Source organism: Harpia harpyja, chromosome 8 (assembly GCF_026419915.1).
Source record: "Harpia harpyja isolate bHarHar1 chromosome 8, bHarHar1 primary haplotype, whole genome shotgun sequence".
Taxonomy (NCBI): Eukaryota; Metazoa; Chordata; class Aves; order Accipitriformes; family Accipitridae; genus Harpia; species Harpia harpyja.
Genome location: NC_068947.1, coordinates 43675848 through 43820026, shown reverse-complemented (window position 1 = coordinate 43820026; position 144179 = coordinate 43675848). Strand labels below are relative to the sequence as shown.

Genomic DNA, 144179 nt, shown 5'->3' with positions numbered 1-144179 from the left:
TCATTTCAGGGTGTTCAGGTCACTGAAGGCACTTCTGTTCCCCCAGCTCCAGCTGGCTTCTCCAGCTTCAGTACCCACTGGAAGCTGCTTTGGTTTCAAGAAAGGGAAAGAAAAACACAGATCTGTGTGGTTTTTACCTTTTAGAATGGGCATTATGCTACGCTTTTAAAATGAATAAATGCTACCAGAAGAGGAAGTGACAAAAGCGAAGGGGAAACCAGTGACTACCAAGGTGCTTGGCCCAATTGAATCACCCAACCTGCCTTTCTGAAGTTAGCTTCCTACACTGCTGAAAACACTTAAAATAAATCTATCTTAGAAAAATGAGAGCGATCTTCTCAGTTTCTCTCTTTCTTTAAAAACAGAAAGTGGTGTTTGACAAAGGGGATCACCGCATGCTATTACATCATGTGGGAGGCCCTGTTGAGCCATCTTGCTGCAAACTAATTTGAGGAAGAATTACTCAGCAAAAGCTCCCTTGAAATAGATTGACACATATGCACATTTCGGCTGCTTCCTAAAAGCAAAATGAGTCTGCACCATGATTTAAAAAGAACTGGTATATTAATGAGGGTTTCCCTAGACATGAGTTACTCTGGTTCTCGGGGCTGCTGCTGGAAGGCTGCTTGCTTTGCTCAGACCTTGCGCCGGCTGAGCCAGGTTGAACTGCCATGGCTGTAATCTTGCACAGAGGTTGTGCTCACTGTTTTAGAGGTAGTAATACCTCTGCCATCTGATGGAGGCAAAGAAGCCAATAGTGCTTCAGCGCTGGCTAGGGAGCAAATGTGGCAAAGAGGGATCCTTTGATAGAAAAATCCTGCGGCGTGCAGTCAGGCTGCAGTCAGTACAGACGCAACCCCAGCCTGGCAGGGAGAAGGACTCTCCAGGAACAAGCCTGTGGGACTGCGGGCCACGGGCCCTGACCCATCCCCTCTTCTGCTCTTCAAACAGTGAATCTGGGCAGAGCTTGGTTTTAGTTTTCAGGAGAGAGGTTACTTTGGGTACAAGTCCTTTAAAGCTATTTTTCAGATTTGTCCCTAACCTGGTGCACTGCGGAGAAAATCATATAGGGAGCAACATGCTGCTGGATATTTACTTCAAGATGCTGCTGCCTCCTGTGCAGTGCCAGATCTCTACACACAAGACCTAACTTGCGGGACTTTATCAACAGCGCTACTGTTTTTGTACCTATTCTTTCCGCCGGTTGTCAGTGTGAGCACTTGGTGCATGCTGGCTATCGGACTGAGGTTGAGCAGAGTGGAGGAATTCAGATTATCTCTGGTTTCTGGTAGCAAGTATCACAACCTTAGCTATCCACAAGGCGTTTGTATCATGCCTCTTGGTGCCAAAAAGGGGTTTCTCGGTATTAGCCCTAAGACCCGGTGGGACTGGAACATCCCTGAGAAGCAAGTCTGTGAAACTGAAACTTCCCAGCAGCTGCTGCTTGGTGTGAAATGCTGGAAATGAGTCCACCTCTGATTCACTGCCTGCCATCCCCAAGGCTGGATCCTTCCCAGCCAGAGGGCTCTGCTCCTTCCCTCAGCCCACCAGTGGAGTAGAGAGGGGTCGCCAGGTCCGTACAAACTGTCTTTAAGGGAACAGAGTCGAAACGATACTCATGAATACATTAAATTGGAGTGAAAAGGAATGTAAGCCAGGCAAGGCTGAATCGGAAGCTGAAGAGAAAGAAAGGAGTGATGTAGAAACAAATAACCTTGCCTTTGCTTGCACCATGCCTGTTAAATTCGGTAGGAACACTTTAAAGCAGTGAAGCACCTTTTGAAAGGTGCTACCGGGTCAAGTAGTGTAGAAAGTGATCTACATGCAGGAAGACAGGGGATGGATCATGTAAGGAAAAACAACTTTAAAAAAAATTTTTTTTATGCTCTTAATGGAGAAAGTAATTCCTATACACTGGGTCCTGTCACTTTTTTCCTCTTGGTGAAGTCTTTCTAAGGAGATAACAGACTTCAATTTGAAGAAACCTGTGGTTTTAACCCATGCAAATATTTTCCTGCCCAGTTGCTGAATAGTCTGTAGTGACGTACTCTGAATTTCAGGTACCACTGAAATGATTTCAGCGAAACTGCGAATGTAGAAGTAAGGCAAAACTTTGCCTTTATGCAAAGGAAAGCAAAGGAAAAACTAAAAAAAAAAAAAAAAAAAAAAGATTTTCCCAGGCTTTTTCCATCTCTTCTTTGATGTTATTTTGCCTGACGCTTATTTGAAAAGCTAAACATGAGAGCATGTGTACTTCCTGTGCCTGACACTGTTGCTATTCCTGAAGGAAAGGAAATTATTATTTTCCTATTAATTTACTACTTTTTTACTGATTCAGCCACAAATGTTAGCGGACTCAACTGGATACAGATGTGTCCAGGCATTTCTCTTTTGCTCCTTGTGAAATCTTGTATCTATGCTTGCATGGATCCTCTCCTACCTTTTTGGTTTCCCAACCCGTATTTTGGATCACAGTCTGTAGCAGGCAGACTACTGCTGTGTGCCCAGAAACCACAGGGAGAGTGAGTGTGGGGGAGCAACAGATCACACACCACACACACGTGCTGATATTTTTATGAAGTCATGTTGGTCATTTTCAATCCCCCTTGCCGGCCCAGGAAGATGATGTCTTGTGTTGTGATAATACCAAAAATCCCCTGTCGCTTTTAGTGTGAATCATCTCAGAGCTGTTCCTGTTTGTGATGCAAAAGCAGAATCCAAACATCCATGTGCTGCAGCGAGATGAAGTTGGGTGGGCAACCCCGCTGCCCACGAACATACAAGCCAGAAATCTCCATCTGATGCTTAAGGCTTATTCTAGGCTCCTGCTCATATGAGATCGGGAAGTGTGCCAGGCAAACATGAACGGGCTCACGGTGGCATGCAATGTACAGCTAATACCGAGTCAGTATTTCTACCCACATGCTGTAGCCCTCAGAGATGCGTCTGTTCTCAACTGTGTATTCTGAAACTTGAGTATTTATGTAACAAATAATTCTTCAAATTACTTTCCTGATTCTATTGTTTAGCTGGAGCTAATAATTTCACATTTGGTAATAAATCTCCAAGGCCTGTCTTAGAGGTGTAGGTTTGAAACAAGGACCTATCCTATTGCTCATTCTCTGCCAAAATTTAAATTGCAGGCCTGTTTCTTCAGACATCTTGTTGAAGCACATGTTTCTGGCTAACAGGTTACTATGGGGGCGCCTACCAAAAGTGTACCGGTACATCTTATCGTGTATCTGCAGGAACCGTTCCTCCTTTCCATGGAAATCCATGTGTTCCTGCTGACTCACATAGGGTAAGGAGATGTCCCGTAATTTTGGCAGAAGGGCTGCAAGACCGGATCCGAATCAGAGGGAGTATGCTATGCTATTTCTTATAGTTCAGCGAGGGCTTTTCCTCTTCTGATCTACTTTGCTGTGGGCCAGATGGGTTGGGAAGACTTATAACATCTTGTAGCAGTGGTACCAGTCTCTTCTCTCATCTGTTACTTTAGGACTGGGAGGATGGCGAAGAACAGTTTGATTTCTGGAAGAAGGCTCCTAGGTCTTTTCTGAGCTGACTACAGTCCTCTTGACAGCAACATGTTCTGGGAGGCTGGGATGTTTCTTGCTTTGTAAAGCATTGCAAACAAAAGGTGTTTCTGCCTGTGGCTCTGCTCCAGCCAGGGCTCCTCTCCATGTCCCTCCCCGTGGCACCATGCTGACCCTAGCATGGCCGATGGGGACCAGGTGGGCATGCAGCCAGGGTGCTGAGCACTGGCCCTTCTAGCGTGTGCGGAAAACACTCAAAACTTCTGCAAAGAAGATTATGGTAGGTTGCCTAAGGTCACAGGAAGGTTGGGCAAAAAAAGGAAAAGTCAATCTAGATCTCGATGTGCTACACTGGTTCCCCATCTGCCAGATCCGTCTGCCTCCTCTCTCTCCTCCACTCGAGGAAGCCCTCTTCCTCCTTTGCATTTCAAAATGTCCTCCCTTGCAGCTGGTAGAGAGCGTTTCCTTCTGCACGGGGCTTCTGAAACTGTGGGATCACTGATGCAGGTCACTAAGCAATGTCTGGCCCCTGCAGGGTGAGGCTGCCCATCACCTCCCTCTTCTCTCCTTGCGCTGGCCGGAAGGTTGAGCAGCCTCCCAGTCTTGTTCCATGTCCCTTTTATGGTGAAACTGGTGCCAGCTGAATTCTGACTGTTTCCCCATCAGCATGAGCTTTGTTTTACTCAATTCCCTGAATATGCGCATGGGAGAAGTCACAGCTGGACCTTTTCAAGAGGTCTTGGAGAGCAAGAGGGATGAAACCCCACGCTGCCTCCCCACAGTGCATGTCAGGAAAAACTCCCGATGGGCTGAAGCAAAACATGAGCTCAGGGATGGAGTGGCAGCTTCTTCCCTGAAGACTGATGGAGGATTAGGAGCACACACATGACCCACAGAAAAAGATGCTGGTTGTCCGTGTCTGTCTCGCCTGTGATGCAAATCCAGTGGGGCTAAGTCTGAACGGGGTGAAATTAAATCCGAGTCATATGTGCTTGGGATGCCTTCGCAACAGCAACAGAGCTGCTGGAGGCTGGTGCTGTGGTTTCAAATCTAAATATTCTCTGCAGTGATGTGGGTGATCAGAAAAGAGAAATGGGATGGCTTGTGGCTGTCGGGAAGCCATGTCTGCTCAAGAGCATCCCAAGAAGCTGGCAGTAGTTGCCAATGCCAGGTCAGCTCTCCTGGAGCTACTGCTCGCAGCCAGCGGGATTGCGCAGCGCCCGGTCGGAGCAATGCTACGCCACGCCTGGGGCCTCTAGACATTGTCCTACAGATGAATAACAGGGTTTGAGCTGCTGACGTTGCTTGTAATGTTGTGAGTCAGGTTTTCCAAAAAGCACGGTGCCTGATGTGCTGAGCAGTGGGAAAAACCGGCCCTGTGTTTAGGTGTCTGCTGGAGCGCTGAGTTCCCAAGAAATTTTGGTACCCTGCCGCAGGAGCTGCATTTCCTTGGCTACCATGGCTCACGTCTTCTGCCCAGGCTTGAGCGTAGCCTCCCTGGCCCTGTGCTGTATCCCTTGGTATGATGCCCCAGCTCTGGGAGGGATCACGCGCTCCCAGCATGTCATCTTTGATGTCCTCCAGCCAGCCTTGTTCCTGGAGAGGCAAAGTGCTGGCTGTGGAGCAAAAAAAATCCAGTGGCGGTTTTAAATGCACAGAAATTACTTTGGGCTCAGGAAGTCCCTGAGCCGTAAATTGCTGGAGGTTGGGAATGGATTCAGGGGAGACATTGCCGTATGTTTGCGTTGTTCTTGCGCTCTTCCCAAACTGGTGCTGGGCCGGTTTCAGAGAGTGGAGATGAAGTTGGATGGATTTCGGTGCCCCCATGCATCTGCTCCAGGGCTGTGCAATGATGTGTGGCTCTCCTGGGGACCAGTGCCATGCCTCTGGGAAGTTCCTGCCTGTGCAACAAGGTGACATCAGGCAGAATCGGCTCCCTCACATTCCGAGTGATTTCTGCTTAGGACTCGTATGTTTATTTTTAAAAAAGGGAAATACAGCTGTACGCTTTCCTCATTGCATCAATACCAAGAAAAACCAGAGAGATGAAGCTGTCACAGGACAAGCACTGAATCTTCTAAAAATGATTCTAGCTGTGCTTCTCTTTTTGCGTAACACTGAGGCGTAACATTTTCACTGCTTTTCTGCTTTGCTTTTTGTTTGGTTGGTTTTTTTGTTTTTCCCTTAGGCCACGGACAAGGCGTGGTGGCAGAGGCAAATTTCGGAGCAAGTACTGTAAATCCAGTGGGCTGCCTGCAGTGCTCCCCATGCCTACAACCAACAAGCAAGCGAGCCAGACTGCTCCATGCATGCGGCCACACCGTAGGGATCAGCTACCCTTCGGGCCACACCTTTGGTCTACTGTGTCTTCCCTTTCCCTGTATCATTTTTTATTTCCCATTTTCCCGTCTTTTTGCTGTGACTTTTAGATATTGTTGGTGGATAATGCAAGGATTCAAGGATTCCTTCTCTGCTTTTTCCTCTACTTTTTTTTTTTTTTTTTTTAAAATATGGTTTAAAGATTTTTCTCCCCCTTCTACCTCTTCTTTCATTTAACACTGCTAAGATGATCTACAGTGAAGCTGAGATCTGGATGGTAGCTTTTATGGTGATGGCTCCTAGAAACCCTGTGAAACCAGCAAAGACGTTGCCAGAACCAGCCGCTCACTACCCTGTGGTAACAGGTTTAATGGTCATCCAGTGTCTGAAGCTGTAATTCAGCTACGATTGCAGCCACAAGACCCTCCTCCCGGTCCCCCCTTCACCCCCTGATGCAGCAGCAACCCTAACATAGACCATACACGTCCGCAGGGAGAGAAGTGCCTGCAGCGGTGCCTGTGCCACCTTGCAAGCTGCCCGTGGACCCAGGGAGAGGTGCTTGGCTTTTTGGGCAGCTTGTTATTTTCTATTCTCTAAGGAGAAGGCTGAAGTTCATGTGGAAGCTATTTAAATGAAATTCCTGTTTGTCTGGCTGCCACAGCAGCTGGTCCTTTGAAGTTAACGCTTCTTTTGGGGGGTGGGGAAAAAAAAAAGGTGACCATAAAAGGGTCAGTAACCCTACAAGGCACTGAGCTGTTTGGGATGCCAGCAGCGAGGGATGGAGAGCTGCCTGCGCCTGCCTCCTGCACGCTCTGCAGACCCTGCCCCGGGCCAGGCTGGACACTCAAATCCTGCTTACGGAAGGTGTGAGAATTTTGATTGTTTGGGGTTTCTTTCTGAAACTGCTCCCCAAAGGTCCAAGCTGTCTGAAAAATAGTACTTCAGACTGCCCCCCTGCAACCTTTCCTGCCAAGAGAGAAAATTAAACTCTTTAGTTTTGTTTAGATGGAGTAAATTATTGTGGTTTGGGTTTTGGTTTGCCTCTTAAGATTGTATATTTTACTAAAGCCTATTTCTACAAATTAAATGAAAACATATTGAAACATCATCATTTGGAAAGAAGAAGGTCCCTCAGCAGTTTGGCTGGCTTCCACTGGCGTATGGGAACTTTTGCTCCTCGGCCATTTTTACCGCCACCCAGGGTATTGGCAAAATTGAGGCGGAGCTGTCAGATGGCAAAGCAGCCCCACTACAATTTTTGAAACAAACGTAGTAGTTATGTTTGCAATGCAGGTGTGTGGGACAGAGTATTTGTCTTCATATCTAATAGATAGGCACAGAGACTGTTTGGCCCAGCCTGTAAGCCTGCTTAAACACTTAAGCCCCACTGATTTCAGTGGAAATGCTGTGACTAAGTGTCCTTTGAATGTGATAGCACTTGTGATGGACTCTCAAACAGAAGACGTGGTTAGGGTGTGTCTGTGCTATGAGGACAGGCCAAACCAATGGGAAGTCATTTAAATAGCAAAAGATGCTGCTGAAAGGGTGAGGAGAGTAAATGGCTTAATAGGTGAAATGAGCTTAACATACTGCACGAGAAGAAACTGCACTGTGAGAGTGTGAAATGCTGGTGCAAGATGAAATTTGGATGCTAAAATACTGATGTATCCTATTCTGCAAACCATGGATATAAAATGTGCGGATGCTGGAAATGCTGCTGGCTGATCTGCAGCGATGCTGCATGAGAATGTCAGTGGGGAGCATTACAGCTCCCTAGTATATACTCCTGGGAGGCCAAGTAGCATTCAAGTAGCACTCCAAGTTCATGTGAATTCAAGTGAATGCTGAAGCTATGGGAAACCATTTGATTTTCTTTGGCAGGACGAATGGTTGAGCAGATGTGAAACTAAATATCCTGTTGATGGGGGAAAAAACCTCAGTGTTTCAAGCAAATTTATATTTTCCTCTGTTATTCTTTTTTTCAGAAAAGGCATAAAGAAGGGACTGAAAATTTAAATTGCAGATTAGAAGTTCAATTTTTGCATGGTTAGGAGGCAAAGTGCTCTCAAAGCAAGATACTTGCGAGTTTCACAGTTTTTGCTTACGTTGTTCGTAACATTTTGTACCCACATTATATTAGTCATGACGTGATATTATTGTTTGAAAACACTCAGTTGCTCAGCCAGGAGGCTAAATCTCAAGTAATCAATGAGTGCCTACTCAGGAAGTCGCCTCCTCTGCATCCTGTCAATGTAAATGATGTTAACGTAAAGAGTGTAATCGAATGAGATGTGTAGACTGTTAATGGAAAGAAAACTATTATTAAATTAAATTTATTCTAGTGTTTGCATCTTTTCAGGTGAGCTACTAAACCGACTTGTCACTCTGAAGTATTTATTTTTATGTCATGAAAAAAATACAATAAAAATAAATATAGAGCATATGAAATGAAAAGAACTCTTTTAAAAAATAGATCAAAGCCAAAATTTAAAATATTTGATGTTGGGACAGGTTTATAGATGTTAACCAGAGAGCATGAAACCGGTAGATTATTCTTTTCTTTTGTTTTCCTACCTCATGTGTGGCTGGAGTACTGTGGGAAGGGGATTACTTGTAAGGTGACAAGACCCCCATGAAAAATGAGAGTTTTGGAGGATTTATGCTTCTCAGGGTATGCATTATGCGATGCAGTGGTAAGGAAGTTCAACGTATGGGCAGAAGGGTATATGGCGCTGTTATGGCTGGACTTTCCTCCAGATGGCCGTATCCCCATTCAGGGCCTGATCCTCAGAAAGAGCTGCTATCTTGTAGCGCCTAAACGTGACCCGTGTCATCTTAGTTACTAATATGTGGTGTTCAGCACTTGAAAATCTGGTTTTGGAGATTTTTTTTTTTTAAATTCCCCCCGTGGTTCTTGTTCTCATAGCTTCTTAATCATTCTCCTCTGCCTTGGCTTCCTGAAAGGAGCCCATCTGCTCTCTCGCGCTGGTTTCAGTCTGCACTGAAACCGCAAAACTCAGATTAGGCTCTTCAAAAGCTTTACCAGGCTTCAGGAACTCCTGAAGCAAATCTGGGCCCGTTTTCATGCAAATCCAAATACCTTTTATGGTTTCGTTTCAACTTGACATTTTGATTTTGAGATTTTTGAGTCGCTCAGACCCTACGGCTTTATGTGAAACCCAAAGGGCGTGAACTTACATGAACTGAGATGGAAAAATATTCAGATGAACCCACTGAAGACTGAAACTACGTTCCCACAACTGTGCTTAATAAACCGCTCTGTTTTTCTCTTAATTGGAGAAGTGGCAGCTACTGTTCCACAGCTAGGAGCTGCAGCAAGGCAGAGTTTCCAGTTTATGTACACTGAGTATATTAAATAGGGATCCCGGTAAATCACGGATGGTTTACACTCTTCCAACTGGGAAGTCAGTAAATACGGCACCTTCTCAATCTCAGCATGACCTAAGCAGTGAGGAAATCAATGTTTTCCCCTCCCAGGGTGTGCTGGCGCAGGGGTGATGCAGGGGTTCTCGACACAGAGGGTCACTCGCTCTGTCACTTCCAGGAAAACCGTGGTGTGTCCTCCACCTCGGCACGGCTGAGAACAGCACTGGGTCAGCCCAGCCCTGGTCGCGCCGGGGAAGTCCTGGCACTGTTCTGGCTGAATGCCTCCGGCGTCACTTCTGGTTTTTTCCAGCACATGGCGGCTGTGGCGACCGGCCGTAGGTGGCCTGGCAGAGCCCACCGACCCTCTGCCGAATCCCCCGCGCGGCCAGGTCACCACCTCCAACCCCGACAGCCTGGGGCCATGTGTTGCTGATGGCAAGTGGATGTACCAAGGCACTTGTGGGACAGTGTCACCCCTCTCCTCCGCCCTCGCTGCCCGCCTTGCCGGGGGCCAGGAGCCCGTGGGGATTGCCTGATGGGGATGGGGACAGGAGAAGAGAGGAGGAGGAGGTACTGCATGACTCAGGTACAGGCAGGGCAGCTGATGGGAGAGGGAGCAGCACATGCTCCAGGCAAGCTTTAGCAAATAATGGGGGACCTGGCTCTCATGGTAGTAGCCAGTTTGACCCAAATAGACCCAAACTCGGCTACTCTATGCAAAGAGCAGGACCCCCAGCAAAGCCTCCTTCCCAACTGTGATAACAGGCTGCACACTGTTTCCAAATCTGTTCGGGTCTTTCCAAGAGGACAAGCTCATGTTGCTTTCCAGCCCAAGCTGCCAAGCACGGTACTGGGGATCCGCGCAAGATGCAGGTTGTGGAGAGAGATGCAGCTTGCAGAGCTTTGGTGCCCTGTGCTGTCACGGTGCCTCCTTGGACATCAGAAACTGTCCGGATCTGTGATGCAAATTGCACACCCCATGTTACCAGTCCCACTACTCAAAAATTGCAAAGCTCTAGTACCACAAAAGATTTTAGTAATTACAAATGCTGTTATGGAGTTCTTGTTCCTGAGTTTTTCTCTGCAACTCTGAATGATAGCAACTTTTTTCCACTCCATTTTAATTCAGCTTGTCGGCCTGGCACATCCATCGAGGTCTGGGGACTGGCTCTCCAAGGAAGCCCCCATAGATGAGGGGAGCTGGCAGCTCTTGGCACCCCAAACCTGCTCTGTCCTTTCACCTATGGGACAGGAAAGTCCACCCTGGGTGCTGCAGTGCACATCGCTCCTTCCCCACCCACGTCGAAAGCCAGTCGGCTTTCAAAAGGTTTCTTAACGCTTGAAATGAAGTTGTGATGTTGTGATGAACCTCTTTTTCTCATGGCCTCCGTGGTCCAGATTGCTTTCCCTGCCAGATGGGACAAAGCCAGGAGAAGGAAGGAGCCGAGGCAGAGTTGTGGGGAGTGCAAGCCGAGTCTGGGTGGCTGTCCTCACTTCTGGGCTTCGTCCTGCCCAGGGACTCTGCTCTGCTGCTGTCCCTCAGGTTCAAGCGCAAGAGGACACGGTAGGCCCCATTAAATGAAACAACTGATAGTGGTGGGCTCTTACTTCTTTTTTTATAAAAAAAACCCAAACCTTCTTGGCACAGCTGCTCTCAAGCCCCGACAGGGAAACCCCATAGTCTCTGACACTTCCATGTACAGGCAGACGGTGGTATATGACCTTTTGGCACCATGTTCCCCTTGAGAAGTTACTGACTAAAGAGCGTGGAAAAACCGCTGTGGAGCCACGGCTGTGAGTAACTGTGCTCAGCCCCTGGTTTTCGCTTTTTTAAGAAAGCTTGTGTGTGGAAGTGTAGGTCTGCCATTTCGAAGGCTGGCTCTGAATGGGAGAAGCAAGCCACTCCACACCTAGCAAAATGAAGCCTTTTGAAATGAAGCTTTCAAAACCATCAGTTAAGACTTTTAATGTTAATTAAAAGATTAATATAATTGATTTAAAGAGCATGTACATCGCAGCAGACTATTAGGGATGTGCTATCTGCAGTTTACTTATGGTTTACTCACTGCAAATACTGTATGTGCAGTGAAGCGAAGAAGGTGGTGAGGTTAGTCATGGGTGGAGTGGCGCAAGTTGTCCTCATTAGTTATCTTGTGGTAAAAAACACAGCCCACTTATCTTCTCTAAGATTTTACTATGGGCTTGCTAACGCTAGGTGACTAGCTTGTTTTTGTGTTCTCTTTCAATCCTCCCCCGCCAACTTCTCCTGCACTAGAGGCTTTGTTTCTGAGAGTTACCTGACTTCCACAACCATAATTTCTCCACACTAGGTTATTGCTGAGTCTTGCTGCTTCAGAGCTCCTACAGCTGGTAATGAACACAAGGACTAAGTGACTTTCCCAGGGTGACAGGGGAAACCAAGCTGGAAATTGAAGCCAGGCATTCCCAGTTAAGTTTCTTTCTTTGAAGATTTTTTATTTGTTTTTAGTCTCTCCACATCCCTCTCTGAGGCTCTTTCCTTGGGCCAAGCAGTTAGTTAATCCACCAGCCCTTTCTTTGGGCTGTCATCACTCTAACACCAAAGTTTACATAGTTGCCTAGCAAACCACCACATTTTTTTTTAATAGACAGGGGTTAAAAAAACAAAACCAGTCTTCCATGGTGTGTGGACAAAACAACTGACTAGTGTCTCTCCAGCAATTTCTTAGCTTTACTTTGAACAGACCTGAGCAATGATCGTGGCCTGCCTTTCTTTCTACAGACTCCTCATGGATGGAGAGGACAGGGAAGGCTGTGCTTGTTTTACTTTCTGGCAGACATATGAGAAAGAGTGAGCTTCCTTAAGAATATTTATTTGCCAGTCTTTCACTCCTGTTTCTATGTTCAACTCCTATGCTGAAAATGTTTTGCCCCAAGAATTACGTGTCTGTGAGAAAGCATACAGAGAATTTATTGGATGATCATGGTTTTTTTATTGTTCAAAGCTTCCTCTGGAGAAGAGGGCCATTAACCTTGACTGCTCCCCCTTTTGTAAATATCAGCCTGTTCATCAAAGTTGTGGTGCCTCCTGGAAGCTTGGTGAAGCATCAAAGCCCCTCTGCACAGTTATGACCAAAACATGGCAAGTAGCAGGAACTAGGAGGATTTTAGATGTGCCTAATGATCATTAGTAATGCCACAGCCATTGCCTTTTGCCCTGGCCAGGCTGGCAACAACTTGGAAGTCACCGAGGTGGTTTCTGGCAGAGGAGTGTCTTTGAGGATCAGCCCATCTGTCGGGTTCAGTTTAAATAGGTCAGCAGAACAGATAATTTGATTTTTCTTTTGCTTTAACCAGAACTTACTGAGTTTCCTACAGGTTCCTCAGCTTGAATGTGCTAAGGTTTTGCTAGTGGAAAACGTGGTGCTTGGCAGTTTTGGGTGAGTGCCACACTATCTTTTGGGTGGCTGAGCCTTATCGGGTTAAAACTTCTTAAATCACAGCCACTAGTAATGTGTCCCGACTTCCCGACCATCCAAATTGCAGGGGTGCTTTTCTGTGTAGTTGTTTAAAAAAAAACTAAAAAAGTTGTTTTAAAGTTCTGTGCATGCAAAACACCATCCGATTATTTTGCATTGGTATGAATGGTTGCAAAAAGGAGGAAAACAATGCAACATTGGTCCGTTCGGAGTGTTTTGCTTTTTTATGAAGCCTGTTATTAACATTTGGCTGGAGCTTTGTATCTGCTTGGTAATGACAGATAGTTTGTATAATGAGAAGTCTTGTGGGCATCAGAGTGACAAGTCAGGATAGGTTCTGCTGCCAAATGAAGTGGGTGACTCCCAGGAGAGTGGCCAGAGGGGACGGCTGCCTAGGGCTGTTGCAGGAGGACATGTAATGAGCTGATGAATATGGCTCCAGTGTTTCTTTCTGGGAATTCAGAAATAATGATGAGTAAGTGTGGAAAAACAAAGCCCATGCACCCTTCTTAAAATAGAATACACAACTTATACTCTTGGTTCATCGTAACTTTGTTTTGAGAGGCAAGACCTCATCCTTTGAAGGCTTCAGTCACCTCAAAACAATGCTATACCTCTGAGTGATATTTTATCCCTAGAAGAGGCCAACTGGTATAGTTCTCTACAGTGCCCAGAAAGCTTAAGGGATGTTTAGATTTGAAATCGGCTCTTGCCTGCACACAGCAGACTGGTTTCTGCTTAATGTCTCATTGTGATTTTGTTGTTTGTGGGTGCAACAAGAGGCTGGAGATGTTTATTTCTTGTGAAGATTTTGCACATCCTGCGACAGTTTATTATAGCTGGCCTATCTGTATTTTCTGAGCAAATCAGAAGGGGCTGGAAAAATAATAAACCACTGAAACAGTTGCTAGGGTAAGAGATGGAAATCTATAGCCTTCAAAAATGGAAAATGAAAACTTTCAGACAGCAGTGGAAAGCATGCATCAGCTGAAACAGAGAAGAACATTTGGCTTCACATGGGGTTGACAAAAACTGCTTACTCGAGACACCTACTGAGTCTCGTTTCTCCCCACCCCCCCGAGTACTTCAGTTTTCACTAACTGGCTGGTTGCAAAGGAAGGGAGCTCCCTTAGCTTTACATGGTAGATACCCAGGCATCTTTATCTGCCAAGGGCTGTCCTGTGTTACCAGGGAACCCAGTCTTTTATTGCAATGCAAACGTTAACACAGGTTTGAAAAACCATATGGATGGTGTGGACTTACCATAGACATTAATTTTTCAGGAAAGTTTGTTTTTTGTTTGGTTTGGTTTTTTGGTCGTCTTTTAAGGTTTGACACTGGATACAATTGACTTATATAAGTACCCCTGGCTCAAGTTTCCAGGCATTATTTTTCTAGGGGATGGATGTGGAGGAGAGGAGAGAAGAGAAATCATATGGTTCTTGTATTAAGACTGATTGTTGCGCTGCAGCTGCCAGGCATGACGTGTGATAGCATTAGTCTGAGATAGGCTCTGACACTCAGCTGTATCCCGTCTGTGATCTACGGCACCTACGCACCCCTCGGCATCCTGGTGGCAGCAATGGCCTGTTCAGAATTAATGTTCTTCAGAGAAAACTGATCTGAAAGCAGATCGGTACCCTGCAAGATAGAAGGACCGCCCATGGTTTCAGACCCTGCCCATGGATTCAATGTGCTCAGGAGCACGTTCAGGTCCTTCCACTGTCTTGGTTATACCTTTGGCCCTCCCTGTTAGATACCTCTGCTCCCAGGTGCGGAGGCAGAAGCTCAGCCATCGCCATGCTGTAGCCCTCAAACCCCTAGTAACAAAAAAGCTCCTGCAGAACAAATCTTTTCCTGCTTTTCTTTATAACCCAATGCAACTCCATAATAAATGTTTCCCACTACCAAAGTCACTCAGATCCATGAAAATTACTGGGAAATGGCTCCATCTGCTACTCTAGGCACCTCCTAGGAGGTCTTAAGCAGTAATTAGGAATTTTTTGCAGACAGCTTGATGCAGTGTTGTACTGTGTACGGCAGTCACTGAGCCTCCCCCAAAACCTTTTCCAAAGCAATTTTCCTCTGTGCAGGACTGTGTTCGCAGGAGCGCTTACCCTAGCCTACCATTCCCTGGGCTGACCCTTTATGTCTGATGGGCCTGAAGAGCAGCAGACTCAAAGTGGCTGTTTAATAAGTGCTGGGCACTCGCCAGCTTTTGCTATGCTTCTTCTCGGTGAGTACTTCTTCTCCTTCCCCCTGTTCCTGTGCCTTTTCTTCTCGCTAAAATGACCGGGTACCACACGACGTAGATGCAGCTGGGGAACGTCGTTCTTCAAAGCACCCTGGCATCCCTCTCACCCGAGCATTTGGTCAGCTGGGGTAGGAAACCGACCCCCCTGCCCGTGAAGCAGACCCAGCCTCTGTTGCAGTGGAAACCCAGGCAGTGCGTGCTCTCAGCAGTTCTTGCCACCGACCCACTCTGCCGTACAGGCACGCACCTACCGAGCACTTGCAACCCAGTCATGACGTGCTTCTCCGTAACCCACTTCCAGAGCGGGTGAAACCTGGTTTCCTACAACTCTGTGTCTTGTGGTTTGCTGTTGCTGGGGCCCAAGACGGAGCTTGCGCTGGCTGATGTGGCTCCTGCGCTGGAAAGAAGCATCCTGGAGATTTGCTGCCTGGCCAGGGATGGCTCCGTGCTGCTTCCCTTGGTCGGGGGCACCTGGGGGACACCGCTCTCCCTCCTGTCACCGGTTGCCTCCTTGAGAAAATTCTAGGAAATTGCTGTCTTTGGAAGCTCAGTGTTGGTGAAAATTGGCTGTGTTTGATGATGGGGCAGTAGGAGGATGGATGGCAACAGATGTGTGAAGAGGCCCAGAGACAGCTCATGGTTGCATAAACCTCAGTTCCTTAGAAAACTAAATGAAAAATGGGCTAAATGCAAGAGGAATGTTTTCCGGTTCCCCCCATCCCCGTGTAGGCCATCTCCATTTATAAGAGCACCCCATTCTGTCCCTACCAGCACAATCTGAATTTGTAAGCTGCTAACCAGGAATTTCTCAGCAATGAGTCTGTCCAGGGGGCCATCTTCAGCAAGCAGGTGGCCACCACCTGGGTTTCAGAGAGGGGACATGTGGCAGGCAGGGCTGGTTCCTCTCTGTGCTGCAGAAAGTCCTTGTGCCAGCATCCTACAGCACAGCCACTCGCATGCCGGGCAGATGGAGAGGGATGGAGCCTCCAGTGACCAACTGGGTACAGATCCTGGGCTCAGGCAAAGCCAAACTTTGCTCCACCGCTCCACAAAGCAGAAGCTGTTAGGTAGGCAAGCCTTTAAAGCTTCCTTGCTGCCCAGCCCTCAGCATGCTTGTTTGACCACGTCACTTCGCATAAATAAGAGGTGGCGATCTTTAGCGCTGGAAGTATTTCAATAGCAAAGCACCTGCCATTGAAGTGATGGCAAAACGGTGCTGAAAAGTCAGCGGGGAGTCAGCCACAGTGTCCCCATGCACTGCTGTGACGCTGGTGCTGCCGCTGGGAAGGGGTGCAGAAGAGGCCAGGCTTACAGGGAGAGGTAATTGCTCCAGGTAGGTCAGGTTTTGCTTGCCTGTGTGTTCAGCAAGCTGTCTTTCATTCAGACGAATGCCTGGATCTGTGCGTGGCTGTAAGCATTTATTTCCATAGTCAGTGTGCTATTATTTATTGATCATTATTCGTATTTTTCCTTTCAGAACGCCTCAGTAGGAGATTACAAAAGCAGAAATAATGCTGGCATGACAAAACAATTTTAATGAATTATAAACAGTTGGACAAAACTGTTTGCTAACAACTGTAGGGCTAAAAGTTGTTTTGGGAGCCCTGTGGTGGAAGAAACTGAATAACACATTCTTGGGAAGCAGGACTGTCCCACAAATGAACTACAGACAGCAAAATATTTGCAAAATATTTCCTTTCATTCTTTTCAATAATTCATTTCAAAAGTCTCTAGTGCCCTGCTTTATACAACAGATGTGAGACGAACTCCATTAGCACTTTTAAAGGTTTTTTTTTAAGGACGCAAGTGGCTTGCAAGCCTATGATGTTAATTTAGAACCAAAAGGTGTATTTCATGTAGCTTGGTCACTTCGTGGGTGCCTAGGGCTCGTGTAATGGTGCCTTCACCACCACAACAGCTCTTAAACCAGCTGTAGTTTAGCTGTATTAGTAAAGCTACAGTCCTCAGCCAGTGGTTACCTATGCCATAGACTCTGCAGCACCATGTGAAGTTTGCCGCTGGAGGCAGGGAAATAGTTCAGCACAATGATTTCAGTGAGGAAATAGATCTTTGCATCTTCATTTCCTTGTTTCCAGAAAAATATCCAAAGGGCTATTCTCATTTCTCTGTTTTAGGAGACAGAATGTTCAAGTAGAATAAAATAATACTTTCTGATAGAAAAAATACCTTCTTCTGTGGCCCAGGTTCACTCATCCTCTTGAGCAGGTTGTTGAGGTGGACAAGTTACATGCTTTAATTCAAAGCTCTTGCTGAAAGCCCTTGCTGAGTGACCGAGGCTGCACACAACCAGATGTTAACAAGCTTTTCTCTGCTGTGGATGCCACTGGAAGACCTGCCCACCACCAAAACAGCTACCAAAACACCAGCTACCAAAACACCATCAGCACACAGCGCTGTCACCAGCTGTGCCTCACCAGTGGTGGGTATGAAATGTGTAAATTTTATGTATCGAGAGTTGTAAGTTATTTCACAAGGCCTCATCTGATTGCAAATCTTCCTTGCTCCTTTTCCCTCTGGAAGGCGGTTGTCCAGGCTGTTGGGCTGTATAACAAAGGCCACCTTGTCCAGCTCTCCCTGCCTTAATTAATGGAATTAGAACTGGCATGGGGTGGAACCAGAGTAGGCTGGCACAAGGTTAGTAGCTTGCTCTAAATGCATTTGTTTTTCTTGTAAACTAGAGAAAGTTTGGGGGAGCTGGGATCGCTAGCACTGCCTTTCGGATACGATTCCTTTGATGTATACAGAGCAGCGCTAATCTAGTCAAGGATCAGACACAAGGGTCTTTCTTCAGTGGAAATATAATCCTGTTAATTCACACTGCTGATGCCTATGTTGTGGGCTAACCTAACCTCCTGTGAGATACCCAGTTCTATGAATAATCTCATTGTGGCTCTTTTCCCCCACCTCATTACCTTTTAACAGGGGATAATGGCATAGGTTAGATACTTTTGTATGAGATTACAAGCTTAATGGTGCATACAGGCATAGTGGTTGATTTGGGTTTTTTAGCTTTGCATAATTCACATCTATTTTATTTTCCTCATATGAAAGCTCAAGTAGATACTGGCTGGAGCACAGCAAGAAAAAATATTTGGATATTACTTAGGAAAATGAATGACATTGCAAAACTCCTGCATTTATAACTGGAATGAAATATTTTTGTTTTTCACACTTCTGTTCCCCTTTAGAAAAAACCCAGCAACTTCCATTCACGTTGCTGTGAGTTGTATTGAGAACTGGTGAATGTTCTCCTCGGCATAAAACCCGCAAATGCTTTCCATGGAGAGGAATAAAACCAGATGGTTTTGGGGAAAGCAGTTGGATAATCCTCTCAGATCCTCTTTTTCCTTTCTTCTGACGAGAATCTAGGCCATAAACCAAAAGTACGCTTTGTTCTCAGGCTAACTAAAAGTCCCAAGCGGGCAACTGGTTTTGGACCTTGTAACAGTACACTCATTTTGGGTACCCCCGCAGCATTTCTGCGTGGGGCTGAGGGCAGGAGGTGCGCTGCTCCGGCGGTGGATGTTGCAACCCCTCCAGCATCGCAGGGAGGAGCAGACACGCTGGAAAGGCTGAGCCATGCCCTGTGCTTTCCTTGTTCATTGCAGAGGAGAGAAAGGCCTCTCGATGTGAAAAATAAACAGGGCGCCGTGGGCTGAATCACACTGGCTTGGGAGGAAACAAGGGGGAGCGAGACTCTATTTTAAACGTGTGTTTATTTAATTTATCCCAACACATGCTAACTTCATCCTTTTTCCTGGGGAAACGCATGGGAAGGTGTGAGAGGAGATGGCGTGAGGTCATGTCTCCTCCAGGCACGGTGCCTGTCTGCCTGGCAGGGATGCATGGCATGGCCGGAGGGCTTGCTGCCGGCTCCCCCGCCTCCGTGGAGTCCCCTGGGGAGCAGAGGATCGATTCAGCTGTGGCCATGTCTGGTTTTGGGAGGGAAAACAGAGCTGGGAAGTGGGGAGTGAAAGGAGCGTGGGGCTGGCGGAGGGAGGTGTGCTTCTGGAGCCCAGGATCTCGCAGCACTGCTCCCACCAGCTAACACGGGCATCATCTCCAGTGTCCAACGTTTCGGGCATTTAAGTCTCTTTTTGTCCCTGCTTTGCAATTAGTGCTCAGCAGTGATGCTGCTCTAGGTCTGGCTTTCCTTTCACAGCAGCTGCTATTGTGAAGGGATGAGCTGAAGGAAGAAAGAGGCTTAAGTTTATTGATCAGTGAGAGGATGCCATAACCACCACTACGGCACTGAGCTGGAAAAAAACACAATAAACTTGATTACCAGGTGAGGGTTTTTTCTGAATAGACATAGAGAAGTATTGGTACAGTCCTACAGGCATTCTTCAATGAAACATTTTATATAGCTTTGGTTACCCATGCTTCAGAGGGATTAATTAATTAAATGGGAACAGGTGCTACTTGTGTGAGAAGAATGGTATGTCTTCCTTTGGAAGAACCATGAAAAGAAGCTGACTTCTAGAACTGGAGACATTAATGATGGCTTTTTATAAATATATTTTTGGGAACAGGGAGAGGGCAAAATTCGTAGAGGGAGAAGAAGTATTTAAGTTAAATGACACTACTGGCACAAACCCAATTGGCTAGAAATCAGTCACAGGGGAGTTTAGGCTTGAAATTAGTAAAGCCATTCAAAGACTGAAGTTCTGGAACAGTCTTTCAAGCACTGTAATGAGGGCAAGGACCTAAATGCTTTTTAAAATGGAATGTACTAAGTTATTAGAAGTGATTGTGCAGCAGAGGAAGAAAATTCTTAGTAAGAAACAAGATGTGTCCTCAGATAACCATGAACTAGCATGTCCAAAGGGATTGGAAAGGAGACTAGATCACTGTTCACATTGCCCTGTATTAAACCTGTGCTCGCGTGCCTCTGCAGCAGAAATGTAGGATCCACGGAGGAAACTCTTTCCTCTCCCCACGACAGTACCCTGGAGGTTGGCTATGATAGATAGTGGCAGGATATACAGTGAAATGAAAGAACTGGTCCTGCTGAGCGCTCTGGTGAAGGGATGGTGCACCCTGCTTGCGTCCTTGGGTTTAGTCTCTGGATTTAGAGCTGAACAGGAAATTTCCTACAAGCCAAGTGAGCAGTGCTTCCTTCCTGCCCTCAGCCCACGGGGATAGGGCATGGTCCACTTCCAAGGTCTCCTGGTAGCCTCCTTCTACCATCAGTAGAGAGAAAGATGCATTTTTGGGGAGTGACTCATCTGACCTATTTTACACATTTACTTTGGGATGAGACAAAGAGTGCCCCAAAACTACATATCCCTTTTTGTTGCCCATACTGGGAGTCGAGATGGGTAGTTACATGCCAGAAGAATGCTTTTGTCCTGAGGACAGGGTATGGCAAGGAGAAGAAAGGAGGTTTTTTTCTCAGAGTAGCTGCTCTGATGAGTTCCCAGGGAAACAAGCATTTGTTTAAGATGGGAGGAATTAAGTTCTTCGAATCATCGGTTTCCTCGGCTATTCAAAACTTTCATCAGCTCTCACCTCATCAGTCCCTGACTTTGATGGACGTCAGGGAGGGCTTTACCACCAACTTTTGTGGAAGGAGAACTGAGCTAACATGAAAGTATTTTGCTGTGTGTGTGTGTCTGCATGTGGTTAGCATTGCAAAACAAGACAACAAGGCTTGCAGCTTTCCTGAGATATACTCATTTACATCATGATGTGCTGCCCAATTACTACAGGGTCCTTTTACAGCACTTTCCTTTTTAGATTGTGGTGGATCTTACACATGTGAATGTTTATTTGTGAGTACGTGACATGCATGTGTAAGCCTTTGCTGTGGTATGGGAAGAGGAAATGTATTTTGTTTACCCATTTAAAGAGGAGAGGGTTGTTTTGTTTTTTTCTCATAGGAATTAATCTTGCTTTGCAAGCATATTTCTTGTAAGTATGTATGCTGGAAATGTTTATACTATGCTTCCAAAAAGTAAGCTACTAAGAATATAATATCAGTTATACAAAACCCACATATGAGTGCCTTATCACTTGAACTGATGTGGAAATTATTTTTAAAAACATCTTTGTCTTCTGGTGCAATAACTTTCTTTCTGAGGTACCTGAGAGATGCAAGACCGTGTTCTGGCATCAGTGAGGTTGAAAGTAACTGGAGCAGAAACAAGGAGATTATTTATATCTCAATTACAGCACTGAGATAGAATTATGAATTAAGGAGACCTGGAAGTCTCCTGAGGTTCTATCATTGCCTCTTTGTGTTAGTCTCCTATCTCTTCTGGAATAAAGGTAAGCTGTATTATTAGGAAGCTGGCATGAAGTGGCCCCAGTCAACCATTAGGTTAGATGTGAACTCGTGAATCAGAGGCGCAGACCGGCACATCACTCACTTCTGTTTGGAGGCAAGGCAGCGAATGTGGAATCATCTCCTGAGTGACACTGTGTATGGGCTCGTATGGGCAAGTGTGGGGGATCGTGCTTCTGCCCAGTTCTAAAGGTGTTCCCTTCTACCAGAAAACGTTTCCTTATTTTAGTACACTTGTTTTGTGTAATACAGCCTGCCAAGGTAGGAAGGAGTAACCTGCCTTTATAAACAATCTGCATCTGTGAATGAACTCCATCCTTAAGCTGTTGAGGTGCCAGTCATTTCCCCAGAGTATTACTTTCTTGGCTTTGCTGACTGACAGCTCCATCCACAGTGTCTGAATGTGTTTGAACTGGGTCATGGGGGGCTCAGCCCAGGGAAGGGTGGGTGGAGGGGGAGAAAAGCAAAGTTTCCGCCCCAGCTCAACTCATATGTTAAAACAAAAACTGGGCCTGGATTTTTAGCCGCAGCCAACACTGGTTACAGCTGTTGCTAGCAGAACTACACTTAGCCCTTACAATTTGAAGTTAGGATCAAATCCCTTCCTTCAGCTTTTTGTGTGGAGTCCTTCAGATTTTTGTGTGGAAATAAGATGGAAAACCATGCATGACTCCAAGAAGCAGCTGTTGCATGCTCTTTGGGACAGCACGGCTGAGCCGTCCCACGTGGAGCACACATCAGCAGTTCTCAAACTGTGTGGCCTTTCACCTGTCAGGGAGATGTGGTCCCCTGCCCCAGTTTTGCCTTCAGCCACCCTGGGCACCGGCGGGAGCCTTACCCCTTTCCCAGGCCTCCTGCCTAGGATATTTCCCCCCCAAAAGTCCACTTGGCTGAGGGAAGTCTGGGCTCCTGTTCAACTCTTCAGCAACACGGTGGCAGAAAGGAGGGGACCCAGGCTTAAAACAGAGCTTCTGGAGAGTTACGCAGCCAGGAGAAACAAGCCCTGAACGCCTACCGAGGTAGGATGCTGCTGCTCTTCAGAGGCATGATTTTGCCTGGTGCCCCTCAGCTGCTCAGCCCATCCAGACCCGTGTCGAAGTCCTTCTGCCTGTGGTGAGCCTCTCATATCAGGAAAGTGCTCGCCTTCAGAACTCCCCTCCCTCTTCTTTGAATTAGGATTCAGGATGAGAAAACATGTCTCTTTCTTCCAGAGAGATCTTTACTGAGAATTTATTCTTTTTATTACCTCAGTCTGCCTGGCCTGTCTCATAGTTGGCTTGGCTAAGGCAGTCTGCACTCCGCCATTAGCATCCTCAGAATAAAACTCTGTTGTTGCTTTATGCTCTTACTGGAGTTTTACACTCCTATCTGGAAGTTAAATTGCAAAGCGAACGTTGCAGTGAAGGTTATAATAACGCGGTGGAGCTTTCAGTTTGACACAGACCTATCTCTGCTGTTTGTCACAAGATCATCTAATCCTCCAGCTTCCACCTATAATCGCATCAAATTGATTTCACTGTTTTGATTGCTTTTGAAGCAAGACAGCCGTTGTGTAACAGTCTGGGTGTGAGTGAACTAACACTTCTTGAGCTCTTAAAGCAGGGAGCAGAAAAAGAGTAGGCATCTAGAAACCATCTCAGTGAAGCCATCTGCGGTTTAGCTAGCAGAGCTGCGTGTGGAGAACAATGAGATACATTGTGAGCACTGGAAAGCTCAGTAAAATGCTGTTTAGCAAAGTATTGCCACTGTCGCTTCATGCCCTATTAGCTCCAGTCCCGCTGGTTCAAGAGGACATGAATGCAGAAGGGCTGCTCCCACCCGGCGTGTTTTTGGGCTGCCAGTCACGCCGTGCGGGGCGGGTGGGTACGGGAGACGTGACTGCGGGCGTGCCTCGCTCGCAGGCTGCTCCTGAGGCTCGGGCGAAGGGCTGCTGCAGGAGATGGGACCCCAGCGTGGCCTCCCGTGCCCTCGTAAGCCCTGCACGGGCTGCATCGCCACCACGTCAGCCAGCATGCCCGTGTGCCCAGGCAGCGCGGGCTGCCGCTGTGCTGGCAGCTCGCAGCCCGGGAGTCAGTGCCCCGGCGGAGGGCAAGCGAGCGGGCAGCCACCCTCTGCCGCCCTCAGAGGAGACTCCGGCGGTCTTCTGGCGGGGCTGATCTGACCAGGTTGTGACCCGCTGGCTCTCGGTTTCAGTTAATTACAACTCCTGTAAAACTTGCAGCCGCCGCCTTTGCTTCCCACTGTTAATAGGTGAAGCAAGTTTCTATTTATAACTGTTTTCGCGGACATCCTTCCCAAGAGCTTTCTACGTTTGTTGCAAACACAGCCCGGACAGCGGGGGGTAAAAGTTGCACTTGTTTTGCTGTGTTTTTAGCCATGGCTTCCCACCTTTCTTCCTATTGAGCCATTGCACAATGCACTTTCAGACTAAAGTGCACATGGGGTAAGCGATTAGTCGGCCCAGCCTCCTGGCTCTGTTATCTTACATGCCAGGTAAATAGACATATAGGCTCTGCCACCTAGTTCAGTCAGAAAGATCTGCTTCAAAAACAAACCCCAGTGTAACAGAAGTTCATCTGGATAATTTTGGTAGCAGTGGGTTAGGAGCTGGCTCCGTGGGCTGTCGTGTCGGCAGGGCAGAGGAGACAGGCTCTGCTCTCGGCCCAGCTGTGGCTGGAGCAGCGTGTCTCCAACTCTTTCTGTTAGACCTGACAGCTGGCCTACAGCAAACCTTGCTGCATGGCATACACTGATGTAAGAGATAGGAAGAGGTTGGATCAAAGCTGTGTTTGAATGATCTTGTAGGCTCTGATGGTATCTAGTCATCTGACAGGCCACTTTTACACTCCTCGGGTGCATTTCAGAGGGAAGAGGGAGAGCTCTGCTTTGTCGGAGGCATGTTCAGTGGTAAACCTGCCAGCTGTGGGAAGGGTGGTGAGAAGAGAGAATGTGCTTCACTAGGGAATCCTGCCGATGAGCCATAGGCTCCTTGAAGGACCACGCTCCCAGTTACTGTGCCATTGGGGGGGATTGGACCCAGCCTTTCCAAACTCACGCACACCCCATCTCCTCGGCATGACACCTCTGCCGATGTTCCCATGTCCCTTTGCATGAGCCTTCCCCTCAAAACTTGCCATATTTGGGGCTAGCATCACTGCCGGTGAGGGCAAATAATGGCCACATGCTGGCAATCAGCAGCCCCGGTGCAGTTTGGAAACCCTGCTGTCTGAGCGCCATGTATAACTTCAGACGCTTCCCCCCAGGTCTTTCAGCTTGCAGGTATATAATTTTTCTAAGAGAGCGGCAGACGTTTACCTCAACAGCTGATGGTGACCAAAATGCCTGAACTGGGGCTTTAGCAGCCTGGGGCAGTGGGTATTTTCTAGATGACTGTATCACTTCTTCTGCCTCGGCCTGGCTCCCCGATGGGATGGGAGAGCTGCGGGCAGGTACTTGCACCGACCCTCAGAGACCTGTGTCGTTGGCCCTGCAGGTTTTGATGCCTCTGCAAAACCAGGTCAGCTCCCAAGTCTGTGCCCGAGCTCCGGCTCTGGAAACACCATTGTGTTCTTGGACTTCGGACAGGCAGGCTCCCTACGGACTCCCGGTTTGGGATAGATGCTGGGGATCGCAACAGAGCCCAAATCCCCTACTGACTTCTAAATGGGACCTCCTGATCCAGTTCAGGGGTTAGAGGTGCTGTTACAATGGACAAGATTTTTTTTGATCGGTTTGTTTGTTTGTGTTATACTCCCTTTTGCAAAGCTGTAGTTTCCCCTTTGCAATAGTTGGGTGGATAGCATTTATAGTTTCAACCACCAACAAAAAAATTTATTGCACCCAGGCACAAATAACTAAGAGCTTACCCAGGGCGTGATCAGACCTGTGACTCTGAATGATCTAAGTGAGAATGTTATATGTATAGGTTATAGAGTGATAAGACAAACCAAAGACAACCAAAGTATTTGATAAACTAAATAAACAGGTCTCAGCCAGAATCCAGATAGCATCGCTGAGTCACAGACAGTGCCTTCGGTCCTGGACCCTTTTCGCTTTTCTCCTTTAGCTGCCGATGTGGTGCGGCCAAGTTCTAGGGGGAGAGGAAAGGGAGGGAGACCTGTGCCCCCTCCCTTCACAGCCCTTTAACCACTCCGAGCCAGAGGAGGATGGCCGCTTCCATCTCCCACCGCCCGCAGGGAATGGCGGCAGGAGCAGGGTGGTGCCGATGCGGGGCAGGATGGGGTGAGGAGGCAGGGTGGCTGCGGAGCCATGTCGCCGGGGGCCAGGGCCAGCTCTGGGAGGGCTGGAGGAGAGGGGAGCTCCAACCTGCTCCTTTCCCTACTGCCGGGTCCCTGCTGGGTTTTGTGGAAAGCGCGGGTTGGAGGCTGGGGTGCTTTCCTGCGTGACTCTCCCCTTGCAAGCACAGATGAGCGCCAGCACCACGCGTGACAGCGCACAGCTCTGGCACGGCCCGATTTGCACCAGCATTTTACAAACCCCGTCAGCCTCGGACCTGCTTGGCTGCCCTGTACGCAGGCACTGCTGGCATCCCGGTCCCAGTGCCCCTCACCAGTTGCTTTCTCTCTTAAACTCTTCTCATCTGTCCTGTGGTACGGGTATGCTCATCTCGCGCATCTGTTTCTCCTGGTCGCTTCAGCATTTTGTGGAATTTGGCCCCTTTGCAAAGGATTTCGAAAGGCTGTGGGTGTGCAGGTACCTCCTGTTGTCCTTCAGCTACAGCCTCCATGTGCAGCGACCATGTGCTGGGCACCGCTGCTGTCTTTAAAATATAAACTGGCTGCCTATGGCAAACAGTTACGCTGGTGCGTAGAAGATATCAGTGAGATCCTCATATACTGCAGGATCATCTGCCTTGCCCTCTTGTAAAGATATTTCCTTGTTTGTGTATATTTGGGTAACTGTCCTGTACTAGTAGTGGTGCCTCGCAGTATGTGGATGAACACCTCCCATTCACGTGAGTGGCATTCAACCAGAAAACAGAAGCAATACTGGGCAATTTAGATAATCAGGTCACGATGTAAATCGTCTCTGTGCCATTAACAAAAATTCATAAACAGCCCAAAGACTATAAATAGTTTTCACAGGCATTATAATTACTTTGTATTTCTGAGTAATGATTATGCAGTAAGAAATTCGTCAATAAGACCAGAATAAGGAAAATGGAATAATGTGCAAAATTTCCTCATAACAGATCATAAAAGCATGTCTCAGTCTACGATTATAGATTATAGTCTATCATCATTAGTGATGGCACGTACAATAGACATAAGAAGGTGATCTGTGGCATGACCAAAATACTCGGCAAATCCAGGACAAACCCAGGATAATGCACACTGTCCGCATCTGAACAGGAAGACCATGAAACAGGAAGGAGGGAATGAGGGCAATAGCGACAATTAAACCTTAACCCAAGTTTCGTTTGGCTTTAGATGAAAGTGCTGGTATCAACAGTGTGCAAGATGATCTACTCAGATTTTTATTTTTGCTTTCACAAAGCTTAGGTAAGCCTTCAATTTTGAAGGTGGTAGTAAATTATCAGTGTACTGCTCCACCTGCAGTAAAGACCACAGTTCAAACGGCTCTACCACAAAAAAAAGACAGAGGCTCAAAATCTGTCTGGGCGACTGGTTGATCTCAAAAAAAAAAAAGAAAAAAAAAAATCAGGCCTCCTTTTAGTGTAGATATCTTCAGAAATTAAACGGAATGGGATTGAGGGTATTGGACCAAGAAGACTTTTCTTTGTTCTCTGTTAATTTGCCACCTTTACCACAGTATAGCATTTTATAGTTGAGTTTGTAGTGTTGCTTATTGCTGCCAGCAATGGAAAGTAATGTATTCCCATCCATTTCAGCTCCTTTACAAAAGTGATCCAGACCACAATGAAGTCATTTTGGTAACATGACACAGATATTTATAAACAAGCTGTTGTTATGCTGGTCTCTGTAACTATCTTCTGTCACTGCTTTAGCACTTATTAAAATGTCAGAAACTATTTATTAACCTGCCATGAATGTATACACTGGACTCAAGAGTACAGTGTTTGGCTTAGAATATTGTTTCTTCGAATTTACCAAAACGGTGTGAAGTTACAGCCTGTACCGCAAGGATGATGTTCTTAACTGTGCATTTCCCAGCCTCTCGGCGTGTGGATTTTATCCATGGTGTGTGAAGGAAACGCACTGTATCACATAGCAACTGCAAGTGGTGTTTATTTATTTCGGGGTGGGGGGTGGAAAAAAATGTCTGAGTCATAAAATCCCAAGCTTTCTCAAAATTTGGGTGTGTTCAGAAGCAGAGTTTTCATCCCTGTGACTGTATGCGAGACCACTAATGTACTTTCTTCACTTACTTCTGGAGAGAAGCTTGAAAAACCTCGATATTTTGAGCCCAGTTTCTCACAGGGCAAGATGATAAAATCTTTTTTTCATAAGCCCTAGCTTACTAGCACAACCCCTCTCCCTGGGCATTGTGCCTTTTATTACTAAGACGCACAGAAAAAATAATTGTCTCAAACCTCTCTTTCTCTTAGCCTGGGATTGCCGGTGCGGAATTAGTCAGGCTGGATAATTAAGCCTGCTGCTCACCGTTGAAGTTCGCTTGCAGCTGGTGTTGCGTAAAACACAGCCAGTGCTCTCCCTGAGCGAGCAAGCTCTGGCTGGGGACGGTCTTGGACACCCTTGAGGGGTCTCCTCCAAAATCCAGCTCTGACCGACACGGCCATGCCGACCTGGCAGTCCCTGTGGATGGAGAAGGCGCTGGCGGCGTTGAGGACCAGGGCTGCGGACCCCAGGCGCTGCCGGTCCTTGCTTGCGCCAGAAGCGCCTCTTGCCTGCGTCAGGCCGGGCGCCGGGGAGATGGGCTCCGGGGTGGGAGGTGTGGGTCCCCGCGGCCGGCGGCGGGGATGGACGCTGGACACCGCTTCCCGTCTGCGCTTGGCCAAGGAAAAGGCTTGGCGTGTTGCCTCGCCACTTATGCCAGTACTCCGGAGGAGACCGAGCTAGAAGCTTGGAAAACACCCTCCCGTTTTGGCGTGGCTTATCCCTGTGCTGGGACTTCTCGACGTCACGGGGGGAATAAAATGAAAGCAAAGTCTGAACCTCCGTCACTGCCGTCCAAAATAAACAGGGATGTGGGGGTGGCGATCCCGCGTGGTTTTTCGCTACCTCCTCCAGTTGTGGCTGGGAGGGATGGATTAACCTCGCTCCTGCTGAGCTGCCCTGCCGACCCTGCCAGCCACAGGCGCGAGGAAGGGACACGTCCCCCGGGGCTGGGCTCCCGTGCTGCCGCCTCGCTGTGCGAGGTTGTGCCGGCCGCTGAGCTCTCTGCGCTGTCCCCAGTGCACACCTGCTTAAACCCCAGGAAAAGCAGGGCAAGCCGCACACTAAATCCCGCTCCGATCCTACCAAGGCCATGCGGGGTCCTCTTCTCCCCAAAGTTTGTGCTACCTGCGGGTGCTGCGACTCCTGCACGCCCCGTCTCTCCTTCAGCCCTCTCCCGGGACGGCGGCGTAGCACTGTATGGGGCACAAGGACGGTGCTACGAGTTTTATGATAAGATGGTGGTAACAGGGCCCAGCAGTCTTATCGGGCAGAGGTGTATTACTCCCACAGTGTGTCTTTGCTGCGCTCGCCCCAAGGAGTGACGGCTGTCTTTGCTCTGAGTGAATTGGGTGGCAGATCCAAACTGCCACCCTAAAATACTTCTCGTCTGCGATCCCCTTCTGGAGCAAGAACTGGGCATATTACTGGTGACTCCCCAAAATGTGGTAAGTTTGTGCATCTGCCGTGAGTTTCCTGGCATCTAGCGATGCAGCAGTGGGGGGAGCTGCAGCTGCTCTGCCAGAGCCTCTGCGTGTCCCGAAATCCCAGAGGTGCCCACCCTGCCTGCACACAGCAGCTTGGACTGAGACGTCCAGGCCCACCAGCGTGCTCTCTCACAGCTGAGATCTCCCAGGCAGAAATATGGCTGTTTGAGTGCTGTATCCCCAACATATTTTTTCTTCTTTTTTTCTTTTTTTTTTTGGCAAAGGTAGGTTACTATTTGAAACATAATGGGTTTGGTTTAGGTATTGCACTGACTGTTTTTCTGCCTTATCTGGGTTATTCCATTTCCACAGGTCCAGATAACAAAAAGCTACTGATGGCAGCAGCTCTGTGCATTGACATGAAAGACAGAGCCCAGAGGTGTTTGGGAGCCTAGAAGATGATGTACAAAGACAGGGAACCCCCAACACCCCAAACAGCAAAGTTTTAGTTTAGGAAGATGTCTACTGAAGTCGTGGTTCATTGGTAAATGATTAACATTGTGAAGCAAATGAGTGTGCAACTGAGAATAATGAAATACTTGAAGGAAATCTTGGAGTATGAGACAGCTGCAGGCAGCCTGGAGAGCAAAGTCCTGGGGGAAGAGCTCCCTTTTGTCTGGATTTTCACAGAAGACTGGACAAATGACTAGAGGAAGTATTAACAGTGCCAATGTGGCATCGTGTGTCGGTTGATTGATTCTCCTTAAAAGTTTATTTAAAAATAAATAAATAATGCCAATAAATAAATAGCTGGGAGCCATACAACTGTTAGATGGGCAGTGCTCTCCTCCTCTGAGCTGGCTTCCAGGAGAGTGGGCAAGATGACCCAACAGGGAATTTCCACTTCTGTGCTTTTAATGACCATGCCAGTGTTTGAGCTGAACTGAAGAAATTCATACTGGAAGCAAAATCGAAGCGTCCTTGGCTTTTTGTCAACCACCGCTGCGTGTGCCTGCTTCCCTGTTCCCAGACCTTCCCCAGGTTTCAGGGTTTCGCTGGCCAGGCTGCGCGAGGGGAGTTGTGCCAGGAGCTTGGTGGTGAGGAGCTGACGTGGGGATGGGGCCGTGCGGCGGAGAACCTGCCCCTGCGGCACGCAGGGCACACCACGCAGCCGTCTGGCAGTGGCCGGGGAGCCTTTGGCTTTCACACCGCCGGTGATTCACGCTGCTGAGAGGAAAGATGCAGTGTCGGCAGATGTCCTGCTCCTGCTCACTGCGTGGCTGAGGTTTTAGAAAAGTGAATGGACCTTATGGGACAAGGAGTACAAGAAAATGCTTGCAGACGGTGGCTTGTTCCAGTTAATACCAGAGCTTTTAAGTGTCGGGGCAAGCATGAGCACTTAGTAGTATCAAACCTAAGATTAAAGAGTGGACTTAGCTGTCCTGTGCTAGGCCTTGTGATTCTGCGCAGGTACTGATTAATATCAGTTTTCATGCTGGCTGACTCACAGCTCCTAAACAACCAGTATATTGTGGGCTTGGTTATTGATTCTAGTATTCCTCTACCCACGCCTAGGATGTCCAAGCAGCAGAGTGGGAGCACATCTGGCCTCTCAGTATTATGCTTCTTGGGGCAGTTTTCTTGCAATTGGCTAGAAAAACAAACTCCTTATTAGTAATGATTTTAGGCCTCAGTGTTTGGCAGGGTTATATACCCTTTCTCATTCACGTCCGTGTTTAGCTCTGGGCTTTGTCAGTGATGAGTGTGTATCCCACAATGCTATCATAATCCAGTATTTCTAACACCAACACACACACACACAAAATCAGCAGTTGAGCTTCTGAAATTTTGAGACTGATTTGAACATAGATGTTTTTACACACTCAGGTTTCACTTGCCTTTGATTTTGATTCTTAAAAGACACCTGCTTTGAAGCACTTCTGAGCTCCAGGAACTTAATTTCATTTTAATGAGAGTCCAGATTGTCTTAATTGCATGATACTTGGCAGTGTTAAGAAAAATAGTAAAAATCATGAGACCTTTGATACTTGCCAGAGGTGTACTAGAACCTGTGGGTAATTTTTTATGTGTCTTATTCTTCAGCCCAGTTTTCAGGTGTGGCTGACTATTAATGCTTTCTAGTTAGTGGACATGAGCTTTAGTCATGAGTACCTTTGTTTTCTACATCTGATATGACAAACAGTTCCTGAAAGCTCTGTTTATTTTTTAAGGAAGATATGAAAAACTGATTTGTCATAGCTGATTGTCTCAGTATTTATCATTATGTTGTGTCTTAATCCCAGTTGGCAACTAAGCACCACACAGCCACTCGCTCACTCCCCCCCGCCCCAGTGGGATGGGGGAGAGAATCTGAAGAGTAAAAGTGAGAAAACTCGTGGGTTGAGATAAAGACAGTTCAATAGGTAAAGCAAAAGCTGTGCGTGCAAGCAGAGCAAAACAAGGAATTCATTCACCACTTCCCATTGGCAGGCAGGTGTTCAGCCATCTCCAGGAAAGCAAGGATCCATCACACAAAACCATTACTTGGGAAGACAAAATGGCATAACTCTGAATGTCCCCCCCCCCCCTTCCTTCCTTCTTCCCCCAGCTTTATATGCTGAGCATGACGTCCTATGGTCTGGAATATCCCTTTGGTCAGTCGGGGTCAGCTGTCCCAGCTGTGTCCCCTCCCAACTCCTTGTGCCCCCCCAGCCTGCTGGGGCAGAAAGCAGGCCTTGACTCTGTGTAAGCGCTGCTCTAGCAGTAACAAAACCATCTCAGCATTATCAACGCTGTTTCCAGCACAAATCCAAAACATAGCCCCATGCTAGCTACTATGGAGACAATTAACTCTATCCCAGCCAAAACCAGCACGCATTATGATGCTAAGCCCTATTAGCTCATTTAATGTGTGTGCATGAACACGTGTGTTTGTGGGTACACGTCACTGCTACCAGATTTCTCTTTCCCAAGCCACACTGATTACTCTGACCATTAATTCAAAGCCCCAGAGATGGGAGAAGGCAGAAATGATAGTTCATCATGGACTGGAGAGCTTGTGCTGTTTGAATTATAGCAGTATGTGTCAAGAAACAGGCTAATTTTTGGTTGTACTCCCTTGGAGCTGGATTCTATATCCACTGGAGTCAATGGGCTTGGTTTTGTTGACTCCAGCAAAACAGGATACAGCTTGTGGAGGCCAACCCACCTCCAGCCTAGACAAAATGGCACCATCTTTAATGGCATGAGATTTTTCTGGAGGGCTAAGTATTTCCAGGCTCTCTTTCCCATTATTCCATTGTTATTCCCATTTGCTAGTAAGTCACCAATAAACTTTGCTGCTTCTTTAGATGAAGGGAGGTGAATGATGCCAGGTGGACCAGCTGGGCTTCATCAGGAGGGGGAGGCAGCAGTGGGGCTGAGAAAATTGGAAGAGGCTGTGGGTATTTGCATGAATGCTCTGCAGAACTGAGAATCACCTGTGAAGAAGAGTTAAGTGGCTCTGAAGCCCCTCCTTTGGGGATATAAAAGGCCTGGAAATAGATTGCTTTATTTTTGCTTTTTTGTCTTGAGAGGTAGAACAGAGATAGAAAGATGTAATGGGACCTGTCCCTTGTGGCTGTGGCCGAGAAGGTGCTTGCATGTTGATTCTTTTGTTGGCTCTGAGTGCAGGTGGTGACAAAAGTCAATGAAACCAAAAACTATCAATGAAACCAAAAGCTATGGTTGTTCCTCATTTCTGCAAGTGTTCTCCAGGAAGCAAGTGCCTTTTCTTGCTGATGCCGTGCTTGCTGATGTGTGCAACCATTCAGTAAGATTTTGTTTTATTTTTCCTGAGTTTTTGTGAATAATTTGAGTCAACCTAACTGCAATTTCTTTAATGCCCTTGTTTTTTCTAAGTCATCCATGAAGAGGTAAATGAATTTATATTAGTGTGTCTTCTAAAGGAATATTTGCTAATTAATTTGAGCTACCGCTACTGTTTGCCTGTACACATTGAACTGGTAGTAGCTATGAACAGAGATAACTGCTGTCACTAGGCAATTATGGTTTTATTTCCTTCTGACAAAAAGTCTTGATTTAAGAGGTGTTTGGAGCCTGGGCCTTGTTTTTCTTATAAAAAAGGGGTAGTCTTAATATGCCTTAGTTAACACTTGGTAGGAGCCTAAGGAAGAAAAAGCACTTTTGTAGTTGTGATTCAAGATAGTGAGTCGAGATAGTCAGCCTGTTAACTTATGGACAGGAGCATGAATGAGACTGACCACCAAAAGCCCTTTGATTTGCAGACTTGTTGGGTTCACAGATCTGCAAACAAATCTTTTAGGTCTAGGCACTGAATATCTGTGTAAGATAAACCTGTTTGAGTGCTGCTTGTCTACAGTTATGAGGAAGTTTTGTGCCCCTCGTAAGCAGAAGAGGATTGATTTGGCTTTCTATTACCCTGTCTCCCATCAAATGCATGTAACCCTGGTATGCAAGACTTACTATAGCTTAAGAGAACAATTTTTGGTGCCTGTGCTTACAAAGGTGACTGTTCCTTCCCCTCTCCCAGGTGCTCCTCCTCCCTTCTCCAGTGTAAACTTTCCTGCTGCTGTTTGCTTGCCTGAGGCTTTCTACATTATCCTATGAATATGATCTCAGCCTAAAATCCAAACCAAGATATAAACACAAGAGCAAGTGGCAGAACTGTTGGGTTTTTTTACCTGTGTTGTCTGTTTCTGGAGAAATCACCCTTGTGTTTAGCATCTTGTTTAAATTGCTGAGGTGTTCCCGTGTCTTTGAAGGGTTACTCTGCGCTTGCCAGTGGTATGCTGCTCCTAATCATCTCCATTTATTGCTGACACATACTTGGCTCATTTTACCTGTCTGCGATCTGGAGATGGGGGCAGGAGGAGGAAGCATCTTGCTTGCTTAACCTGGGGATGGCAGGTAGCAGCGCAGAGCCCCAGCTACCTCGGGGTGGGATAACACTGTGGAAGAGGAGGGTTGCGAACCACAGCTCTCCTGTTAAAGCCCCTCTTGGGAGTAGCAGTGCACTGGCAGAAGGGTCTGGATATGTGTGTACCTGGCTGCCCAGCAGTGGGGACAGGATGCTTTAACGCAAGGTGCGTTGGTGCCCTGTGCCAGCACTGGAAGGGAGATTCCCCTGGGCCAGGCACCTGACGGTGGTGCCAGCATGAGCACGGTGGCTGTACTGCTCGGGGAGCCCCTTGGTTTCCCTTGGTTCCTGTTCTGCCTCCCTCCTCACCTCTTCATGGAGCCCAGGCTGGAAGTTGCCTGCACCACCCCTGGCCGATACTCATGAAAGAGTTGCCGTGCTGTGTACAGGAGCTGTTTGGGAGCGAGGGTGAGCCTGGGGCATTGAAATGAGCACGCTTGTTGTTGCAACACCTCCTGCGCGGCCGTGGTTTCAGTTCTTGCGCTCCTCCCCTCCTCACTGATGAACACCGTAGGAATGTGCCAAGCCAAAGTCTCTGGGTTTCTGTTTAAATTTTTGCTTTTCTTGACTCTGTGAACAAAAGAAGCTAAAGAGATGTACAGTGTTCTGGGCTCCAAAATAAAGTGATGCTGTGCTGCTGGAGCATTTTCAGAAACGACCCATGGACTTTTAGGTTTTCCCAAGGGTCCAGTTAGAGGGAGCTCCTTCTCAGAGAGCAGGTACTCAGCTCCCACAACTTGTGTTCCTCTAAGATACATTCAGGAGAGCAGCAAAATCATTAGCTGCTCCCAAAAGCTTGGCCTAAGAATTTAAGGTATGCTGTCCAAGAGGAGATGAAAACTGAAAAGATAACTATATTGTGGTTCCTGATGAGGTCTGCTAGGCAGAACGGAAATACAAACAACATAAGGTTAGTGGAAGGTCTCTTGAAAAAACAGGTGCAATTCATATGCTATGCTCTTTTTTTCTGGTGATAGCTTCCAAAATTATTCCGGTGCTAGCCCGATTTGTTACTAAGCTTTCAAAGTGGTAACATAAAATGCTACTGTGGGTTTTTTTCCTGCCTTACACTTGGCTGACCCATGAATTAAAGTCAAGTGAAGGCTGGGATTTCAAAATCTGGAAGGTATTCTTTTGCTTGTGAATGTCTTCAGCCATCCCTTCTAACTTAAATATTTGTCTTCTATAACTTGGCTATAATGTTTTCTTGCCTCAGTCAACACTGTCATTGAAGTAATGATGTTAAATTAGTCATGATCCTGTAACTTGCAGCAGGTTTTGTTCCCAAATGGGATGCTGTGTCAGCACAGAACATTGTTTGTTGTAAATTGCAGGGTTTGAGTCTTCTCACTCACTTTCTTTCTACTTTTTGAAAAATAAATAGCACAAGTTGGGATGCTTTCTAAACTAACAAAACTAAAGAAAGCAAACATGAATATTTTTAGGCTTCCAGCTCAACGGGGTGAAGGTCAAAACCCTGCAGTTGAGAAAGGTTATTAATTAACGACTAGTTACCAGATTCTTCCCAATTTATGACTTCATGTATCATAACTCTTTCGGTAAAACATCCTTGCTGGTTGTAAACATGCTCACTGAGTAATCATACAGTATGTACAGCCAAAAAAAAAAAAAAAAAGCTGAGAACTCAGCAGCTACAAATTAGTAGAGCCTGTTCCTGACTGGAGCAGGTCAGGAAAGTTATTCAGCAAAACAGTTTGTTGAAAGAAAGACTTCTCAGTTGTTTTAATAAAATACAGAGGAAGCCTCCTCTGTGCTGGAGAGGAGCCAGGTCTGCTGCAGTGTGCTCCCCATGCTGGGAGCAGGGACCGGCTGCGGTGCTGGGGGCTGAAGGGCAGCCCTGCAGTTGGGTTGGAAATCAGCTGCATCCCTAGGGAGACATCTTGCCTCTCCCTGAAAAGTGATGCCCTCTGTGGCTGAGCTCCAAGTTTGGGTGAGGGCTGCAGTGCCATAGCTGTGCTGAACTAACTATGAAATACTCTGGAGGCCCCAGGGGCTGCTTGGCAAGGTGGAGGCCCTCATGGGAAACCCCCAGCAGACTTGCAATGATGGCCACTTCTCTGTTGTTGTTTGTTTGGGTTTTTTTGTTTGGGTTTTTTTAAAAAAACAATGCTGTGCAGTTTGAACAGAAGATTAAACCTGAAAATGGCTTGGAGACCATCTGCTTCCCTACTAACCTTCAGACTTTAATGTTTTAACCACCCTTAATAATCAGGACATTATGGATATTTGTATTTTTTTCTAGCAGGAGCGGGAATGGAGAGGGAGAGAGGCAGGTATGAAAAGCAAGTATGGAGTTGGAAAGGTGAAGACTAAGAGCTGGACAAGGCCTTTTCTTTCTGCAGCAGCTGGAGAACTTTTTTGTGTAGGGAGGAACCCACAGTCCATCTTACTCTGATTTAACTGTATTTCAATAATAAATGCAATTTCATTATGAGAGGCTGAACCATTACTAGAAATCAGTGCTAATTAGGCAGTGGCCATTTTACTTGTGGGAGGTTTGATCTCGGGCAGAATCCCCAAGGGATCAGGATCCTGCAGGAGGTGGATCTCCCTATCTCCCTGATCACCTCTCTGCCTCCCATCATCATGGCTAGTTGCAGTCACTAATAACCCCATAACTTGCCTGTAAGGCATTGCTTTCGCCGTATGGATTAGAAGCTGAAGCGCAGCGCAGACTAAGTGACTTGCCCAAGGTCACACAGGAAGTCAGTGTCTGAGCCAAGAACTTCAAAACCAGTGTTTCTGAATCACAACTTTGACATCGCTGTACTAGCTTTGATTTGGTTAAGGTTGGGTCCCTGGGCAGAAGGAAAGAGTTTTAAAAAACCACAGAAAACCCCCCAACCCCCTGTTGATACTCTTTAGTGAGAAACAGTGCCTCCAATTCAAGTGTTTCTCTAATGCTCTGACCCTTCGTATCTCCCCAGCTGTCAACTACCCTAAAAAGCCTTTCCAAGTGTGTTTCCTTTGTCACACTCCCCATGAATGCCCCTTCAGGGTCACAGAACCTTCTTGCTTGCTGCCTGGTGGGTTTTTCTTTATTTTCTTTTTCCTTTTGGTGGTGGTTTTTTTCTTTTTGTGTTGTTGGAGGGCAGGCGAAGGGAGGAACCTCAGAGGCAGCCAGCCAAGGGTGTGAGCAGTGCAGGGTTAAGTAATGGCTTTGCTGACTTGGATTCCCGTAATGCTGCCTACTCCTGCCCTGCCAGGAACAGCCAGCCCATCAGGCGGCAAGTTTTGAAAGTCAAAAAAGTCCAGGCCAGTAATCTATTGACCTGTACAGGGCTGCAGGAGAAAGCCTGTGCATTTATGTGTGTTCTCTGAGGGAACTTATTAATTAAGTGTAATAATATTTAATTATGTAAGTAATAAGTGGCTGGGAGCTACAGGAGTCTGATGGAGCACACGCGAGAGGCTGAGGAGGCTGGTGTGCTCAGGGTGCAGGAGGGAGAGAGGACCCCGCAAAGGGAGCTCTGGGAGGCTGCAAGGGAGCTGCTGCCAGGGCTGCCCAGGGGCGGGATGCCGGTGATCCCTGGTAAGCGCTGGCTCCCTCACTCCTGTCATATCTGCTCAGTGAAGGGCATGATTTTCCCCTGCCTTTTTTGTCTACATCCCCTTTTATTTATTCCAGATCCAGCAGAGATGGACTACGTGGGTGGAGTTACGGATTTCTTGTAATGCCCAAGCAAATCCTCTGTATCGGTTGGAGCTCTAAAGCAATCTGAAGAGGCTGAATACAACACTCTGATGTCCACAGGATCAGAAACTTTCTCTGATTTTCAATAATTGCTTAAAAATGGATGTAACTCTAAATTTGCTCCATTTGGCCCTGCCCCCCAGTCTATCTCTTTAACTGATTAATGAAGCAAACCCCGAGACCTCATTTCTCCACTGGTTATTTCCTGCCCACTTTGAGTTCATCAATTTATCTGTGTCTCCTCCGTGTCACAATGTCAGAGAAGCTGTTCAAAGCCTAGTGCTCTGAAGTTGACTCTTCAAAGTAACAGCTTGATGGACATACTGATGTTTAGGTATATTTTGAAGTCTTGTACCAAAAAATCACATTAGGCTCTCAAGAATGCCCTCTTTATCAGAGGAAGCACTGCTTTATCTCAAGTGTGTTATCGCTGTGTGCTGCTTCGTCTTGTTCAAAAGGAGCTGTTGTCCTGGAAATCTGCTAACAGCTGACAGATATGAAATGTTAGTGGAGGGGCTGAGGGATCATGTGAAAGGGATGTGTGGGTTATCCAGAATCACAACAGAGTAAAGGCCTGCCTGACCTGTGTCAGATTGTCTGTCTTCCGCAACCAGGCAGTCTTTAAGTTCTTCAGAAGGTAAAGAACATTTAACCTCTTTCCTTGAGCAAAGCTTAAAATTGTCTTGACTCTAGTTATTGACTGAAATCCAGATGCTCTCCTTCTCCCATTTCTCATTAAACAGACTATGACCTATTTATTCATGCTGTTTAACTCTTCTTTGACTAAGATGCTGTACAGGTATAGTACTATTGATTTTTCCATGGTGTGGGAACTGTAGCCTAAATGTGCTCTTTCCTCGACAGCATATTTTTAAAAACAAAATTAACACCCTTCTGTCCCCTTTTTAAGTATTGCCTAAAAGATCTGAATGCCAAATAGTTGTTATAGAACGACTTTTGGAGAAAAGTAAAAGCTTGTCATGGACTTATTTTTTTTACTTATCAGATCTGTTGTGACTTGTAGCACTTTTATTTGTGATAGAGTTGCAGTGATTGTTTTCCTTGACTGGGATGCTTTCAGAGGCTTTAACATTCAGTTTGACTGTGTGCTTTTTTGCATGCCGTTGCTTGGCTTTAGGAAACTTGTGCTCTCAGTTTTTGGGTGGTAAAATGGGGCCACACTCACTGGGCTGATGCGAAGAGTGGGTGATTGCTTGTGAAGTGCTCTTGACCTGTGTTTTGCTAGGGTGTGGGCCTTTGAACAAAATCTGGAGTGGGGCTGGGAAGAAGAGGGGACAGAGGTGGAGGTGCTCAGGGAGGCTCTCGGAGCTCCTTTCTCTGCTGGGGCAGACGTGAACTGCTGTGTCGCTAGTGAAGAGGGGTTCTTCTGGGCCTTTGGTGTCTTAGCTAGTCACACTGTTGACACATGGGTAAAGTAGCTTTGCTTAGCTCTCCTATTTGAGGCAGTAATTCACCCTGTGGGGAATGTCTCTGAAATGACACCATGATTTTAAACATCTGTTTTGCCTTTCTGTGGACCGCATGCATAGGCACATTGTCCATTCCTGCTTGGTGTGAAAGTCTTGGTGTGAAAGTGTGCAAGCTTGCCAGAATCCAGCCTTCTACAGATACCAGACACAGTTGCTATGTAGCACTTGCAGAGACTATCACAGATCTTCATTTTTCCAGACTGATGTCAACCACCTCATACCAATAAAACCAGCAAGAATGGATTGCTGTTCTTGAGAACTGTTTGTTTTTACTTAATGCATTTAAAAAAAGCTAAAAATCTCTGTAATGAAGACTTTGATATTTCTCAGAAGAGAGAACAGAAAGGGGAGGGGCAAAATTGGCACGAGAGAAATGAATTATACTCTTGGTTCAAACACCAGCGGGAGCTTGCTTTGGCTTTAGTTATGTAGAAAGAGCTCCACTCAGTGGTAGAGCAAACTTCTTGGCTGTTACTTGTGATGGCTTGGTCCTGGACTAAAAAGATGTCAACTGCAGCAGCTATTCCAAAAGATAGTGTGAGTGCCTTACTGGGAAATTCTGTGTTCAGTGCAGGACCACTTGTTTCCTTACCAAGAAAACTCAAAAATAGTTAACGGTTTACTAATTTCATGCATGGAAGCTAGTGTATATATTGGGTTAGAGAAAGCATATTTTTATGGATGTGAATAGAGTAGGTCTAAGAAGGTCTTCGGAAGAGTTTGCTATCTGGCTCACTAAACGTGTGGCTGATATGGCTGATGCACACAGCACGCTTTATTCCCACTATGATTAAAAAAAAATTCCAGCTTTGACCAAGCAGTGACCAACATCTTTTTTCTTTTTCCTGACTAAGTCAGCACTTCTGTTTCCTCATTTGCTGTCCACAAGGAACAGGCCCCTCTGCATATGTCATAGAACCACAGAATGGCTTGGGCTGGAAGGGAACTTAAAGATCATCTAGTTCCAAGCCCCCTGCCATGGGCAGGGATGCCTTCCACTAGACCAGGCTGCTCAAAGCCCCATCCAACCTGGCCTTGAACACTTCCAGGGATGGGGCATCCACAGCCTCTCTGGGCAACTTGTTCCAGTGCCTTACCACCCTCACAGTGAAGAATTTCTTCCTAATATCTAATCTGAATCTACCCTCTTTCAGTTTAAAGTCAGTACCCTTTGTTCTATCACTACCTGCCCTTGTAAAAAGTCCCTCTCTGGCTTTCCTGTAGGCCCCCTTTAGGTGCTGGAAGGCTGCTATAAGGTGTCCCCAGAGCCTTCTCTTCTCCAGGCTGAGCAACCCCAATTCTCTCAGCCTGTCCTTATGGGGGGGTGCTCCAGTCTCCTGATCATCTTTGTGGCCCTCCTCTGCACCTGCTTGAGCAGGTCCATGTCCCTCTTATGCTGGGGGCCCCAGAGCTGAATGCAGTACTCCAGGTGGGGTCTTATGAGAGCCAAGTAGAGGGGCAGAATCACTTGCCTTGACCTGCTGGTTATGCTTCTCTTGATGCAGCCCAGGATAGGATTGGCTTCCTGGGCTGCAAGCGCATGTTGCTGTCTCACGTCTAATTTTTCACCTACCCGGTGGTATGCTGTGTAGCTGCCTGTCTGCTTGGTGGGGGGCTTTTGGGAGTCTGCTGTTTTTTCCAACAGGCACCAATTAACTTTTTAACAAAAGGTTCATCAACGATTGTTTGGAGGCCCACCTAACAGTTAAATATTGTGGGTTTATCCATGGCCATGTCCTTCAGAGAGAGATCATAGTTCATGAATGGCTGTGTCATACATATAATGCAGGACAAGACTTGCCTAGTTACAGGTGTGAGGGGGCCATGTGTGCAGAGATGTCTTGGCTGGCTTTGCATGAGTCGGTGCTGGCCCTGGAGGCACTGTCGTTGCATCGACAAGGCACTGCTGGGGTGTGGGTCTACACGCGTGAGGCTGGATGGCTTTCAGACCCCAGCCAGGCATGAGCCATGTGGATGCCTGGGGCCATCTTGGCTCAGGGGTCTCTTCATGCTGCTCCTGACCAAGTGGTGACAGGGCTGTTTCTAGAAACAAGAAATGCTTTGTGCCCACATAAAAATGGATACATCTTGATGTGTCATCCTTGTTACATCCCTGGGCTACTCCACTGCTGTTGACTGTGAACAAAGTCCTTGGTTGTCTCAGTCTCTGAGGCTGGCCAGCTTGCCTGCTGTCTGCCTAGTGGGTAGGAGGGTGTAGGAGCAAGTGGTGTGCATATAGGATGCTGTGATAGTATGGATCCAGTGTATCCTGCTCCTTTTTGGGGCCCTTGGGACAGCAGCTCTGGCTACATGGCCACAGCAGCCAGCACAGCCACAAAAATGGTGGAGATACATCTTGTAAATGATAGAAACAAATTCCATCTGAGCCTGAAGTAACTGGGTCATGCTTCAGGATTTTCAAGTCATGATTTGAAACTGATTGGATTTACTGTCAGTCACAAGAATTGATTCTGGCAGGAATAATCAATACTGTCTCTTAATTGTCTTGAACAGTGTCAAGACATTCATGCCTGAACAGACACATTCCCTGTGTTAACACATGATATGCAAAATGCTTCAGTGCTGGATGAAGATGCCGAGGGACCTAAAAAGACAAATCAATGTATGCTTGCTCGACCATGATGAGAATATTATCAGATTTTAGTTCTGGAGTGAAAAAACACCCTTCTCAGTGGCATATGAGTTTGTCAGTCCAGGTAGCTCTAGGCAGAGCAGGAGATGTACTGTGTGCATGGTTGTGCTGTCTAGCACACGGTGGGGGAGAAGCTGGTGGCACATTGTGGCCTGGGTAACCTAGGAGAGTTGGAACCCTTTTAAATGTGGGGCCTCATGTAACTGTACTCGTCTGTTTAAACCTGCCCTGTCCATGTGTTCTATGCAAGTTGGTCATAGAGAACTCACTTGAAGGTCAAGATTGGAAACTCTTCTGAGCAAGTATCTCCATTAATGCCATGGTGAGCATACCTGAACAGCTGTACTGGCTTGTCTGCACCCTGTTCTGTCTTCAAGAGTGGCCATATAAATGGGCACCCTGGTGGAAGGAAGAGCGAGGCAAGTGTATATGCTACTGGTCCCCAATACTCTTGTAAGGAGTTGTCCACAATAACCTGACTTACTGAAAGTCATGCAGGAATTTCTGTTGTGCACTTATCAAGGGTTTTTACAGTCTTATCGTCATGTGGCTTTACTGTCTTCTCTGCAGTCACAGGGAACTCCCCATGAATCAAAGTTTTAAACAGCACATAACCTCTGTGAACGATGCAGTGTTTCCCACTTCCCTTCTCCCTCACTTTTGTGATCCCCAACCCTTAGAGTTGGGCTGGTTGTGACAGGATGCTCAGCTCCTGGCTCTGACTCAGGGTGGCCACCGGCTGTACAGGCAGCTCAGTCAAGCCCACTGTTGCTTTGCAGATGGTGCACAGTGCCTTGCAGACGGGCTTTGGGCAGGATAAAGTGGAAACCTCTGCTCTTAGACATTGCTACTGCTCTGCGTTATGGATCTGGGACCTCACTGTGCTAAGTGATGTACAAACAAAACATGGTCCTGGCTCCTGGCACCCTGTAAGCTGAATGAATGCTGGCAGTAGCTCACACAGGAATCCAAACAGACATATATACATTCCTCTGGCTTTACTAGCAAAGATTTGCCAAGTGACTTATGAAAGCAAAGTAGTTTCCAGAGATTCTGCAAAGCTGCTTTGGCAGATTGTGTTTTATCAGGCATCTTTGCCAGGAAACTGAAGCAATACCATGATATGGTAAGGGACACTTAACTCTCTTCCAGTGCCAATGTAGTCGTGTATTATGAACAAATAATCAGCTAACACATAGCTCTATGAAAACAAACACATTTAATAAATGCTTGTGTGTAATAGATAACAGATACTTGTCAAAACCTTAAGCATAATATATAGCTATCTGGACCAGAAAAATTGTTAGAAAACCACTTCAATTCCATTTCAAGTGTTCTCCATTTCAATGCTATTGAAAGCCATAGTGTAGCCAAGATATTAATATTTGTAATAACTAGGTTTTAGAGATGAGGAAAAATCTCAGTTGTATACTGAAACTTTTATTTCCCCAATTTCCTCTTGAAGTAAGAGTGAACCCCTTAGTACTGAAGATCAGCATTTCTTCAGCTTGTGGAGTTTTATCCAGCATCCAGTGAAGACTGGAAATTCTGCATTTAGCTCCTTTTTTTGAGGACTAGATTGGTGAATTAAAAGAAAAACAGAGGTGCCGAGCTATATATGTTTCACCAGTTGAGGTTAGCATGATAAACAAAATTACCTGAAATTTCTTGCACTACTTTGCACTTCCGTGATGTTTAGAATAACTGAAGATTCATATTGCAAGGTATAACTGAATTTCAGTTCCTGCAAAGAATAGGAGTGTTATAACTTTTTTTTGTATTGTGGCTTTTAATCAAATTTGCTTTTTTCTGACAAAAGCATACAACTTTTCAAAGACATTTACATTAAGATAGGCTGTCTGCTCTCTTCTTCATTGCCTGAGTAAAAGGCAGATGCTAACACTTGTGTATTATGATCTATACACTAATGCAACTTCTAATGCAAACCCCCTTTCTTTCCTGACTTAACTAGCAACTTCCTTTATGTGGTTCTAAGTGCTAGACAATGAGCTCCAGGTGATTGTAATACTCTTCAGACACTTCAATTATGTCCCTTTTTCAGATTTCTTCTGTGGAACAGGATCATCTAGCTTGCTTGAACAACCATCCTCCTCCCTCTGACAACATTTAAAAAGTTTTCTTAAAAGATGAAGTTGTTTCAAACATTCTAAATCTTGAACCAAGACTGTCTGGGTAAATCAAATAGCAGAGATGCCTTATTTGTAGTGAAGTGAATAAAGTTGTGATGGATTCTTGTATTGTGAATAAACTGATGGTCTTCCCATCATCTCCTGGAAGTGCCCTGATTTCACAGCATACACCTCTGGGGCAGAAGGTATTTAGCATGTTAAAGTTGAGTGTTAGTTGTGTTTTTAACTTGAAAAAAATGTTTGAGGAAGAGCCAATGGGTGTACTCTGGTATGAAGGAATGATGAGCAGCAGCCAAGTAACGTGGAGGTCCTTTGGCTTTGGTGCCTGACTTTCTGGCATAACAGTACATTGGGGTTCTCCAGTAGATGTGGGATCTGCCTCCAGGGCAGATGCAGCTCATCTGTAGGAAAATGCACTTGCATTAAATTAGGCATGCTAGATTGTTGTGTGGTTTGTTTTTTTTTTTTTTTTTGAGTGATGGTGAGGCTTCCCAAAACACTAGGTGAAGCTGAAGTCAACAGATAGTCTGGCACTTTGGCACCCAGGGCCTCCCAGGACTGAAAGCTGTTGCCTGTGGGTTGATGGTCAGGACATGGACATCACTCCTGCTCTCATCAGTCTGGCTGGTAGAGGTATGAGCAGCTGTGCTGCCATACCCCACCAGTGCCAGGGGGATGGCTAGGGAAGGGCCCTGGTGGTGAGCAGCACCCAGGCTTGGCCCTCTCCTGCCTCATGTCACTTAACCCAGCTCTTCCACCTTGTCATACATTCAACTTTTGTGGAATGGACTCTGCCCAAAGAGCTCTGACCATCTGTAAAGGTCCTATTGGAATTCATATTGATCATGTTGCCCTAATACGGGTTTATCCCACTGTGTAGAAAGAATAGTGGTTTTTAATTGAAGAAATTGAAAATACTGTGGGTTTGCATTTTCAAAGGTGTAGCAAGCATGGGTTGTGGTATTATGGCAATCAGTGTTGCAACTGGTCATTACTGGTGGCAGCACTGAATGAGAGCCAGCTGGGTTGAGGATTTGTCTATTCCACCAAGGCAGGTGCCTTTCGCACTTGCATGATGAGCTAACAGATTGGGCATGCTGGAGATTGCTGTTGGCCAGCTCTATCTAGCATCTTCCTCTTTGAAACAGCCTCTTTTGTTATGGCACCAGGGCACATGCTGAGGAAATAAAACAGAGATAATTGTATCTCACATAGCTGTATGCTCACCCTCCTGTTGCTGTGATGGGAATTTGAATGCACGTTTGAAATCTACATTGACACAATGCCCCAGAGTTTGGGGCCACAGGGATCATGTTCTGTTGTGTCAGGCTGCGAGGCTTGAGATCAGCATGGCTGTAAGCAATTGAAAATACTTTACTTGGTACGAGGAGAGATAAATGCTGGGGTTGTATGGCAGGTCCAACTGAATAAGGGCTCCAGCTAATCTCTACTGAAGACTTTCAGAGGGAAATATTTCTACTTGTGCGAGATGGCTGGTACTTGATATGCCAGACTTGGGTGCTGTGTATTTATCCTCTAAATCATGTGACGCTTGCAATGCTGCTGTTCTTTGATTACTGATTCGCTAGTGTTTCTTCCTGGAAAGAGCAGGTGTGGGTGTACTGCTGCTCTGTTTCAGTATGCCATGGTGAGATGTGAAGGTAGGCAAAGCAAGGCCCTGTTGGTGGGTGAGGGATGGGAGACAAGTGTGGTTCTGTCTGGAGTTCAAGTGACAGCTCAGACCCTGGAGGGAGGTTTTATGTGGGTAGGGCAAGCTGGTCTGCACTTATTAAAAAAAAAAAAAGTAAGATAGAACTCTTCCACCTAGAAATTGTATGTATAAAAGTGTGGCATGTGCACATACAAATAAAATGCTTTTGGGGCAAAAAATCTTTAACTGCTGGGTATTGCTGTAAAAGACAGCTAAGTGTCTGGTCTTTTTCATTTTTATAAAACAAAAAAAAGACCTTAAGTCCTCTGATCACAAGTGTAACAAGCCCTCCTGAATTCTTCGGGTCACGGTTTCAGAGCAGGGAGACCAAATTGCTGGTGCTGAAAGACTGAGCCCAGCCAGCAGAATTCTGTGCTGGTTGTTACCCAGGCAGCCCACTGACTCCTGAAAACACCATACAGCGTAGGCAATTGCATCTGCTGAATTGTGAATAGAAGGCCTGCAGATCACATTTCCTACTTGGCTTTTCTAAATGCTTTGATCGTGGCTGGAGCTTTTCCTGATATTCCTTTGTCACTATTTTTGTCTTGCTCTTTCTGAAGGTTTTCAAAACGGAAGGAAAAACTATGGACATGTGTTTACATCTCAGACAAATGGAACATCTCCTGGAAGGGAGCAAGAATATATTTTTGATGTTCTTGCAAAGATAGCTTTGAAGGGAGGAATACAGTGGTGGGGAGGGACCCTATATTTTGGAGGAATAAACATCTTTATTCTCTTCTCTCCTGTGATCCATATCAAAATTTGTAATGGCCTTCAGTAACATACTGAACATTCAATCAGACTTATGCTAAAAGCAAACTTGAGCAATGAGGTGGCAATGCTACCACTCTGGGATTTCCTTGTATGTAAAAGCAGAAGGTTTGAGCTGATGCTTGTTATGTAAAGCAGAAAGGAGAATCAAGCTGTGGAGTGGGTGGGAGCGGCAATATGGCTAAGCACAGGCTTGCTGGGACACTGTACTTGAAATACAAAAAGGGGGGGGCTTTGTGCTTTTCATGGGGTAAAAAAGCTGGATGAAGAGGTTGTGCCAAAATGAGAAGTGGGAAGGTGGATGTGAGCATGCTAAAGAAAATAAAAGAAAAAAAGCCCTTATTAGAATGAAAAAGAAACTAATACATGCTGGTTGGGACTGGAGTCTTCTCCCATTTCCCAGACAATGCTGGCATCATGTGGCCACTTAATTTAGCTTGCCTTGCACTAAAATATTTCTGAAAACCCTTTGTTCTTTCTCAGCATCTTTCTGCTTGGAATCCACCCCCTCCCCCTCCAAAAAAAAGAAAAAAAAAAAGAAAAAAACACCCTCACAAACACCACTAACTCAGCTGCTGGATACCCTGGGACACTACCTCCATTTTATAGAAGACATAAGGAGCCTTAATTAGTAGTGTGGGGTCTTTTACTTTCTGACCAGGCATCATTGATCATATTTTTCAAATGGTCAGATTGCTGCTTCAACATGCAGAAAAGTTTTTAGCCGTGCTTTGCTTTTGAATCTGAGAGGAGGAAATTGCCACTTGCATGGCAGGCTGTGGTGGGAGTATTTTCCCACTGTGGAGATGTGCTTGTAAGGAGGGGGAGCAATGTTAGGGGACAGTGGGTTTGCAGGGAGGGAAAAGAAACTCTAAGACAGCAATTCATCCTAGAGAGGAGGAGTGTGGGCTACAAGAGGAGTGGCGAAGCTCTTTTCCAAAAAGAGGTGGAAGGGGAGAGATCGTGCAGTGGCCAGGAGATAGCTACACAAGGAACAGGAGTGGTAACAAGGAGGAAAGGAGCTGTGCTTTTCATGGGTAGTCTGCAAAGGAGCAGCATTCTGTTAGAGACCTTAAAAGAGACTTCAGTGACTGCTGGGCTATGTAGAAGAAAACTGCATATCACACTGAGTTTAGCTGATTAATTTAATAAACCAGGCTATAGAAAATAAGGGTATTTTTTCAGCAATACTACTGGTATTCTGGAAGAATGGAAACCTGGGTAGAGATAGTATCTAACACTAGTTGAAGTGGGATCCTGTTACACAGACAGATTTAAAGAATTTTGCAGAAATGCCCCTGAAGGTCAAGTAAATAAAGCCTAGGTAGTGTAGCTTTAATCAATGATACTAATAGCTTATTAACATCCATCTGAAATAACCTGCCAAGAACAGAATCTGTTCAGGGGAGTTCCTCTTTGAAGTTCTGTACATCCAGATAAAATGGAAAACTTGGCAAGAAACATAAAACAGTCAAAAAGAGGGTATTCATCCCAGTCGCTTTTCAGATTGTGAAAGAGCCTTCTTAAACATTAAGGCAGAGCATGTGTATAATTGCACACTTGCACAAACATACAGAGGAGCTGTGCATACTTGTACGCATTTCTGTACATACAAACACTTGTGTATATGCATAGACGCATGTCTTTCTGCAAGGACTGTCTACAGTTTTAAAAAAATCTCACAGGTGCAAAAGGGGTGAAAGTATAAAATGTAAAATGAATGATAAAACTTTTAAACTTTCTTCAAACCTTGTAAAACCAAATAAGTCTCAGGTCTCTGGATACTAGACATCAGCAAGTGGGAAGTCAATTAGTAGGAAACACATGTGTTCTAAAGTACGCAGTGCTAGCTGTATAAATGCAGGCAAGTGTTTAAATATTGGTAATAATTATGGATCTGATTTCATAGCTTTTATGAACTTTTTATGTGTTTAGGTGACAGGGAACCTTTAATCCAACTCTGTGTCTTGTTCAGATTGGTTGTTCTTTGTTAAAATGTCTAGCCTGGATCATGTCAAAGCTTTGGCAGGAAATAAGGTACAAAATTCCATAATAATGAGATACTTGGGCATCTGCATTGCATAGTAGAAAATAGATACTTAAATGTTTTTGCATATAAGTGAAAATCCAAAGCAGATCACTAAATTCCTTCTCCATTACCACTTAGATTCCTAAGTGCAGTTTCCTGGGAAAGCTTTCTATCTCTAGAGCAGATCCAGCAAAATCAGACTGATCGAAGTTAGTACTGCAGAGACACAAATGCAGGCCCTTTGCCTTTCTATGGTAGAATCTTTCCTAAAGCTTCTATCCCAAAAGGAGATACTTTTATTTCTTTGGCTATATATGTTTAAATATGAAATTAATATACGTACATACCTACTGTGTGAGGTCTGCTAGACCATTTGTTCTCAAAGACTGCTTTTTTTTCACACTGGTTCTTAGAAATGCATTGATAAAAAGGAAGAAAAAGCACTGTGTGTGCTGTTTGATAGGTGTTCTTCTAATGTAGTTTTAAACAGGAGGCTGCCTGCATCATTAAAAGTTCTTGCGTTGGATACTCATTAAACTCGCATTGCCATTACCTAGAGAGTTCACTGTTGGAATAGGACTTGATAAAAGCTATTAAAGAAATATTTCTTTTCCTGAGTGTTTTGGAAGATGATGAATGGGTGGAAAAGGAAAATGAGGAAGTAGATAATGTGACTGAGTGTCGTGGTTTAACCCCAGCCAGCAACTAAACACCACGCAGCCGCTCACTCACTCCCCCCCACCCAGTGGGATGGGGGAGAAAATCGGGAAAAGAAGCAAAACCCGTGGGTTGAGATAAGAACGGTTTAATAGAACAGAAAAGAAGAAACTAATAATGATAATGATAACACTAATAAAATGACAACAGCAATAATGAAAGGATTGGAATGTACAAATGATGCGCAGTGCAATTGCTCACCACCTGCCGACCGACACCCAGCCAGTCCCTGAGCGGCGATTCCCTGCCCCCACTCCCAGTTCCTATACTAGATGGGACGTCACACGGTATGGAATACCCTGTTGGCCACTTTGGGTCAGGTGCCCTGGCTGTGTCCTGTGCCAACTTCTTGTGCCCCTCCAGCTTTCTCGCTGGCTGGGCATGAGAAGCTGAAAAATCCTTGACATTAGTCTAAACACTGCTGAGCAACAACTGAAAACATCAGTGTTATCAACATTCTTTGCATACTGAACTCAAAACATAGCACTGTACCAGCTACTAGGAAGACAGTTAACTCTATCCCAGCTGAAACCAGGACACTGAGGAGAAGAGAACAGGTTCTGCTTAACTGGGGAGTAAGGGAAAAGGTGAGACTTTTGGTATGTTACTCTTTCTCTAATTGTATTTCTGCCTTCTCATTTCTCCTGGCTGGAAGAATGAGAAGCTCTTTCTTTAATACATGTTTTTAGAGGCTTTTGCATAGCTCTATGGGTGAAAGATGGGACCTGTCATTAGTGATGATCTTAATATTGGGCAGTGAGGGCAGATAATCTTCCTGATGCCTAGGCACTTTTACCAGAGCCGCAGAGAACAAGCATTGGCAGATAGAAGCGAAGCGCTTCTTTACGAGGCAAACAGGGTCTACATCTTTTGCTGCCACGGGACAAAACTTACTTTGGATGTGAAAGAAAAATAATGTGCTGGTTGATTTTTTTTTCTAAACTGTTACTTCACCCTTTCATTCTGGTTTCTCAATGGAATTGGTTATAGCAAGTAACAGCTAGTTACCACTAAGCATGCTAGCAAGGCATATTCCATGCTCTCTGGAATGTTGTCTATGAATCTGATGCATTGCAAGAAGAACTGGGATATCAAATGCAATGTAAGAGACATTTAAAATGTGAAGCAATATGCATATGCTGGAAGTTGAAGACACTGAAGTGTTTACTGTAGTTGAGCTCAAGCCTAAATCAATCTTCAGGGAAAGAGGAAAACATGTTAAATATCTTTTTTTTTTTTTTCCTTCAGGAGAAGGAAGGAGAAGAGAAGGGCTACTTAGACAATTCAGATCTTGGTTTTCTACCTAGTTTATTAAAGACTAAAAGCTTTAGAGTGTGTGTCTCCAAGTATCTTTGGTGACAGAACTCATATATAGGGAAGTTTCAGCCCTGTTTTGGGGATGAGAAATGGAAGTAGAGTAATCGGTTCAAATGCCCCAGGGAAAGTTTATGACTTAACTGGAAATGACGTCAAATTCCCCTGTTAACTAAACTAGTCTTTCTTTAAACTTCTAAAGAGGTCAGCACTCTGGTCATGGTAGGATAGTGAAGTTGCTCTTGCTACAAAAAAAAAAACAAAAAACCAAAAAAACAAAAAACAAAACCAACCCCAAAACAAACCAAAGAAATCAGGGCTGGCAAGACTGCATTGCTGCAGGAATTGGTGGGTTTTACTTTTTGGGGAGGAATGGTTAAAGCGTAAGAACTTCAAGATCAAAGTGCTCTTTAAAGATACCTTTACAGCTATTAAATTCAGGCTGCATATCCTACTTTCCTGGGTGGTACCAGCTACAACCCAGTTCCAGGATATGCAGGGAGGAATTTAGTGTTAAGCATGATGAGAATGTAACAGCCCTGATCCAATACATATGAGGATCAACAGGAATGAGGATTGCACTTAACTCAGGTGGCACTATGCTGGCAGAATTGTATATTCTGGGAAGGAGACAGGGTATAGTGGGATACTTACCTCAGCTCTTGAATGTGGGGAAGGAAAGGACTGTTGAGGAAACTGATCTTCAGCAGCCATTTGGACAGCCTCTAGGTTTTACATCTCATATGGAAGGTGGAGACTGGCAGAGCCGCAGTGCCTGTGTCTTCATTGCATGGGTCCAGAGCAGAAGAGCAAGCAGATGTTGGGGCTTGGGCCAGTTGCTTTCTGGTAGTCCTTCTGGCTGCCTTGCTACAGGCATAACTCTGGCCTTATCAGGCACATCTTGTCTGTGGGACCGGAGATTGAAGAAAAAGCTTGCAGAGCTACTCTGTAGAATGTAAAAAATGTACCTACCTGAGGGAAAGAGTGTGGGAGCTATGCCTTAGTGGTAAGGCTTGAGAATAATTGAAAACAGGTAATAGAAAGGGTAACAGTTGTCTTATGGATCCTAGCTATGCACTGACTTAGTGCTGTTGGAAAGCAATTGGAGGGAGAGTTTACTATGTAAAAAAAAAAAAAAAAAGACTGGTTTGGTGGTGGAGGCACACAGGATTCTGTCTGCTTAAGACATCTTTTCTGCTCTTTCCCTAGCCACTAGCTTTGTTTCCATCTCATTCCCACCTGGTAATATTTTTTTTTTACTTTCCTTTTGTGTCCTTGCCATTTTAGATGAGAGGCCCTTTTCATGGCAGGTGTTCTTTTAAGAAAGTGACTATGAGCTTTGTAGGCAGTGTTCCTTGTTCCCATCACAATTGCTTAGCTGCAATCTGGCTTGTGAAACTGAATTTAAGTTTGCTGCTGTTGTTCCCTTCCAGATATTTATCATAAGGTATATCGAGGCTGTCATGGGCTTTTTAAACTTATGAGGTCGAGTGGGTAATTGTATTAAATGAAGGCATGAGACATGGAACTCTTTCAGCCTCCCTAAAAGAAATCTGGAAATTTTGCATCTAACGTTTTCCTTGGTGAGCTTGAGTTCTCTGTAATTTATAGACCAATCAATTCAACCCTTCCAACATTTTTAATGAGAAAACTACCCATAATCTATAGCAATAGCTTCAATATAGTGTATCTTACCCTGGTAATAAAAACATGCTACAAGATTTTAATCTAGTATTGTGGAATACTCTTGGGTATTTTTTTAAATTAACATAAGGGCTGACTGCTGGAAGATACTCCATGAAAACAAATTATATTATTAATCAAACCAAAGCACAGAATTCTCCACATAGTGGTTTTAAAATGCCCAAGATGGTCTTTAATTGAAATGTTACAGAAGATAACAGAATGAGAAACTGTGTATTTGGTGCTTAATTAATCTGACAATGTATGTTCAACAGTTTATTAGATGGTGGGACCAAAATGCAACTATGTAAGGTGTTGCCAACACAGAGTCCATTTATCTATTGTCTAATAATGAATTTCAGCTTAGATTAATAAGCACCTTCCTAATTAAACAGTGTCATTCCTTGTGTGCTGAAATGGCTGATGCTAAATACCATTTCTATGCATTGCCTTCCATTAACTTCACTTGCCTTTCCGTATGAGGATTAACTGTCACACAAAGAAACCAGATCTTAATGCTTTTTCTTTCAGCACCTGTCATGTAGTTGATTGTTGTGGGTTTTTTGCATTCTTTTATCTAAATCCAGGCTGTGTTTTAGCCTTCTGTGGCTGTGAAAAGGATGCAGCAGATCTGAAGAACTTTATATTTTGTACAGAAGGCCTAGGCTGGTGGTCCTTCATGTGGCTTCTGTTTGCTCCCTGGGCCAGGCATAGAGAAGACTGTGTCTCCCTGGAGCTGGGCACCAGCATGGGCCTTGTCCACTTCGTGTTTTTGCTCTGGGGCCTGTTCAAAATAGCTGGAGGAGGACATACAGATTTCGACAAAAGTTCCAGCTAGTCTTGCAGCCGTGAGGGATAGTGGATGACTTGGGAGGAGTACAAGGAGAGGACAAACATATGACGATGTATTCCTGTTATACTCTACCCAAGCTATGTTGCTGCGACTGTTCAAGCTGTGGATCTTCATGCTACCAAAAGCTACTTCCATAACTGGTCAGCGCTTGGGCCCTTGGGACTTTCCCCTTCGACCACTGTCCTCTTGGGTTAGCAGATGTGCTCTCTTCTTTTACCAGCACAGTGGTTCCAACCCTGCAGAGCCCTAGCTCTGCCCTGACATTGCTGTCTTTGGTCTTGTTCTCTCCACCTTAGCACTGCCTGGTGAAGCCCCTGGCTATTGCTGGTGTGGTGTGGGTACAGTAATAGTTTCTCCACACCTGACGAGACTCATCTCTCTTTTTTAACTTTATAGCAGATCGTATGGGATTGATTGTAGTACAGTGCTGGCACCCCTCTAAATATCCAAGCAATAGGCTGGGCTTGAGCGTATGCCCAAAAGAGCAGGGGGAAGATGGTGAGCAACAATCTTGCTTGGGTGACATCAGGGTGGTGTGGTAGGCTAGGACCTGGGGTGGGATGATAGCAGTGAGAGCAAGCAAAGGTCTTCCTCTTTGCTCAGTTGAGCTCTCACTCACCTGGGTCAGGTGAGTGTCAGTGGTATCTTGTAACATCCAGAGGTGCTTCTGCTTTGTGTCTTGTACTAGTCAATAAATCGTGCCTCTAATGGGAAAGGTTTTGTGTCTCTCAATTGATGCGAAGGTACCAAGTGAGCTGAGTGGCCTCTAGTGGCCTGTTAACATCAGATACGGAGTCAGGGCTTGTTGGGCTGCTCATCTGCTGGCATCCTCGATGCTCCTTGTAAATTGAGATCTGCAAAGCTGTGAAAGAAAAGAAAATGACCACCACAGAGCTGGGATAACTAGGTGGTTTGCTATCAAGCACCTGCCCTGGTGAGCTCAAACAGCACTGTGGACATCTGTATTTAGCACTAGATGAGTTGTTACTAAGGCCTGTGCAAATTTTTAAAATGGATCCACAGTTGGATCTCATTGCCAAAGCATTGGTTCTTTTATTAAATATAGAGTAGAAGCTTTCAGTAAACTAAAGGTTCTAACAGATGAAATATTTCAAGCAAGGACAAAGGAAATACTAGATCACAGTAGCTTTAATTTATTAATGTTTACTTCTCTAATTTGCAAAGCTCTGTTGTAGGGTCTTTAGCCCCCTGTGCATCTGAGATGTTCTCCTATAATCTGGGTTATAGTTTCTTAGCAGCAGCCCAGGTTTGGTGTCAGAGGATGTTGTTTCAGAAGCTCCAGCCCATCTCACTTGGGTTGTAGCAGGATCCTCTGGCCTCTAAAAGAGAACTGCGGAAGCAAAACTGCTCATCCTGAGCATGTTAGTATGAAAGCAAGCCCTAGCCCAACAGAGCCTGTGTCACCCTGAACTGTCCATTCCCTGAAGTACGGACTTAAGTGACAAGCAATAACAGTGCTAACAATCAGTTTCTCCATTTACCTGCTATCTTTCATTTTAATCCCAAGCAGTATAAGCATCTAGCAGGAAGGTGGAGCAAGTGGCATTTTTGTCTTCCTTTTAGTTCCTGGGGGGTGTGTGCATAGAGAATATTGCTTCTCGTCTTCCATAGCATCGTTCCGTAGATGTGTTCATATCTCTGCTTGCCTGCAATTCTGAGGTGCTTACATACCTTGATATCATTGAAGAAAGTTATTACTAGTGCTCACTAAGTGCAAAACATTCTTTGCAATAAGAAACTTTCATAATTCTGTATTTGATCTGTGCTGCTGACTCACAAACATGAGTAAACTGTAAAATTGTGCTGGTGCAGCGCGTGCCTTCCATGGCCATCCATCGTGCTCCTGACTCAGAGCTCATTTCCCTCTGAGGTATCTGGCCCTGCTTCAGCAGTGACTCAACTGTTTGTGATGCTGAACACCACAAATGACAGCCTGGGATATTGAGGAAAGCTGAAACTGGCACTGGTTATATATTAATATGCTGCAGCTAAGCAGCTACCTTGTGAGCATCTGAGTCATGCTTGCAGCTGGCCCAGAAAAGTCTGAGGTAATTGGGAATAAGGCTTGCTGCAACTCATGCTCTTCCTTTCTCCAGCCAGAGCCCTGTATCATTTCAGTACCTCAGCAGCTAGGGACAGCCTTCCTTACCCTGGAAGAGAGAGAAACCTGGGAAATAAAACAGAGCTTAACTCCCCTTCTGTCTCTACCTAGTGTCTGCCATGGTAACTTAGCCTTGAGCATGAGTGAAGCTCCTGTTTTCTGCTTGCAGTGGTTTCTCTCATGTGATTGTGCTCAACAACATATGTCTGCAAAAGCATTGCAAAGATCAGTTAGGGCACATTCGGGTTTTCAGAAGTGTATAAAGCACACTCCATAACACTTGGTGTTTCTAAAAAATGCCTCTTGAATATCTGTTTCCTAAGGCTTTTTCCCAGGTCAATTGACTTTTTTCTTCATAAAACAAATGCTTGAATTTTTTTAATCAGGTTTTTGTCCTTGTTCAAGATGGACATGGATGCTCTCTGTGGTGAGGTTAGTCACGCTTGGAGAAAGATGATGTGAGAATGTGCTGAGGTGGTAGAGAAGATGAAAAAGAATACCTGTTGCTCTTTTGTTCTTCCTTGCTGTTAAGGGCACAGGAAAGACTTCAACAGCTGCTTTCTCTTTAGACTGAAGCACTCTTATCCCTGCTTTTAAAGTTGTGCTGGGATGAATGCTGAAAAAAGGAGAAATTTGGGGGTTTTGCCTGCGCAGTACGGTAGAAACTAATGTTAACATCTGCAGGCTGTTATTTTTGTTTGTAATGAGACTGGAAAATGGTGGTGTCTCAGATACCCCTGAAAAGCTGTGACTGGCAAAAGCTGGCTTGGGTGAAATGACTAAACTGTATTTTAGCCACAGAAATATTCCCTAGCTGGTTCCTAGACAGCTTAGGATGTTGTCTGAAAAGAAGCAGGCTGTCTTCATATATGGGAAAAGCAGCAGCTTTTGGAACAAAAAAGTATTTAAATGGCAGACTGAAAAGTGATGGTAACTGGCAAACAGGGAAAAAACTGCCTACCTGTCTGGGCTTCTTGATGGAGCTGCTTTTTTCTGGTGAATAGACAATGTGCTCTCACTGCCTTTTGTGGGCAGATGGATGCTCAGGAGAGGCAGGATGGAGTCAGCTTTGCTGGTGTATTTGCATGATAACGTCTATCAGTCTGGGGCTAGGAAAAGGATCTGTGCAAGGGAAAGGACAGGGAAACAGGATACAAGATATGGAAGTAGACCCTTGCCTGAGCACTGTTTTCTAGCATATCTGTTCTTTACAGGCATAAACTCAATATCCAATTTATTTTATAGCAAGAAACTAGTACCTTTGAAGTCCTTTAACTGAACAAAGATTTGTTACATTTGCCTTTTCTCTACTAGCTCAGATCTTTTTTGTTTGTTCTCATCTGGTATTCTGATTTCTGTATTAGTTGATGCTTCGGGGAAAGGCAAAGAAACAAAATGAACACCTTAAAATGTAGTTCATCTGTATAAAATGTGGAGAGCTGTGCATTAGAAACGCTTCCTTGTCTGCAAAGGTGATCTGCCTGTGCAGTGAGGCATGAAATTTGATTATTATCTTATTCCAACCTTTATTGTAGCTTGTGGAGCTGAAAACATTATTAATGTAAATAAAATGATTCAACCTTTCCTAGGTAACATAGTCCTCTAATTTTAAGAGGCAGTGAGTCCTGCAGGTTGGTTATGTGCAGTCCAAGCTGGCAACTGTTCTTTGCCCCACAACTTGCTTTCACTGTAGCTGTGGGGTGAGGGACACACAGAAAGTCTTTGTGTTCTGACCCAGTGCAACGTAAAACTGAGCACTTCGCAAAGACTCAGATTTTTGTTGTGTGCTGGTGTTTTTAAAAACACCCCCCCTTGCGTGTCAGGTCAGAAGCATCCCTATTACCAAGGCGGGTCAGGAGCACATGGTGTGACTGTCGGCATATTTTGGCATATGCCTCGGGTCCAAGCTAGCCTTTGCCCTGGGCTGGCTCTGCTGGGTGCCGGGAGGAATGAGTAAAATCGGAGAGCTGCCGCCGAGCCAGGCCCTGCAGATGGCAGCAGAACAGCACCGAAAGCCGAGCGCGGTCCGCCCGGCGTAGCAGCATCCCCGGCTCTGCCTGAGCTGGAAAACTTCGGACGTTTTCCACTGAATCCCTCTGCGAGGTTGAAGGGCGAGGACGGTGAATTCAGATACTCAAACTGTGTGGGAAGGTCCCATGTTGGAGTTCAAGACTTTACATTCAGGCATGGCAAAAAAATAAAAAGAAGAAAGTGAACCATAAAGGTGGGCGGGGGACCCTCAAACACAGAGTACATACCAATAGTGTACTATAAGGTGATGTTCTTTCAGTGTGTCCTGTTATTGCCCTATTCTGTAAATACTGGTGAAGGAACTCAAACTGAGGTGTTGTTTCCCATGAGGGGGTCTTAACTACGGTTATGATGAATGCTTTTGTTCTCAGGCTGAGCTGAGGGATGTTTCTGAAAAGCAAAACAGGTTCAGCGATAGACTGGGAGAAATGTACCCCCAAAGTAGCTCTAACCTCACAGTTAGCACTTTCTCCCTTGAGACATAAGTTCAGAAGCCCTCAGGAATCATCGTGAGTGTTGAGTAGCGGGGGCTGCTGCTGCTGGGGCTAAAGGATGAATTGCAAGAGCTATAGGGCTCTCAATGTGCCTTGTCCTGATCACTGTCCTCCCACATGTGTTATAAGGTGGGAGGCAGGCATCAGCTCTGAATTTCCATCACTTCCAGAGTACTCGGTTTATTCTGGGAAAATCTTCAGCCAGCTGCTGAAGCTAGTTATGAGCCTGTTTTGCACGGTTAGCTTATGTGCCAGGATCTAGCTCTGGGTGTCTGTTATGATTATTTATTATTGTGGGTGAATGTAATCATTATAGCAGGCTGAAGAGGCCATTTACTGTATATAATAACTACTGATTTTATTTGTTGGTATATTTTACTCTTAGTAAAAGCACCCACAGCAATGGATCTGGTGTTCTGATATCAATCAAAATAAGACTGCTGTGAGAAAAGGCTATCGCCCATGCAAAACAACTCCTCTTCAGCAGTATTTTTATTATGTATTTTTAATACCCATGCAGGTGGTAGTACATAACCTCTGGAAGATGTGCAATTAAACAGTGTACTTGCACTCCTTTCAGGAATCATGCCAGTATACCAATTTTATGTCTGCAGTCATGTTTCTGCTAGTGGTTTCTCACAATCGCTGTAAAAATTAAACAAAAGGCAGTGTTCTATATAATGTGGTTTATTAGGCATATTGAGCAGTAATACACAGATCAATGAACTTGTGCGTAGCCAAATACCTCTAAGTCGTGGCTGTAGTACTTGCTAGCTTGAAAATGAGCTCGAAAATGATCTCAAAAATGAGGTTGCTTTTAACATAAGGGTCAGCAGGATGAGTGCTTTGCTTTATACTTACCACCTCCCCGTTGACCTCTAGAGCACTAGATGGTCAGCTGGGGGGGTTGTTTCCCCCATTTATTTGCTTTAAATAACAAAAAGCTTCATCTGGCTCCTAATATTTTGCAGTACTGCCAAGTCAAAATAGTCAAGTACTTTTAGCCAAATGAAAAATGGTGAATCTCAGAAGTGCCATTGTGTTATCAATTTCCTGACCCAAGTTGGTTTGATAGTTAAGGCTGCCACAGTATTGGGGTGTAGGAATAAAAGGAGTGGAGCACAACACAAAACTTCAGCTGTGATATGAGAAATGTAGAGTTTAAACATCTAGGTTTGTGGATAAAGACTGGAAGCATGGATTCTGTCTCAGAAGAGTACCTGTTGGTTAAAGTATATTGCAAGATGTCGCTTGCAGTCCCATATGGTTGGTCTTGATCTGTTTCGCTTAAAATACTTACAAATTTGAGAGAATGACTGTCTTCAGTGGTGACAGTGCTTCTTGGCACAAGAAATACCTGGATTTGAATCTTACTTCCAATAAAAGATTCAAAAATTTTGTACTTAAGGAAACAGATCAGCAGAAAAGACAAGCAGGTCCCACATAGCACTATACATTTAGCTGGCAGTTGGGCACTTCTCTTGGAAGATGATCCAGTCATAAGGATCCTTCTGCAGAGGAAGCTTGGCTGTGTTTTGCATCCAGTGATTGTTCCAAGCACTGGGCAATCCTAGGCTATCCAAGTGGAATCATGCTGAAACTGTTGCTTAGTCACAAAAATATTAAGATTTTAATTCTTGAGCTCAGTCCTTTACCTCTGTTAAAAGTGGCCATCAGCTGGGGAGGAGGGGGGAGTGGATGACTTGCCATGGATTGAATGGAGCATTGAGTTTTGAGTGACCAAACTTTGCAAGATTGTTTTGGAAGCATTTCTTTCTTCCCCTCATTTTAGTCTTCCAATGTATTCTTTGAATGCTGTCAGAAGTTTAGCTAGTTTTCATATTGGGGCCTTGGTGCTCATGGAGACTGGGTTCTGCCCATGTGGTCAGCTGTGTGCCTGTGTTGCTCACATGCTGCATTAGCTTGACTCAAGCTACATCTCATCCAGAAACCATTTTCCATGTTAGCTTGGCTTGAGAAAACAAGCTAATATGGCACCTTGCAAAGATGCAGGTGTGCCATAATACACACAAATGTAGATGATATCCCTGTAGCCTGGCATATAATGCAAGAATCCTGGCTTATGTGGGGTTTTGTTTGCATAGTACTCTGTTATGTGTGTCTGTAAGTTCAGGCACTGCTGACTGGAAAGAACAATACTGACAATTTTCAGTGAAGTATGGACTGCAGTTGGCAGTGAGGCAAGGAGCATTGGTGTTATTGCCATTAAAGTTTTTTTAAGACAATGGCACTTCCCTAAGTATTCACCTTTTCCAGAAGACCTCAGGGTGACTCCCTTGTATCACCTCTGCCTGAACAGCATCTATGTACAGAATCATTGTAGAAATGGAGGTTATACAGGCTGGAGAAAGGACCTCAAGAGATCGTATGGGCCATCTGAGTCAAGACAGAACGAACTCTGTAAGCCAGAAGTGTGTCTTAGATGAAGCCAGCAATACAACAGGTGCAGAGACAGATGGAAACAGAATTCAGACTATTTGTCAGTGGTTTGCCACCAAAACGGGAGGACTTCTGGAAGGTGTGTTCTGGAGCCTATACTGCTAAGAAGATAGAGAAGATGGTTGTTAAATCTACTGCTGCTAGGTGTTAAATTTCCTGAGCTCAAAAGAACTTGGAAGTAGGTTGGAAATGAAAAATAGCTTGAGAAATCAGGAAAATCATGTGTGTAATAGAAAGAAATAGCATAGGATGGAAGGAAAGAAGCAAAATACAACTCAGCAGAACAAGTATGAGGTATTTCACTTGAGCAGGAACAATGAATTGCATAGAAGCGGCATGGGCGAGTAACTCAGTGGGTATAACTCAGGGATGATAATAACTCCAGTCTCCTCTACAAAAGAGGATGTAGGGGATGGTAATGTATCACAAGCAGCGTATGAGTCAGTAGTGCCATGCCACTAGGAGAAGAGGCAAATATGTTACTAGAGTGTATAGTAGAGGGGATTACAGTCCATCAGACATATGAAGCAGTATGTCTGCTCAGTTTTGCTCTGTTCCAGCACTGCCGGAGTGCTGTGAGCTGTTCTACACGGAGCGCTCCAGGAAAGATGTGATCTCCTGGGGACAGCCCAGTGGAGAGCATCAAGAAAGGCTCAGACATCTGGAAAACACAATGTGTGACAGGATGGAGTGAACTGATGGTATTTAGCTCAGAAAATGGCATTCCTCTGTAGAGTCGGGGCATGTCTTTAAATCTGCAAGAGACTGTTTGTTGTAGAGGAGGGAAATTATCTGCTCTCCGTCTCTGGGGTGGGTAAGATGAGACCTGATGGACCTGAATTGCTGCAGCAGAGATTTAGGTAAGGCGTTAGGAGAAATCTGCAGTGATTAAGATGGAAAGGATGGGAAGAGGGACTCTGTGCTTTAAGTGATTGCACTCTCTGCAATTGAAGGTCTTCAAGAATAGACGAAACGCCTGTCAAGAGTGACACCAGAAACCTATGATCCTCCTGTTAGAGTGATTCTGTGGGCTGCCTCCGTCATTTTTTATTTGAGCACTATCTCCATCTTTCCTCATTTTTAAATCTTGTGGGATTTTTTTTCCCCTCCATTTGCAAGCACACCTTCACACGAGTGCAATCCATCCCTGCCTACCAGAGTTTCCCCCACAGCTGCCTAGTGCTGCTCGCTGAATTTCCTCAGCTGCTCAGCCTGTGAATGCTTCTGTCTGTCAGGGAGTCCTTACTTGCTCTAGTACCGGGGGTGATTCGCTGCCCTTCCTGCGCCCCCCGACCCCATTGAGAATGATCTCGGGGGTGCCCAGATCTTCCTGCGGACCGCTGGATGTTCAGCTGGTCTGCAGAGCAGGAATTTTGGGGTGCGTTCGGCGGCCCCCCCCCCCCCCCCCCCCGCAGTCACCGCCGGGCCCCGCGTCTGTGGGGGCTGACGGGCGGGGAGGGGCGGGGCAGCGGCCAGCGGCGGGAAAACGCGCGGCCCTGCGGGGGAGGCGGCAGCGGGCGGGGCCGCCCGCCAGGGGGCGCTGCCGGCCAAGGAACGCAGCGCCGCCGGCACGGGGCGGGATGGCGCCGCCGGCGCCCGCTCGAGGTGAGGGGCGGCGGCGGCCGAGATGGCGGGCGGCGGGGCGGCGCGGCCGTGCCTCGGGTCGTCGTCCCCCGCCCCCAGGTACGGCCGTGCTCTGCCCCGCTGCTGCCAGTCAAGGGCTAGCGGTGCTCCCGGCTGCTGTTCGCTGTTAAAGCAGGCGGGCAGAGCGAGCCCGCGCCGTTCGGCTCAGAGAAGAGAAAGCCGGGGTGGGGGGAGATGGGTGCTCGAGAGGCCGCTTGAGAGGAGGAAGGGAATAATCTGCTGTCGGCGCTTGGAGCGGCTGGGCCAGAAGCAGCTGCTTAAGTTGCAGCAGAGGGCGCGTAGGTCGTGTGTGGGGAACCCCTTTCGGTGCCTGAGAAGAGCGAAGCGCTGGAAGACGTTTCCCCAGGCAGGGGGAGTGGGTGCTCTACCTGTGGGCCTATTTAATAAGAGAAGATTTGCTAATTTCTGTCCGGAAGTGGGCAGTTATTGCTCACGTTCCAAACCTGGGAAAGGGGGTGCACTAAATGATCTCGCGGTGGTCCCTTCCAGCCCTATTACTTTTTTGTTTTTCTTGAACATCCAAACTTCCTAATGAATGCTAGTCCCATATTTCTAACTGGCTGTCCAGACCTCTGAGGAGTTTATTACATAGCTGTCACTCTAGGTACTTGAGTACCTTTCCATGCCTTTAGGTTTTAGACGCTTTCTGTCCTCTTTGGAACGAGATTTAGAGTATCCCTTAGGTGAATTTGAAGACTTGGTCACCGACAGAGTAAACCTGCCCTGTTTACCTGCTGTGTCGGCTCCAGATTCTTAATACTGAGCCCTTGAGTAGCTTAGCATCTGACAATCTCAAAGGCAATGTGACATGCTTAACTCTATTGTTCAATATTAAGAGAAGATGTAATCTTTTCTTCTATAAGCCCTTCCAAGTACTGTCACCTTCTCAGGAGCTGGGAGCAAATCTTCAAGGTTTACGTTGTTTTGCTTTGTTAGGTTGTGTTTTAGGAGTAATATTTGGAATGTACTGTGTGTCTCTTAGAGCAGGATTCTGCAGGGCTGGAAGACCTTTTGATTTGTCTGCAAACTGGTCCCAAACTGCAAACTTATCTGCAAACGATGTCTTCCCTCTTGTTCCCTGGAAAAGAAGCAGCGTTTTGCTATTAATGAATTTTCAACTATACTTAATATGAATAATAACGATCTCATTAAGAGCTGACAAACCTGTCCTTTTTAGAAACTTTATTTTAACATGGGATGATTTGAATTTCCATAGATAAATTAAGCGCTAGCCTTGAGTAAGTACAAATTTGTAGATAATTAAAATCAGGATTAGTGAGAGAAGAGGTGAAGAATGGGGGTCAGACGCAAACCACCATGGGTCAGGCAACATCAGTTTTGCTCTCGCATTTTTGTGCTGTTCAGAACAAAGTTTTTGATTCTGCTGGTTAGAACAAGGTTTGTAATAGTTTGGTGTACTGAGGCACTCGTTTTTAAGCACAGCTTTATCTCAGTGACAGTGATGAATTCTCTCACCTAACCAAAAAGTTTAAATATGTACTTAGTGTCCTGCTAACTTTATGGGAATGTTCCACAGACACCTAAAATATGTGTAAGGGGTTCAATTTAGTTTGGAAAATTTATTCTTTGTGTTTTGTTGTAAGGGGATATATATAGTCTTCAAAATTTATTTGGGATCTTCTTGTAAGTATTATTTTTATGACTGTTTCTTCTCTCCTGCTCATTGCCTATCTAATCTTCTGGCAGCCATTTTGTATGGGTGATAAAAAGGGGATTCAGCTTAACGTGGTTCGAAATGGGACTGTTATTCTTGGAATAAAGTGCTTGAGGAAACATGCAAAATTCATGCAGCTTCATTGTTCAAGGAATGAGATAATTATTTATGAGAAGTCTGGGACTTAGAAGTTGTTTCAACCTCTGGTAGATTGCAATGGTCCCCAGCTTGAGACCTGTCTGTGATAGTCAAGGGTAAAAGCTAGAAAATGTACACTTGCACACTTCTGATTTGAGCAATAAAGAGTTTTATTTCTCATTGCTGGTATGGAACACCGTTCATGCAGGTTTATCCCTTTTTAATGCACCTTTATAGTGCTACTGCCAGCCTAATGGTTTTAAAATTCTGAACAGACCTAATCCTTCTTATGGATTTTTTTCTGTTTAAATCAAAAACTATGCAACTTGTAAGTGTTTGAACAGGAGTTTAGTACTGTGCAGAAGTGGTAGTATTTGCACACCGAAGTCTGGTGTAGGGACTCTCTTGAGGCTTAATCAAGGGGGTTTGGGGCTGGACATCAGAACTTAGAAGAAACTGTATCTTGTGCTTTGGGTAAAATAACTTCCAAGCATTGCTGAAATTGTGCCTAATGTATCACTCTTACCTGCTGGATCAATGAGAATGTAACCTAGCACGTAGCCTTATAAGAGTAATGAAAAAGCTTAAGACCATGTATCAAGGTTTCCCAGAAGGCAAAATAAAGGGTCTGATGGCAAGCGGTGTAGTTGTGTTCTCTGGGTAGAAGTGAGGAATGCATTCGTTCCTCAGTGATTCTTATGGAGTAATACAGACTTCAGTATTTATGGTCAGAGTATGCATACAGTTTCAAGAACTTGGCTCTTGACCAACTTAGTACTCTTTTAGTGCCCATAATTATAGTATCTATATGCTGCCAGTGACTCTGGGTAACAGAAGATCAGTGAAATGAAGAGCCATCTTGGCTGTTTCCCTTTTCTTTAGCTGTCCCAGAGGTGCAGAAAGGTGTTTATTGTAAAAGCATGGTTCTGTGCCACTGAAGAGCTCAGGAATGCTGCTGGAATCTGGCTATTCTGTGAGGTTTCTTTGGTCATTTTTAGAAATAGGACATCCATGTCCTGAGGTACTGGGGCTTCACCCTGTAGCTTGAAGGGAGGAGGGGGCATGTTAGGCTCCAGCAGGGTTCATAAACCTCTGGGGGAGTGAAAATATTAAAATACTATCTTTCTTTCTTTCTGATATCTACAGTTCATGTGGTGAAATGCTCATTTTAGTTCTGTTCGAAGGAGCTGAACCTTTCCTTTAATTAACAGTTAAAGAAATAAATGGAAGTGCATTTTGCCACTGTGGTAACTTACAGTAGATTGAAGATAATTGGGGTGGAGAGGAAAAGAACTGCAGAGCATCTTACCAACTACTTGCAAGTCCTTGAATTTTGTAGTACAAAGTTAAAAGTCTCTCAGACAAGCTATAGAGGAGGTAAGTGAAAGTCAGTGCTCCACTGCATATTTCCCAGATGTGTTAGTGGACTGGTTCCCATCTCCTGCATTGCTTCAAGGCGTCATAGTGCAAATAATCTCTGAATCCCCTTCAGTTCTCAGTCCATCAGGGTAACATCTACTGTAGCTGCCATGCCCTGATCTGTCATCATTATTTGGCTGTTCAGAAGGGGACAGCTCTTGAGTATTACTGGGTGGCAGTTGTGCAAATGTGAGCTGAGTTCCCCTGCTTCTCCAAAAGTCAGGAGCAGAAGCTGGCAAGTAGTGGGCGTATAGTAAGGGATCCAAAGCTTGTGAGAAACCCTTGAGAGGTGTCTTGTCAGGGTAGAGCAAGACAAGCATTTCAAAGTAGGCAGTTGCCATTGTAGCAGTGCTGTGTTTGTGAGTGTAACCAGTTTCCATGTCTTGCCCCTCTGAGAATGAGGGCTGCAGTGATGGCAGGAAAGAGTGGAGGAGCTGCTCTTAGGGGAGTGGTGCTTCAAAGAGGACAGGCTTTTTAGAAGGTACACCAATTCTCTCTGGTTTGGCAGGTTTTTAAAACTGCCTCCCACTGATGCTTTGCAGAGGTATTCTGCAGAAGCTGGATTCCTTCTGGATTAGCTGTGCATTTATGCCCTTGTGATGACTTCCATATTTACATCTTTGGTGGAAAATAACTAATTATTATTAGCTGGTTTATGTATTTAGAATTATTGGACATCATACGTGAATATTGGCCTTTTAAGATGTAGCTGAAAAGAAGCCAGGGTGTAAAAACAGTAAAGTAGGACACTTACTTTTCATAGCTTGTCTGGAGTTTCCATGTCTTGTGCTGTTTACAGCAGTGTGTGCTTACGACTTATGAGAAAATGAGTTAGAAACTAAAGGTATTTCTGTGGTGATATAGTTTGCAATAATTCCAGCACAGCCAAAGTTCCCTGCAAATAAAGAAGAGGTTGAGTCCTATGAATTTACTTGTTTTATTTTAAAATTGCTACTGCAATTGTTGTAAGTGCTTGGAAAGCAAGATTAGAACATTATTAGAAACTTGTCCCTTGGGGCATGTCTTTTATAGTATTACTAGTGGGAAAGAGGTGGTTGGGAGGGAAGCATTTATACTGAAACAGCAAGGTCGGAAAATATTTTTAAGTAATACACTGCTGAATGTATGACCTGGTGCCCCTTCACTGTCACAGGAAATGAATGGCACTCTGCCTAGTGAAGGATTTCTTTAAGTGCCCTCTCACCTCCCTTATTTGTGCACAGGCAGTGTTTTTTTTGCCTCTAATAATTCTTAAGGCATTAGGCATAATAGTCTCCAGCTGAACCTATTCAAACATGGCAAATATTTATGGATGTTCTGGTGAACTGGGATGTACTTTTTGGCTTTTCAGCATTCTCTCCCCTGGCAGTTTATTGTCTCATGGCACCTACAGAGAACTTCCTTCATCTCACTGACAGTCCATACAGAACAGACTTTTCTTTCTCTCAGTTTTTAGCTGCCACAAAGTGAGTTCCCAGCAGCACTCCAGCTGTGACAGTCTCTAATAGGCTGTAGGATTGAAGAGGAAAGCAGGGAAAGTGTAGGCTGGGAGGAGGAAAGGAGGAAGAAGGTGGTGAGACCTGTACTGTGGTCTCTATGGTTCTTTCTTAACTGACTTTGGTCTTGTAACTATTTTTGACTGTTTGATGTTATGTTAAATCTACACAAGAGGTGACTGTGGTCCCACAGAGCTGGTGTCATTGCCTGCCCATGGATACAGGGATGGGGAATCTGCCTTCTGGCCCCAAGTGGTTTCTGTTAGGTGCCTAAGTAAAACCTTTTAAGAGTTATGTGCTGGCTTGTGATGGACAGTGTGATCCTCATTCCTTGTTTTCCAGCAAATCAGTGCTTTCCAAGATGGAAACCTTTCCTGCCACCCTATTTTGGTTTAAACCTATTTCTGTGTCTTCTCTATAATTTTCTTTCATGAGGGCTGGGAATTCTTTTTGATGAAACGCTTGATTACTTTGCTCATTTAGTTTACTGAATCTGCAACCCTAGTCTAGGTGCTGTACAGAAAGAGGTATGCTCTCATCAGGTTCTTTCAAGTCTTCAATCTGCGAGGAAGTGTTTTTGCATGCCCTTCCCTTTGAAAAGGTGACCTTCCTGATACTGAGATGGTAGAACAGGCCAACACCTCAGAAGTCTCAAAATAGAAACAGACTGGCTGGGATAGCTCTAGGTTTTTTCTTCCCTCTCCTCAGTGAAAATGTTTGCCAGTTTTAATTATGAGCCCTGGATGTGCATCTTGAGATTTGCAGCATCTGGAGCACGGCGCAATGATTTCTGTTCTGTGTGAGGCATGCAAATAAGTAGCAGCTTGAACTTGCTCCCTATTCCTAATGGTATCTGTGTCTTTTTTGCATGCACACTGCCTCATCACCCCATACAAATATGTGCCTCCTTGTCTCAACGTGACAGACACGTTTGCAGACTCCCTTAGCTTTTAAGGCAGAGGGATGGATTCTCTTAGGGGCAAACCTTACATGGCTTCAGTGGTTGACTTCTTGAATTAAATCAGCATGTTTTAATTGGATAAACCCAAGTGAGTCAAGCAGCTACATACAATAGGGGAGAGAAGATTGGAGCTGAAATGGTTTGTTTATTACTAATATGCATGCATGACGTTCTTCATAGCACCAAGTTTTCACTCCCACTTCCCTGTCCTGTCCATCACTTCATATATTGCTGAGGATAGCTCTCTAAATGGAACAGCTGTGCCATCTGCCTCCAATATTATTTCAGTCCTCACTGTTTTGGGATAAATTTCATAAAGTGTATTGCACATGCAAACATTTAATTGAACAAATGGGAAACCTCTCCAGTTAAGAAAGCTTTGCAAATGACAAGTAGTGTCCAATTTCCATTCTAATGGTTACTCCGGGGCTTTAAAATATGTGTAAATTCGTCTAGCAGGGGCTGATGGTATATTTGAGGCAGATGGCTTGGTTCTGCAAAGAAGAAACGTAAGTGGCTTTTACTATAAATCTTTTTTTTTTTGGCAAAGGGTTGACGTAATAAAGATGTGAGTATTACTGAGAGTGCTCTTTAATAATTATACTACCTTATGTTTTCCCTCAAGAATATGGTTAACTGACTAGAAAAACCTATTCTGAATTTTTATGGTTAACTATAACAAACAGTTTAGAAACACCCCTTTCTTCCTCTAGTAAAAAGACTGAAGAGTGGGCAGGTTATTAAGCAAAAAGGCAAACACCAGTCCTTAGAGAAACACTGCAACCTCTGGAAGGGTGTTGGACCTCATGAGAAATGCAGCTCAACCACACACAATGTCCTTGCCTATGAGAGGACCTTAAGACTAAGTGTAGACCTAACCTCCCCTACAGATTATCAGATTTTTAGGGTGGTTAGGAAGTGGGCAATTAGAAGATGTTTGAACTGTTTCTTTTAAAGCTATGCTGCTGACTTTTGCTCAAAGCTTCCATGCCTTATACATCTTAATGCTCGTGAAAGCTCAGCTGTGAAGCAGAGTATTTCTCAGTCATTTGACTGAGAACCATTAACACAAACAGTGGGCAAAGAGGCAAGTGTTACTGAATGCACTGGAGATGAACATGCCTATGGGACGAGTAAGGTGGGAAGGTCTTTAGAATTTTTTTTCATGCTTGTCTGAATTTGTGTTCAACCAATGCATGGAAGTACAATGTCTAATGTAGATTTAGCTGTTGTCTATGGCTTTGAGACGCTTATGATATCTTACTAGTGGAATAAAACATGAACAAGCATATATTTGTCAGTGAGCTTTATCTGCACAGTGAAGACAGCTCTTGCTAGCAGGAGCAGTAAGGATGGACAGTCCAGATCTGTATAACTGAGAATGTCTGCTTGTTTGCCACAAATTTGGTCAAACCTGCATGCTCATCACACCTTTCTTCTCAAGGTTTACTGAGCTATACTCCTTCCCTGATGTTTTCTCTCCACAATATACTCTTACAATTTCTCTTACAATACTGAAAACTCCTACCTCAAGATTTGGATGTATGGATGGATTTTGGATGGATTTTGTGAATTCTGGTGTTCTTAGGACTGTAAAGATGTTACCTTGATAGTCTTCTGGGCTCTGTAATTGGAAACTTGTTAACAACTAAGCTCTGGAGCTCAGTTTTTAGTCTATCAAAAAAAAAAAATTAAATAGGAACAGAGGACTAAATGTACTGCCTACCCTGGGGACCAGCTCTTGACATTAAATAGGAGACTTGAATTAATTATTAAAAGTTGTAGTAACTATTAAAAACCCCACAAGAATTCCGTGGCTCCCCCTCCTATTAAATAATCTGATATAAAGTCTGGGCTTATGTACTTGAACTTATATACTTCTGAATACTTGTATATGTCTTGAATTTTAAAATATGCTTGGCATAACTCATTTTATAGGAACAGATTTGATTATTGAGTCTTCAAATGGCTTTTTTTGTTGCTACTTGGGACAAGTTTTACTAGAGAAAAGACAGACATGATGGAAACCTTGACAGACTCCTTAACTGGAGGCAGTGTTGGCAGACACCAATCTAGTGTTCATAACCCTTCTCAGTCATTCTTATTCTAACTGTAATAAGCAGGTATTGACTTCTGTTGTATTCAGCATCAAGATTCATTGACCTGAGAGGTAAATATTGGTGAGAGCAAAGCCAGGGTCAATATAAACCTCAAGGGACTGTTAATCTTCTGTAGTCTGAAAAGGAAGTCAATATTGGTGGTATTACATGATTCCAGTGTAAAAAAACTCTTATTATAGGCACACACAAAGGAAAAGAGGAAAAAGCTACCAAAGATGGTAATGTAGCTATTTTGCTGGGCCCTGTGTATAGCGTTCAGGTAATAAAAGTTGATTATTTTTATAAAAATATTTTGAAAAGAATATTCTCTCATGATGCAGTCTTGGTTTGGATCAAAAGCAAAGGAAGGCAATGAGATCTGTTGAGAGGGAAATGGTGCTTCCCAAGTATTGTTTTTCCACCTGGGCATAACCTGCCAAGTGCTAAATGTCTTGTTCTTAATGCAGCAGACCATGGGAGTCACTGTTGTTGCTTGTATGAGAATAACTAAGTCCTTGCTGCTTCACAGGCTCAAGGGTCACAGTGCTCACAAGAAGGCAGGATCCTGCCTTAAATATAGCTGGTAAACTGGTCTGTGCAGTGTCTCCCAGTCAGTCTTCCTGAACAGCTACCTGAATTTTAATTGAATCCGTTTCGAACAGTGCATGTTCTTTGTGTCACCTTGCTCCCTGCTTGTCTCTCCTGAGGCCTCTACTCAGTTCTTCTACTCTGATTGCTCTCTACCTCAGCTTGGGTAGAAATCTTAACTAGCTTACTTTAAGAATATTGCATAGTTCTGAATGCAATGCCTTCTGAAAACAGCGATGAGGTTTTGGAAAATGTGATGCACTTGTTTTGGATGGCCTCTTCCGATTCATGATTTGTACAGTACAGCAGTAATAGAGCACAAATGAACTGTGGGGTCATGGTGATACCCAAATAACTGCTTAATGAATGTATGCAAAGTATGTAGTCTTGCCATTGCCATAGAGAGGTCGGTGGTCTTGGAAGGTGCTTCTGGGCTTTGGAAACAAAAGCTGTTTTGAGAGCCTCATGTATCATTGTTCCCGCTGTTTGTGTCTGAAATGAGGTTTGCCTTTTGATGAAGCACGCTGCTGGCCCCTCTGCTGTGGTTAGTGAGTTTGGTCACACTCCTTGATGTGCTTTCTGAGGGAATATTGTCAGCTCTTAAACAGCTAGGCAAAGATCGCTTTTCACTAGGAAACAAAATTGGCTGTTCCTGATGCATGATTTGTTATTTGTCTTGTATGGATATAGTAGCTTAAAGTTTCACTCATTCACTTAGGGAGTAGAAATAATGTTGTGTTACTTGGGAACCTGCTCAAACACATTGGATAATAGGTAGGGAACAGTAAAAGCAAACAGGCTTGCAGACAAACCCTTAGGGTGAATTTTCCTCTATATAAATTATTCAGTGAATAATTTGCAAACAGCAAATACATTGGGAAAGAATGGGTTTGGTTTGTGAATGCCTCACAAAGAAAAAATAGATTTGAAATCACCAGACCATTTATTCACAAAAAGTAATTGAACTGACTCTTGTTCTCCCTTAGGATAATTTGTAACTTTAAAAATTCACTTTTTTTGAAATACATAAACCTCAACTTTTTACAGTTGGTAACATCTACTTATCTACCCATCAGCTTACACACACATGCTCTGTGATTGCTGCTTGCATAAGAATTTTTAATTCAACTCTTAGAATAGGAATATAATACTTAAATGATGTGGATATCAATATTTTACAGGTCCTGATATTCAGAAGTATGCACGCATACAACACAAAATATTGAGGTCGTTGTACAAAATACATTTTAAAAAGTGCCTGTTGATAATAAAAAAGGAAATAATCTCTTTTCCACTGTTAATTGTCTTTGCAGTTCATTTTCAAATAGACGTGTAGGCATAACATCCTAGAGAGAAATGCTTTGAGAAGTCAAATTAGCTTCACGTTTCAATCTTATTTGGTATTATTTCAGGTTAATCATGGTATAGGAATGGAATCAGATCAATATAAGACTAGTTTAATATGATGGTGCTGTGGTTCTAGCCATTGTAAGCTTTGGCAGCTCCTCCTGCCCCTTTTATCCCATCCCATTCTGTGTCTCTAGATCTCTGATTTTTCAAGAGAACTTTTACATAGAAAAACTTGTTTAGTTGGCTCTTCAAATGTTAAACCAATATTTTTGTGCAATACCTTGCAAACCCTCTGTGTTATAGGCTACAAAACGTGAATCAGGCTACAAAGAGGAAGTTTTCCATGATTGTCTACAAATTAATTTCCTTATCTGAATGTTCAGCTCCAGACTTCAAGGTAATTTTCCTGTATGGGAGATTATTTTCAACCCAGCCTTCTTATCACAAGTTGGTTAGAGCTCAGAAAGACAAACAGGCTGTTTTGCCTCTTCAATGCTGTCCCAACCCAGAGAGCTTCCTAGAATTAAATGTTGCATTCAGCATTGAGGAGTGCAAAGAGGGTGCTACTATTGATCTAGATCTATGTTGGAAACAACTATAGATGGTTAGAAAACAACCATTTAAATGTTTTCTGTCTGGAATTAGTAAAGCTGAAAAATAGAAACTACATAATTGTGATTAACTTTATTAAACTTTGAGTTTCAACGAGTCAGTGTTTGATGGAAATTTTGGAGAAGGAAAGATACTTCTGTAAAATATTCTCATGTTGAGTATTTTTTTGAGAGGGAGGGGATTGCTTGTTTTCATCTAGCTCTTTCAAGTAGTTTCCTGACACTGTGTAGTCATGGGATTATGTCCCAAAATGCAAAAAATATGGGTATGCATTGTTTCTGCTATTGTGGCAGGGTTTCTACTGTCTGACATTTCTAACAGTAATAATGATAAACTCTGTTACGATTTTTACAGGATTGGGACAGTTCCTCTTTTCTGAATTAAAATTACTTGTATTTTAGACAAGGAAAACTTGAGCATAACGGTGATCTGCTGAAACATCCACTTTTAGATCAATCCTACATTAAGGAGGTAGACATATTAGTGACAAGAAAATATTTAAAAAGGCTTTTGTACAAAAGCTTCCTAGGCAGGAAACTCTACCCCAAGTGTTTATTGCTGTGTATGCATTTGCATGTGTCTTTCAGCACTATAAATTGTGAAATGTATGCCCTGTTAATCTGTCATGAGAATATCAGTTTGTCAAAAATTGATCAGCAGCCCATTACGGATTCATGCATTTACCTTTCACTGTGGAATGGTAGCACAGTTTTGTTTGAAAGATTGTTGCACAATTCAGGTTTCTTTCTTTCTTAAATACAAATGAGACTGAGATATGAATAACCTGGTAAAAGGGAATTAGTGCTTTTTCTAAAAGCCCAATATTTCAGTGCAAAGTGTTCATTTGTCCCAGGAGCTTCTTGCTCAAAATGTTGTTGCTATTGGCACTAAATGGATGTTCAATTTCCAGGCTCACAGCAATGGAGCTAAAGAATGTTGCACCAGTGTGACAGTGTGAGTCAGGCATGTGGCACTGGACTAACAAATCCATGTGCTAAGCTCAATGTTAATCAGCTTCTACCCTGTGGATTCCTCAAATTTTCTTTTAAAGTACGAACTATCCATTTTGTGTAAAGACCAGATGTGCATTTCCAACATATGGTGTAATCAGAAAAGTCCAGAAGATAGTAGAGTAGATGTTGCCCATATTTTATTAGGGTTTGCAGCATATTGATAGCACATATAGCAACTCTCTCCACTTTTCTGTCTGTTGCTTTGGAATGCACCATCTCTTCTCTTGCACATAACAGCAAGCAATCTGTAGCAGTTTCATTTTGCTTCCATTTGTCAGAGACTCTGTTCCTTTCAGTTTTCATCTTCTTGTGTTCTTCGTGACACTAATTCAGAAGCTGTAGATATTTCCACACCTGTCTCCTGTCCCTTGTTTTAACTTTTGAAACAACATAAGGTCTTTCTTTTCTTGCATGAAAGCTAGAAATAGCTTTTTTCTGTTAAGGTCACTTAGAAGGATGGACTTTCCTCATTGAGTTTGCTTCAGGGACTGAGGACAGGCTGAGGGTATTTTCAGTCTCATAAGAGCTCTGTTGTGTGAATTCAGTTTACTTCTACTTCAGTGACAGCAGTCAGTACCAAAGTTGGTAAGACATGTTGCCAATGTGGTAGGCTGTTGCCAATGTGGTAGGCTGTGTTTATAGTGTGTGTTAAATCTAGGTCTGGATCCTTTGGCCATATAAAGCCTCCTGTTCTGCATACAAAAGCCACAACCTCAGGCTAAAATGTTATCCAAGTCTTTTTTTTTTTTTTTTTTTTGCTTATCCACATCAGAGGCTGATAAGGCTTTTGCCCTTGGCATGCTGTCTTTGTTGCTTTCCTCCTGTGCCCTGCCTGCCCTGGACATAGAGAAAAGCAGCATAAGTTTGTGCATGTCCTGAGACAACATTCACCTCAGTACCCCTTCCTTCTGATCCAAGATCTTGGAATAAGGCTTAAGAAACCCTCATTAGGATCTTGGGGTTGAAGAAGGTTTTCATTGCAGAACCCCCTCATTGTTAATAAAATGAAGGGCCAGAAGTCAGGAAAAGCTTAGTTAAGGTTGAAAAATAATCCTTATGTCTGCAGCATTTTGATGATATCTGTTCTTCACGGATACTGAGCACTCCAAATACTGTTGGCAAATGATGTAACTTCTAATATTGTCTGACCAGAAAGCTTCTAAATAATGAGGCAGTAACACATGGAAACACTGAGTGAAAAAATTATTTCCATAGCCTCACATGTTGGCATTGCCAAATAATGGGGTTAAATGGAAATCACTGGCAGCTGCATGCAGAGCTGTTTGGTCATCATAAAGCTATGGACAGGCTTCCCAGAGGAAAGTAGGGTTTGGCAGGGTTTGATCACCTTGCTGACTTCCACTTGGAAAGAGAATCTGGTTGGGCTTCTCCGCCCCTCTTCCACTTTGTTCCCATTTGCCTCTGTGTTAAGCTGAGGGGACCAGAGAATTGAAGTATTGTGACTTGTTGCTCTCTTGGTGTGACTGGAGGAGGTAAAGGAGATAAGACCCCCTGCTGTACAGCTGCTTCTGCAATGTCTGTGCACTACTGTCCATGCTCTGTGTGCTTCTGCACTCAACTCTTGCAAGCAGCTAACAAGTTGTGACAAACTGATGAACAACTAGAAGTGTAACCTGCATGCAAATGTTGGCACCTAAACTCCTACCCCTAGGGCTTCTGCTCATACAAGATTGGAAAGGGAGAAGTAAGGACAGAGACTCTGGGCTCTTGTGCCTCCTCCCACCATGCTTGTGCATTGTCTCTGAAACACTGAAAAAGGAATTCTGGGGCTTTGTCTGAAATACGTTTTCCCTCCTGTCCATTACCCAGGTACTGCTATTGAATGTGTATCAATTTTTCTCTCTCTTTTTCGTAAACACCCTTTTATGATAGGACATTTCTGCCTGTCTCATCTTATAGATACGTGGTGCGAACCAACTGGTGTTTTGTTCTCTGCAGACGGAAAGAATATGACACCAATGTAGTTCCCTGGTTTGTTACCAAAATTAACATATTTCCTTCTCTGTGTGTCTCCCACAGTGTTAGCAGAGTGATGGGAGCGATTTGCCTTGGTTCTTTAAATCTGCAGCAGGAGGCGTCAAGGAGAAGTATATAACTAGATGTTCTGCAGTGGCACAAAGCTGAGAGAAAAGCTTCAAGGGTAATGTTCTATCCTTAATCTAATAATGTTCCTTGTTCAGTATTAGTGGAAAATGACTCTTTCTGTATTCCTTCATATTGCTATATAATAAACAACAGCATAATACTGAAAATATGAAGTAATTTAATAAGTTCAGGCTTTGTTACAGATAATGGATAACTATGCACAGGAGTATAGTAAATCTTGAATGACAGTTTTATTTGATTACCAAGCCTGAATGCAATGTTCCACAGCACTGCTTTACTGTAACGCTGTGTCATGCTGTAGGAAGTCTGATTACCCTCAGATCCGATTGAGCAGTTCTACTTCTGTGGCCTCCTGTCTCATCAAATCTGGCAGACTGTGCTTGGTCAGTGCCTGGGTGGAAGACCTCTGGAGAAGATTTATGTTTGGTAGGAAGAAGTCCTGGTGACTCAAACCTGTCATTTCGCACCTAGTCCAAACTGAACCGAAGTCTCTGAAGTAGTGTTAAGTATATTAAGGTTTCATGGAGTTTCCACTTTCAGATGTGATGTACTGCTGAGACTCAGGCCAAATATTGAGTCTTTAATATACATTCTGTGGTTTCACTTCATTTTGTTTTTTTGCTAAAGTTTTCATCAGGTATTATCATGTTGGCCTATGGCTGCATTTTAATGATCAGTGAAATGTTTTCTAATGGAGTATAAAGATGGCAAAGAGCTTTGCTGTATTACACATATTATATCTTTCTGTTAGAAAATCACAGTGATTAAAGGAAATAGGAGGAGATCAGTTTTTATCAGACACTGCCAGGCAGATGGAATATGTTTCTTCCTTCCCCTGTGCCCATTTTTTCCATTCAGCCTCTTACCACCGTGCTACTTTGGCAGGGTGACTTTGAGCAAAACAAGAAAAGACATTTGCCAGTTTTCTAACGAAGCACTGACACTGTCCTTTAATACTGCCCTGAGAGAAGTCATGGTATTTTGCTCTTGCTTGATAGGAGGCAGCCAAATGTTGTGACATTTTGTGATGTGCAGGAGCTGGGAATGAGGTTTTGTCCTTAGGCACTGAATTAGTTAACTGTTAGATTTGTTTTGTACCCAAAAAAGTTCACTCCTGGTTTACTGAACACCCAAGCCTTATGCTCCTAGTTTGTTTTATTCCTTACAGGCACACCCTATGGCTGTGGAAGGGATTGCACTTCAGGCAGTTTGCAGTTTTCTTTGACAAATGTGGAGGCTGCCAATTTTAACAAAGATTGTGTTGCACTTTGTTACTTTGTCGGGTTTGTGCACAATTTGCTGGTTTCAGCTTTTAGAGGTTTTGGTAAACTGTTTTTCCAAATCCTACATTTCCACATATCTTGAAGGAAGTATAATATTAAGTGGGTTTTGAATGATGGTTTTTTCCTTATTATACCTCTTTGACAGACATCCCAGGACAGGAGGAACAGGAGCTAATTCTCAATTAAAAGATAAATTGCTGGGATGTATTAAGCTAAAGATTGGAGAGAGATGTAGCTACATATTGCTCCTGTGCTGGGACACCACAAGGACAAAGAGCTTGCTCTTTACTAGAGATAGATTTGAGGCTGTAGAGCTCACTTGGATATGCTTCTAATACCACTGTTAAATCGTATGACGGCAGTAAGCAGTATTGCATCAGCATCAAGACTTTCAAAGCATGCTCTAAGTGGTCAAAGTAGGAGCTTCTCTATATTCCAACCAGTGGCAATAATTTATTTTGACTTTCAAAGGGATTTTGTTATACACATTCATAAAAGACCGCTGAGGATTCTTGGGTAAAGAGTTGAGAGGAGGAGCCCTTTGAGAGAGAGAACAAAGGCTGATAATAAATAGCTAATTCTCAGTGTGGAGGGAGGTTAATAGTGGGGCAGGCCAGTGAAGAACTTGAAAGGAGTGCCGGTAGAGTGAGGGAGATCAGAGAAGCTGTTTTAAAGCGTCCATCACCTACTCTTTAACTTCTTATTCACCACTGAAGCTAACTTAAACATCTAAGGAAACTTCTTTTGTCTCCCTAATTAAGACTGAACGTTAAAAGCAGCTAAAACTTCTGCATCTAAACTGAGGTCAAGTAGATGAGTATTGAGGTGTCAGGCTCCTATAAAGGCAATGTAGAGAAACAGTGTTATGAGGGCACTTGTAAGACAGAGCTCCCGCCTTCTCTTAACACTTGCAAAGAGAATGCAAGTTTGCAGGATTTGATTCCATGTTTTATAATCCTAGATAAGGTGCTTAAATAGGGCAAAAGCAGGCAAACTTTTTATTTCTCCTTAAAGTAGGTATTTCTGGATTGTTAGGCCTAATAACATCTCCTGACAGAGACCAGCAGAACTTCAGACAGCCACTGTTCCTGCCATTACATGATGTGTTTTACTAGCTGATTTATTTAGATTACATCAGTGCACGGAGCAGCCAGAAAGGGGACCAGTAATACGCAGCCTGTGGATACAGAACTCAAATGTGATCGTTGCTCTAAGGAGCTGTAAGCCAACCTGAAAAAAGGATGAGTGTCACCTTTTTTATCTACTTATGTGGATTTCTCTAATGTGGCTCTTTTTATACATGATGAGGCTCATTTTTTTGGAATGCCATAATATTTGGATTATGCATGTTGTATGTATGGGGAAAGGAGATAAGGACTGGAACGAAGTAAGGAATAGAACCTGATTTACTTCTGATCCCATTAGATTTGAATGATACTTCTGTATTAAGTAGTTGGTCCCAATTCACTTGGCAGAATGAGTCCTTTATACTAAGGCTCTGTGCTGTATATACCTCAATGTCCTTATTTGCAACCAGCTATTATAGCACTAGAGCGGAGTAAATAATGCACAATCAGTGATTTAACCTGCACACAGCATCTTATTTTTCTGCTTGTGGAAAATCCATGAGCAAATCTTTCTTGTAGTGGTTACTCAGTAAATATTTTGCATTAATAGACTGAACATAAACCCAGTTATGTCGGCATTTATGTGCTGTTTGAATTGGGAAGATGAGTTGTGTTTGGGTAAGTCATTTGGTATTCTTTTTATGTGGATGGATGCACATGAAGCTTAAATAATTTTCTACAGTCATCTTGACACCAAGAACTGTGCTTAAGTGTAACACTTGTTTTTTTAGCAAATAAGCACCTTAAATTCTTCGTTTCAAGATTTCTGCATGTGTAACTTAGTGGCATAAACATATGGGAAAGTAAATGCAAAAGAGGTCCGTGTGGTCAAAGCAAATCTTCTGCATATTCTCAGGCTTAAAGATAGACATATATTAAAAAAAAAAAAAATATATATTTATATATAGTATCCAGTCAGATCTTAACTCCTCTTTCTTTTACTCAAGGGAGTTGCAGAGGTAATATGCTGCCTCAATTAAAGCATACTTTTGGTGTGGCATGTCTTTAGCTAACCCATATATTTTGGGTCAGAGACTGTATCCAGAATATAGCCAATTAGAGGCTGCCCTGATGCTGTAATGGTTTTCTTGTAAAGTGCCATTGGTTTCCTGGGGAGAATGTGTGCGGAGGTGACAGAGCACTGCAGATATTCCACTCTATTGCATGCATTTCATCACGGCTTTTAATCAACTCTCTCTCCCCCTTTCCTCACAGCATCACACTGGTTTTGCGAAGAGGTGTTAAGCCAGCAAGACAGACCCATTCTTCATTCTTGAGAGAGTGGCAGTGAGCACAGATATCATAATCTCCTGTGCAAGTGCAGGTAAAATTTCTGACACAGCCAGATTTGTCTATAAATAGTCAATAATGTGAGGGTGTAGGTCATGGCTAAATCTTGCTCATTTCACTTCAAGTGATTGAATTTTGCCCACTGAAACAAACTGCACAACTTTCCCAAAGGAGGCAGGGTGTGGCCTTGAGTGATGGAGGAGCTGCAATACTGCACATGAGACTGTCAACCAGAGAGTCACTAGAGCTGTAAGTGTTGATTTTTTACAGCTAGATCTAAAGAGTTAAGTCCTGCGTCTGGGTGCTGTGTAATGAACTTCTTTTCATACTTTGTGTATTGGGTATATAAGGTGGATGTGTAATATGCACAAATAGTAGCTAGCACTTGCACAGAGGTAAAGATGGCTGGCTTTTATTTGTTTAAGTCCATCCTTATGCAAGTGGGTGACATTCCATGGAGAGATATTCAATTAATACTGTATTTACCATTAAGCAACAGGCTGAGTTTTAGCTTCATTTTTAAATTTCCTTACGACTGTAGCTTCAAGTCACCTCTCTTCTGTTATTTTCCCTTATTTTTCCAGTTCGGTTGTATATGGATAAAGTATCTTATGCTAGAATGGCTGAGATGAGACTGCTAAGACCATCTGATCTGTATTACAGAGAGCTGATGCATCAGAATACCAAGTTGCATCATCTTTTGTGCCAGTAATCTACACAACCAAACAGCCTGCAACTGCATTAAATTGCTATGATTTTTGACAGAAGAGACCTTGTTTGCATAAATCCCTTGAACACCGATGGGAGTGTGATTACAGCTTTGACAAAGGGAGAGGTTGAATACAAATTTGGGAGGGCCAAAAAGTGTTTAGTATCTCATATTGTTTTCATCAGAATTCTAAATCTTATTCATGCAGATGACTCTGATCTTTATATCAATGCACAAAAAGAAAAGAACAGAGGAGCAAAAAGACTCTTCTCTTTTGACTGAAACACTGATTTTGTTATCGTGTTACCAATGAGGGTCCATTTGGGATATTATTCAAGCACAGAGATCAGTGTTGGCCTATTGTAAGAGCCCTTAAATGTTTGGAATACATTTGCCCTTGAGGGAGATAATCTACTGCAAAAAAGTTAGATTCAGATCAGGAGATAGAGAAGGTGGGATTGTGCTTAGCACACTGATGCTTGCTGACAGAGCAGTTCTGCCTTAAGCTTAATACTACCTGTGTTCTTTTGTAACCCTCTATACTTAATAGCTGGATTCTGTTTTCTGTGTCAGGTTTTGTTCATGAAACAAATTGGCAATTAGCCACTGGCTAAGGGAACAAAGGGTATTTGTTTGGAATAAATACAGTGATCAGGATGTGTCTTGCTATTTGGTTTTTTTGAGATCAAAAATACCAGGTATGCGGTTTTTTGAACCAAGTAAGCTAGACTGCTTATTATACTTAGAAGAGACATTCAATTTTATTTTAGTTTCTATACCCCATATTGTCTCTTCTTGCTTCAGGGATGGTAGTTTTGCACTATGAGTGGACAGTTAAGTTGACTTCTGCATGGACTCACAGGGCAGAGAAAAATTATGAGCTTTTTTCTTGTCTTGTGCCCCACGTAACTTGGCCAGCCTTCCACCTGGAAGCACAGTTGCTCTTCCCTGCTACTGTCCTGGACATCTCCTTTCTGAAAGAAGGCGTGATGTTTGAGGCCTGGGCTGAAAACCCCATCAACATCCTTGAGGCTGCGGGATCTCATCAATGTGTACAAATATCTGAAGGGGACGGTGCAAAGAGGATGGACCCAGCTCATTTCAGTGGTGCCCAGTGACAGGACAAGAAACAATGGGCACAAACTGAAACACAGGAGGTTCCCTCTGAACATCAAGAAACACTTTTTTTTGTACTGTGAGGGTGATGGAGACTGGGAATGAGTCAAAGGTGGAATGAGTAAGGCAAACCTGACTGAATTCAGGACCCTCAGATTCAGGCCTGCAATGATACAGCCACTGCTTTCATACTCCTCTGAATGTATCAGTTCATTGTAATTGTGCGTATCAGACTAGTTCAGGATTGCTTCGGTTTTAAGCTTATGCCTAAATGGGTCTCCTGGCAGATGTGAACATAACTGAGAGAATGGCCATGTGCTGAACTTCACACTGGGAGATATCCATGTGAAACCTGAGGTTTGGGCTAGGTTGTATCTACATATGGCAAGTTAAGTGAATCTGTGTATTTGTTGTGGCTGAGGATTTGAAAAGCAGGCCAAGATGCTCTGACAGAGTACTGGCTTACTGCAATATTCTGCTCCTGCTGCCCAGTGCCTGGAAGACTATAATCTAGCATCCTGTGTAAGTTTAACCTTCCAAGAATGTCAGCTCACATTTGAAATTTGAAAGGACTGGGAATTTTTGTAGGCTTTTTAGAAAATTGTAACTTAAAGTCTTGTCTTCCTATGGAATTTTAATGACAAAACTGCATTGGTGTAGTGTTGCTATAGCTATACGAATACAGTTTTTGCCATATAGATACAGGATTTAGACACCCCTTTCTAGTTCTGATTACTGTTTGTTTAAAGTTGTTTAAGAACTGCCCTGATTCCTAGAAGTGGTCTGATCCAAAATTGCTCTCCATATAGGCAATATAATGGTATACTTAATCATACATTGTACTGACATAAGTTTCTTCATGGACTTCCACAAATGGATCAGGTCTATTTCTGTCTGTCTTTCCCTGCCTATCTTCCTTTGCCACCTTTCCAACCTAGAATAGCTGCCAAAAATGGACATTTCTCTTTCCAGGAATAAGATCAGAGTAATGCAAATAACCTTTTTAAGCATTAGCATCATTAGATAGCATTGTAGAGAAATCCACTCTAAATTGTATTATCAGTTTATGCCTTTATCAATACATAATGCCTTAGAAGTGAGCACTTTACTTTAGGTCATCAGTTTTGACAATCCCAAAGAAACTGTTGTTAAAAGAATTCTCCTCATCAATAATGCAGAGTTTCTAGGAATACCTATTTATTTTAGTCAGGGTTTTTTTGTGCCAGGTGGTAGCAAGAACAACTAATGTACTGCAAAGGAGATACAAGTAATATCTACCTTGTCCAGTTCCTCTGGTGTACATGCTGCTGTGTACCTTTATATTTTCTCTGGCATTGTTATTCTCATCAATGCTACCAGGGGATCACAAGCACAGGAACAAGAATACCTGTGAAGTCAACTGTCAGTCTAACAGCAGGGTGCAGTCACATGTTATGTAGTCCAGTGTTATTTTTGACGTAATATTGACAAAGAGGGATCCTTTAGCAGAGCTCCTGTAGGTTGAAGCTAATGCAGATGTGCCTACATGAGTACAGGCAATGCAAAGGATGGGAGTGTAGGTGTGTGTGATGCATGGCTGTGGTGGTGACTGAAGGTCATATGAGTGGGTGAAGCTAAGAAGAAAAGCCCTGCATCTACCTGTCTTCCCATTTCCTTAGTACCAAAATCCTGTGATCTTCAAGTGCTCTTACAGCTGTGTAAGAAATTGGACTGCAGTGCTGTGCTGTGACCACTCTTTGCAGTTGTATGTTACATGACAGTTACATGACAACAGCAATTACTCTCACTGGTCACGGGGAGATGATAGATTGCTGTCTAAATATTTCACTGTATTAGTCCAAAGGCACTGCAAGAGTTGTTCTGTGTGATAATGCAAGTCTGAATGACATGTAAAACTTTTTTATTCTCCGCCTTTTACTTTGCAAATAGCTTGACTTTCCTAACTAAAGTGGTGTTGCTGTCCTCATTTATATTTAAAAAAAGTTTAAAAGATTAAGAATATTGAAGTAACTCAATCTCCTACTGCTCAGTTAGTGTTATCTTTCGTCAGAATACTTCAGAATTAAGATGATGCTGTTCCTAAATTATGTTCTAGTTTACTGGAGTTATTAAAACTGGAGTTTTAGTGACATTTAAGCTGAATACCAGCTACTCGCAAGTTGCTAGTTGTGACTTTCTTGCTAAACAATGACATGGATAAAATGGTATTATCTGGGGTTCATTCCGATTCCCAATAGAGCACTTAGGTCCTGACATACTGTCACCCATTTCATATCTTGGATCTTGTCTGAGGCTCTCTAAGCAATTAAATAGGAACAATTTAAAGGAGGTCCATGAGAACTTGCCACAATCCTTTAATGTTGTATAGATAGCCTTGAGTAGCACTCCTCTGTTTGAGAAGGGAATTCTCTTTATTACATTTGATTTCTTTTCATAGGAATTATAGCCATTCATAGTATATGAAGCCTAGTTCCTAGTGCAAAGAAAGAAATTAAGGGCCTATGGCCAGCATTCACTCCTCTCTCGCCTTCTTCCATCTTTGTAGTTGGTAATGTTACACCTTCTACACATCTGATTAATACCCTGATTTTGGAAGTTGAGGGGTCTTGCAGACCTTCCTGGCTCCTAAAATATCGTCCTCCAGTGCGTGTTTTTTGTCTTGTTTTTTCCTGAGTGAAAAAACCTACAAATCTCAGAAGTTATTCTCTCTTAGAATCAGTTCTGCAGTTTGGATTTTTAGATGTGTTGGCTTTGCTTTTGTGTGAGTGGAACTGGTCTTGAGACTTGTTTCCCATACTGTTCTGACATGAGTTAAACCTTAGGTCTGCTGATGTGTAAGTAGTACAGCTCTCAGTGACTGTTGTAGAGGCATGCCTATGTATGCAAGGGCAGAATTTAGCTCTTAATTAGCTTGCTCTGTTTTTTTTCCTCAGCTCTTTACCCAGCAGAACAAATTCAGAGCAAATGAAGCATCTAGAAATTCCAAAGCACTGCTCTCAGTAGCCAAAAGTAGCCAAATGATGAGCATCAATATTTAGCTTGCCAGGGGAGACTGATATTGTCTGTAGGCAGAATGTAATCAGTGATTAATGTATTTTTCTTGTGTGGAGAGATTGGGACTGCCTGAACATATGGAGGTTAATCATGGGAGATGTTCAAATCTGGGCTAGACAAAGAATAGCATATACAATCATCAGCACTGGTTCAGGGAACAGTTGGGACAAATGATGTGCTGTTTTCTTTCAAATTCAGAATGGTTGATTACTACATTTTGACATACATGTTTCACCTTGTAACTAGGTTTTATGGAGCAATACTTTTAGTAGGGAATAAGTAAATAGCGGACATGCTACAACTTGAATTTGTCCAGTTTTGCTTTGAAATGTTGCTTGTGTAAGCCCCTCTTAGTAGGCATGAAGGCAGATATTTGTTTGTGGGGGGTTTTTTTGTTTTTTTTTTTTTAAAGTTTGCTGAAATCAATGGACCTGAGGAATGTGTTTCAGGTTGAAGCTTGACTATCACATCCTAGCCAAGTGCCAAACATGGGTACAGCTTGAAAATCAGCAGTGGAGTGAAAATATGGCAGGGGTTTGCCTGGAGGGTCCTTACTACATTAATCTTGGAGGTAGTGTTGCTCATTTGTTTACTCTTTGTATTACACGTGAGAGATTGCACAGAGACCCATCTTGCCAACTTCTTGACAGGGTGTCCTGGTTTAAGCCCAGCTGGCAACGAAGCACCAGGAGGCAGCTTGCTCACTCCTCCCCCCGTGGTGGGATGGGGAGGAGAAAATGCAATGAAAAGCTCATGGGTCGAGACAAGGACAGGGAGGGATCACTCACCAATTGTGGTCATGGGCACAAACCAGACTTGATTTGGTGGGGGAAAAAAAAAATCAATTTAATTGGTTACCAATCAAATCAAAACAGGATAATGAGAAGTAAAACCAAATCGTAAAACACCTTCCCCCCACCCCTCCCTTCTACCCAGGCTTAACTTTACCCCTGAGGTCTCTACCTTCTCCCCTGAGCAGCACAGGGGGATCGGGAATGGGGGTTATGGTCAGTTCATCAGATGTTGTCTCTGCTGCTCCTTCCTTCTCAAGGGCAGGACTCCTCACACTCTTCCCCTGCTCCAGCGTGGGGTCCCTCCCATGGGCGACAGTCCTCCACAAACTTCTCCAGCATGGGTCCTTCCCATGGGCTGCAGTCCTTCAGGAACAGACTGTTCCAGCGCGGGCTTCCCATGGAGTCACGGCCTTCTTTGGGTCGCAGCCACCTGCTCCGGCGTGGGGTCCTCCATGGGCTGCAGGTGGGCATCTGCTCCACTGCTCACCTCCATGGGCTGCAGGAGGACAGCCTGCCGTCTCACCACAGGCTGCAGGGGAGTCACCTCCTCCTGTGCACCTCCTCCTCCTCCTTCACTGACCTTGGTGTCTGTATAAGGTGTTTCTTTCGCATCCCACTCCTCTCTCCACTGCAGGTTTCCCTTCTTAAATACGTTATCCCAGAGGCACTACCACTGCTGCTGATGGGCTTGACCTTGGCCAGTGGTGGGTCCTACCTGGAGCTGGGGAAGTTTCTAGCAGCTTCTCACAGGAGCCACCCCTGTAGCGCCTTGCCCCTGCCAAAACCCTGCCACACAAACCCAATACACAGGGCTCTTGCAGGGAGCCTCTGTGCACTGAAGATCTGCATCTGGCCTGGGGTTAGCCAATGTGAAACTAGACACTGGTGTGGGTCTCAGCGCTGATAATTCACGGCCTGAGTGCCTGTCTGAGAGGCGTGAGCCCAGTAGTTACCTTCCCAGTTCTGGTTCTCTCTGGGGGTAGGTATCTTACTGTGAAAGCAATATGTTGTCTGCATCTGCTTTGGCTTGCTCTCAACTTGCACTGAATTGCAGCAAGACCAGCTTGGGAGAGTGGGATAGCTGTGAAACCCTACTTATGGTGGAGCTCTGTGAAGGAAATATTGTCCTCTTTTTGCAGGCATCTTTTGCAGAAAACAAGGCCTTAAGCCTTTGGGAAAGGCCTTGTAAAAGTTGGCTTTGTCTTCTGTGTTTTGGAGTACGAAAAAGGAGAGGAAGCAAGCTGTTTGTTACTCTGACTGTTGTAGGGGAAATGTAACTTATAAATAGTGAAACACTGAGCACCTAGGTGAGGTGTTAATCAACACATTTCGCTGCCTATCTTGCAGGCAAACGGCACTGTGGGTTTTTGCTTTTACTCCTGAGGGAGAAAAGAGGGGAAAAGACCCCTAGCAGTGCAAGTACAATATTGCAGCCTTCACACCTTGCAGCAAGTAGTTATGGCTGCAGGCATTTTGGATTACAAAAAGGCTGTGTCATTGCTTGCTGGCATGTGGCACAGCTGTCATTTCCCTGCTTGGATAGGGCTGTCTCATCAATCTCCGTGCCTGTGCTCATTGTCCAGGCTGGGAGAAAGGTACCATAATAATAACAATAATAATAACAATCATAATGAAAGGGCTGTTAGAGGAGTATGATGGAGCCTCCTGTTGAGAATGCATTGTAAGCATATTGGCATACGGAAATGTATTTCAGTCCATTTAGTGCTTTGTTTCCTTGAATACATTTTGATGATATAGGATTGTCATTTTTTGTGTGGGGTGGGCAGTTACTTCATGTTTTGTTCCATAGCTGTGTGCTGTAATTACAAAGTGGGAATGGAATTTCAAGTTGTCTTTCACCTGGGATATGAATCTTCTGCTCAGTGCAGCTGAGTGCACACATGCTTGTTTTCACAGCACCAACAACCAACTACATTAAAAAAGTGTTAAGGCTGTGAAATAAGTGTGGAGAGGCAGAGATGAAGAGCCAATTGCCAGCCTTGTGATGTGGGGCTTGGAGGAATGTCGGACTACTGCACCACACTCTTCTGATACTCAGCAAAAGTTTAATACTTGGGCATGTGTTTCTGTGATTATTTCACTACTTGAATGGTGTTTTCCCTGTTACCTAAAAATTCTATGTCAGCTGATGCTGGCAGGCTGGTGCTTCTCTAGATATCCTGTAATTTCTTATTCATTGAAATAACAGAAAGCAATACCCTTATGAAATGGTGTGATGGGTTAACCCTGGCTGGACGCCAGGTGCCCACCAGAGCCGTTCTATCACTCCACCTCCTTCTCAGCTGGACAGGGGAGAGAAAATATAACAAAGAGCTTGTGGGTCGAGATAAGGATAGGAGAGATCACTCACCAATTACCGTCACGGGCAAAACAGACTCAGTTTGGGGAAAATTAACTTGATTTATTACAAATCAACCGGAGTAGGGTAATGAGAAATAAAACCAAATCTCAAAACGCCTTCCCTCCACCCCTCCCTTCTTCCCGGGCACAACTTTACTCCCGGATTCTCTACCAACCCCCCAACGGCACAGGGGGACGGGGATGGGGTTTACGGTCAGTTCATCACACGTTATTTTCTGCCGCTTCATCCTCCTCAGGGGGAGGACTCATCCCACTCTTCCCCTGCTCCAGCGTGGGGTCCCTCCCAGGGGAGACAGTCCTCCACGAACTTCTCCAACGTGGGTCCTTCCCACAGGCTGCAGTTCTTCACGAACTGCTCCAGCATGGGTCCTTTCCACGGTGTGCAGTCCTTCAGGCACAGACTGCTCCAGCGTGGGCCCCCCACAGGGTCACAAGTCCTGCCAGAAAACCTGCTCCGTGGGCTCCTCTCTCCACAGATCCGCAGGTCCTGCCAGGAGCCTGCTCCAGCGCGGGGTTCCCACAGGGTCACAGCCTCCTTCGGGAACCCACCTGCTCCGGTGTGGGGTCCTCCTCGGGCTGCAGGTGGATATCTGCTCCACCGTGGACCTCCATGGGCTGCAGGGGGACAGCCTGCCTCACCATGGTCTTCCCCAGGGGCTGCAGGGGAATCTCTGCTCCGGCGCCTGGAGCATCTCCTCCCCCTCCTTCTGCACTGACCTTGGTGTCCGCAGGGTTGTTTCTCTTACATGTTCTCACTCCTCTCTCCGGCTGCCGAATACCTCCGTCCCAACTTTTTTTCCTTCTTAAAAATGTTATCACAGAGGTGTTACCACTATTGCTGATTGGCTCGGCCTTGGCCGGCGGCGGGTCCGTCTTAGAGCCGGCTGGTATAGGCTTTTCTTGAACACAGGGGAAGCTTCCAGCAGCTTCTTACAGAAGCCACCCCTGTAACCCCCCCCGCTACCAAAACCTTGCCACACAAAGCCAATACAAATGGCAAGTATGTATAAGCAGTGGCTGCCATGCATGAGGAACCATGTAAATTTATTCATATCAATATTTACTTGATGTGTATTTACATTGTGTAATTATATGCAACTAACCAACTTAATGTAATTAGGTATTTACAACTGTATTATTGTAAGTTAAGAAATGCGCACTCTTTACTAACCACAGTTTGGTTGTTCTTTTCCAATGAAGTATATTGTGCAAGGAATCTGCATATATAGGACTTGGCCTTCAAAATATCTCAGCTGCTTGAAAATGTGATTCTTGTCCAAGGAATTTAAACGTAAAATAATAGTACCTTTCTGGTTAGTGCAGCTGTTAGAATTCTGTCTGGAGTTGATGCTGTTCATGGCACATGCGGTACTGTGTGTACAACTCTGGTGTTTGGAAGAATCTGTTTTACGAAACTGGATTAAATATCTGCCTTCTCTTGTGAAGTTACTAGTTCAAATTGCTGTATTTCTATCATCTGGAAGTCTTTTAAAATCTAGATTGACAAATGGTATAGCATTGTAAATTAGGCATGTTTCTACCATTGCTTTTGGGTTTACAGAATTAATTTTGAGGCTTGGAAGGGCTTTGCGTTGTATTTTGTAAATGTATCCTTTTCGTGTAGTCTGCCTGTTTGAGAGCAAAATTGTTCCTAGAAGTTAATGGAGTTTAAACAGGAACAAATACAGAAAGATTTTTCTTGTTCATTTTTCAAATCCTATTCCTAGATAAAGGAAAGTGTATCAAAATTCAGGATATTTGTTCATAGTATATTTAGGTTGTCTGACCCTCAAATGTCTTGGTATTCCATAATGAAGTACAAGGGTTTTTGTTTTTTTAAATTAGATTTCTTGTCTCTCTGATCTCTGAGCACCCTAACTTTGCTTTTCTTTTGTGTTTATTTCTTTTCTTTTTGTGTCTGAACTCTTATCTCTTCCAGGGAGCTGAAGCGTTTAATAGCTGGTGCCTGAAAAAAATTTGGAATAAGTGGGTGCTGCTAGTTCCAGCAGGTAATGTTTGATCTGCATTTTATTACTGTTGTGATTTAACCCCAGCCAGCAACTAAGCACCATGCAGCTGCTCACTCATTCCCACCCAGTGGAATGGGGGAGAGAATGGGAAAAAAAGTAAAACTCCTGGGCTGAGCTAAGAACAGTTTAATAGAACAGAAAATAAGAAACTAATAATGATAATAACAATAATAAAATGACAATAATAATAAAAAGATTGAAATATACAAGTGATGCACAATACAGTTGCTCACCACCCACTGACTGATGCCCAGTTAGTTCCCGAGCAGCGATCCCCCAGGCCAACTCCCCCCAGTTTATGTACTAGATGTGACGTCACATGGTATGGAATACCCCTTTGGCCACTTTGGATCAGCTGCCCTGGCTGTGTCCCCTCCCAGCTTCTTGTGCCCCTCCAGCCTTCTTGCTGGCTGGGCATGAGAAGCTGAAAAAGCCTTGACTTAGTCTAAACATTATTTAGCAACAACTGAAAACATCAGTGTGTTATCAACATTCTTCTCATACTGAACCCCAAACATAGCACTATACCAGCTACTAGGAAGACAATTAACTCTATCCCAGCTGAAACCAGGACAACTGTGAAGACCAATCTGTTTTGTAATCAGTTCTTCAGCTGTTGAGAATTTGATGCTGTGGTTTGCACAGTAAATTTAAACAAAGCTGTACATTAAATGCTTCTATAATGCTTCTGAGGTAGTCTCAGATTCTAGGGGCAGAAATGAAAGCTGTAGGAAGAGATTCCTGCGTAAGCCTCTTCCTTTCTAAAAGGAAAGCTGGTTCAAAGATGACATGGCATTTTTGGAGTCATACTTATTACTAAAGTCTGAGCTTTGTTGCACTAACTTTTGCCCGGAAATAAAAAAAAAATCTCCCACTCCTTTACATTGTATGTTCCTGTCTCCCTCCTACTTGATGCCAACTGATTTTATTTATTTGGCTAGTGTCATGTTCAGTCCCTTGAAAATACAGAGTTTTCTTATGATCAAATGTGCTGTGTTCTACCACTTCGGTATCTTCAGTTACACTCATCTTCTCTGCTGCTTTGGTACTTGTGTCAGAGACATAACCACTAACAAGGTATGACTAGGCATTGTGTACCTTACACCACTAATAACATATGACTAAGCATTGTGTGTTTGTCACTGTTCATCTAATTACAAATTCTACATTGATCATTAGAGTATTTGTATCAACGTTGTACTGATTGGGATAGCTATTTTAAGAGACTGTAGTTCTCAAAGCAGATTGTGAAAGGTTGTATGAATGTAAGGACATTTATTTCTGTGCACATGCCATAAATGTAATGTGAAGAAATTCCCAAATGCTATAGGGAATGCATAGGTCAAAGCCACTTTTGGCCATTGACCCAGGACTCTGATGACAGATATTTTTTTTTTTTCTACCAGCACTAAGATTACTGTTTGAAAACAACCTAAGAGTCCCAAGGAGGTATTTTTCCCCTCTTTCTACCTGCCTTTTAAATATACTCTCTCTTCTAACCACAGAGTACACTTTTGTCCACACTTTTATTTTATTCTATTTTACTACCTAGAGTTGGCAATATTCAGTCCTGTATTACTGACAATCCTGTTCACAGCTGATTGATCAGGGTTAGAAACAGCATTTATTGCTTCCAAATCAAGACCAGGTATGATTCATAAAAAAACCCCCAAAACAAAAAACCCCAAACCCAACAACTGCTCAAGCAGGAGTTAGAGCCTGATATAGAAAGAGTTGGGGAGGCTTTCTGGTCTGTGTCATACAGAGGGTCAGGCTACATTACAGAACGTTACAGAAGTCCTTCTGGCCTTCAATATTGATCTGAAGTTAGAAGTAAGATTTATGCTGTTCTGAGGCTGAATTGCAGCCTAGAGAGGGAACATACAAATGTTTCTGATTGTGGTGGAGATACCGGTAATTGAATTCATGCTATGGAGCATGATACAGAGAACCAGGAACTTTGTTTCTGGCATTTGTAAAAACTGATGGTGGTTGTTCTTCCCCCCAATCACTGCCTTGCTGGTTCTGGCCTTTTGGTACTTTGCGGGGTTTTGAACAATACTGGTTTTCATGTAAGAGATTTTTTGTGGTGTCGTGTTGTTGTGTGTGTCCCGTCCTACCCCTGCCCCCCCCCCCCCCCCCAGCCCAGTGTCTTTGCTTGACCTATGTTGACTGTCTTTCCTGGAGGTGTTTAGTGACTACTCCAGCAAAGAGACTTGGCAAGAACACTTGACATGGAGGTGGCTTAATGCCCCTGTGAGTGCATTTCCAGGACCTTGGCATGGGTACCTTGCAGCTGGAAATGAGTAGATGATGGGGTAGAGAATTCAGCTGGAGGCTGGTAACTAGGGTAATTAATCAGCATGACAAGGGGTCCCTGGCATTGACATGTTTATATCCTTCTGGTATAAAATAATGACAAGTAAGGATATTTCTGATTATTCAATAATCTGCCTTAAGAAATAAAAGTAAGTTAAAAGTAGCTAATTCTTAAGCCAAACTTTTGGATAATTGATGAAACCAAACATTAATCACAATCTCAAAGTGGTGCATTTTTATGTATCTGCTTGCTGAGAGAAATAAGCAGCTTAATTTCAGGAGCAGGCCAGCTGCTGTGTCACGCTCAGTCTGTGGGGCAGTGGGCTCATACATCTCCCACATGTGAGCGGCAGGCTGTGCATCATGGGTGTGTGAAGCTGGCTGCCTTTGGGAGGTGTGGGTAGCAGCTGCTATTAATGGCAGCAGGAAACTACTCTGTCATTTCCCTGGGCACTGCTGGAAAGGAAGATCCAGACCTGCAGTTGACAGGAGGGAAACTGATGCCCCGTCCCACCCGTGACAGTGCAGCCCCACCGCTGCGCTGCACCCTCACCCCACCTCTGCTCGCCCGGGCGAGCACTGTGGCATCGCTGCCTGGCTCAGAGTGCCTGGAGAGAGCTGACACCCCGCAAACCTGCTTGATAATGAGTGTTTACCTTTTGTCACAATGTGATGCAAAGTCCTGAATGTCCTGGCCCTGAGGTCAGCACCGGGGCCCAGGCCCCTTTCCAGCCCCTCGGGGCTGTTGATGCTGTCCCAGCAAGGCTGCAGGGTGCCTGTCCCCCATCCTGCCTCTGATCTGTCCGCTGGCTGGACCCAGGCTTGTGTGAAAGGCAGCCCCTTTCCTGATGGACCCCTCGGATGCTGTCTGTGGCTTGTCTCCAGCCCTGCTGGTGGCCCTGTCCCCTGGACAGGCTCTGTGTGGCCCTGCTTAAGGCTCCCAGCTGGGTTCCCCAGATGGGCCCTGGATCTGGTTCCTCACTTGCCTTGTCCAGGGCCATCGATGGACCCCATGGCCAAGGTCTGCCTGTTGCCTCCAGGCCCTGGGGGACTGTCGTAGTTTAACCTCAGCTGGCAACTAAGCACCACGCAGCTGCTCACTCACCTGCTTCGCAGTGGGATGGGGGAGAGAATCAGAAGGGTAAAAGTGAGGAAAAACTCGTGGGTTGAGATAAAGACAGTTCAATAGGTAAAGCAAAAGCTGTGCGTGCAAGCAGAGCAAAACAAGGAATTCATTCACTGTTTCCTGTCGGCAGGCAGGTGTTCAGCCATCTCCAGGAAAGCAGGGCTCCGTCATGTGTAATGGTGACTGGGGAAGACAAAACGGCGTAACTCTGAATGTACCCCCTTCTTCCTTCTTCCCCCAGCTTTATATACTGAGCATGACATCCTATGGTGTGGAATATCCCTTTGGTCAGTTGGGGTCAGCTGTCCCAGCTGTGTTGCCTCCCAACTTCTTGTGCCCCCCCAGCCTCCTCGCTGGTGGGGTGGGTGAGAAACAGAAAGAGACCTTGACTCTGTGTAAGCACTGCTCAGCAATAATGAAAACTTCTCTGCATTATCAATACTGTTTTCAGCACAAATCCAAAACGTAGCCCCATACTAGCTACTATGAAGAAAATTAACTCCATCCCATCCAAAACCAGCACAGGGACAGTGCCTGCTGGTGCGGGTCACCAGGGCTCCTGGCTTGCCTTGCTCTGGGGTGTGCTGGCCCTTTGCTGCTCCCTGACACTGGCTGAGTCGGGTGACTGATGATGTGAGTCTTTTTCGGTGCTTTCTTGAGGAATCTGGTCTTGAAAGCACAATGTTTGACTTGCCCAAATGTTTATCTAGGGTGTTAGGTCTACAGGGGAAATAATGTTAGTATTTATGGCAGCTTGTGACAGAGAATAGCTCTTTGATATCTCTCTTGTGGAGTATAATGAAACAATACTATGATGCCCTAAGATCTTTAGAAATATAACTGTGGTTATCTGCTGGGTGGGGTCTGAAACCTGGGGTGCGTCTGCCATTCCTTTTGACAGACATGCAGCTTGAGGTGAGTCACTTGAGGTGAGTCCTGCAAAACTGGCAAAACAGAAAAAGCTAGGATTTCAATTACTGAATGCTTCTTCATAAACCTGAAATGTGCTGGTGGTATGGTAAGTCTTGCTACAAATCTTGGTGCAATATGAATTTGGGTACCAGCCAGGCCAGCCAGCAGGTATCTGAAATAGTTCTGTATGTGGAAACCCACGAAGCATATGCAATGCTTTCCTTTGCAACAGGAGGAGAGAAGGTGGCAGTGTGAAAGTTCTGCTGCAGAGGCAGTGGAACCGGTGGTTTGGCTCGGGTCATCATGGTGCAGGACTGTTTCAGAGGTGCTGGAAGGAGGCTTGGAATTGCTCAGCCATATAAAAGCACAGAGGACCTATGATCATAGGTCTTGCAAAATGTTTCAGCTGGTGAAAAGCTTTTTAGTTTTCTTTTTTCATGGCAAATTTAAAATCAGGGAGGAGTTGTAGGAATTAATTTTATTCACGTTGACCATGTTAACGCAACAAGTCAGACTTCAGTGAAGTCTCTTGTATGCATCCCCTGAATGGAGAGGAGAAGGAATGGTTACATGAAGTGTGTTGCAGAAAAAAGGGAAACTAAACTGATGGAAGTCAACTGGTATAAGCTTTTGTGTACCAGGGAAGCATACAAACCATGCAAGTTCTGTGAACAACTCAGCTTGATTCCTAGCTGGATGGTCTTTAGAGTTTGTGGATTCTTTTTTGGTTTGTGTTGTCTTGTGGAAGAAGGAAGGTACTTTTTCTGATGGGAGCACAGATTAAAAAGTCAGCAGTATCTAGTGCTGCTGTCTTACATTAGAGCAGGCTAGTCTTGGCTGCACGCTTAAGTCAGACACAGCTTCTCTGCTCTGAATTCTGCGGGGTCTTACCTATGCATGTACCCAGTGCAGAAGTTCATGCTTCTGTCTGAGACATGATACAAATTTGATACTAAAAAACATGAGGGCTGGAGAGGTGCAGTGTTCAGAAGAAAGGCGTGTGAGCAGAGGACTTAAAATTGAAGTTTTTGGGGATATGGAGCTTAGTAGTAGTGACCTGAGCTGGCCCTGGTTTGCTTAGGAGAGCAGGGGAACTTGTGGCAGCTGGTGCATGAAAAACAAAGGAAGAAGGTCTACCTTGGTTTACATATTTAAGTCAAATCAGTCATAGACAGGAACAACACTGAAAGTTACAGAAATCTAGTTGAGTGGCTATAGTAGAGGGCGATTACCAAAAAAGATGTAGATTATGTGCATCAGGTGTAACATCATGGATTTAGAAGGATTCTGAATTTCTGTAACTGAGAAAGGTGAGTACATGGGTTTTACTTTCTCAAGTAAATTAAAAACAGGTATTTGTTGGCAGGATGTGTGTTCTGACTTCCATTTATCAGCTAGAGTTTTCTGAGATGCTTTCAAGGTGTTTCTAAAAGCTGTTCTTCCAAACGAGAGTCTTAGGCTGCAAAACACATGAACTATGGAAAATATTGAGAATGTGAATTTTGAGGAAGGTAATCATGATATTTAACTGCCTATACACCACTTCCTTCCTGCTCCCCAATTTGTCAGAGCACTGGATTACGTTGCCACTTCTCTGTACCAGTGTGGCTTGTCCCTCTTATGCTTGCTCCCAAACACCCATCCTTCTGTCCTGATGCAAGCCTGGCATATAGGTATATCCAATGTACTATGTTGTTCCTACTTAGTGCTTAAAAGGCCTTAGGCTGGATCTAAGCTGAGAGAATTTTTCTCCCAGATAAATAACTTAAAGACACAGGTGTTGAAATACCATATAAATATAAGGTACTCTAATCTAGTAGAGCCACTAAGTCTGCTCCATCAACTAGTTACTAGGAGGTCGTGAATACATACATGCATAGAAACAGACTGAAGTCTCATCTGAGTATCTGCCTAAATTTTCCCTGGCATAAATATTTAGGCACAAAGCTTAAGTGGCCTGAAGTTCCGTGTTGGTTGGTAGACTTTTCTTTCTTTAGGGGATGCAAAAATTGTGTGGCTGAACTATTACTCCTGTAGGTGTATTTTAGCGCTGATAGTTCTTAGTAAATTTACCATGTTAACTTAAGTTGATGAATGAACTCACATGAAACTGTTATTGAAAGCTAAGTCTGTCTGCATCATTAATTGCACGGTGTTTCATATCCTTGGAACAAACATCTTTCCTGTGAAAGAATCTGCCTGCAAGGTCACCTGTCCTTGCAAAGTTAAGGTTTATAAATCAGATCTAGGTATTTATGCTGATAGTCAGTTTTGTTCTTCTCTTGTGCATAGTTCACAGGCTTTTTCCTGAATAACATCATTAAGGAACCTTGTCTAAGCCTAATATGAGCAGCTGAGGTATTTGCTAGCTCAGAATCCTTGTCTGGTACTAGTTAATGTAGATTTTTGAAATACAGTGATGAAACACTTAAATTTACGGTGTGTATAGAAACAACGTGAGTATAAGTAGAAATGAGTGAGTTCTAGGAGTAACTACTTCCAAACACTTATATACGTACCCAGGTGTATTGATCTGAGTTAATGTGATTATCTCTAGGCAGTGTGTAAGTACTGCAGATCCCTTCTGCAAAATCTGTAAGCTTTTCCTGGCTGTGTGAGCAGATGAGACTACTCTTGTCCTTACACTCAGTGTCTTTTTCCAGAGATGGGGGCTGCATCATTTTCTGTAGGCTTGCTGAGTGCATTCACGCTCTGCTTGTATTCCTCTAGTTTACTAAAGGCATGGCTTTTAGCTGGCAGTGCTGGGCTGAGGGTATGGTGTTGCCTGTTTCTTTGACTTGCTGCTGCCTTCTTTCACACTGATTTCTGTCTGTGCTCTTTGCCAAGGTCCTTCATGGCTTTAGCTGTTGTAGCTTCTTCCTTTCTCATATTCTCAGTACTGAGAATGTTGTCTTCTCCCTGTAACCAGTGATGTGTCCTGCTTAAAATCTTCAAAAAGTATTTTCATCCTTTTGTTTCCTCCCATGCCAGGGAAGAAATCCTAGCAAATGTCTCCAAAGTTACTTCCCTGTTCCTCTCCCTGTTAACTCTCCTTTGCCTTAAGGCCTGCACAAATCTTGGCTGGACTGCTCATGGCCTGAGACATTTCTCTTAGATTCCCAGAAGAGATGCATCAGCATGGCAGGGAAGAGGACAGGAAGACTGGGAGCAAGGGGCTGGGGAAGAGATGAAATTGGCTTATTTCCCCCACTGCCCCAAGAGAAGGGCCCAAGGAAGCACAGCCAAAGACCACAACTCATGCTGCCTAGTGGGGTCTCATTGTTTTACTGGCTGTCCTGTCTGTATCCCCATGTTCTTGTGTACTGCAAATATAATTACAAAGTCTTTGGGACAGATGCTATCATCTTGGTGTTTATGCAGTCCCTGGCACAAGTGTAGCATTATTACAATAGAAACAGTATATAATAATCAATGGGTTTTATATAGAGAGCTTTATCTAGATAAAGCTTTTTAACTAGAGCTTTAGCTGAAAGAAAATAGAAATACAAAGCTGAAAGAATTGTAAGTTTGCTATTTATTTAAGAAAAAATGAATTTAAGGGGTTTTTTTGTAGAAGTTGTGCATAATGTCGCATATTCCTTCCATATATTTTTATCCCTGCTTATAGTGTTTGATATTAAACTAGACAGTAAAATCTCCAAAGCACAATTGTTTTCCCAAATGTATTTATATTGCAAATAGCAGGCCTTCATCTAGAGAGAGGAGCTTTTTGCATGTAATAATAAAAAACAATAGTAATTACTCTTGTTTGGAAGTAAAGCTGAAAATGATTTGGACTGTGTGGAAAAAGTGTTTTCTTGCACAAAGTATAAAAACAGTAGGTCTTCTTTATGATCTTCTTTCCTGTGTGCTAGCTTAAACTACAAGTATAGTTGTAGTCTGTGGACATACTGCCTTAAAACAGACACAAGATCGCATCCTGATGCATTTGTTCAGAGACTATTATAATCATTAGTGATTACAGATGTACTTTATTTTAGCAAGAGTTTTCATCTACTTTCTTTGGGTTCCCTTTTTTTACTATTAGTAATGTTGTTGCCATGAGCTTACACCTATTTTGACATCAAAAAAGTGATTCCTTCTCTTATGTCACTGTCTCCGAGGTTGTACACAGGTCCTGTTGAGGAAAGAATAGTATATTTTTATGTATAAAAAGATTTATTACACAAGGCTAAAGTTTTATTTTAGAGAGCTTTTATGTATGTGTCTGATGCATTTCTAAAAAAATATGATTTTCAGTTTCTGTAGCTCTGCAATCTGATATGAGCTTTCTAGCTGTCTCCAATATTTCTTTTGAGTTTGTCGTAGGTCTGCAGCTCTCCTTTGTTACAAGGATGCTCTTGAAGCTGTCATTTGTATTTTATTCAGGAATAACATTGCTACAGTTCCTGCTACTTCTCTGTTTTGTGACCCATTGTTATTCGTATGTTCTTTTCTCTGTTCTAATTTTAAATCTGTCCGTATTCCAATTTAGCTGGAGTGTTCAATGTATTCCTTTTTATGTTACTTACAAGTTTTTATATCTTGTAGTGGCTTGATTTCAGGAAGAGATGTAATGGAGCCAGCTGGCTGAGAAATGGATTTCTCCATTTCACAGGAGGAAAAAAAGACAACCTACCCTTATTTTAGGAAAATGACTTCCTTATTTCTCCAGCACCCTGATTTGAAACAGGAATTAAGTTCAGAATTTTCTATGGAATTCAGGTTCTGAAAAATCTTTCAGATGTATCAAGATAAAATAACCCCAACAAACCCTGATGCTCTTTCAATGATTTATTTAACATTTTATCTGAGATATTCTCAACAACCAACATATTAATGTTTTCATCCCTTTTAATCTGATTGCTTCCACTGCTCAAAAAAGTAGAGAGAAAAGTATGGGTAGCTTCAGACATGATAAAGTACAGGAGACTCTCCAGCCACAATGTGAGAACGTGTAGAGAAAGAAAACTTCTGTTGAAAATGGCTTTACCAACATTTATTTTGATTTAAAGTTTTTCAAGCCTTTTTTAGCTTTATTCAAAATGCAACAAAAACACTTAACCTGGCAATATTTCTTTTAGCCGAATAGATTTAAAAACAATTTTGCTATTCTTTCCACATGACGAAATAGCTTGTCATTGACTGTATTTCAGCCTGTCAAGACTATTTTAAACAGTGTGTGTAACCTCGCTACTTCTGACGTGTTACTTAAGTGTATAGCATTCATTGTGCACTTTATGACAACATGCAGAGTTTAACTCAGATATGTTTTATAAGGAATATAATAATACTCTTCACTGCAGTGTCCAGGCACCTCACAAATCCAAGAGTTTACCTAAAAAGCCTTGTTTTGGGAAGAATTGTTATCCTTGTGTTGCTGGGAGCGAATGTGAGAGAGTCTGCAGCTAGCCCGGCATCGCATTGGCCACCACTGGTCTGCATGCAAAAGCATGACAGCACTTGAAGCAAATTGTGTAGCCACAACAGAGTGGTGGTTTGTCCGTGTTAATATGCCATGTATTTACCCGATTCTTGGATAGGCTTTTCAAAATGCTTGGGGTTCCCTGCTGCTGCAGACTGGCTTGCCACAAGTAGGGCTGCATGCTTGAAACATGCCTAAGTGAAATAGTATCTTGTCTTGCAGAATAGGCCTTCAAACTATGGTTGGTGGTGTAGCGTGGTTGGTGTGGGTCCTGGGGCCAAGCATAAGGGGGATGGGTGTCTCTCACAACAGTATTTCTTTATTTAAATAAATAAATAAAAAAAATCTCCTTTTTACGCCACAGAATTACTTTCTCAGCTGTAACCATGTAATGTGTCCTCAGTACAGCTAGTTTTTTGTGCTGCTGCACATTACTGTGGGCTGCAAATTGCTGTGATCTGTTACTGCTACATGTAGCACTGCATTCTTTTAAATCAAATGACTTCTGAGCAGTTATCTTGATTAAAGCACTCGAATGAATAAATAATGCAGTGGACTTAATAGTGAGGGAAGAAATAGATCAAGTGGAGCTGTAATTCTTGAGAGGATACATTTTTCTCACTTTTTTATTTTATGGATTATTTAAAAGTAGTAGCTCTAATCACAGTGGTTTTTTTATAATGTTTTCATTTAGTATAGTAGCATTTACTTTGATCTGTTGCTATTGTACTTAACAGGCAAGCCTGATATTTAACCTACAGTATCTTTCCATAATGTACAGACTAATGAAGATTTGCAAGCATTAATTTCCTCCATGTTTTCTCCAGGAAATGAGTGTGAAGTTCAGAACTTCAACTTTTTAGCTCTTTGCACTGGTTTTGCATGGAGGAAAAGATAAAAATTTAGGTCTTTAATGCTGTACCACCAGTATGTTTTCATCTTCAGTCCTGAGGTGTTTTACAGACGCTCATAATGTAACAACAGACAGGACAAAATCATGAATATTTCTGAGAATGGCAGTTCAAAGGGAGAAGTAGTCATACCAATTCAGACACATCTGCTAAGGTCTTGGGATGGTCATGTTCAGCTAATGAACAACAGAAGAAAGCTACAGCTTCTCTGAATTCTCTCGATGCAGAGCTTGGGGTAGGTTGTTCCTTGTTATGTGTGATAGACTGTGCTATTAAAAACACATGTTTGAACAATACAAGGAACAGAGTAAGTAACAGGATTTATTGCAGGATTGTTTGTTGTTCCTTGCCCCCAGTCATGTAGTCCTCCATATCTGGTTTTATTTTGCCAACTACTAAGGCAAGGGTTCTCGTCCTCATTCTCCCCTGAAATGAGCAACTAAAAGAATGTCTGACTTCTGCAGAGATGTGACAGAATGGATGAAAGAAAGGATATATGTCAAGACCAGAGCCCCCACCCTTATAAGTCTGTTTCTTTTGCTAGAGGAAAAAAAAGGATTTTTAAGTGATAATGAACTTAATTTAGTGTTGCACTCTTAAACAAAAAAAACAACCCCCAATCTGTTTAGCTGCCCCAACCTATATAATTAGTTAATTACTCTATTCCCTAGCAGAAGACAAATAGCTCCTAAAGGTAAACAACATTTTTTTTAATTTAATTTTTCCCTGGCAAACAAAATAGCTCTCTTGGAATGGAACTAGGTTCTGGGATGAGGCTAACTCTTAACAAGAGAAAATTTTACTTACTACACAGTAAAGAAGTGAGGTAACAGAATATCAGACAAATAGTACCCAGTCAGTCTAACTCACTGACAAGAGCAGGGTGCAACCAAATAAGGTGAAAGCACTAGTGGGTAAAACAAGTGAGAAGGGGTTAATGTTGAATTTTTTACATATCAGTGTAAACTGTAAATAAGATATATAGAGGAATGAAAAGAACAACATGGATAGAGGTGTCAGATGACAGGACTATTCCCTCAGATTCCAACAGTTCTCCTGAAAAAATCCAGTCAGTCCTTTCAGCATAGGGCATTTGTGTATTGGTGATGCTGGGTGGGAGGAAGGGAAACCAAGCCTGATTCACTGTAGCAAGAATATAGATGTGTACGTGGCTTTTGTGTGCTGTCATAAAAGAAGAAATCAAATGTAAACGTGAATGAAAAGACCCCTTTTTTTTTTTAACTTCTGTTATGTCACTTGTGATGTTTTGTACAACAAATTTTGGATGCCCTGATAGAAACCTGCCTCTGCAGTAACTCCTCACTGTTAGTCTAGTGATCTGGCTACTTGACTAAGTTGTAGAAGACCCAGGTTTAATGCCCCTCTAGTCTAAGGGCTTTATTTCAACTTTGTCCTGTTTCTCAGGACAGTGCTTTAGGCATGGATCTAGAGCATATGCTAAACTGGATTTTCTCTCATTTGCCATATTTCATATTAGAGAGTCTTTGTATGAACAACTCAGTATGAGTTGGTGGGGACAAAAACTGTTGTCACTAACCTGGGAGTAGGTTTCACCCTTTGACCTAACGGAGCAGTCCCCAGGGGAGATGTGCTCCCTGGAGCTGGAGGCGGGACCTTCAGTCTGCTCTCCCATGTACTGGATAAATGCCCTAATAGTTGCTGGGGGTGGAGGGTAATGAGGACAGTGGCTGTGGGGTTGGTGAAGCCACAGTGGTGGCAGCATGACCAATTTTTGTGATCAGCTATTGTGATTAGCCCTTTGCTATCTCTGTGAAGATGCCCAGGAGGGTGTTGTTTAACCCCAGGAGCAACTAAGCACCACACAGCTGCTCACTCACTCCACTGTGGGTGGGATGGGGGAGAGAATCAGAAGAGTAAAAGTGAGAAAACTTGTGGGCTGAGATAAAGACAGTTCAATAGGTAAAGCAAAAGCTGTGCACGCAAGCAGAGCAAACCAAGGAATTCATTCACCACTTCGCATTGGCAGGCAGGTGTTCAGCCATCTCCAGGAAAGCAAGGATCCATCACACAAAACCATTACTTGGGAAGACAAAATGGCATAACTCTGAATGTCGTCCCCCCCCCCCCTTCCTTCCTTCTTCCCCCAGCTTTATATGCTGAGCATGACGTCCTATGGTCTGGAATATCCCTTTGGTCAGTCGGGGTCAGCTGTCCCAGCTGTGTCCCCTCCCAACTCCTTGTGCCCCCCCAGCCTCCTCACTGGTGGGGTGAGAAGCAGAAAAGGCCTTGGCTCTGTGTAAGCACTGCTCAGCAATAACATCCCTGTGTTATCAACACTGTTTTCAGCACAAATCCAAAACGTAGCCCCATACTAGCTACTATGAAGAAAATTAACTCTAGCCCAGCCAAAACCAGTACAGAGGGGAAGGAAAATGTTTATTAAACAAGACATGAAAATGCTTTCCTTCTCAGCTTTGGTAATGACCATGAACTGTCCATCCTGAGTGGATCCAAATTCATGACCTTTTTTCCTCATGCAACCATTAAATTGATAACTCCTCCCTGCATACATGTAGTCTGTTCTGGCACACGCTTCTGCTTGGTGGGGGCCTGGGGCAGAAAGGTGTTCTTGTACTGGATGTTCATAAATGATCTGAAGACCAGTGAAAATCGATGCACCCTTGGCAAATTATGATTTGGGAGCTCATTATCTCTGTTTGAAACTCATTTTCCAGCCTACTGATTAAGCTTATAAAAGCACAGTTTTAATATGCCTCCTGCTCTGTTTTTAATTCCCTGGGTGACAGTAAAGAAAATTCTGACCAACTCTCAGAACAATTTATATTCTTCTTTTATCTTGATGGCATATTGATCCTGCTGAACATTCCTTCTGCAAAATAATGAACATGCATCTTAAATCCAGTTCATAGAGGTCGTGTAGTGAGCTTTTTTTCTTCCTAGGGGCAGTTTGCTGTTTTTATATTCTGATAGCTGGTACAACCCAGGAGGAACAGGTCAAGGCTCTTCTGTGGAGAAATCTTTCTGATGTCCGTCACTCTTTCTCTCTCCTTGATTAATATTTCGTGACACCTGAGGTCTTATTGTTTTGAAGTTTTAATTTCACTTTAAATTATAGAAAACTGTCTTAGCAACCAAAGCAGTGGCTGTATTTACTTAGGAAAAAGCTCATGGAAAGTGGTCTTAGAAATCTGGTTGTGGCCTGAATAAACATGGGAAGCTCTGCATTTATTGCACTAGCTCTGCCCTTGCTTACTTTTTTTCTTGAATAAAAGTAGCTCTAGGAAAACCCAAACCCCCACAAATAAGACCCCCAAAAGAAGCTTCTAGCGCAATGTAAACCAAGCTCTAAACCCAAAAAACCCTCTTTACACTAAAGGAGGCGGGAGAGCCCAGTTGGCTTGGGGCACTTCACTAGTGTATTAAAGTACATTAAACTACATCCTACCTTAGGCAGAGATCACTTTCCTCCTTGGAGAAGTCCCAGGGTGTGGGCACACACGCAGTCTGCAGCAGTGCTTGCTCAGGCAGTCAGCCCTTTGCTTCAGTTCCCTTCAGACTCTTACTGAATGTGAGCAGCAGCTGGGACTCTCTGCATGTAATTTTTCACCATTGTGAGGACGGCCTGTGTCTCTGAAAAGGAAATAAAGGCTTCAGGATTCATCCCTGGAATAATGGCAAATTCAGGCATATTTCTTTGCAATGCAAGCTAAACTACCAGTATTTTTCAAACAAATAATTATTGCCTCACTCACACTCTGGAGGCTAACAGGCTCCCAATCATATGAATGAGGTAATCTTTCAGCAACTTAACACTAAACTTGAGAACAGGTGAAATAAGGAAACCACTTAGAGGAAAATAACCTCTCTGTGATGGCCCTTTCTCAGAAATACAAGATTTGCTGTTCAGCACCAGCAAGTGTGTAGGGAACCAGCTGAATTGGGGAATCTGTCCACTCCTCTAAGTACTTAATGGGACACTTATTTCCCTTTGCTAAAGAAAGGCTGGTGACATCTACATTTAGTTGAAGAAGCTAATGGCAGAGAAAGACAAGGAAAGGCTGTGCTGTAAAGCAAGAGGACCAGATTAATGTTCCTTTCAGGTCAAATACATCCTCTCTTTCTCATCTGAAAAGCTGCAGACCTCAGTAGAAGAAAAATGCTTGAAATACTGAAAGATTAAGTATAATCTAGTTGTCAAAGGAAAGGAATAGGGACTGTGGGTTTGGCTAGGAGGTGGGAATGAATTCAAAAAGGAGTGTGTCTCAGTTCTATATAGGAGTGTATAATGTTTAGACTTAATCTAATGCTAATAAAGTGTACATATATTTGGAAATGGTGGTCTTAAACTGTGCATCTTGTGTGTGGACAGTGTAACTTCCTATGACTGAAGATAAGTTGGCAAGTGGTAACAGTGATTTTTACTTTTTTAGATTCAGGGGAAAATAAAAATTCTCTGTATAATCCAAGAAGTTTAATTCCAGATTTATTTTCACAGCAGGTTGCCAGGTCTGTTATGGGCAACATGAAAACTCTTTTTCAAAACACCCCCAGGTAAGCTGAAGCTCATCTATGATACTAGATGTAGATTCTGCCAGTAGGGGCTTAAACATCTAAAACCAAAAAGCAGACAAATTGTGAAACAGAGGAATTTTAAAGCAAGAAATGAGCTGGTTTTAATGCTGTTCTAAAGCACGGGGAGAATATATTTGTTGCCACTAAGCACACAGGTTTCCATAAAGCCAGAGAAGCTGAAGGAGTCTCGTGTGTGTTTTTTAATCCAATTCACAATTTGTTACCACAGCCATTTCTCATTCAAGTTTACCTCTGCTAATATTGAAACATGTTGGTCCTTTGATATATGTTGTTGTGTGCTAGTATGACTAACAGGGATTTATATATCCCAGTTCTACGGTCTGTACCCAGATGAAACTGATGCCAGGGTTATTTACAATCTGTTCAGGTCACGTTTTTGCCGATAGTAAAACTGCATAAACTGGATTTAGGTTCTGTGTGATGTTTCAGTGCAAGTATAATTTCACGATAATTTTTCTCACTTGTGCTCACTGTTCTCTCTAATGCAAACTGTTAGCAGATTTAAATTACAATTGCTTTGGCAAGATAGTGAAATAGTCGGTTCTGAGGTTGAATACTGTTCAGTTATTTAAAACTGGTGCACACTCTTTCTAGATGCCAATAATGTAAAGAGCCATGACAATTTTTAAGCCATGTGTTTGTGTGAGTATATTTGATTACAACTAGGGAGGAATTTCTCATGCAGTATTGATTTTTAATTTTTTTTTTCCTTGTGGCTACAGCACATATTGATTAGGTATAATAAGAATGATATAAGTTGTTTAATCTACATTAGCTGGGTTCTGAATTAAATCGGATCTTTCAGAAAAGAAGCCTGGGTAGTAGTGTGAATTGCTTATACCAAGGGGCTTAATGTGGTCTTAATACTGAGAAATGGCTAGAAAAGCAAAAGCATGGGGGTTTTCAAATGCAGATAAATACAGGTATGAGAAACACAAAGCAACTGGAGAAGGGATGGGGAGTGTTTGGAGGCTTCCAAAATTTCATTGTAAGAAGAACTGAAAGTACTAGTGTAGGCCTGGGTGGAAAAGAGGCATGTAAGGGGAGTCATAATAGCAGTATAAGGATGATGATAACGTCTAGAGAGGAAATCCATGAGATGCCTCCCAAATATAAGCCTATATAAAGTCCCAAACATAAGCTGACTTCTGTTAAGTTATTTTGTGGGAAAGGTTTGCTTGCTTGTTTTGTCAGCTGAGGTTGTGTTTTTAAGCATCCTTTTTTTTCCCCCTGTACTTTTAAAAAATGTTTAGTGTTGAGGTATATTCTGGACAAGGCATATGGCTAAATAAACTACTTGTCTAATCATGTATAAGATTTCCTCTGTTCCTAAACAATGGAAATGTGCTTTGGTTGAATTGTTCCCTCAGAAGGCCGTTTAGGCTGCAGAATTCATTTCACGGGCCCTCTGGCAACCACTGTGAACCTTCAGAACTCATTCCCAAAAAGGTAGAGTCCCTCTTGACAGCAAAGTGTTTCACTTTTGAATTGAGCATGGGATTTTCATATGACTTATAAAACTGAAGAATATTTTGTTTTGAAATAGCCTTATTTCTCCTCTGTGCTTAAAAAAGCTAACAATCTAGCTGAGCTTCATGGCATTTCACATTAATGGTGAAGTTCTGATATTGGCTTAGTTTGATAAAAGCAAGTTTAGGATATCTCCAGAGCTCTATACAAGAGGATAATAGTGATAAAAACATGAGGAATTTTTTTTTCTGATTAATAATAAATGATAATCTTGTCTATTGTATTTTTTTGTATTAAGAGTAATGTCAATCTGACAGACTCTGAAGTTATATCCTGGGCAAATCAGCAGTAGAATTTGGCTTGCGTATGGACTGGTTAATAATGTTTGGACTTGCCCTTTTATTTGAAATTTGCTCTCTTCTATTGAGTTTTTCTATCCTCTTGCAGCAACTCTGTCTCCTTGCAGGTATTTAGATATCAGCAGCAAATTGTGGGTGAGTGGGGGCTTTCCAAATCCTGGAGGAGAGGGGAGGAGAAATAATTTTGCTTATGCATGGTATCTTTCTATACAAAAAGAGATAGTTCCTTAGATGCTAATTGCTGAAACTTGTGTCCAAAACTCCTAAAATTAGTGTTTAGAAGAATCAGATTGTCTGATCTCAAATAATACGCAAAATAGCGAGACAGGCAGAGGGATTTCTGGGATGGAGACAGATTTTGAATTTGGAAATGAGGAAGGTGTTTGTTAGTGATAATGAGGTACATTTGGAAAGCTCTTTGTGATATATTCATAGCACTGTGCTCTTACATTTGATCTGGCCAGAATAACTGTTTGAAATCATACTGAAAGCTTGCAAAACTGTAGAATATTATACAGAGTGAAAATCATTTCTTTACAAATAAACTGTGTAAGATTAGAGAATCAAATAGTTGGGGGCACATTCCTTCAAGGATTAATGGTGATATACTCATGTTTGTTTTATTTTGCCAAGTTAATGAATTCAGGGTTTTCTTTTTATTTTAAATGTAAAGAGCAGATAAATAACACATTATATAGCAGAGGAATTACTGAATTCTCTATTATTTATAGAGAACTTGAAACAGAATCTTAGATTTTATGGGTGCGTGCAGCATATCCCTCAGATCACTTACAAGTACAGTGTGATAGCAGTGAAGTGCCTATTTCTACTAAGTACAGAGATTTGTTGATTGATTGCTTTCTATAAGTAAGAGTAGTTAATTACTGATAGAACATGTTGGGGCTGTTTTCCCCCTTGCCTATGGAGTTTTAATAGTTTGAGGGGGGAACTGCTGTGCTCCCAGGTTGTGAAAGCTGTTGGGGTTGGGAACATCTAGCTAATTGTTCTTTCCCCAATAAGCATACGGTGAGAGAGGGGTACGTCAGCAATAATTTTCGTAGGGGTACATGATGTGACCTGCTGGGATGAAGGCTAGTCTTGCTGGCTACTGAGGGCTGCAATGCAGCCACTGTGAGCTGTGCTGCCCAGCCAGGTTTTAACCCGCTTCTGCTCACACATGTGTGCAGGTGCAAGTGCATTCACTTCAGCCAAGCTGCTTCTACAGTTTGTGGGGACAGCTGAGTCTCCCAGAAATGCACAGCCATCAGTCCTTTGTGCATAGCTGCTGAGATGGCCAGCTTCTTGAGTGAGTCTCAGGTTATAAGGACCTGTCCTGCAGCCTGGCGCTTTGTCTCCTTTATTTACTGAAAAGCATAGCCTGCAGCAAGAGAAAGATGGGATGACGGCTGTGATGCTGGGCCAGGATTTCATTGTGTGCATATCCCTATGGAGGGAAGAAACCCAGATGTTGCAGAAGCTTTACTTGCTGTCAGTGGAAACGTAGAGAAATTGCACACAGTGTTTTAAGATGATTTGATGTTTTTAATAATCTTATCTGAGGATCAAAAGGCAAGGGATGACTTTTGATATTATAAGTGTCTTAAAAAAATAAATGGAGATTCCCATTTCAGAAACATACTCGAGGGTAGACTGTGCTTTAAACACTCTTGTTTATGAAACTGATATTACACTGAGGTATTTCATTGTAGATTTGTGTGATGAGGTACCAAACCTGTCCAAACACTTAATATGAAGTAAAAGACTGGAACGTGTCATTGCTGCATATCTCTTGGTTTATCTTTTTATTACTTCAAGGCTGCCCTAGTCCAGATTGTATTACGTTATTCATATTATAAGGTTGGATTTAGTTTTTGAGTCCTTACCCAGCCAAAGCATCATTAATATTATAGGGTATGTGCCTGAGTAAAGCGCTAGAAATTTACAAAGGTAAAGAGTCCTTTGGTGCCTGATGACTTCAAAATATAACCCTTGTAGACTGGATCTTTTCTGGAGCAAAACTCCTGCTGGGAACTGCAAAAGCTCTGGCTGCTTAAGTAAGGGGTCAGTGCTGGGCTCTCCTTGCTGGGTCTGGAGCGGCCAGGTGGGGTCTGCCAGTCCCTGGTGCAGAGCACAAGGTTTGTGTGTGCAGGGGCTACCCCCTTTCAGCACTGGGAGGAAAGTGAAATGGATCTTGTGCAGCACCGCTGGGTGATGAGGCCGCTGATCTCTCAGGTGTGGAGGTGAGTGGCAGAGGGTAGCTCAGGAAACAGCAGAAGAGCATCCCACTGCCTCCGGAGAAACGGAGAGCAGGCAGGGGACATGCAGACCCGTGAGCCCTCTGGGCTTCTTCTAGGAGCTCCTTCACCAGGGCCTGTGCCTCTGTAGGATGCTTCAGTGTTAAAAGGGTCATCTGCTTTCTTCTGCAGTGCCCTGACATGGTAGGATCATGAGGAGGAGGGAGGATTAGTGCATCATGTCGCCGCTGGTTCTGCCACGGCTGCTGTTCGGAGCCTGCCAGGGTTACCGTGAATGTGCACAGTGTGCTCTGCAGCACTTTAATGTTTAAGAGGAGCTTGCTGAAGTGAAGGTATGGCTGAGGCATGGCTTTTCTGTTCTAAAAACTGCCCTAAGCCCCAACAAAGCCAGGCACCTCAAAGCTATCTCCATGGTGTCAAGGCCTCTAAACTATTGTTTTCCCTGTCCAAAGGTGTAATGAAAGCTTCTAGGCGTAGATGGTTGCAATAGAAACTGAAGGGTGGGGGTGAAAGAGGCAAGAGGAAGAAAAAACTAATGCAACAAAAGGGAGTTAAACACCTCCCCGCCACCCCCCTCCAAATCCCAGAGACAGGGGAGTAGATATTATGAAGCAGGTTTGGTTTCTAGCAGCTTGATCTCTGCCTTTGTGTGCATTGATGTCCTGTTGGTAATTATCATTCTGTTGACACCTGTATTCATGATGACACCCCTATATCACATTTTCATCACAGCGTGAAATGTCGCTCTTTTTGCTTTTGTTTTGTTTAGTACTATGAATTTAGCCCAGATTTGAAAAAAATAGACACTTCTCACAAAACACAACGGGACATTGATAACCTTGCAGCTTAGTTACTGATCCTATCTCAGTGCTTCCATCTCTCTCCTTCCTCCCACCCCTCTTTTTAAGCAGACAAGGTTTTCCCTCAACAAGCTGATGACAGAATAATTTCTCCAGGTCGATTGTTTGTCCCACATGGTCCTCTGGAGATCTTCATACAAGTGGAGAGAAACAGATCAAAAGGCTGCAACAAAAAAAGAGGCAGAGGATTGAAAAAAGCCACCATAAAGATCCTGCTCAGGTTTCAGTCTGATGATGAACAGACTTGTAAAGTATTCTGAGACCTGTCAAATTTTCCCATCTAAAATCCAAACTTACTTTAAAAAGAATTTTCATAATGAGTGTCTCTTTTCCCCCATCCACAGGGTCAGCGTATTTTCTAAAAAAGTTCTGCAGGGCAGAGGAGTTGAACACTTGATCACATGCAGGAGCACAGGATAGATGGAGTACAGCTGACTCAACAGCTACAGGGGATTTGGGTAAGTGCCCACCATGTCAGCCAACTAGAACTTACTAAAATATTGCTAAACGTTAAATTATTTGTTACTTTTTAAAGAAAATTCTTACTTTATCACCTGTCAGACAAATTTAACCTCACTGGGAAATCTCAGTGCGAGTTTGTTGGGGAAGAAGTATGCAGGGAATGGCTAATGAAAACATGAAGGCAAATGAGGATCCAACTGTGAAAAGAGGTGATACTTTTTTTCCTCAACTTAGCTTTTACCTAAAGGTACCCAGGCCAGACTCACGCTATTAATGTGAGGGGAGGAAGGTTACAAACCCCTTGCAGTGCTGAGGCTATCAATGTATGTCAAATCCGCTCATGTTGCTTTCAGGAGGGAAACTATCAATTGCCTGAAGGAGACAATGTTATCCAACTTGTAGTATCAGTCAGCCTGTTCCCACAATCATTTCATTGATGGAGGAAAATTTTGATAAGCTTCTTATCTGGCTCCATTGCAATCAAATGACATCAGTTCGCTGATTGGAAATTACATTGTCTCTGGTCACAAAGGTGACTGGACATGATGATTGCACCACCTTTGTTTATTTTTAAAGTAATAATAATGACAATATATTCTTGAATGAAGATAGTGGGGATTTGAAATCAAGTCTTCAGTTAAGCTGATGAACTGATACAGTCCAAATTGACATAGTTACTCTAATTGCTTTGTGTACTGTGAGGGAAAACTTTATCATGGTCTAAGAGCAGCGGAAGATAGGAGTGTTGGCCCTGCTTGCACGCTCTTGATCAAAGAATATTTTTACCAGTGCATGATGTTTTGTTCTCTTTCAGCTAGGTCTTGAGCAGTACCCTTCAGGCTTGTTTTAGAGGCTGACTTGAAAATTACTTCAGACCTTGTTTTAAGTCCAAAATAGCTATGAGAGGGATTTGAAACATGGTGAAAGAAATATCTATAAGTGAATCTTTTCTATTTCACAGTAGAAATAGTTTTTTTTTTCTTTTTAAATATAAATTTGGGAACAGTGTAAGTGCTCTCTGATTTCACAGCATTTATGAAATCTGTGTTATTACATGCTTTCTTAGGCCAGGATATTAGCAGCATTATTTACTGCAAATTTGTTTAACTTTTAAGGATTAGATAAGGCTGTACTGTGCTGCAGCAGTATTCTACAACTTTACTGCTTAATGTCTGTTCCTAAAAGTAAGGAAATTGAAGTCATCGTGATGGCATAAACTGTTGCTGCTTTTTGTCAAGGAAGTCTTATTTTACTGGTAACTTTTCAAGCTGCAAACAGATGGCTGCAGTATAATCTACTTGCTAGTGACATCAAGCATTATTTACTGAAGATTTATATTTATATTGCTCTCCAAAAGCGTAAAAAGAGTAATTAAGTAGAATGATACTCATTTAGATCTTTATCTGCCCATGTGACTGCAGGGCTCTGGGGGCAGGCAGTAGGATTAAGAGCATCTCATCACTGGATCAGTGTATTTGAATCCAGACCATGTTTAGAGGCAACTGAAGGCCATTAGCGTGTGATGACTCTTCGGTGGCCTATATCAAATGATTTGATAGTCTCTGTAAATTTGCTAGCTGATGGAACCCCCATAATGATCAGTGGTCTGAGAAGGAAATCTGTAGACTGAATGAGCATGTGTTGAGAATGTATTTCAGCTTGGGAACAACCTCTGCGTTCCAGGATTTAGGGACACTCAGTGTACACTTCCCATACAGAGGACTTGATGTGACTGTTGCTTTTGTGTTTCAGTCCAAGGTGATCCTGGACTTGCTTTAGCCTTTCAGTGATTTTTGAATTGCAATGTCTCCACTAAAAGTGAAAGAGGAACACAATGTAAAACAGCTGCAATAGAGCAAAATTGGCTCCTTTTTTTCCCCTCAGCATTAGATTAATTAGCCAATGTCTTAAAAACACTGTAGTAGTGTTCATTACAGATACTTCTATGTGTAATAGCCAGTCTGTAGGTGGGTGCGGCACGGCTGGTGGTTACCTGATGGTCCTTGTTTGGTAATCGGGCAGTTTTAACTGTTAACTATAGATTTTTTTTTTTTTTTAATGTTTATAAAATTTTATAGCTGAAGTGAGAAGTGGAAAATCCAAAATTATTTTTATATTAGTTTTATGATGGGAGTCAGATATGCAGTGACTTTAATAGGAAATCTGTCTGGTTTAATAGGTTTGTATTCTTGGCATTTCATGTTGAATCCACCAAAGTTGCACTAAAGAATCTAACTTCTAACACAAAAGATTAAAGAAATGTAGATCTAAATACAAAAAGTCTAATTACATGGATTTTAATGATTAAAAGGAGGTCTTGCTTTGTCAAGAACCTCCACATTTGGGCTAAAATGATCTCTTCAGATCACTGCAACAGTCTTCAGATCTTATACTGAATTTCCTTTCTTTTTTCTCATGTGTCTTGCTGATGTCAAAGTTTTTCTCATGCAGTAGACAATATGAAGAGTGTGAAAGTGAGAGGAGAATTTGTCCAAAATTCTTTAATTCAGGTCCAAAGCCTTGACCATAAATCACTTCCTTCAGACCTGTTTTCCTCTCAAATCTGCTCTTACGGAAAACATTCTGCACTTCATACCTGCATGAATGTCCTGTGGGAAACAGTTGTTAATTCATGCAGGTTGGAAGAACAGAATAGAAATCATTCTTTACTGTGAGGCTCAGGAGATGTGATTTTGTGCATTTCTACATCTGGAACTTTAAGCTGATTTGTGTTTTCACATTTTATTGACGTATCTGTGAACCATGGAGTCAGAAACATAATTTCAAACAAACTTAAAATTCTTAGCTTATCTATCAGATACATATTTAGGTGCTTCCAACGTATGATATGATGGGCATGATTTGGAAAACACTAGCATTTCCTTAGGTTGTTAAAATAAATGTCTGGAAGAGTTTTGGCAGTATTTTCTGTGAAATGCAGGAAAAAAATCTAAATAACCTATTCAAGTCACCTTTGTGGGACAGCAAAACAAATATTGTGGCAATATTTACAGTAAAATCCAACTGTTCCATCACTAAGCATAACTACAGTAGAAATAACATGGAACGGGGTGGGGGGAAGGTAGCGCATTTGAGAATAATAGTATTTCACTAGTGGATGTAGGAAAAGCTAGAATAACTCTGATATTTAGCACAGAATAGCAGGTAAACAGTTTACTCCATGACTTCAACAGTCTTAAGTGACTAAGTTTAAATAGATCTGGTAAGTCAACATCTCTGGCTCGTTCAACAAATAGTTGTTCAGTTCTTTTATGCTTTAATAACTGTATTTCCCTAATAGTCTGTCTCCTTGGAAGAAGGTATTATGCTACTTTGTATAAATCTCTTTCATACAGTCACATTCTTCATTTGATCGCTGTTTCTCTTCTTACCTTGTAAATATGCAGTTAATTTAATTTCTTTTCAGACCAGATTAAAAAATCGTAGTTTATCCAAGGATTTTTTGTAACAATGAAGACAGACACGTATACTAAAATACAATGTTGAAAAGATTATTATGAATGTTTTGAAGTGTTAAAATGCAGGTATCTCTCTTTTTTTTTCTTTTTTCTTTTTTTTTTTTTTACAGCTTATTGGCAGTATGGTATACCAATTACATTTCCCTAGTCTTCAGGCAAAAAAACACTCTTAGTTGGAGCTTTGCCTATCTGAGGCTATGGGATGAAGCTCCAGATGGACCTATGCTAGTGTGTATCTCTTTAAGCACACCTTTTGCTGATTTTATAGGTTGAAGAACACTGCATGGCTGTAAGACTTCTATTATTTACCCAACATACGTGTTTAATTCTCACTACCAGTAGTAAGATTCACAAAAAAGACTGAACTGTGTCTTTGGGAATAAGATCTAGGTTTTCAACCTTTTGGTGTTCGGCAGGGCTTAGTATGGTTATTTCATTTCAGTTTGTAAGCAAGCTATGGATTGCTTCCATATAAATATTTTATGGTCTTGAATTTCAGTTGCCCATATAGCATGCTGGTCAAAATTTGAAGTCTTTCAGATCAAAGTCTAGTGATTTTAGTGTGGCTTCGTTTTGTGGAAAATTAATGTCTCTTTCTCAGTCCCTTTGGCTTTTTTATCCGTGAAGGAGATTATTGTAAAAGGACTGGAAAACAAACCAGATTTTTTTAAACTTTAGAACCAAAGCAAAGGCTTTGTGTACTGTTTTTAAAAAACTGTGCAAAAATTTGTTCCCCTGTCTCATTTTCCTTGGACACTGTAGGCACCTGCTTGATTCACAAAAGATCTTGGCTTTTGAGACTTTAGCTATGATTTAGTCTTCGTCAGGTAAAGTTTTTGGTTCTGGTAGAAGTTTGATTAAGCACAGACTCCAAGCTTTGACCCAACATTTAATTTCAAAGCTGATGTAGTATGGAGCTAATCCAGGACTCTTTTGTTTTTAAATCTCAAGAATTGAGAGGAAATATGACTAGCAAATAAACACGGGTTGTTCTAGGACGAAATAATTGATGCATTCTAGGACCAAATAATTGATGCTGAAGGCAAGTCTATGCCTGACTACGTGTGTGTGTTTAATGTGTGGTCTTTTCTGTGTAGTCCACAACTGCTTTTTGTGTCCTGAATAGCTATGAGACAGAAAGATTAGTTTACCTATTTAAAACAAAACTATTTTCCCATTTTTTGGGGGGGGGGGATCAGCTGGTTTTGTACATTCTAGGGTGCGCTGATCTCTGATGTTCTTAGTTTTATTATTTCCTCATATATGTTAAATTATTACATTTGTTGTATTTCTGTGCTATGTGCCCTCAAATACTGTGATTTTGGGAACATACAGTCTGTTCGCAGGTTTAGCTCTGTCATCAGCTTTAGTCCTCCGTTTGGGAAACTGCTGAACTTCAAGATATATATATATGTGCCTCTGTGTATATATTTGTCATGTATATATGTGTTTGTGCACATGTCTGCATATAGATAAATTTTTTTCAGCTTTGCAGGTTTTGCTTGGTGTCAGAAAAGGAATGGCACTATGGAGTCTCAAATCAGAGAAATCTGTAAGAAAAGAAATGCTGTGTTTCAGTCTCAGCACCAGACTATCCACAAACAGAGGGAATTTTTATAGCTGAAACATGTCTTAGTTCTTCACATCTCAGGTGCCCTTTTTTGTCTTACAATTCTTTTGAAAAAAGGCAATTATCACCGTTTGGTAGGCTTGTCTTCAAAACAGATACTGTAAAGATCCATGTCCTATTTTATCTGCATCAGAAGAGCCAAGGAGAATAGTGGAAGGCAATAGTGAAAATGTGATCTGGATAATTCGTTACAATGGGATTTACAAGTTAAGAGAAAATTCCACCGAAGACCTTAAGGTAGAGAGGTATTCTGTTTTGTTCACGGGGTTACTTTTAAGTGACGGCAGATGATCTAGTACGTCTCTAGAAGCAAAGTGGTTCTGGAAGACCTGACAGCGGTGCAGTTAACATACTTGACAACTTGAGTGCAGATGCAGAAGCAAATGTGGCAGTAAAACAAATGTAAACCAAAAAGACAAGGAACTATTTTGTCATGAGATGACTAAGTAGTACTCACTGAACTATATAATAATAATTTGAAAATATTTTTGTGAGTAAAAGTAGTAATGTTTCTATTCCATTACTTGTAGAGACCTAATGTACAATGCTAGAGAGCATTTAGGCATTTACTAGATATGTATAAAAACACTTAAATGATCCACCAGCTTTATTATGTGCTTATCACTTCTATAATTTTCTTTCAGAAGTTTTCTTTATTACTATTAACTGTTTTTTTTGAAAGACTTATCTAGTCAGAAGGCATAAAGATCACCGTAGTATTTTGCAGAACTGCCACACCCTGTGGACAAAAAATAGAGAACAAGCAGTAGATTATAGGATGTTCTCAAAATACAAGATGAATATTTGAAATAAGTAATCTACTCGGAAGTCAGAACTGACTCTCAAATGAATTTCAATAAAAATGTAGGGCTGAATCAGTGAATGATGTTCACGTTGAAAATTTTTGAAGTTTTTTTTAGAGAGGATGGGTGAAGAAGAGAAATGAATGTCGGGTGATAAGAGGAAAGAAGAGCAAATCTAGATGGGTCAAACTAATGTTTCTTCATGAAACTAAACTCCTAAATTGACTGCAAAATAGCTGTTGTTTAAATCATAAACATCTTTACTTTGAAATTTTGTGTGGGTTTTCTGACATGGTGAAGTTTATGAAAGCAGGGATAAGGGCTTTGTAAAATGGTAACAATTAAATTAAGGACTACAGGTTGCAACTCTTACCTCTTTGTACCCTTCAATGATATGCATCACAGAACAGCAAGACCTGCAGTTGTGACTCAGTGCTGAATATGTAAACAACTCTGGTTCAGCAGGGAATCATACCCTGACTATTTCAGCATTCTAGAATTTTACTCTAATTTTATTACATTGAAACCTGGATATGTTGGGTTTTTTTTCCTTTGAATTGATTGTTTTAGAAATCTACGTGAACCACAGTCTCTGAAATGGTTTAATTAACCACGTTTGGTAGGTCTTTAAATCCTCGACTGTCTCTTTGTCTACACCTGGCCTTTAAAGCTCTTTTGTTCTAGTAATGCTTGAGATAGTTGTCATGTTCTTTTTGTGTTAATGGAAGTCTTGCACATGGATTTTTACCTCCACCCCCCAAGCCAAGGGAAAGAATGGTTCCCTTGCTAAATAGAAAATACCAGAACTTGTTTGGAAGAGATCCTTAGGTGGATGGGTAGAGGCAGAAACGTTTGGAAGTAAAATTATTTAAGTAGCTATGACAGGAATTTTTTGAGGTGATTTGGGCATTTCAGTGAGACTAAGCACTACACTGTGAATGTCATAAACAAAACGTGGTAAATCATGTAAACATTAAGATCCTTGATGAAGATGCTCAGCAGAGAAAACTAGAGATGAGGGCTGAAGACCATAAAAGAGAACTCTTGGTACATCAGTGAAACCTGGTATGGGTTTGTCAATTAAGAGTTTCATAGATAGAAAGGATCTCATTTCCCTTGCAGTATATGGTGGCATCTTTGGAATCATGAAAGTTGTCTTAACAGCCAAATATGTTTGCTACTAGACCAAAGAAGCACTTTTTTTGGAAAGCACCAAGAGCTGTGTTCCTCGAAAAAAGCTTGAAGAATTGCATACTAAGTTGAAGAAAAAAGGCAAACATCTTCCACATCAATTTGTTTACTCCTGGATTATAAGTCACCCTATTCCTGACACTTACACGTTACCTTTCTTTTTTTGTAAATTGAATTTTCATTTCATATTCATGTACAGGCAATAAGATTATAATGTTCCTGTTACTATTTTAATAAAAGTTCTGTGCTGCTTTAATTGGATTAAATGTTCAGCAGTATCAGTATGGTACAAATCTTTTTGTTAGGGTGCCTTATACATTTGGAGGACTGAAGTTTTAGAAATTTCTGTTGAGAAATAAGTTGCCAGAGGCCTTTAAGAATAGGCTGGAAAAGCAGGTATGGCTGCCTTGATTCTTGCTGGTGTGGGCAGATAGGTGAGGTTGGCCTCTCAGGGTCCTTTCTATGCCTGCAATTCTCTTGAGGAATGAAAAATAATACATGTTCCTGACTTATTTAACTGAAACCAGCAGTAGTCAGCTCAACTGATGATGTGGATCTGCATGTTGATCCATATGCGGATGAGTCAATAGCCAGAAAGCAAGTAGGACATTATTGGTTGCGTTAAAATCTGATTTGTTCTGAATACAGCTAGAGAACTAATGCTATAAATACTTAATGTCTTAATTCAGCTTTGTTCCTTAGCAATCATATCTCCTTCCTCTGAAATACAGCAGCAGAAGTTAAGTTTAATAATTAAAATTTTAGAATTTATTGTAAGTTCTGCTTTTCATCTAAAGTAATAGCTACAGCTTTGTCAGTGTTATCTTTCATTAAATTCTTTTCAAACAGTTTTTTTTAGTAACAAAAAATACTGTGGCAGTTAGAAAATTGAAGTCAGATTTAGATCTTGGTAAATTGCCCTTGATTTATACCATTGTAATGGACATCAGAAACCAGCTCATATACAACAGAACAGTAATAGCCACTTTATCGATGTAACTGCTGTACAAGCAGAAGTAAGGCTCCAGTATGTTGGAGAAATGCCAATTTTCCAAAGGAAAAAATGTTTCTTTCAAAATAAAGTGTGAATTTTCATAGTAAACAAACAAACAAAATGCTACCTTACTGCTCTGTCTGAGAGTAATGGAGATGGTGAGGAGATCATGAAAATAGAGGTTTCATAGCAACCCAGTTAAATTTTATTTTCTTTCTTAAGTTTTCACAATTTTTCATCAGCGTTAGCTACAAATGTTGTCAATCTGTACAGGCATCTAACGGAAAAGGAGTAGAGGGTCAAAGACTGCTTTCATTTAGAGTTTTGTATCCACCTGAAACTAAAAGGAGGTTGCATTGTTGCTATAGGTCATGCTTTGAGGAAGCTGTGCAGAACTTGCTAGGAAAACTGCTTTTGGGTATGAGAGCAAAAGTTATACCTGACTTCCAAAACACGCATGCTTAGCAGGAAGTTAGCATTTCCAATTCTCCATTTTTATTCCATGTATTTCCAAGCAGAATTACACATGAGTGAATGGCTGGACTGACTTTTTAGTAGAGTTTGGCTCGGTGTTTTATTGTAGTTGGTTGGTGTGCCAAGAAAGAGCACTTGGGAGTGTCATCTATGGGTCTGTCAACACAAGGCTTTAAATCCCAGGTTTGCATACTCTGTGAGCCTGATTTGAAAACTAGTGGAAGCCTTTCTATTAATTTGAGCAGACTTTAGCTCAGACTGCTGTGTAGCCACGAAAGATCCAGTTAAGAGTGAGGGTTTGTCTTAAATGTTCTCTCCGTGTGCTGTTGTCTGCTCTTCTCAGCAATGCAGGACAGCCACTTGCCATGCCAGATATGTCTGCGTTTAGGTGTGCTGCATCTATGGAGTTTACAAATGTTCTTTGATGTCCACTTGGAGAAAGGTGATGATCAGCATCTTTGTTATCCATAGTCTCAGAGAAAGCAAACCTCCTAAATCTTAGAATTGCTTAGTTCCTGTCTAGGCAAATGGAGAGCATTGCTGTGTTTGAGGTCCATATTGGCAGAGATATTTTCTAGAATTACAAAATCTTATTAAAAAAAAAAAATCAGTAACACTTGGATTCATGGACAAAAATCTCAATATTTTGGGATATTTTTAACAAAAGCATGATTCGGATATATTTTTGGTTGTGCTAAATACCACAGGTATTACACCTTGGAATTTTCCTCCCAAAAGGAAAAATTACTCAAGACACTAGAAATTCATGTGTTCTTATCTCCTGGTCTGGTTGCCAGATACAATTCAAGTAGATGGAAGTGTCTGTGCCAACTCTGTACATAAGCTCAATGCAATTGCATGCATGCTTCAAAGAACAGATTTTTGGCAAATAGATATGAACTCATTTTTATTCTAGTATCTTGAGCCTGAGAATTGCTCAGCAAGGCATTTATCTGTATGGTTTTCAAGGACTTGGCTAAAATAAAACTATTGTTCTAAGATGTCTTTCTCAAAGAATTTTTACACTGAAATGTCAAAAAAGCTGTTGGAGTTTAAATATTTAAGCAATGCTAATCTGTCAATCTATTTTAGGGATTTTTTTTCCTTTGATATCATTCTGGAGTACCTTTTTTGCCACAAGTTATGATTAAAAGCTGTAGAACTTAATAGAAATTACACATTATACTCAGAAGTAGAGAAATGGGCCCTGCTGCCTGTGGCCTCTTTCTCATAAGCTTGTGAGCTTTATCCCCAATTCCTTTGCTGGAGACCATAACCTCCTGAGTGGTTAAATGACTGCAGTAAGCATCTTTAACGCAATGAACAGATGTGTGTAATAACCACCTAATGTTTTGCTAGGTTTTGCAATGGAACAGGTATGGTTACTGCTCCTGCTGACGATTAAAGTGCTTTCAGTGACGGCTCAGTTCAATGGATACAACTGTGATGCTAACCTCCATAGCAGGTTTCCTGGTAAGTGTTTAATAGACTTTTTTCTAATGGCTTCTTTATTGTCTTGGTTCAAAGCAGTGCTTATTTTTAAATACAGAGCTTTAAATCTGTCTGAAGCCTGGGGGTAGGACTCCACATTAAGTGAGTGTTAACTATCTCAGTGACAATGAAACTCCTCTAGTGTTGCACTTTACTTTCTTCTTAATTGCACAATGGGTCAAATTCAGCCTAGGAGTAACGAATACAACTCCCCTCACATCAGTGGGGTTTGACCTGCTTTTTCCAGAGCTCTATCCTGTCCAAGAAATTCACCAGAGATCATGTTGCTGTGAATGTTCTCTATAGATTTAAGAGTCTGAAACTTCTGAGTTTTCTTTCATGTTTTATCTGGGTAAAGAGAATATAATTATGTACTTTTTATGAAGTAAAGACATATATATCGATTTTTGAGCAAAATGAAGTTGATGGCAAAACTTAGTGCCTCACTTCAACATAAAGTACTTGGCTAGGGGCAGGTGAAGGAATGGGATGCATCTATGTGTGATGTACACTCATGCCTCTGTGAAAAAATGGGAATTAAGTTGTTTTGGGGACATCAGATGTCTGGAGCTGTTAATACAATGAGAAATAGAAATGAAATTTCAGTCTTAGTGACATGTGTATCAGGGCTTACTCAGCTAAAGAATGCTTTTAGTTTGTTACATTGCTTATCCTTACTGCCTCAGTTGTTTCTGGGACACAATAATAGTAATAAAAAAGGCTGTGAATACTCTCGCTCACATCTTGTGTTTCTGAGGTAGGAATTGAATTGAACAGTATAGTGATGAACTCTCAGTATAGTATTACACTGTAATACCTTTCAGTGTTGTTGCTTTCTGAGTAATAATACTAGTTTTGATTTTTTTCAGGAAGGATCAGCTCTTTTATTAAACTTAAGTCGGCAGAAAGCCTACAGTCTGTTTATTGTTTCCTGTGTTACCACCACACTGCTAGGTGCTTTGTTGACTTAAAGACCAACAGTGGTTTGATCCTTTCTCACTTAATCGATGTGAATATGAAGAGCAGAGAAGTAAGACATGCAAAGAAGATCAAATATGTTGTTTCCATTCCTGACAAAATCACTTTTAACTGAGTATTTCACAAACTACTTCTATATTCCTCTTCTTAGGTAAAGTTTTACAGGCTGGCCTCAGAAGTGTGAGTGAATTGTGCCCACCTGCCTCGGATCTACCTCTTGTGGTTTTTCATGTAATTGTTTTTCTGTTTCAGGCTTCTTGAGAGGATTGCAACAGCGAGAGGGAAGTTTAGAGTCCTCTTTCTGTGCTTTTTAAATTTTTCTCTGGTCATTTTTTGCACCAGCCCTGTGCCAAGGTTTTATATTTGCAATGTGATACCCGTGAATTGAATCCAGTTCTTATTGTGGGTATTTAGGGGCCTCTTGCAGTTCTGCCTCATAAAAAAGGGTCATATCAGATTCCATGTCTGCCAAATCTCAGGGACTTAGGAGAAAATCTGTTTAGGTTACAAGTAAACATTTTTTTTTTTTTAAGTAAATGCTAATCACCCCGCACTGCCCGTAGGAGCTGAGAGTAGAGTCCTGCTCTTCCTTGTTTGTGATCTCAGGCAGTAAAGATTCAAAGGTTGGAATTTAATCAACAGTCTTAGTGCTGATTTTGAGAGATAGGAAAGAAAAATAATTCTGCTTCTTAGTAGTGCATTTGAGATGGAGGTAAAAAACAGAAAACCCTTTTGTCCCTAAATTTGACAGGTATTATTTTCAGTATGCAGAAGGGACTGCTATGTAATGGGCTGTGGCTAGTGGAGCTGAGTGAGGCTGCTGGAGCTCGGTTTTCTGGGTTCGAGAATCCCAGAAGACGGGTGAAAGCATCTCTGCAGGGAGAAGGGGCTCACTCTGGCTACGCTTGCTTCCCCAGCACTTGGCTCAGGCTGTAGCTTTGAGGGTGCTGGCCTCACCATCTTCAGAGTTCAAATGTAAGGGGAGTGGAGAGAGGGAGGTCAAAAAGGAGAATGTTTCAAAACAAGTATCTCTCCAGGCTGAGATACTGTTCACAGAGCCTGCTTATGGATACACTTTCTTCCTGTTCCTTATTTGTTCCGCCCAAGAAATCTTGTCGGCTGAAATTCCAAACACAGGGTGAGAATGGACTTTCTTGCAGAGGTCTGTGGTGTGCAGGTACCAGAGAAGCCATTGGGTTTTGAAGTTGTCTGCTCTTTTTCTTTAAATGTTGTGAAGAACAGAAGTTGTCTTTCAGCAAAGATGAGAAATTAAGCCTTCCTAAAGGAACCTTGGAGCTCATCCATTTTTCATTTGTTTGTGCTTTTATCATTCATTGCTTAGGTGACTTCTTGCATAGGGATGGTGCTGCATAAATTGGATGATAAATAATCAGGCAAGACTTTTGTTTCTGCAGTTTGCAGGTTTATTTTAGAGTGCAAGTACTCAATAGCTGGCAGGGATGAAGAAAAAACCCCATATTTGGTACATCGAAAATTCTGTGACTTTTTATACCAAAAGCTAGATGTGTTCTAGAGAGTGTGTAATAAGGTTAGATCCTGTCATCCTTCAGAGAGTTATCTGGAGAGAAAAGCTTTAGTTCTGCATTGCAGTAAAGCATAGCTTTTAGAAGGCTTTTGGGGGATGGAGCCATAGCAGCCCGGCTGTCTTCAGGTGGGAAATGCAGAGTTTTGATTCAGGGGGCTCTTGCTGTAAGTACATACTGAGAACATAGTAGAAGCTAAGAAAATATTGCAGCTTTTTCACATATGCTATGCATTTTAATTCACTAGCAAAGCAGCGATTTGATCAAAGAGGAGGTTTGTGCAGAGAAGCTGGTTTTGCACTCCAAGTGTCTTTGCACGCCTCTTCTGGTGGAATGACTTTTGTCAATGGTGTTCTGTGGCAAACTCTTATCCTCTGCCGGTTTTTCGCTGCCTGCTCTGGGGTGAGTCTTGGCAACGTGTGGAAGGGTACCATAGCAGAAGTGGGCAGTGGAGCTATCGGCCTTTGCCTGATGTTGCCATGAGCCTGTCCTTGATTCAAGACGGTCTCTGTTACTGTAGTATCTATCTACCTCTTAAGCTTTACTCTGTTTTGTATGTGACACTGCTGTGAGTACTGTTGACTATAGGTAGCTTGTGTGATTTGAGTCAAAAAAGCCGAGTGGTTTGCCTGTATGGAAACTCTGTGACAAAGAGGTCATTACATTTAAGGCCCCATCAGCTGGGTCACCTAACCTTCAAACCATCTCTCCTCTCTTAGTCGGAAAACCAGAAGCTTTTACTGCAGGAATGCAAATATTTTTTGTTTAAACTTATACATTTATAGGAATAATATTTACCTTTCTAAATTCACAAGAAATGAGCTAGATATTTAGCATCTAAAGATCTATTTGCACCTAGTTTCAGATTAATTTCTAAACAAATAATGTTGTTTTAATTCCAGAATGGACTAATTTGGCAACAATACTTCCTTGTAAAATAGTGGGCAGAAAAGGTTCAGTCTGGAAAGGTTGTTTATCCTCCTGTATAGCACAAAGGTTGTTTTTGTACTGTATGGTCTCATTTCCTTTAGTGTCAAATGAGAATTTTGTAGGCGGTAATGATACCTTAACAGGTAAAGTAATATCCTGCTTTTTAAAAGGCTTGAAGTGAGTTATAAAATTAACTGAGCTACTTTATATTACATCCTGCAATTTGTTACAATCTGACTGTTTGTGCATTGGTCCAAGTGTAAAGGTGCACTTTGCCATTTGCCTTATTGTACTGTTCTCCCTTAGTATACCCATTAAATGGATCATAACAGTCCTCATGTAGTGAAAACCAAGGCATGCTTCTTCTTGATCTTTGTACATTATATTAGTGGAATTATATATATGTACTAACCAGGAGAATTTCATGCCAAATCACTTCAACTCATGTCTTGCCTCCAGTACCTTTCTGCCCAAATTTACACCCAGTAAGTAACATTTATCACCACATTATCTCAGGACTGAGTTTAGCCTGTTATTTCCTGCACTTGATTGTTTTGGCTTTAAAGCCACCATTAAAGCTGTCTAAATTAAACTGCTTGTGCTCCTGTACCATGGGGGAAGAGCTAGTTCATTGTAATGGAGATTTCATTTCCTCTCTGTTGTGACAATGCAGTGAAACAATTCATTTCAGCAGGCTTAATGGTATAGTATTGACTGAAGTTGTTCTGCAATTTTTAATAGCACTTCATCTTTAAGCAGATGTAATAAATGAGTTGTTATATAAAGGAGTAATGTGGTTTAACATGGTGCAGTGTGTCTTTTTGTAAAGCACTAGGGGAAAAAACCAAAATAGCCCCCCCAATCACCTACAGATACAGAAGAGCTTATAGAAAAGCTATATTATAGCTCTGAAGCAAAACAACCTGTTGCTTGTGCCTATATCCTAACCTGATGCTTTTCCATTGAAGTACATAAAAATCTTCAGAACTTTCAAATAAAAGGTCAAAGTCATCCAAGAAGGTTTTTTTGCTGTTGTTCAAAAATTGATCAGTTGTAACAATTGCTGTTTTCTAGGTCTTTCGTATTGTCATAATGTGCAGAATGAAAGATTGCAAGATGCTTTGTAGTATCGATCATTGTCCTTTCAAGAGCCAACTGATTTTTCATTAAAGCTAAAGTTGATGGTTCTTAAAAAAACTCCCAACTTTAAAGATATCATAATAAATTGCTCTGATACGCTGTTGATTGTACTTCAAAGTCTGCACAGCCTGAGACTGTGGTCTCATACAAAGTGGACTCCAGACAACCTCAGACAAATGCACCTGACTTCCATGCCAGAGTGGGCTGGAAGGCAGAGCTTGGCCTCCTGAGTTTCTCAAAATTGCTGGAAATTTCTGTTCCAGAAGGGGGCTGTTTAATCAGACTCCAAATATTTAACCACTTGCTTTTTTCCACTCTGTTGCAGTGCTTTGGTTATGAATGTGCTACTAAATGATTTGCTGGGGAATTTTAGAGTAATGGTTTTGTTGCGTGGTAGATTATGTTACTATGTTAATTCTCATTTTTTCTTTAGTGAAGTTGTAGAGTCAAATCTGTTCTTCAGAATAATGCAATTCTGACCTGCAATTCTGAGGTCTAAAAATTGATTCAATCAGAAGTTACAACACTAGACTAACTGCTACAATAATTACATGGTGATTAGTTGAAATACATCTTCTTACAATGTCTTTCCCTGTATTTTCTTGCAGCTGAACGAGATATCAATGTTTTCTGTGGAGTACAGACAATTACTATGAAGATAAATTTTTGCACAGTTCTTTTCTCTGGTTATTCTGAGACAGATCTGGCACTGAATGGGAAACATGGGGATGCCCACTGCAGGGGTTTCATCAATAACAACACTTTTCCAGCAGTGGTCATTTTCATCATCAATCTGAGTACTTTGGAATCCTGTGGAAACACTTTAGTGGTAAGACAAAGTCAAAGTGAAATTGTAGCATGGCTGTTTATGCATAGGATCAAGCGAATGGCCTCGACAGCATTGTATCTTTTACAGATGATGTTTACTTTGTCTTGCCCAGTTAGCAATATATTGCATACATCAAAGAAAACTAGAGGAAGTAGGTAATTTATAATCCTGATTACTAATGAGAAAATGTGGTGGGACACACATTTGTCCTCTGATTAGAAAGTATTTTTTTTTCCAGTAGAAAAATGAGATTTTTCCAAGCTGTTTTTAAAACTCTTGCTGAACCTTCTCAAATACCCACTTGAAAAATGAAAATAAAATATTTTTAAGAGTGGGTTAGGTAGAGGACAGTTATAGTCTGGGTACGTACTTCTGTGCTCTCATATGAGAGGGGCTTGCTGAATGATCTTTTATGTTCTGTGATAAGGCAGTGACTTCAGGCTGAACGTCACAGGGGAGATAGTCTGGCCAGAGGGCTCAACCCACAGTAAACACCCCTGCTAGCTGTGCCATGAGGTGTCGCACCTTTTTATAAGATCTCAGCTCAGTATGGAACTGTCTGGCAACAAACTGAAGTTTTCAAGCAAATTTTGAATGTCGTCGTCCCCGCCCCCCCCCCCCCCCCAAAAAAGGCTGTCTAACCTTTGCACTTAATTCATAACAAAAAAGTCAAGATGTGGGACTGAAGTTCAGATTCGTATGTTCAGCTCTGATCTCAGTGCGTGGCCAGTCTGTGCTATGGTGTTTTGCCATTTTGCCTGGTGGTGTGACTTCAGTGTCTTCATTTTATGTTGCTGTTTCATGCATGGATAATGCACATCTTTGTACAGCTAATGACTAAATCTAATCCTTAGCTGTGGGTGAGTTTTTGGAACCAGAATCTGATCCAGGAGCTGACTTTGAAGTCTGCTTTGTATCAATATAATTTCATTTTCTTCAGTGAAGCACTCTCTGAATGTGGAGAGAGGGGGAAGTCATGTCTCAAACCCTCTAAGTCAAGGGAGAGGAGAGCTGTACAGTTTGTGTGTATATCACACTGTACAAGCAGTGATGACTTCTATCAAAGTATCTGTATCAAAGTATCTATGAATAACTTACAAAAGGAAGTGTAAAAATGTATTATTTTTAAGGCTTATATTCTATCTGGAATTCATACTTGCACTTGATGATACCTGTCAGTTTTTATAACACCCCCCCTGTTTCGTTGCTAATAATTTTGCAAAACTGGGCTGAAATGCTCGATATGCTCTGTGACCTATTTACCCCAGGCTGAGTTTTCTTTTAAAATTTCAACAAAACCGCAGTTCAGCAAGTTCAAGATCCTCTTTTCTCATTTTCCCTGAAAAGCTGTAGCACTCCTATGACTTGCAGTAGAAGAATTTGCCAGGAAGCAACTTCTTCCTGTTCCCGTGGAGTCGGTCACATTGTAAACTCCCTGAACTTGCTGTTTGATTATAATTGTGTGAGCTTCATGTTTAAAAACAAAAAAAACCCCACAACAGTCTGGTAAGTCCAAATAATTGGAGGTCCCCATGAAGCCCCCCACAAGGCTGCACAGGATACAAAGACAAAGTAGCAGCTGCTAAAAATATAACGAAGAATTCCCCTCATCCTCTCCCAGTTTACGCATGCTGTGCCACAAACAAAGAGGATAAAGGAATGGGAAGAATTTCTTATCATGTTCCCCACACTGGAGTAGTACAATCCCATGCATTTCTTGGCTGCGTTTCATAGGAAAGACCTTAAAACCCATTTTCAATAAAAGGAAAGGAAAGACAATAGTTCAGGCAGAACTCAGGTAAAACCCAGGTCTGTCTGTAATATGGCAGACACAACTTTTTATTTTTTGGGGGTGCAGTGGTGAGGAAGCTAAACAGAGCTGTAGTTGGCTATACTACCTTAGTGCTCTAACCTATGTTTTATCGGCAAGGAATAGATCCTAGAAAATTTGACTTTCATAATTTTCCTGCCATTTAGCAAATGATTAGGTATACTATTGACAAAGTGCATGGCTGCATCTGTCTTCTAGCTGTTTTTTCTGTAGCCAAAGAAATCAAAATACCTACTGTGTATCCTGTGCTACTTAGTGCAAAATATTACAACTTGTGTGCACCTCAGGATGATTCTTCCATAATGAAATGTCTTTTTAAGAAACTGTGTATTCTAAAGCTATTGAAAGCATCTGTTTGCTAATACAGTTATGCAAAAGAAATGCTATGATGGAAGTCCAGTGCCACGTTAATTTGCCTTATTGTGTATGTGCCTACTGAGACAGTAATTTGTGACACTTATCTGCTGTTTTCAAACCACCCCCTTATTCAGATCAGTAGCTACAGATGGAGTGGGGCTGGGCTGCTACCAGGAGGAAAGAGTGTCCTTCAGTTTTCTGGAGAGCTGCATGTTATTGCTGGCTCTGCACACTCTGTGAGCCTGAGCAACACAGGATAGCACGTGTCCAGGGACTGAATTAAGGTTGCATTGGCATTAAGGTTGTATTAATTTTCAGCTCTTGCTTTTCTGACAGTTTTTCTTTGCACATAGTTTGTAATTTAGATTTAGAGATGTATAATGTAAACAGAAACACAGACTCAAAGTTCAGCTATTTGGCTTGTATCTGCTTATAAAGTACATTGGTTTTGATGTGTCAAAAACAAAGCTAAGAGTGACAGTGTTGTTTTTGTGAATGAAATTGCTTGTGTATCGGCTTTATTATTGAATATGGAAGCTCATTTTAAGTTCACATTTTTTAACCGTAATAAAGTTCCTTCAGCTTTTCCCAGTAAGTCACGTGAATTCATTGGGAATGCTCGGGAAAAAAGTACCTACCAAAAAAATATGCTTCCAGGATTCATCAGTTTTTTTCAAATGTTGCTCAAGTCTGTGTTTTAAGAACAGGGATATTGCTTGTGAACTGTATATGCATGATTTCGGGGAGGTAAAAAACAGAACACAGGGAACATGTTATTAAACTAAATTAATTTTTGAAGGATTTTCTGAAGATATCTCTGGGTAAATTATGGACTAAAGCATCAGTGTCCTTAGGTATTTTTTTGTTCCACAGTTAACTTTCTGATAAGAGTAATTTTCTATCTTCCTCAATAGGTATCCTCAGCTCGAGGTATCAGTGCTTATGGAAATACCTCAGTGGTACAAATAGGTAATGTTTCAGGCTATATAGATACGCCAGACCCACCAACGATTATCAGCTATTTGCCTGGGCTTCTGTACAAATTTAGCTGTAGCTATCCACTGGAGTACTTGGTTAACAATACCCAGCTTGCTTCGTAAGTGTGCTTTTCATTTCTGTGTTTCATTCCCATGTTTGTGTAAGGCCATATATGTGTGTATATATGCATGTACAGCTAAATATATGCATGCCAGAGCAGTATTGTTAACATAGTAATTTTTAGTTGTGCAAGAGTAAAGGAAAAGGAAAAAGCACTGAAAGATGCAAAAGAAAAGAAAATTCTGTAGCATCATTGTATGAGATAATGTAGTTTATGAAGAGCTGTCTTTATGAAGAGAGCCTTAGATAATGTAAAAAACTTCCCTTAAAATTCAGGTGTTCTGATGACAAAATGGTAGCAGCAAAAAAATGGAAATTCTTCATGAAATAGTTTGTAAGCACGTGAATATAGAGTGCAAGAGAAAATATTTCCATGAGTAAACCTTGTACATCATGAAAAGTGGGTTCCTTTTGTCACTTTGCCTCTGCTAATTATTTTTCTGATTTGTTTTTTCAACAGTATCCATTACTTTCTGCATAGTTAAGGTTCTGTCAGTGTTGCCACTATAAATTCCTATTTCTGAAGTTTATAACCCAAATGCATGAATTAACTCCTTGTGATATGACTCACTGAGTTTTTCTAATGATAAAAAACACTGAAGTATATGAACACAAAAATGAAATATCTTTCTTCATGATGGTTTTCGTTTCTGGTTCTGTTGTAGGTCATCAGCTGCTATTTCTGTAAGAGAAAACAATGGTACATTTATCAGCACTTTGAATTTGTTGCTTTACAATGTGAGTATAAAACACAGTAGTATGACCTGGACTAAATTCATCTCAGCACTATGTAGGTACAAGTTGGATTAGCAGAGCCAAAGTATAGACTCCTCTTCATTATTTGCTTTTCCCTTTCCACTCCTCCCATGAACTAGACCTTTCATCCAGGCATCTTTCATCTCTGAGTTCCCTTGTCCTTTTTGTTTGCATGTACCTGTTGTATTTATATGGCTGGTCTTTGACGACACACACAGTCTTTTCATCCTGTATTTATATAGTTCCTCAGTTTACAGCTCTGGCTTTCAGGTTGTAGTGTTGTGTGACTAATCCATTGTAGTAATAACAATCATACTCCAGAGTGCATGTTTGCTCTTGTGTTTGCATTTATTATGTTTATGTGTATGTGTGTGTACATATTACCATATATGTGTGTGTGTGTATGCGTATAGGTATATTGTACTGATACAGAGAGTAATCTGTAGAATTCTGTAAAAATTTTCCAGTCTTGTTCCCTTAGTAATAAACTGTAGCACTTTTGCTGGGGTATTTTTATGTTCAAGCCTCATCAGAGTGTTTTGATCATCTGTAGTTGTAGTGAGGGATGTGGGATTTATTCCAAATCTATAGCCCACTGCACTTGTTGCCTCATTGTGTGGACTTTCAAGATTTCAAGGGTTAATAATTTTAACAGCTTTCAACTAAACTTCTTCCATATGTTTTAGATAATTTAACTTGAATATGCATTGTTGTAAAAGCTTTTACTACGTAAATATGGATGGTGACAGTAAAACATGAAAAATGCACGGACCTCTGCTTAAAATTAATCCCTGAAATGATATTTTCGTGTTGATTAAAATTTTTATTCATACATTTTAAATACCTGATTTAAATATCAATTTTTCAATCTATCAAGCATCATTTTTGTAAATTATGAATCCAATTTTTTGCATTATTATTCATGCCATCGTGATGCTGAGTTATAATTCATGCAACTGATTTAAAAGTCAATGCTTTATGCTTTGAACATAATGAGCTATAAATATTGTAACAGGACATTTTCCAACAGCATGCTTAAAAAAAAAATCATGTTTATTTGACAGAGGAGAGCTCCAAATAACAACCTATAATCTGTTAAAATGAAGATTATACTTCTCTCATTTTTAAATAAACCTGTGACCAAAAAGATGGGGAGCGGTGAGGGTAGCCAAGTTTCCTCAGTCAGGACAAGCATTGACCATGATGTGTTTGCGGCCTTTCAGGGCCCGATTCTGCAAACAGTCAGGTATAAATGCTATTGAAGCTCATACTGAGCACCTCTTTTCCTCAGTTACTACATGCCAAGATGGGCTTTCATCCTCCCTATCCCAGTGAGTTTACAAGTTGACCATGAACAGCGGCGTCGTACTCTTCTGACTTCAGCTGTATTACTCTAGGGAGTAGCACTAGCATGAGTAACACTGCTAAGGCTGGCAGATTCAAGTGATGGATATGCCCTTCTGGTTCACATCATGGGGCTGGGTGTATATACAGCTTGTGCATTGCCTGGTTGGGAGCACCTCTTGGGACACCCATGGTCTTGTGAGCTCTGATTCTGTGGGCTTACTTGGTCCCTGTTAGAGAGTCCTGGTTTTGGGAGGGGCCTTGAGGCTTCTGTCCACCCTTGGTATTGGTGAGGGGTTGTGTACAGATGTGGCTCTTGACTGCGAGCAGCCATACTTTCAAACTTTAGCTATAGAGTTATTTCCTAACATTGACTCTTCATCTTCTAGACTCACCTCCATCTTCCCTTACAAGGTGCTGTTTACATTTACTTTGTGGCGTTAGCATGTGTTATGATTGGGAAAGACAAGAGGAGCCATTACGATAGACTTGTAGTTTAATAGCAAAATGTTTAATGGGCTTTCACAGAGCCTAAGCAGCTGTGTGTTTTTAGGCCTTCCTGTAAATGTTTGTCTAAATGAATAAAAACTACTCTTTAAGAAAAAAAGAACAACTATAGAATGTAATAGTGAAGGACTTGCTGTAGACTTTTTAATCAGTTGCAAAATGTGAGAGCGCTACATGTTAGAGAAATGTAAAATTAATTTTAAAGAAGGCAAACTTACCTGATCTCCCTTGAATGGATCTTCAAGGACTTGCTCTGTGTATGTCGCACAGCTTGTCTGTGTTTGCATGTGTACTTCCCAAGGCCTCTGATGCTGCAGAGATTGAATATTGGGTGTGCTGTGAATTTTGGCATTGTTCCCTTTGAAAAAAAAAAAAAACAACCCTTGATTCTCTGTGCTTAATCCTTCTTGTTGCTGTCAGCTGCTGCTCTTGGTCTTGCCTGCCACACTGAACCTGGTCAAAATTCTGTTTTACAAGATTTTTTTCTTATGTATTGAGTGTTTCAACCTCTCACAAGAGGTCTCACCATGCTGAGTCCCTGTGCTTTCTGGATTAGCAAAGTATTTGACATAGGTGATGTTACCAGTAAGTGCATTTTGATATGCTGAATTAACATCTGTCACTGAGATCTGTTTCATGGCTTTGTTGCTAAAGTGACATTAATGGTTGTCGTGGTTTAACCCCAGCTGGCAACTAAGCACCACACAGCTGCTTGCTCATACCCCACCCCCCCCAGTGGGATGGGGGAGAGAATCGGGGGGGGGAAAATAGTAAAACTTGTGGGTTGTGATAAAGACAGTTTAGTAGGACAGAAAAGGAAGGGAAAACAATAACAGTAGAATATACAAAACAAGTGATGCACAATATAATTGCTCACCACCTGCTGACTGATGCCCAGCCAATTCTAGAGCTGTGGTGCCCCCTGGCCGACTCCCCCCAGTTTATATACTGGGCATGACATCATATGGTATTGGAATACCCGTTTCAGTCATCTGTCCTTGCTGTGTCCCCTCCCAGCTTTTTGTGCACCCCCAGCCTCTGCTGGCAGGGCAGTATGAGAAGCTGAAAGAGTCCTTGACTTAATATAAACACTGCTTAGCAACAACTAAAACATCAGTGTGTTATCACTCCTTCTAAATCCAAAACGCAGCACTATGCTAGCTACTAGGAAGAAAAATAACTTTATTCCAGCCGAAATCAGGACAATGGTTCAGCCTTTGAACAAGAAACCAATAAAACAGCTATATCTATGTAGTAGTATATGGGGAATTCCCAACTTTTATGTTATATACAGCTTTTTTGAAACAGCTTTTTTCAAATATTAGCATTTAAATGAAAACGTTTGTTACTTGTTGGCTTCAACAAGCCAAGCCAACTTCCATTGAAACTACACTTTGCATAATAGAATATGCCTGTTTTTCCAGACTACAGCTTAAGATATATAAAACCTGGTGGCATTGCTATCTCCACTAAATCAAATAACCTCAATAACCTTTGCTGGGAAAGGGTACTCTGTGACAACCCAGTTAAGCTCCTTCAGAAAACCGCAGTAGCTGCTATATTTGTCTGTAGGTGCTCGGAGACTTCCTGAGTGTCAGTGAATGATACCTTTTCTTTAATCACCGGTCCAACCACTTTATAAAATCATAAATAGATTCCACAAAATAGTTGTATAGGATAAGGCCAGCCAAGTGTTGTTGATCTTAACAAACTTGTAGGCAAATGCTCTGGCACTGCATTTTGCTTCTTCCCTTATGGAGGACAAAGTAAATGACTGTCCTACATAGAAAGGTCAGAAAAATTAGATAGGAGTTCAGTCTGTGGATGCAGATGAGTTGTTACAGTGGGATTTCTGGTACACTGAGGCAATGTTTGTTTTTCAGGATTCAACCTACAGCCAGCAGCTCCTTATTCCAAGTACAGGTTTACCTTTGAAAACCAAAATATATGCAGCTGTAAGAGCAACCAACCTTGATGGCAGGTACCATAAAGAATGTTATTTCTTGTCTTGCTTGCTATTCAGCTCTTGGTATTGCAAATTTTTCTGATTTAGCAGCAACTGCCTTTCCTCATAGCCCTTTGTATGTTGAAATAATGGTTGGTGTTTGATAATCACTGCCCTCAGCCGGAGGGTATCAGGTCCTTGATGGTGAATGCATATCTTGCTGCTGTCCTCATTATGAAAATTTTACTGAATTATACTTTAAATCCTATATTGCTGTTATTTAAGAAAGGGCCTCTGTAAGATCAAGTGAGAAACTCCGGGGCTTTTAAAAGTGGGATGGTTTTGATTTCTAGTCGTATGTGGCCATGACTTCTGAGAGGAGGTATACAACGTGTGTTGGTATGGTGGTTAACTTGCATGAAACCAAATTATTTGATTTATACAATTCTGCTGCTATGCTATGCTGTTTAGTTTTGTAAGTAGTGGGAAGAAACAGGTGATATATTGGGAATGCAGGATGACTTGTATGTGACCTGTTAAATACAGTAACTCAGCTTCAATGTAACAGCCTGCATTATCAGTTTGTACGCTTGCCTGTACTGTCTTTTAATCTTATCTCACTCTCCACCCCTACTTTTACATTGCCAGTTCCCCTCATCTATCACTTTACTCCCTGTGCAGGTGGAATGTTTTGATGGACTACTGTTACACCACGCCATCTGGTAATCCTAGCGATGATCTTCGATATGATCTTTTTTTCAGGTAGGTCCTGTGCAAACCCAGTGTTTTATGGGTCCTTCCTTTGAAAGAGTTATAAATCTCTCCAGTAGTGGTGTTCTGAACTGCCTGGAAAGTCTAAGCCATATTAGCAGGGAGGACCGAGGGCTAGGCTTACAGATAACATGTCAGGACTTATCTTGTTTGTGAACATAAACACGGAAGCAAGTGCAAAGCCATAAGAATTATGAAGGTAGAGAAGCATATATCCAAAATGGCTGTACTAGAGATACCATAAACACTCAAACTGAATGGCTAAACTGGCCTTTATTTTACCAAAGGTACCCTTGTGGTGAATGACAGCGATATAAAACATCATAGACTCCAGTTCAGGGAAGCAGTTAAGCAAATGATTAAAGATAAATAGATGCTCCTGCTTCTGCTCCCAGTAATAACATTTATTTGAATTGGAACTTTGAAAAACATCTTGGCAGTATCTAAGATCAAATCTTATCAGTGACAGTTACTGGAAAGATACTGTCTTCATCTGGAGTTACCTGTCTCTACCGGTTAGCATACCTGATTACTTTTTGCATCAGGTCTCAAGTTTCTTTGGGCACTGGAATTAAATGGTACCTTGGTTACAGCTGTGATGTTGCAAAACAAAACATAATGTTTTTGTAGGAATGCATTTCAGCACAGGACTGTGCAGCCTAACACGCAGATTGTGACTGCCCATGTAGCACACTAGGGCACTGTGTTCTTTTCCAAAGAGTTAAAGCACTGGACTTGCTGCTTAAGTTATCTTATTCTCAGCTAAGAGCTTCAAAATGCTAATACAGCTGCTTATCCTAGTTTTATAATACAGCTGCTTATCGTAGTTTTAATCTTCTTTACAAAAACTAGCTGTGACAAGGACCCACAGACAACTATAATTGAAAATGGCAAGAGCCAAATGGGCCGCTTTTCCTTTGAGGTGTTTCGCTTTGTGAAGCACAAGAACCAGAAGATGTCTACGGTCTTCCTTCACTGCGTGACAAAGCTGTGCAGAGCAGATGACTGTCCCTTTCTTGTGCCAGTAAGTTGCAGTAGATGGAAGTTGCTATTAATTATCTAGATATAAAATAGGCACACTGGAGTTATTCTGCATACGAATGCTATGGAAGTTTGGATGGCACAGAATGAAGATGATTATTCTAGAGGCTGAAGTAAGAATGTTTTTTGTGTCTGAAGGAATGTAAAACAACTGATTAAGAATAAGGTAATGAATATTGTCATCCGGAGATAGAATAATATTAGACCTGCAAAACACAGGTTGTCAAACACATGAGAAATCTCCTCTTTACCTTTTGGTCCTTAATTAATTTCTAAAATTAACAACTCTGAGACAGCTTCAGAGCTGATATTCTTAGTATAGCATCTAAGAAACAAGGTATCCACAGTCACAGTGGATAAATAGAAATATCTTGGAATAGAATTCATGGAAAACTTAAAGCTATAGTAAGTGGTGTTATACTGACAAGGAAAATTTGAAAGAGTTTCTGATAGTGGGGGAAAAAAAAAAATTACTACATCCTCTATAGTTTATTACCACCTCTTTTACAGTTTGGAAACTGCTGTTTTGTTGAAATTCATAAAGTTGTGTCAACTAAAAAATTATTTAATTTTAGGACTGTCAGGAGCAACAAATATATTTTGGAAATTGAAACAAACATATAAACAAGAATATTCTTTCTGTGATGTCTTCAGAATGCAGCATCATTTCCTATTGAATGACTTTCCATTTAGAATTTTTAAATGCTATCAGTTCAGTATACTTCTGACACTTTGTACATTATTCTATACTTTTATGTTATACTTTTAAATAATTCATTATTTCTATTGAATTTACGTTCTGAGGTTTTTGAAGTTATTTCACAAGAAGTTGAAATTAAAGAAATGGTCTTGGTTGAAGCATACTTGAGAACCCAAGATGAAGGTAGATGATAAGTTAGAGATGTTAAAGGTGGATTCCAGATGACAGAGTACTGGGGATTGTTTTACTGTGGGTCATTGCTATTTAGAACACCATGGAAAATGTGCGAACTTTTAACTTGAGAAGCTTGCTAGAATAGGGATTGTAGCATGTTGCCTATCCCTAGTCAAGCAAAACACATTTGCTGGGGAAAACTGTCTGTAAACAAAGCTTTGGGAAATTAACTACTGAAAATTTAATATACTATAAGATGCGTCTTGTACACAACAGCAATGTAGTTCTGTAAACAAAGTGAGGCAAAATACAATGGGAAGCCAGGCATTTATAAGATACACTTCTAGGGAATATTGCAGCTGTTTTTATTGCAAAGTAATTTAATGCATACTAAGAAATAAAATCAAAGTTGTAGTATTGCTTATAAAAGAGTTTACATTAAAGCAGGAAGCACAGAAGGGTAATAATTCCATTCCACTCTGAAACCGTGATTGTTTTGATTAACTTCTCAGATTTGCAGTAACAGAGAAAGAAGAGATGCTGGTGGGAGGACAACTTGGAGCCCTCAGAGCACCTCTGGCAATGCTGTAATCTCTGCTGGCCCCATCATTACAAGGAGTGGTAGGAATGAGCAAAATTATTCTGTGGACTGCAGGAATTTCAGAAACCTGGGGAAAAGTTTTGCTGTTTAATATAAATTTATGACTTAGAGAAAGGGTGGATTCTCCCTGAGTTTGCTGGGTATTTTTTTTCCATACTGTTGGAGTCTTTGGTAGAAATTTTGAGCTAATATGTCTGTTTGGCTCTCACCTGCTTCCTCCCTACGCCAGTAAAATCACTGTGGGATACTGTTATGCATATAAGGCCACTATAAAAGCCCAAACTCAGTGGGTTGACTTCTTTTTTTTTTGTCAGATTTCACTGAAGATAATGGAATTTAAGGTACTGTGTTTGTGTTGCAATTTAATTTGGACAGCTAATGAATATTCACTGTCGCTTTCTATTCACCATTTCTTCCAGCTTCACCTGTGGGTTTTTTATCTAAGTGTGGCATAAAATTAATACATGCTATGCTTAGCCTTCAGCTAAAAGGAAGAAATAGGACAAACACATTGTAAATTCTAAACAGAGTGGGCCAAAATCTGCTCCTTTAAATCCATGGTGAAATTCCACAATTTCCACTTTTATTGCCAAAGTGTTTTGTTTTTTTTTTTTTTTAAAAAAAGGCAGCTTTAAATGCAACCTGCAGTCTCTGAAAAGAATTTGTGACTGCTGTTGACAAAATAATATAATATTTGAAAAAGTTTAAGAAATTCTGTTTGCAAATATTTATAAGTAGTTGCAGTTAAGCAACTGATTTCAGCAGTCTTAGATTTAGGAAGCTGAGAGCAGGACTGAATCCTACCTAGGAAAAATAATTGAAACCCTTGAGAACAATATCATTTTTTATGTGCAAAGTGGTTGTGCCCACATATACAAAGAGAACAACTGACCCTCCAGAATAGGGAACCATCCAGCAAGAGACCAATTTTAGAACAAATACCCTCTGTTATAAGCAACATTTCTGCAATGAAAATGAGTCTTTTTCTTCTGCATTATACATAGTCCCAATTGAGTTGCTGCTATCTGATTAGTCAAGAAAAAGCAAAAAGAACTAACTTCAAAGTTTCATACGTGAGTACTTATGGGAAATGAATGACAGATTTGCTCAGACAAATACGTATGCTAGAGAAATGCTGCATTAGGCAAGGAATGGAAACTAGATAAAGCTTGTTATATGAACAACCCCTCTTAGGTAATACAGCTTATGATTCAAATGCTGTGAATGCTATTTTTACAATTAAAAAAAAAGATACTCATTAATTACCTTTAAATACTGCATAACTTCAAGCAAACAAAGGTCTGTCCACGGGTGTTTAATGACCCCAAAGAAAGGATAAATGATTTTATAATTTCTTGACAACCGTTGAGGTTTTTTAAATGAAAACATGAATAAGGCTAGAAAAAGAAAATATTTTTTTAGGTGTCTTGTACTTAAGCGATATGGCTAAAGCTTTTTAGATTAAACATATTTCTGCATCTCCATAGTAGGCTTTTGGAGCATCCCACTCCTCCTGACAGAAGGATGGTTTGATGGGAAGTACTCTGGAAAAAAATGGGATTCAGTTCTGAACTCTGCCACGAATTTCCTTAGTGGCACTGAGCAAGTCCCTTAATCTGATTTGCACTTCACTTTTCCTTCTGGAGCAGAAAGAGGGAATTAGTATTTCCTGTCCCTTCCCATTGTGAAAACAAGCATGTTAAAAATGTGAGGTTCATGAATACTAGAGTCAAGGAAAGAAAAGGGGGAAGGTCATGAGAGAACTTGAACAGAATTATCTGGTTTTGGATGAGGAATGCCAGGGTGCAGTGCTGTCTTACTCTGGTGTGATGCTGCATGGAAGTGCTTATACTATTTTCGAGACCAACTCTGGTCCAGCTTTAGTACAGATACATTTGTACAGAGCCCATCAAACCTTCTGCACCTGACTCACCATAGTACATATGCCAGTATTAGGACTGCAGTGGCACAGATGTGCAAAGCCTCACTTCCCTCATTTAGGCTTGTGCTGCATCTGCCCCGAGGCTGGTCCTCTGTGCATCAGCATCTGCAGAGGCACGTCAAGTTAGCCAGGGCTCCCCATGACTCTAGTCACCAGTTGTTCTGGTAACAGAAGCTGTTCATGCAGTTACCTTGATAAGAACTGAATAGTGCTGCTGCAAACAAGTAATGGTTCTTCTCCTGTATATTTCTGAACTCTTATTTCTAACATTTTGTTCTTTTCAGAGAAACTTTATTCTTGTTTGTTAATCTAAAATAAGTCATTACAGGAGACGTACAGAGAAGAAAATATTTTAGTCTCTGTGTATAGAAACAAAGCAGGTACATACTTGTGAAGGTGAAATTGTGTAGCTTTTGATGGATGTCTCACTTAAACTTAGAAGACAGCTGCTCAAAACAAACGTATACGTGAGCTGTGCTTACAAGTTGCACAAAAAAGCAAAAATAGTGACAAGAAATGTAGCTCTGAGATGGACAATGGTAAGTGAGTAAAAACTGAAGACAAAATACAAATGTTTCCCTGAATATAATGCCACTGTGTAACTGTCAAGAGAAAAATGAGCATGGGGAAAGGGCATTTTTTCAATCATTTATGGTCACTGATGTATTTTTTCCTTGAAAAACTCAGGTTAATTTTTTTTCCTATACAGATCTTCTTGTAATATGATTAACAGTGAAGGGACTTGCGTATAATATTGTGCTTACGCTTGTATTTTTATTGAGGGACAGAATAGAACTGGCCACCTTTTCAATTAAGAGTTTCCTGCATTAAGGTGTGGGGCTTTTTTTTTTTCCCCCAGAATACTAAGTAACTTCATATCGGTGTGCTCACATTAAAAATGAAGCAATGTCATGTAATTAATGTTGTTGTCCTTATTCTACCAGAGGTGCTAAAAGCTACTAGTCAGTGTTGCAAGTATAGCTGATGTGTTTTGAAAATAAAGCTAGGACTATCGGCTTTTGTGTTGCAAGGAGGGAAGGAGGTAGGCAGAGGTATTTGTAAAATATAATGCATCCCATTTTTGTTTTATACAGATGAGACGCCAACCAACAATTCACAGCTTGGTAAGTTAATCAGAATTCCAAGAAACATAAAAGAGGATTTATGAGTGAAACAGAACTCAGGAGATGAACCATTTTGATTGAGCTCTATGCACTGAGCTGGAATGTTTTTTCTTTCTGGAGCTTTTTTTTTTTTTGTAATTTAAATGAGTCAATACTGACATGCTGTAAAGAAAGCAATTGGTGAATGTGGAATGCTCAGTTTAATTTGTGTACCCAGCCCCACCAACATAGCAACTTCTAATTTGTATGATGGAATTGAAATGAAAATCTGCGGCTATGACATATGAGGGTGAAGGAACATTGCAACTGCTAGATGCAAAATCAGACTTAAACAGTAAAATTTGCTCATGCCACGCAGGAGTAGAGCAGCAAAATGATTATTATGGTGCAGTCCAGCTCAGCTGACAGCTCAAAGTCAGAAGAGCTCTGCTTCAGCTCCTGTTCTGGCATTTAACCACACAAAGAGCCTATGGAGAAGCTTGGACAGAACTTGTGGTCTGCTAGGGCAATGAAGGAAATAGGCTGCAGGGGTGATCAGGTCTTTAAGTTTTAGGGTGCTTCTCCTTTGGGCACTTGGAGGACTTGCTTCAGCCTGTGTGTTACTGTTCTCTGCTGGTAACAAGGAGTGGCTAATGACTAAGAAAGGATGGTCAAGGTAACCAGGCGGTCCTTTGGGCAATTCCACCTCTTTCTTTGTCATAACAGGACTGAGTGGCACAAGCAACCTATCCTGTCTTCTGAACTCTAATACTATTTTTTCCCTTCTTTTCTCAGACCGCATAAAAGCTGCTGCCTTTCTTTCCTGGCATGGAAACAAAGTTCTCCCTGTAATGAATTGCTGCCTGGTGTGTTCCTACCCATGGATATCATTAAAATAATAATAAAATGCGCATTCTTCATTTGCTGCACGCAGCTTGCTGTGTTAATGGCTGCTACCTTTCCTTCCCATCCAACAAAAGCAGCAGCCCTCTCTTTCCATCCCAGAGCAACAGCCTTTCCTGTGCCTGTCGCTGTCCCAGTGGAGAGTGTAGAGGTAGAGCGAGGTGGGATTACTACCGTAGTGGAGAGAAGACAAGTCAAGTCAGAAGGCAGCACGGTGTTGAGAAGGGGAGGGCAACCTGATCAACAGAGCTGACTTTTTTTCAGCTTTGGTGAGGAGGGGGGAATTGATGATGTTGAGGGTAGGTGACTGCTTTTGGGAGGAGCAGTCTGGTTTCCTATGTAGAAGCTGTGTTGTCGTTTCACCTCGCTCTCCAGTACTGCTAATGGCAAACACAGCTCTTAGGCAAACACACATTGGTGCTTTGGGTAGCACCTACCGCACAAATGTTTTGTTTTTTTTCTTTTCCCTCCTGCTGGAAAAGATGGTACAAGCTGGATGTGTGTGTTCCAGTATCCAGGAACTGGTCCATGAACAGCCTCTTGAGCTACACTAAATAGTAAATATGTTACCTCTACCTGAGAATTGACAAACATGTTAAGAAGCCTTCTGTGAAGGCATAGAGACAAGCTGAGAGCAGCTCAGATGTCTGGTGCCAGATATGCCTGCTAAAGATTTATATACACTTTGAATTGAGAAGTGGATGATGATATCGGGGAAGAAATAATTTCATTAACTTGATTAGGCCACAAATCCTTATACCTCTGCCTTGATAGTTCTTGGACAATGATAGTCTTGCCTTAAATAGCACAGGTCAAGGTTGGTCACTAGCACATGAGGGGTTATGCCTTAGAAGTATCGTTCCTCTCTTTATCCCCCAGTGTGATAGATACTGAAAGAACTAATAACTATTTTCGAAGTATATGTAGATAAGCTTTATCCAAGCAGACAGGTGCTCATTCTGAAGTACAGTTTTCATCCCTTCTTTGTAATTATTCTGTATATAGGGTGTTGTAAAGGAAAGACAGAAGTGTTTGGCACTGCTGAGAGATTGTAACCAGATCTTACCTGTGCATTTTTGTTCTCCTTGCAGCTCATCCAAACGGACCTCCTTTCCAGCTGAACTCAGTCACCAGCGCACTGATTTCAGGCATTGTCATCCTAGGAATCACAAGCATTTTCTTTTTTGTATGTTCTCTAACTCTTCTGCACAGGAAGTGGCCCAACAGTTCAGTCTTGAGTGGCATCCTAAACCCAGTTTTCAACTGAAAGTGGTGGTTTACTTGCACTTTTTCTTTGAGGTTGCCTTTCTTGTCCATGAAATATGATTCCATTAAAAAATAATATTAAGGCAACACTCCAGCTGTATCCAGCTTCTATTCCAGCTATTCTATATTTGTAGATTTGCTAGATGTTGTTGTGTAGGTAAGCAGCAGTGATATTGGTAACAATCCTAGAAAATTATGAGAATCTCAATTGTGTTTGTGATCAGACTGTATGACATTGTGCCCATGGGTGTGCTGACAATAGAGCTTGCATCTCCAGCTTCCCAGTAAGGTCTCAGAGCTGAAGATGCTGAAGGTGAGAACCTTTCCAAGTATGCCATTCTTATACAAAACCTGACACACTCAGAAACATTCATAAGTTCATAAATACCTACTAAGATAAGGATTACTTCTATTTTGTCATGTTATTTTTCACAAATTTGAAAAAACAATTGTGTCTCAGGAGGAAATTGTTTTCATCTATCTTGGATAAAAATAACCCCAGAGAGACTTATTCTAAGTGACTTTTGCTTATTATTCATTTGGAAATATTTTCTTAGATGTATCTTGCATTGAATTGTGGTGATATCATGTGAAGAACATAATTTGCCTGGGTATCTTTGAGTCAAATAGTTGAGGGCAAACTGCAGTTGGTCCCAGGGAACAATGCTGCAGTTCTTGAGGTGGAAAAAACTTTTTCCAGCAAAATCATTGAGTGAGAATCAGTGACAGCTTTAAATCTAACAGATGTTCAGCAGAAAGTTAATTCTGCACAGAATTGCCACATCTGCAGCCTTCAGTCAATTTCTAACCCCGGGAACTGCTCCAAGGGGAAGAGTATTTCTTTTCCCCCCTGACTCCTTGAGCAGGCAAGTTAATACAAACAAGTAATGCCCAAATTTTCCTCATACAAAATTATTTTTTAGAGCACAATTTGGCAGTTGAGTGAAACTCTCATTAACATCCTAATTTGTAAGGGCCAGTTTTGCCCCATGAATTTTGCAGTTCTCAGATAAGGCATTCCTTTCTACATGAAGAGTTGAAAATCAACGCTTGTTTCTTTAGCAGATTTTCCACATGGATTAGACTTCTTCACTGCATGAATGAGGGGAAGAGGGCAACTAGAAGGATAACAGGCTGCAAGCAGTACTGTGCTGTTGACTCTAGTTAATCTGAATAACATCAGACTTATCTGAAGTGAGTGCGAGTGACCAGGTGCCCTCAAACAGGAGCACAGGGCAGGGGTGTAGCTGTGTAGAATAGACAAAAATGCTGGTAATAGAGTCCACCATAGACACAACATACATTAAGCTGGACTGGATAGACAGTTGGGATTTTGGTCACACATACAGCAGTTAAATTTCATTTTTCATGTACTGTATGTATTGGCCTAGAAACACCTCATTGATATTTATCATCATCCTGTGTTAACCATGTCTGTGTTTTCATTATTGTGATGCAACTGGCTAATGATCAGGGCTTTTTGGCTCTCAAGACTAAAGACAAATACAGACTTGTTCTCAGTTTTCTCTGGTCCTGCAAATGCTGTATAAAGGCCTGTTGTTTGTAAAGTCCACTGTGCTGTAGTGCAGTATCCCTAATAACCAATACTGTGCCTGTTTTCCTCCGGTCTTAATACCTCAGAAACATTTTTGCACTTCAGGGGTTAGGTCTGATGGCATGTAAAACATGATTGTTTAATAAAATTATTTGAAACATTTCAGAATGGATGCTTTGTCTGAACTGTTTTCCTCCCCCTGTTAAATTGTTACAGTTTTGTATGTGCTTACAGTGGCCTCATTCTACAAAGATGAAAACTGGACATGCTTTTTTAAGTCAGTTTGGTAAGAGCTTTCAATATATAGGATAAATTAATGTAAGTATAGCTTTACTGGCCTTTAAATGAGGGTGATAACCTCTGGAGATTTATATCCCAGTCTGGGGATAAATAAATTCGGATAATCTATTTTAATTTACTCATAAAGACATTCACAGAAATTCCATTAATGTAATTACTACTTCATAACCAGCAGCTTTAGCTGAAAGTTTCCAGGGATGGAGGTAGCTATTACCATCCTTAGTAAGTCGTTCCAACAGTTAATTGCTGTCTTCAGTACTTTTTAAAAGACTGTTTCTAATGTGAATGTGCCCAGCTTAACTTGCCAGCCATTAGAAACTGTAGTGCCTTTGTCTGCTAGACGGAGGGAGACCCTTTTTCTAACACAAATCTCACATAATTTGTTTAAGACCACAAGAAAAAAAAAAAAGTGGATGGTGTTGCAAAAAAAAAAAAAAAAAAAAAAAAAAAGAAAATCAAAAGCTGCTGATATAATATCATACTTGTCCTATTTCAGTTTCTCTGTATTTCTGGAAAGACACTTTGTTGCTTTTATATAGAGGAAAGTAATTTACAGTAATTAACAAAGACTTGTTGACCAAACTTTGAGGCTTGGGTAGCTTATTACAAAAATGGAGTTGTTGCCCAATAAGATAATACATGAAATGTTTTTCTTATGTTAGTTAAAATTTCTGGAGTGGTTTGTTTTTGTGAAGAACCAGGTAAGATGATGTTCTCTGTGTAACTTCTCACGTGAAAA

The 144179-nt window shown here is 42.4% G+C and overlaps 1 protein-coding gene across 4 annotated transcripts; it reads left to right on the top strand.

Annotated features, from left to right (window-relative positions):
- Window positions 1-75198: 75198 nt before the first annotated feature.
- Window positions 75199-143308, top strand: ZPLD1 (zona pellucida like domain containing 1). Of its 4 annotated transcripts, XM_052795009.1 has the most exons (15): window positions 75199-75317; window positions 88978-89047; window positions 104260-104315; window positions 109646-109759; window positions 119694-119807; window positions 125026-125246; window positions 128349-128530; window positions 129198-129270; window positions 133023-133120; window positions 133766-133846; window positions 134708-134879; window positions 136283-136391; window positions 139408-139437; window positions 139991-140092; window positions 141411-141498. In XM_052795009.1, the coding sequence occupies exons 5-14, from the start codon at window positions 119702-119704 to the stop codon at window positions 140068-140070; spliced, it is 1152 nt and encodes a 383-aa protein (XP_052650969.1). In that variant the 5' UTR covers window positions 75199-75317; window positions 88978-89047; window positions 104260-104315; window positions 109646-109759; window positions 119694-119701; the 3' UTR covers window positions 140071-140092; window positions 141411-141498. The 4 variants fall into 4 exon arrangements, with proteins under 4 accessions (XP_052650969.1, XP_052650966.1, XP_052650967.1 ...); XM_052795006.1 differs by lacking the exon at window positions 139991-140092 and having other exon boundaries at window positions 141411-143308; XM_052795007.1 differs by lacking the exons at window positions 104260-104315; window positions 139991-140092 and having other exon boundaries at window positions 141411-143308.
- The last annotated feature ends 871 nt before the right edge of the window (window positions 143309-144179 follow it).

Bases quoted from the DNA above. Each gene is read 5' to 3' on its own strand.
- ZPLD1 (XM_052795008.1), top strand. From the start codon at position 119,702: ATGGAACAGGTATGGTTACTGCTCCTGCTGACGATTAAAGTGCTTTCA. The intron at 119,808-125,025 runs GTAAGTGTTTAA...ATTTTCTTGCAG, and splicing joins CCTCCATAGCAGGTTTCCTG to CTGAACGAGATATCAATGTT. The intron at 129,271-133,022 runs GTGAGTATAAAA...TTTGTTTTTCAG, and splicing joins TGAATTTGTTGCTTTACAAT to GATTCAACCTACAGCCAGCA.